The sequence below is a fragment of the Hyla sarda genome, chromosome 6, assembly GCF_029499605.1.
Source record: "Hyla sarda isolate aHylSar1 chromosome 6, aHylSar1.hap1, whole genome shotgun sequence".
In the NCBI taxonomy this organism is placed as follows: Eukaryota; Metazoa; Chordata; class Amphibia; order Anura; family Hylidae; genus Hyla; species Hyla sarda.
Genome location: NC_079194.1, coordinates 305,305,203 through 305,430,349, shown reverse-complemented (window position 1 = coordinate 305,430,349; position 125,147 = coordinate 305,305,203). Strand labels below are relative to the sequence as shown.

Here is a 125,147-nt window from a genome sequence, read left to right as displayed (position 1 = left end):
GAGCCAATTAGAGACTGTTGTAGGCCTGTCTGAAGAGATGTGTTTTTAGGCCACGTTTGAAACTATGGATGTTGTTGTTGAGTCTGAGGGATTGAGGGATAGCATTCCAGAGAACCGGTGCCGCACGAGTGAAGACTAAATTTAGAAAGTTAATTTGTTTTCCCTTAGCCTCCTCAGCAGCACAATGTGGGGTGTGCCTCCGCCCCTGTGAGCAAATGGGACCTGGGATTTTTTAAATGATTTAAATAAAAAAATACCCCGGGCCCCCCCCCCCCTCCCCTGGTATAAAGCACCAGGCTCACACTAGAACAGTGAGTAGATTATAAAGCAAAAAAGAAAATAAGGGAGGGAAGCTTGTGCTGCTGAGGAGACTAAGGGAAAACAAATTAACTTTCTAAATTTAGTCTTCCCTAGCATCCCTCAGCAGCACAATGTGGGGATCTAGCAAGAATCACCCCTAGGGAGGGTTTTCCTGCATAGCAGACTGTATAATAGACCAAGCGAAAGTAGTTTCGCTGGATAAAAAGGTATCCACTCCATAATGTTTGAGAAAAGTGAGTGGAGAGTTCCAGGTTGCGGACTAGCAAATATGTTCCAAAGGAACAGAATTACGCTCTGCCCAGGAGGCAGAAACAGATCTCGTAGAGTGCGCTCTGGTGAACTCTGGTGAAGTTAACCCTCTGGAGGTATAACATAAATTTATGCATTCGCATATCCATCTTGAAATGGATGGTTTAGATGCCCTTGGCACCTTTCTTTACACCCTGGAATAAAATGAGAATATTCTCCGCTTTCCTAAATGGTTTGGTTCTTTCTAGGTAGACCTTTAGGCATCTTACCAGATCCAGGGAGGCAAAGTCCTTCTGGGAAGATTCAGACTCAGGAAACTTTGGGAGAGAGATAACCTGGTTAATATTTGAGAAGGAGGGGACCTTAGGCAAAAAAGAAGGTAGGAATCTTAGAAGGACTCTGTCCTGCAAGAAAACTGTGTAAGGTTCTGCCGCAGCTAATGCTTCAAGTTCACCAACTCTCTTGGCGGCGGTGGTGACAGCTAGAAGTAGCACCTTAAGAGTGAGGAACCTAAGTTCCATTTCCTCTAAACCAACACCAGATCCCAGGGTGTCACTGGTTTCACCGATCTAGGACAAATTCTAGTGATGGCCTTGATAAATGACCTTATCACTGGTTCTTGAAACAGTCGTCTTTGTAAGGCTGCCGACAGTGCGGCTAGTTGGACCTTAATGGAACTTGGAGAGAGATCTTTGTCAAATCCATCCTGTAAAAATTTGAGAATTGATGGAGTGGATGGAGAAGAAGCATTGATCTTCTTGGGGACACACCAGGAGATAAAAATCCTTCTGATTCTAGCATAGCCCTTGTTGGTTGCCTCACTCCTAGAGTGAGATAGTGTTTCAAGGATGCGGTCCGAAAACCCTCTGGCTTTTAATAAGGACCTACCAACTTCCATGCTGTCAGATTGAGTGTCTTGAGATTGTGGCAGAATTGAGTGCCCTGAGACACAAGAAGTTTCCAGTACATTCCCTTGCTCATCTGAATGAGCTGGGAGAACCAGGATCTTTTTGGCCAAAAGGGAATGATGGCAATTACCGAGGCCTGATCCTGTCTGATCTTCATTAAGACCCTGGGTATCATTGAGATAGGAGGGAATATGTAGGCCAGTTTGAAATTCCACGGAATCGACATCGCATCCAGATAAAGAGGTTTGTCCATCTGGTAAAGGGAGCAGAACTTGTCTAGTTTGCGATTGGATCTTGTGGCCATAAGATCTATTTCCGAAAGACCCCAGCGGTCTATGAGCTGAAAGAATATATCCTGGTCTAGAGCCCATTCTCCCAGTACCGTAAGTCCTCTGCTTAGACGGTCTGCTATGATATTGTGTACTCCCTTTATGTGGACTGCGGAGAGCCTGAGAATTCGAGTCTCGGCCTATCGAAAGATCTTCGCCACCTCCTGAAGCAGTGGAACTGATCTTGTCCCTCCTTGCTTGTTTATATAGTAAACAGCCGACATGTTGTCTGTCCTTATTTTGACGGCTTGTCCCAGGAGAGAGGGGGCAAAGTGAAGAAGGGCACAATATATTGCCCTTAGTTCTTTTATATTGGAAGAAAGAAGAAGTTCTTCTGTACTCCACCAGCCATTCACTTTTCTCCCTAGCAGGTGGGCTCCCCATCCTGACCCTGAGGCGTCTGTCGTCAGGATTTACCTCTGAGGTTCTACCAGAGACATTCCGTCCTGGGGGTTCGCCCACCAGCCCAGAGATCTGCGGACTGTGGGAGAAAGCTTTAGACACTTCTCTAGGGAGGAACTCCTCCTGTCCCAGGAGAGGTCTCATGTGCCAGAGTGCCAATGTGACAGCCTCTACTGAGGAGGATAGGAGTCCTAGGAATCTCATGAGAGTCCTCAGTGACGCTTTGCGGGGGACTCGAAGGAATTGATATCCCCTGGATATCCTGTCCTTCCGTGCTGGAGACAGATTCTCATGTTGTGGGAATCCAAGTAGAACCCCAGAAAGGTTATTTCCTTTGTGGGAAATAGTTTGGATTTCTGTAGATTCACTATCCAACCTAAACTGTGGAGTAAGTCCAGCGTGGTGGTGATGTGATGGCTGAGCTCCTTGGCTAGTAAAAGCCAATAGTCTAAATAGGGTATGATTCTGATGCCCTGTACTCTGAGAATCGCCATCATGGATGACACCACTTTTGTGAATACAAACGGGGCTGTGGAAATGCCAAATGGCAGAACCTTGAACTGGAGATGATGGAGAACTCCCCTGATAAAGACAACAATTCTTAGGAATTTCCTGTACCCTGGAAATATAGGAATGTGAAAATAGGCGTCTTTTAGGTCTAATGACGCCATGTAATCGTCTCTCAGAATGAGGGATTTTACTGATCTTATAGTCTCCATCCGAAATTTCTTCTTGACTATAAACTGATTGAGAAACCTGAGGTCTATTATAAGCCTCCATTTCCTTCCAGGCTTGGGTACTAGGAACACTGGGGAATAGACCCCCATGCCCCTCTCGTGTAGGGGAACAGGTTCTACCGCAGAACTTGAGATAAGCTATAGGATGGCTTCCTCTAAAGCCTCCTGTTTTGCAGAGGCTAGAGAGGGGATATTAGACACCTTTCTGGAGGGTGATACGTTAGGGGAAGAAAATAACCATTCTCCACTACATTTATGGCCCAAACATCTTTTATTAGAGTTTTCCAAGCTTCGAGAAACAATTGAAGGCGCCCGCCTACAGGTAGACTTCTCGCGTCAGAATTCTGGCTTCTTTGAGCCTCTGGCTCTAGATGATCCCTTCCTTGTCGATCCTGATCCTCTGCCACATCCAGAACTTCTATATTGCCTGTTACCTTGTGGAGATCGATCCCTCCTGAGTTGATTATAGCGCCCGCGAAAGCACTTCTCTGATAAAGGAAGGTTCTTCCCCTTCTTGTTGGAGAGCTCCTCCATAATGGTGTCAAGTTCAGGACCGAATAGTTTAGCCGGATTGAACTCCAGATTACCAAGAATGTGCTTGGAATGACTGTCTCCAGGTCATGGTCTTAACCAAAGAGCCCTCCTAGCAGCGGAGGATAGGGCCATATTTCTGGAAGCTAACTTCACCTGTTGACAATTGGAATCATATAGGTAGTCCATACCTAGGTTAACCTATTTAAAGGACCTAAGTAAGTCCTGTCTACTGACCCCAGAGTCTATGTCATCCTGTATTCTTGAAAGCCAAGATCTCATAGCTCTTATGACCTCAAAGGAGGCATTCCCTACAGCACACTGGCTGGAAGATGCTGTATACGATCTTCTAAGAGTGACCTCCATGCGTCGGTCCATGGGATCCTTGAGACTAGAACCGTCATCAGATGGGATAATGGTTCTCTTAGAAAGCTTGGCGATGGCGTAATCCACCTTTGGTGGGTTGACCCAATCCTTAGATTTTTTCTTGATCCAGGGGGTAAAGGGTTTTAAACCTTTTATTTATAGCAGGTGCTTTTTCTGGGTTGATCCATTCTGCCTTCATTAAATCTAGGACCGTGTCCTCGATCGGAAAAACTCTGGTCCCCGTAGAAGTGGAAGGAGCGTCTTCCCGGGTGGCTGGTGCATTCTCTGCTTGCACAGCTCTGATAAATTTCGGAAACTTCTCCACAGGGAAAAATACTTTCCCCTGTAGCTCCTCTTCCCCTGAACTAGATGATTTTGTCTCATCTATAACCCTGAATTCCTCATCAGAGAGTACAACTACAGGCCTATCACCTTGTCTGAGCTTCTTCTTAGGAGGAGGAGCAGTGGTTAATGAATCCTTCAATTCTTTGATGGAAGAAAAAAACGAAATCCTTAACCCAACAGAACATGTCCTGCATAGAAGGCTCAGCGTGTGGTGGTAACTTGGGGGGCGACAGGTGGAAGCGATAGGATAATCGTATCCGTCTGGAAGAGGAGTCTTGCATGAGTTACACTCCAAATGCTTCCTCTTGATTTCCCATAGGCCTCCCTGCGCCCTCCTGACCCTCCTGCATCCATAGAAGACATCTAAGAGGTAAGAGAAAGATTTAAAATTTAAGGAAAAAAAATCAACTCGCAAGTATAAATGGACTCCTCCCATCAGGGCAGTAAGAATACCTATTTCTCAGGTAGATTAAGTGTGGAAACAACACACCGAATAGGGTTATACGTCTAGTAGCTTTCAGACAATAGTCCTCTGGCTCCTAGAGACCAGAGCCAGGCTAGGGGGCGTTTAAATAGCCGCAAAATTGCGCCAAAAAATATAAGCCCCTCCCACTTCCGGGTCCCGGTACTTTAAGAAGAAATCAAATCTCTTACCTCTAACTCTAGGAACCTTTACCTAACAATACCACCTAAGCACACTTGATCTCTAACAAATTTGGGCTCCCCCTGTTAAAAACCGATTCCTCTCTGCTCTGTACGGATCCGCCAGAAGTGACGTCCCGCAAAATCCTCGGACTACAGGAAAATGGCGCCAAAACCGGAAGTGTGGCTAGAGCGAGGTCCGCGAACTCTTCCCGGACCAAAGACAGATGGCGGTGCGCACCAACCGGCGGACTCTACCTGCAAGAAAGGAAAAATAAGTAGGTAGGGGGAGCGTGGACGTCCATGGTCACACTAGGACAGACAAAAAACTCACTGTTCTAGTGCTGGTGCTTTATACCAGGGGAGGGGGGAGGTCCCGGGGGATTTTTTATTTAAATTATTAAAAAATCCCAGGTCCCATTTGCTTACAGGGGCGGAGACACACCCCACATTGTGCTGCTGAGGGGCGCTAGGGAAGTCTTGGAGATGGGAGTGAGAAGTTCGGATTATAGAAGATGTTAGTGTGAGGCCATTAGCAGATCGGAGAGAACGTGTAGGATGGTAGACGGAGATGAGAGAGGAGATGTAGGGAGGTGCAGCATTGTGGAGAGCTTTGTGTATGAGGATTGTGTACTGTATTCTGGACTGAATTGGTAACCAGTGTAGTGACTGGCACCGGGAGGAGGCGTCGGTGTAGTGACTGGCACAGGGAGGAGGCATCAGTGTAGCGACTGGCACAGGGAGGAGGCATCAGTGTAGCGACTGGCACAGGGAGGAGGCGTCGGTGTAGCGACTGGCACAGGGAGGAGGCGTCGGTGTAGTGACTGGCACAGGGAGGAGGCGTCGGTGTAGTGACTGGCACAGGGAGGAGGCATCAGTGTAGCGACTGGCACAGGGAGGAGGCGTCGGTGTAGAGACTGGCACAGGGAGGAGGCGTCGGTGTAGTGACTGGCACAGGGAGGAGGCGTCGGTGTAGCGACTGGCACAGGGAGGAGGCGTCGGTGTAGTGACTGGCACAGGGAGGAGGCGTCGGTGTAGTGACTGGCATAGCGAGGAGGCGTCGGTGTAGTGACTGGCACAGGGAGGAGGTGTCGGTGTAGGGACTGGCACAGGGAGGAGGCATCAGTGTAGCGACTGGCACAGGGAGGAGGCGTCGGTGTAGTGACTGGCACAGGGAGGAGGCGTCGGTGTAGGGACTGGCACAGGGAGGAGGCATCAGTGTAGTGACTGGCACAGGGAGGAGGCGTCGGTGTAGCGACTGGCACAGGGAGGAGGCGTCGGTGTAGCGACTGGCACAGGGAGGAGGCGTCGGTGTAGCGACTGGCACAGGGAGGAGGCGTCGGTGTAGGGACTGGCACAGGGAGGAGGCGTCTGTGTAGCGACTGGCACAGGGAGGAGGCGTCGGTGTAGCGACTGGCACAGGGAGGAGGCGTCGGTGTAGCGACTGGCACAGGGAGGAGGCGTCGGTGTAGCGACTGGCACAGGGAGGAGGCGTCGGTGTAGCGACTGGCACAGGGAGGAGGCGTCGGTGTAGTGACTGGCACAGGGAGGAGGCGACTGTGTAGTGACTGGCACAGGGAGGAGGCGTCGGTGTAGTGACTGGCACAGGGAGGAGGCGTCGGTGTAGAGACTGGCACAGGGAGGAGGCGTCGGTGTAGCGACTGGCACAGGGAGGAGGCGTCGGTGTAGCGACTGGCACAGGGAGGAGGCGTCTGTGTAGCGACTGGCACAGGGAGGAGGCGTCGGTGTAGCGACTGGCACAGGGAGGAGGCGTCGGTGTAGCGACTGGCACAGGGAGGAGGCGTCTGTGTAGCGACTGGCACAGGGAGGAGGCGTCGGTGTGTAGTGAGTGGCACAGGGAGGAGGCGTCGGTGTAGTGACTGGCACAGGGAGGAGGCGTCGGTGTAGTGACTGGCACAGGGAGGAGGCGTCTGTGTAGCGACTGGCACAGGGAGGAGGCGTCGGTGTAGCGACTGGCACAGGGAGGAGGCGTCGGTGTAGCGACTGGCACAGGGAGGAGGCGTCGGTGTAGCGACTGGCACAGGGAGGAGGCGTCGGTGTAGCGACTGGCACAGGGAGGAGGCGTCGGTGTAGCGACTGGCACAGGGAGGAGGCGTCGGTGTAGCGACTGGCACAGGGAGGAGGCGTCGGTGTAGCGACTGGCACAGGGAGGAGGCGTCGGTGTAGTGACTGGCACAGGGAGGAGGCGTCGGTGTAGTGACTGGCACAGGGAGGAGGCGTCGGTGTAGTGACTGGCACAGGGAGGAGGCGTCGGTGTAGGGACTGGCACAGGGAGGAGGCGTCGGTGTAGGGACTGGCACAGGGAGGAGGCGTCGGTGTAGGGACTGGCACAGGGGGGAGGCGTCGGTGTAGGGACTGGCACAGGGAGGAGGCGTCTGTGTAGCGACTGGCACAGGGTGGAGGCGTCTGTGTAGCGACTGGCACAGGGAGGAGGAGTCGGTGTAGTGACTGGCACAGGGAGGAGGCGTCTGTGTAGCGACTGGCACAGGGAGGAGGCGTCGGTGTAGCGACTGGCACAGGGAGGAGGAGTCGGTGTAGCGACTGGCACAGGGAGGAGGCGTCGGTGTAGTGACTGGCACAGGGAGGAGGAGTCGGTGTAGTGACTGGCACAGGGAGGAGGCGTCGGTGTAGTGACTGGCACAGGGAGGAGGCGTCGGTGTAGTGACTGGCACAGGGAGGAGGAGTCGGTGTAGTGACTGGCACAGGGAGGAGGCGTCTGTGTAGCGACTGGCACAGGGAGGAGGCGTCTGTGTAGCGACTGGCACAGGGAGGAGGCGTCGGTGTAGGGACTGGCACAGGGAGGAGGCGTCTGTGTAGGGACTGGCACAGGGAGGAGGCGTCTGTGTAGCGACTGGCACAGGGAGGAGGCGTCTGTGTAGCGACTGGCACAGGGAGGAGGCGTCTGTGTAGCAACTGGCACAGGGAGGAGGAGTCGGTGTAGCGACTGGCACAGGGAGGAGGCGTCGGTGTAGTGACTGGCACAGGGAGGAGGAGTCGGTGTAGTGACTGGCACAGGGAGGAGGCGTCGGTGTAGTGACTGGCACAGGGAGGAGGAGTCGGTGTAGTGACTGGCACAGGGAGGAGGCGTCGCTGTAGTGACTGGCACAGGGAGGAGGAGTCGGTGTAGTGACTGGCACAGGGAGGAGGCGTCGGTGTAGTGACTGGCACAGGGAGGAGGAGTCGGTGTAGTGACTGGCACAGGGAGGAGGCGTCTGTGTAGCGACTGGCACAGGGAGGAGGCGTCGGTGTAGCGACTGGCACAGTGAGGAGGCGTCTGTGTAGCGACTGGCACAGGGAGGAGGCGTCGGTGTAGCGACTGGCACAGGGAGGAGGCGTCGGTGTAGTGACTGGAGAGGAGAGAGTTTGGCTGCGGCATTAAGGATGGACTGGAGAGGAGAGAGTTTGGCTGCGGCATTAAGGATGGACTGGAGAGGAGAGAGTTTGGCTGCGGCATTAAGGATGGACTGGAGAGGAGAGAGTTTGGCTGCGGCATTAAGGATGGACTGGAGAGGAGAGAGTTTGGCCTATTAGTAAAGAGTTACAGTAGTCGGCCGGAGGGAATCAAAGCAATAATGAGAGTTTTAGCAGATTCAGTCGTGAGAAACGGGCGGATTCTGGAAATGTTTTTGAGATGCAGGAGACAAGAACGTGAAAGAGACTGAATATGGGGAGTGAGAGACAGATCAGAGTCAAGTATAATCCAAGACAGCGAGACTGCTGCCCGGGAGTTATGGTAGAAACACATACCGAGATGGAAATGTCAGGGGGGATGTCTGAGACAGCAGAGACAGTCACTGGTATTCTGTAGGAGTGCAGGGGTGATGTCTGAGACAGCAGAGAGACAGTAACTGGTATTCTGTAGGAGTGCAGGGGGGATGTCTGAGACAGCAGAGAGACAGTCACTTGTATTCTGTAGGAGTGCAGGGGGGATGTCTGAGACAGCAGAGAGACAGTCACTGGTATTCTGTAGGAGTGCAGGGGGGATGTCTGAGACAGCAGAGAGACAGTCACTGGTATTCTGTAGGAGTGCAGGGGGGATGTCTGAGACAGCAGAGACAGTCACTGGTATTCTGTAGGAGTGCAGGGGTGATGTCTGAGACAGCAGAGAGACAGTCACTGGTATTCTGTAGGAGTGCAGGGGGGATGTCTGAGACAGCAGAGACAGTCACTGGTATTCTGTAGGAGTGCAGGGGTGATGTCTGAGACGGCAGAGAGACAGTCACTGGTATTCCGTAGGAGTGCAGGGGGGATGTCTGAGACAGCAGAGACAGTCACTGGTATTCTGTAGGAGTGCAGGGGTGATGTCTGAGACAGCAGAGAGACAGTCACTGGTATTCTGTAGGAGTGCAGGGGGGATGTCTGAGACAGCAGAGACAGTCACTGGTATTCTGTAGGAGTGCAGGGGTGATGTCTGAGACGGCAGAGAGACAGTCACTGGTATTCTGTAGGAGTGCAGGGGGGATGTCTGAGACAGCAGAGAGACAGTCACTGGTATTCTGTAGGAGTGCAGGGGGGATGTCTGAGACAGCAGAGACAGTCACTGGTATTCTGTAGGAGTGCAGGGGTGATGTCTGAGACGGCAGAGAGACAGTCACTGGTATTCTGTAGGAGTGCAGGGGGGATGTCTGAGACAGCAGAGAGACAGTCACTGGTATTCTGTAGGAGTGCAGGGGGGATGTCTGAGACAGCAGAGACAGTCACTGGTATTCTGTAGGAGTGCAGGGGGGATGTCTGAGACAGCAGAGAGACAGTCACTGGTATTCTGTAGGAGTGCAGGGGGGATGTCTGAGACAGCAGAGAGACAGTCACTGGTATTCTGTAGGAGTGCAGGGGGGATGTCTGAGACAGCAGAGAGACAGTCACTGGTATTCTGTAGGAGTGCAGGGGTGATGTCTGAGACAGCAGAGAGACAGTCACTGGTATTCTGTAGGAGTGCAGGGGGGATGTCTGAGACAGCAGAGACAGTCACTGGTATTCTGTAGGAGTGCAGGGGGGATGTCTGAGACAGCAGAGAGACAGTCACTGGTATTCTGTAGGAGTGCAGGGGGGATGTCTGAGACAGCAGAGAGACAGTCACTGGTATTCTGTAGGAGTGCAGGGGGATGTCTGAGACAGCAGAGAGACAGTCACTGGTATTCTGTAGGAGTGCAGGGGGGATGTCTGAGACAGCAGAGAGACAGTCACTGGTATTCTGTAGGAGTGCAGGGGGGATGTCTGAGACAGCAGAGAGACAGTCACTGGTATTCTGTAGGAGTGCAGGGGGGATGTCTGAGACAGCAGAGACAGTCACTGGTATTCTGTAGGAGTGCAGGGGGGATGTCTGAGACAGCAGAGAGACAGTCACTGGTATTCTGTAGGAGTGCAGGGGTGATGTCTGAGACAGCAGAGAGACAGTCACTGGTATTCTGTAGGAGTGCAGGGGGGATGTCTGAGACAGCAGAGAGACAGTCACTGTAAGGGGTCAAGGAGAGAGTTCTCGGAGAGATAGCGGATAAGGCGGGAGTAGACCAAGTGTTCCAGGAGTTTGGAGATAAAGGGGAGATTTGAGACGGGTCGATAGTTGGCTGCACAGGACGGGTCCAGAGATGGTTTTTTCAATAGTGGGGTTATGATCGAGTGTTTGATGGAGGAGGGAAAGAGCCCAGAAGAGAGGGAGAGGTTAAAGATTTTAGTTAGGTGACAGCTGATAGCAGGAGAGAGAGACTGGATGAGGTGTGAGGACATGGGGGTCACTAGAGCAGGTAGTGGGGCGCACGGAGGAGCCTGGAAACCTCATCCTCCGTTGAAGAATTACAACTCCCATCATGCCCTAAAAAAAGTTTAGTAATTTGAAGGGGATCTTTTCTATATGAATCAGTGTTTCTCAACCAGTGTGCCTCCAGCTGTTGCAAAACAAAAACTTTAAAACTTTATAAATAACAAATCCCAGATATGACGCCAAAGTGTGGACACAACCTTATAACTTATACATTGTGGATTTCCTGACCCTATGCTGCCACCTGCAGACCGTATCCGGTAGTGCAGCTGTGAGCTCCAATAAAAATCAATGGATTTATAAAAACCCTGTTCACATGCAGCAGATTTTCTGATTGTAGTTTGAAACCCAGAAACATTTACACACCTTATACTACAGGGACAGGGATAGATCTATTACCAGACCTCATATCATGTCTGAGAGCCCCGCCCCCAGTATGACATCACTAATATAATATAATAGTAATATAGTGACATGTGATCATAGCCCCACCCCCAGTATGACATCACTAATATAATATAATAGTACTATAATGACATGTGATCACAGCCCCGCCCCCTGTATGACATCACTGATATAATATAATAGTAATATAATGACATGTGATCACAGCCCCGCCTCCTGTATGACATCACTGATATAATATAATAGTAATATAATGACATGTGATCACAGCCTCGCCTCCTGTATGACATCACTGATATAACATAATAGTAATATAATGACGTGATCACAGCCCCGCCCCCTGTATGACATCACTGATATAATAGTAATATAATGACATGTGATCACAGCCCCGCCCCCTGTATGACATCACTGATATAATATAATAGTAATGTAATGACATGTGATCACAGCCCCGCCCCCTGTATGACATCACTGATATAATATAATAGTAATATAATGACATGTGATCACAGCCCCGCCCCCTGTATGACATCAATGATATAATATAATAGTAATATAATGACATGTGATCACAGCCCCGCCCCCTGTATGACATCACTGATATAATATAATAGTAATATAATGACATGTGATCACAGCCCCGCCCCCTGTATGACATCACTGATATAATATAATAGTTATATAATGACATGTGATCACAGCCCCGCCCCCTGTATGACATCACTGATATAATATAATAGTAATATAATGACATGTGATCACAGCCCCACCTCCTGTATGACATCACTGATATAATATAATAGTTATATAATGACATGTGATCACAGCCCCGCCCCCTGTATGACATCACTGATATAATATAATAGTAATATAATGACATGTGATCACAGCCCCACCTCCTGTATGACATCACTGATATAATATAATAGTAATATAATGACATGTGATCACAGCCCCACCCCCTGTAGGACATCACTGATATAATATAATAGTTATATAATGACATGTGATCACAGCCCCGCCCCCTGTATGACATCACTGATATAATATAATAGTTATATAATGACATGTGATCACAGCCCCGCCCCCTGTATGACATCACTGATATAATATAATAGTAATATAATGACATGTGATCACAGCCCCACCTCCTGTATGACATCACTGATATAATATAATAGTAATATAATGACATGTGATCACAGCCCCACCCCCTGTATGACATCACTGATATAATAGTAATATATTTTCTTGATACACAGAACAGATCTCATGTCACCACCAGAGGGCGCAGGTCTCCCACTCTATAGACTGAGCACAGTGAGGGTCCCGTCTGTACTCTGCAGCCCCCCATGGATCCGCTCTATAAGAACAATATTAAAATAAGGATTAAAAAAAGAACAAAACTGGGTTTTAGCATAAAAGTCTCCAGTAAAAATGTGCAGCTGAACTGCTGTATCTAAGCCTAGTATGTGTGATACCAACGCTCTGCATCTAATCCTGTCCTTTGTGATACAGTCTGCTGAGATAATGTATCTAATCCTCTAATGTGTGATCCAGTCTGCTGAGATAATGTATCTAATCCTCTAATGTGTGATACATTCTGCTGAGATAATGTATCTAATCCTCTAATGTGTGATACATTCTGCTGAGATAATGTATCTAATCCTCTAATGTGTGATCCAGTCTGCTGAGATAATGTATCTAATCCTCTAATGTGTGATACATTCTGCTGAGATAATGTATCTAATCCTCTAATGTGTGATACATTCTGCTGAGATAATGTATCTAATCCTCTAATGTGTGATCCAGTCTGCTGAGATAATGTATCTAATCCTCTAATGTGTGATACATTCTGCTGAGATAATGTATCTAATCCTCTAATGTGTGATACATTCTGGTGAGATAATGTATCTAATCCTCTAATGTGTGATACAGTCTGCTGAGCTGCTGTTTCTAAGCCTGTCATGTGTGATACAGCCTGCTAATCCCATGTATTGAATCTTATCATGTGTGATACTAATAATCTGTATCTAATCATATGTGATACTGCCTGCTGAGCTAATGTATCTAAACCTATGATGTGATACTGTCTGTCCTCTCATGTGTATACTCTTGATGAGGACCCAGTGTTATCATGTGTGATACTAACAATCTGTATATAATCCTATCATGTGTGATACTAACAATCTGTATCTAATCCTATCATGTGTGATACTAACAATCTGTATCTAATCCTATCATGTGTGATACTAACAATCTGTATCTAATCCTATCATGTGTGATACTAACAATCTGTATCTAATCCTATCATGTGTGATACTAACAATCTGTATCTAATCCTATCATGTGTGATACTAACAATCTGTATCTAATCCTATCATCTGTATCTAATCCTATCATGTGTATCTAAGCCCGTCAGGTGTGATACAGTGACTTCACTACTTGTTATGTCAGGTCAGTATTGAGCAGAGTAGTAGTGTGTGACCGGATGCAGCAGAGCTGACTGTGTCGTTAGGGCTGAGGGTTTGTTGCAGTGTGTCAGTCACTGATTTATGAGTTTCTGTCTATATTGTTCTCTGCAGATGTTTTGGCTTTCACTTCCCTCTTTGGCACCAAATCTGGGTGACAGACGGCGGGCGGGGGTGGGGAGGGGGCACCTGGGTCCCCCAGAGACTGCAGCGCCCCCCACATATAAGACAGTGGGCGACATGTGATCGAGAGTGAAAACTCTGTAAATTGCCAGGAAATTATGCATTAATAAATTACTATAAAAAACATATAAAAAACCACAAATAATACATCAGAGGAGAAACATCTGACAACTGGGACCCCAAGATCCGAGGAAGGACCCCCAGGTCCACAGCTGCTGCTTTATACATCTATTAGGACACACATGTGTATGATGATGTTCTGCAGCAGCTGAGTTGCGAATGATGATGTTCTGCAGCAGCTGAGGTGTGTATTATGAGGTTCTGCAGTAGCTGAGATGTGTATTATGAGGTTCTGCAGTAGCTGAGGTGTGTATTATGAGGTTCTGCAGTAGCTGAGGTGTGTATTATGAGGTTCTGCAGTAGCTGAGGTGTGTATTATGAGGTTCTGCAGTAGCTGAGGTGTGTATGATGATGTTCTGCAGCAGCTGAGGTGTGTATTATGAGGTTCTGCAGTAGCTGAGGTGTGTATTATGAGGTTCTTCAGTAGCTGAGGTGTATATTATGAGGTTCTGTAGTAGCTGAGGTGTGTATGATGATGTTTTGCAGCAGCTGAGGTGTGTATGATGAGGTTCTGCAGTATCTGAGGTGTGTATGATGATGTTCTGCAGCAGCTGAGGTGTGTATTATGAGGTTCTGCAGTAGCTGAGGTGTGTATTATGAGGTTCTGCAGTATCTGAGGTGTGTATTATGAGGTTCTGCAGTAGCTGAGGTGTGTATGATGATGTTCTGCAGTAGCTGAGGTGTGTATGATGATGTTCTGCAGTAGCTGAGGTGTGTATTATGATGTTCTGCAGCAGCTGAGGTGTGTATTATGAGGTTCTGCAGTAGCTGAGGTGTGTATTATGAGGTTCTGCAGCAGCTGAGGTGTGTATTATGATGTTCTGCAGTAGCTGAGGTGTGTATTATGAGGTTCTGCAGTATCTGAGGTGTGTATTATGAGGTTCTGCAGTAGCTGAGGTGTGTATGATGATGTTCTGCAGTAGCTGAGGTGTGTATGATGATGTTCTGCAGCAGCTGAGGTGTGTATTATGATGTTCTGCAGCAGCTGAGGTGTGTATTATGAGGTTCTGCAGTAGCTGAGGTGTGTATGATGATGTTCTGCAGCAGCTGAGGTGTGTATGATGATGTTCTACAGCAGCTGAGGTGTGTATTATGAGGTTCTGCAGCAGTGAGGCCCCTGGACCCCAGAGCTTACAATCTATCTGAGTAACAGGCAGATTACAGTCCTGGAATGGGGAAGTAGCGGGGGCTGTGATTGGCGGAGCGGGTCACATGATGGGGAGGAGGTGACCTGAGAAGTGTCAGGAGCCTCAGGCGGCACAAGGTCCTGGATACGGTAGAAGAAGGAACTTGGTGTCGTTCTCCTCCGGAGACATCATGGCCCTGAAGGAGGATCTGCTGAAGCCCATCTGGCACGCCTTCACCGCCCTGGACGTGGACAAGTGCGGCAAAGTCTCCAAGTCTCAGCTAAAGGTGAGGAGGACGGCGAGGGGTTAATGTGCTGCTTGTTACACTACAACCCCCAGCATGTGGGCTCTGTATACCTGGGGTCTGAACTACTACTCCCAGCATAACCCTATTGTATAGTCATAGTCATCATGGTGGGATGTATACACCTGCGCTGCTCCCCCTGTATACACCTGCGCTGCTCCTCCTGTATACACCTGCGCTGCTCCCCCTGTATACACCTGCGCTGCTCCTCCTGTACACACCTGCGCTGCTCCCCCTGTATACACCTGCGCTGCTCCCCCTGTATACACCTGCGCTGCTCCCCCTGTATACACCTGCGCTGCTCCTCCTGTACACACCTGCGCTGCTCCCCCTGTATACACCTGCGCTGCTCCCCCTGTATACACCTGCGCTGCTCCCCCTGTATACACCTGCGCTGCTCCCCCTGTATACACCTGCGCTGCTCCTCCTGTACACACCTGCGCTGCTCCCCCTGTATACACCTGCGCTGCTCCTCCTGTACACACCTGCGCTGCTCCCCCTGTATACACCTGCGCTGCTCCCCCTGTATACACCTGCGCTGCTCCCCCTGTATACACCTGCGCTGCTCCTCCTGTATACACCTGCGCTGCTCCCCCTGTATACACCTGCGCTACTCCCCCTGTATACACCTGCGCTGCTCCCCCTGTATACACCTGCGCTGCTCCCCCTGTATACACCTGCACTGCTCCTCCTGTATACACCTGCGCTGCTCCCCCTGTATACACCTGCGCTGCTCCCCCTGTATACACCTGCTCTGCTCCTCCTGTATACACCTGCGCTGCTCCTCCTGTATACACCTGCGCTGCTCCCCCTGTACACACCTGCGCTGCTCCCCCTGTACACACCTGCGCTGCTCCCCCTGTACACACCTGCGCTGCTCCCCCTGTATACACATGCGCTGCTCCCCCTGTATACACCTGCGCTGCTCCCCCTGTATACACCTGCGCTGCTCCTCCTGTATACACCTGCGCTGCTCCTCCTGTATACACCTGCGCTGCTCCTCCTGTATACACCTGCGCTGCTCCCCCTGTATACACCTGCGCTGCTCCCCCTGTATACACCTGCGCTGCTCCCCCTGTATACACCTGCGCTGCTCACCCTGTATACACCTGCGCTGCTCCCCCTGTATACACCTGCGCTGCTCCCCCTGTATACACCTGCGCTGCTCCTCCTGTATACACCTGCGCTGCTCCCCCTGTATACACCTGCGCTGCTCCTCCTGTATACACCTGCGCTGCTCCCCCTGTATACACCTGCGCTGCTCCCCCTGTATACACCTGCGCTGCTCCCCCTGTATACACCTGCGCTGCTCCCCCTGTATACACCTGCGCTGCTCCCCCTGTATACACCTGCGCTGCTCCCCCTGTATACACCTGCGCTGCTCCCCCTGTATACACCTGCGCTGCTCCCCCTGTATACACCTGCGCTGCTCCTCCTGTATACACCTGCGCTGCTCCTCCTGTATACAACTGCAATACTCCGCCTGTATTCACCTGCGCTGCTCCCCCTGTATACACCTGCGCTGCTCCCCCTGTATACACCTGCGCTGCTCCCCCTGTATACACCTGCGCTGCTCCCCCTGTATACACCTGCGCTGCTCCCCCTGTATACACCTGCGCTGCTCCCCCTGTATACACCTGCGCTGCTCCCCCTGTATACACCTGCGCTGCTCCCCCTGTACACACCTGCGCTGCTCCCCCTGTACACACCTGCGCTGCTCCCCCTGTATACACCTGCGCTGCTCCCCCTGTATACACCTGCGCTGCTCCCCCTGTATACATCATCGTCATCATCCTGTACTCAGCTCTCTCTATATATATATATAACCTTCAGCTTTGCCTCCATCTTGTTGCTTTAGTTTGACTATAACTCCCATTCTCCTCTCCCACACACAATATGATGAGGTAACGTGACCCTGATCACATGACACAGCGATGGCGGCAGAGCAGCTCCTCGGGGGCGGTCAGGCAGGTTCTGCAGCCCCTCAGATTTCTACAATGAATATTCTATATATAAACATACGAGACATCTCCCCCGAGTGATGGTCTCTCCCCCGAGTGATGATCTCTCCCCCGAGTGATGATCTCCCCCCCGAGTGATGATCTCCCCCCCGAGTGATGATCTCTCCCCCGAGTAATGATCTCTCCCCCGAGTGATGATCTCTCCCCCGAGTAATGATCTCTCCCCCGAGTGATGATCTCACCCCCGAGTGATGATCTCTCCTGAGTGATGATCTCCCCCGAGTGATGATCTCCCCCCCGAGTGATGATCTCCCCCCCGAGTGATGATCTCTCCCCCGAGTGATGATCTCTCCCCCGAGTGATGATCTCTCCCCCGAGTGATGATCTCTCCCCCGAGTGATGATCTCTCCCCCGAGTGATGATCTCTCCCGAGTGATGATGTCTCCCCCGAGTGATGATCTCTCCCCCGAGTGATGATCTCTCCCCCGAGTGATGATCTCTCCTGAGTGATGATCTCTCCTGAGTGATGATCTCTCCTGAGTGATGATCTCTCCCCCGAGTGATGATCTCTCCCCCGAGTGATGATCTCTCCCCGAGTGATGATCTCTCCCCGAGTGATGATGTCTCCCCCGAGTGATGATGTCTCCCCCGAGTGATGATCTCTCCTGAGTGATCTCTCCCGAGTGATGGTCTCTCCCCCGAGTGATGATCTCCCCTCCGAGTGATGATCTCCCCTCCGAGTGATGATCTCTCCCCCGAGTGATGGTCTCTCCCCCGAGTGATGATCTCTCCCCCGAGTGATGATCTCTCCCCCGAGTGATGATCTCCCCCCCGAGTGATGACCTCCCCCCCGAGTGATGATCTCCCCCCCGAGTGATGATCTCCCCCCCGAGTGATGATCTCCCCCCCGAGTGATGATCTCCCCCCCGAGTGATGATCTCCCCCCCGAGTGATGATCTCTCCCCCGAGTGATGGGCGAGTGATGATCTCTCCCCCGAGTGATGATGTCTCCCCCGAGTGATGATGTCTCCCCCGAGTGATGATGTCTCCCCCGAGTGATGATGTCTCCCCCGAGTGATAATCTCTCCTGAGTGATGATCTCTCCTGAGTGATCTCTCCCGAGTGATGGTCTCTCCCCCGAGTGATGATCTCCCCTCCGAGTGATGATCTCCCCTCCGAGTGATGATCTCTCCCCCGAGTGATGATCTCTCCCCCGAGTGATGATCTCCCCCCCGAGTGATGATCTCCCCCCCGAGTGATGATCTCCCCCCCGAGTGATGATCTCCCCCCCGAGTGATGATCTCCCCCCCGAGTGATGATCTCCCCCCCGAGTGATGATCTCCCCCCCGAGTGATGATCTCTCCCCCGAGTGATGGGCGAGTGATGATCTCTCCCCCGAGTGATGATGTCTCCCCCGAGTGATGATGTCTCCCCCGAGTGATGATGTCTCCCTCGAGTGATGATGTCTCCCCCGAGTGATGTTGTCTCCCCCGAGTGATGATGTCTCCCTCGAGTGATGATATCTCCCCCGAGTGATGATCTCTCCCCCGAGTGATGATGTCTCCCCCGAGTGATGTTCTCTCCCCCCAGTGATGTTCTCTCCCCCCAGTGATGTGATGATCTCTCCTGAGTGATGTGATGATCTCTCCTGAGTGATGTGATGATCTCTCCTGAGTGATGTGATGATCTCTCCTGAGTGATGTGATGATCTCTCCCCTGAGTGATGTGATGATCTCTCCTGAGTGATGTGATGATCTCTCCTGAGTGATGTGATGATCTCTCCTGAGTGATGTGATGATCTCTCCTGAGTGATGTGATGATCTCTCCCCTGAGTGATGTGATGATCTCTCCTGAGTGATGTGATGATCTCTCTCCTGAGTGATGTGATGATCTCTCTCCTGAGTGATGTGATGATCTCTCTCCTGAGTGATGTGATGATCTCTCCTGAGTGATGTGATGATCTCTCTCCTGAGTGATGTGATGATCTCTCCCCTGAGTAATGTGATGATCTCTCTCCTGAGTGATGTGATGATCTCTCCCCTGAGTGATGTGATGATCTCTCCCCTGAGTGATGTGATGATCTCTCTCCAGAGTGATGTGATGATCTCTCTCCTGAGTGATGTGATGATCTCTCCTGAGTGATGTGATGATCTCTCCCCTGAGTGATGTGATGATCTCTCTCCTGAGTGATGTGATGATCCCTCCTGAGTGATGTGATGATCTCTCCTGAGTGATGTGATGATCTCTCCTGAGTGATGTGATGATCTCCCCTGAGTGATGTGATGATCTCTCCTGAGTGATGTGATGATCTCTCCTGAGTGATGTGATGATCTCTCCTGAGTGATGTGATGATCTCTCCTGAGTGATGTGATGATCTCTCCCCTGAGTGATGTGATGATCTCTCCCCTGAGTGATGTGATGATCTCTCTCCTGAGTGATGTGATGATCTCTCTCCTGAGTGATGTGATGATCTCTCTCCTGAGTGATGTGATGATCCCTCCTGAGTGATGTGATGATCTCTCCTGAGTGATGTGATGATCTCTCTCCTGAGTGATGTGATGATCTCTCCTGAGTGATGTGATGATCCCTCCTGAGTGATGTGATGATCTCTCCTGAGTGATGTGATGATCTCTCCTGAGTGATGTGATGATCTCTCCTGAGTGATGTGATGATCTCTCCTGAGTGATGTGATGATCTCTCCTGAGTGATGTGATGATCTCTCTCCTGAGTGATGTGATGATCTCTCCTGAGTGATGTGATGATCTCTCCCCTGAGTGATGTGATGATCTCTCCTGAGTGATGTGATGATCTCTCCCCTGAGTGATGTGATGATCTCTCCCCTGAGTGATGTGATGATCTCTCCCCTGAGTGATGTGATGATCTCTCTCCTGAGTGATGTGATGATCTCTCCCCTGAGTGATGTGATGATCTCTCCTGAGTGATGTGATGATCTCTCTCCTGAGTGATGTGATGATCTCTCTCCTGAGTGATGTGATGATCTCTCCCCTGAGTGATGTGATGATCTCTCCTGAGTGATGTGATGATCTCTCTCCTGAGTGATGTGATGATCTCTCTCCTGAGTGATGTGATGATCTCTCTCCTGAGTGATGTGATGATCTCTCCCCTGAGTGATGTGATGATCTCTCCCCTGAGTGATGTGATGATCTCTCCTGAGTGATGTGATGATCTCTCCCCTGAGTGATGTGATGATCTCTCCCCTGAGTGATGTGATGATCTCTCCCCTGAGTGATGTGATGATCTCTCCCCTGAGTGATGTGATGATCTCTCCCCTGAGTGATGTGATGATCTCTCTCCTGAGTGATGTGATGATCTCTCCCCTGAGTGATGTGATGATCTCTCCTGAGTGATGTGATGATCTCTCCTGAGTGATGTGATGATCTCTCCCCTGAGTGATGTGATGATCTCTCTCCTGAGTGATGTGATGATCTCTCCCCTGAGTGATGTGATGATCTCTCCTGAGTGATGTGATGATCTCTCCTGAGTGATGTGATGATCTCTCTCCTGAGTGATGTGATGATCTCTCCCCTGAGTGATGTGATGATCTCTCCTGAGTGATGTGATGATCTCTCCTGAGTGATGTGATGATCTCTCTCCTGAGTGATGTGATGATCCCTCCTGAGTGATGTGATGATCTCTCCCCTGAGTGATGTGATGATCTCTCTCCTGAGTGATGTGATGATCTCTCCTGAGTGATGTGATGATCTCTCCTGAGTGATGTGATGATCTCTCCCCTGAGTGATGTGATGATCCCTCCTGAGTGATGTGATGATCTCTCCCCTGAGTGATGTGATGATCTCTCCTGAGTGATGTGATGATCTCTCTCCTGAGTGATGTGATGATCTCTCTCCTGAGTGATGTGATGATCCCTCCTGAGTGATGTGATGATCTCTCTCCTGAGTGATGTGATGATCTCTCTCCTGAGTGATGTGATGATCCCTCCTGAGTTATGTGATGATCTCTCTCCTGAGTGATGTGATGATCTCTCCTGAGTGATGTGATGATCTCTCCCCTGAGTGATGTGATGATCTCTCTCCTGAGTGATGTGATGATCTCTCCCCTGAGTGATGTGATGATCTCTCCTGAGTGATGTGATGATCTCTCCTGAGTGATGTGATGATCTCTCCCCTGAGTGATGTGATGATCTCTCCTGAGTGATGTGATGATCTCTCCCCTGAGTGATGTGATGATCTCTCTCCTGAGTGATGTGATGATCTCTCCTGAGTGATGTGATGATCTCTCCTGAGTGATGTGATGATCTCTCCCCTGAGTGATGTGATGATCTCTCCTGAGTGATGTGATGATCTCTCCCCTGAGTGATGTGATGATCTCTCTCCTGAGTGATGTGATGATCTCTCCCCTGAGTGATGTGATGATCTCTCCTGAGTGATGTGATGATCTCTCCCCTGAGTGATGTGATGATCTCCCCTGAGTGATGTGATGATCTCTCCTGAGTGATGTGATGATCTCTCCTGAGTGATGTGATGATCTCCCCTGAGTGATGTGATGATCTCTCTCCTGAGTGATGTGATGATCTCTCCTGAGTGATGTGATGATCTCTCCTGAGTGATGTGATGATCTCTCCTGAGTGATGTGATGATCTCTCCTGAGTGATGTGATGATCTCTCTCCTGAGTGATGTGATGATCTCTCTCCTGAGTGATGTGATGATCCCTCCTGAGTGATGTGATGATCTCTCTCCTGAGTGATGTGATGATCTCTCTCCTGAGTGATGTGATGATCTCTCTCCTGAGTGATGTGATGATCTCTCCTGAGTGATGTGATGTGATGATTTCTCCTGAGTGATGTGATGATCTCTGCCCTGAGTGATGTGATGATCTCTCCCCTGAGTGATGTGATGATCCCTCCTGAGTGATGTGATGATCTCTCCTGAGTGATGTGATGATCTCTCCCCTGAGTGATGTGATGATCTCTCCCCTGAGTGATGTGATGATCTCTCCCCTGAGTGATGTGATGATCTCTCCCCTGAGTGATGTGATGATCTCTCCTGAGTGATGTGATGATCTCTCTCCTGAGTGATGTGATGATCTCTCCCCTGAGTGATGTGATGATCCCTCCTGAGTGATGTGATGATCTCTCTCCTGAGTGATGTGATGATCTCTCCCCTGAGTGATGTGATGATCTCTCCCCTGAGTGATGTGATGATCTCCCCTGAGTGATGTGATGATCTCTCTCCTGAGTGATGTGATGATCTCTCCCCTGAGTGATGTGATGATCTCTCCTGAGTGATGTGATGATCTCTCCCCTGAGTGATGTGATGATCTCTCCCCTGAGTGATGTGATGATCTCTCCCCTGAGTGATGTGATGATCTCTCCCCTGAGTGATGTGATGATCTCTCCCCTGAGTGATGTGATGATCTCTCCTGAGTGATGTGATGATCTCTCCCCTGAGTGATGTGATGATCTCTCCTGAGTGATGTGATGATCTCTCTCCTGAGTGATGTGATGATCTCTCCTGAGTGATGTGATGATCTCTCCTGAGTGATGTGATGATCTCTCCCCTGAGTGATGTGATGATCTCTCCCCTGAGTGATGTGATGATCTCTCCTGAGTGATGTGATGATCTCTCCCCTGAGTGATGTGATGATCTCTCCCCTGAGTGATGTGATGATCTCTCCTGAGTGATGTGATGATCTCTCCCCTGAGTGATGTGATGATCTCTCCTGAGTGATGTGATGATCTCTCCCCTGAGTGATGTGATGATCTCTCCCCTGAGTGATGATCTCTCCTGAGTGATGTGATGATCTCTCCCCTGAGTGATGTGATGATCTCTCCTGAGTGATGTGATGATCTCTCCTGAGTGATGTGATGATCTCTCCTGAGTGATGTGATGATCTCTCTCCTGAGTGATGTGATGATCTCTCCTGAGTGATGTGATGATCTCTCCCCTGAGTGATGTGATGATCTCTCCTGAGTGATGTGATGATCTCTCCCCTGAGTGATGTGATGATCTCTCCCCTGAGTGATGTGATGATCTCTCCTGAGTGATGTGATGATCTCTCCTGAGTGATGTGATGATCTCTCCCCTGAGTGATGATCTCTGCTGAGTGATGATCTCTCCTGAGTGCTTCCCATCAGTGCTGTGGACCAGGTGAATGCTGGGAGTTGTAGTTCTGGCCGAGTCTTGTTTTCTCCTCGGATTCAGATCTCCAGGAAGGAAAAGGTGAAAAAACAACAAAGCAACAAAGTAACAGAGTCAGAGAGTAACGGTCATGTGTGTATATATATATATATATATATATCTGCCCTGAGGTGACATTATGTAAGGTCTTATTATTACTGGGAGTGCTGAGACTTGTAGTGTTGCCAGCAGAAGACTCCATGTGTAGGGGGGGGGGGGGGGGTCGGTTCCCTGGAGTCCGGATGTGGTCGGCGACTTCTAGTATTTCGGATGAATCTTCTCGTCCACCTGCGGAGGAAGTTGTGAAACCTCCAATCACTTAAAGGGACAGCGCGCCGCACACATGTCTGCTCTACTTTGGTGTCATTTCCTCTTTAAGATATAAAAAAATCCTCAACACAAATAATTCCCAGAATCCTCTTCTAAAATCTTATCTGTTTCTGGGAAAGCTGGGTGATGTAGTGATAGCGCCCCCTTGGGCTTTCTGACTGTCCTGATCAGATGTGTTGAGTTTTGCTCCAGTATGAGGACAGGACATGTATTATTGTATGACAAGAGAGATTTGCCCCTCAGGACCCTGGGAAAGCTGGGTGATATAGAACCATGTTAGGTTTTGTCACACAGCTTTCCCAGTGTCCTGATTATCAGATGTTTTCTAGTTTTTCACCAGTATGGGTACAGGACATGTGTTACTGTATGACAAAGTAAATTTCCCATTCAGGAGATGAGGAAAGCTGGGTGATGTTGTTAGATTACTTCCCTGGGGGTTGTTGCCCAACTTTTTTAGTGTCCTGATTATCAGATATTTCTTGTTTTTCATCAGTATGGGTACAGGGCATGTATTACAAAGTACATTTTCCATTCAGAAGCCAGGAAAGCTGGGTGATATAGTTATATGGTTCCTTTAGGGGTGATCATACAGCTTTCTCAATGTCCTGATCATTAGATGTATCTAGTTCGTAGTCAATAGGTTATAGGGTCTACAAGTCAGATTTGTGATTCAGGAAACTGGGAAAGCTGGGAAATGTAGTCATTTTGCTTCATCAGAGGTTGTGACTCATCTTTCTGAGTGTCCTGATCCTTAAATGTTTCTAGTTTAACAATGATGTGGGTACTGTTTGTTTATTGTATGAAAAGACAGATTAGCTATTCAGGCGCCTTGGAAAGCAGGGTGGCGAGCGCTGTGTGTTGTTTGCTCTGGTGTGTTTCTTCTGTAGCAGTGATGACGTGTGGCGGTGATCAGTGATGCAGGGTGAAGTATCTGTTGTCAGAGTCACCTGTACAGAACGTCCCCGGGCCCCTCCCCCCCCATCCCCCTGAGAGCTTAGCGCCCCCTCTGGTCACTGTCACTGAATGGTTTCTACATTGCAGCAGTCTGTGACTATCACAGGACTTTTCTCTGGGGCAGTGTGTGCGGATTACAGCAGGTACAAGGAGATGGGAAATACAGGTGAAGGTTTACTCTAAGCCCCTCCCTCCACATCATACAGCTCCTCGTGGGCGGGGCTAAGAAAACCCCTTTACTGAATGTAGCAATTGCCCTTAATTTCAGAACTGGAATCCCCCCTCCCTGTGATCAGAGATGGTCCCATAAACAGGTCGGAACCAGAACAATGGACCTTACAAGGGGCCGGCAGAACGTGACCGAGGACGTGACCCCAACGACTCCCGCAACGTCCTGATACCTAATCCCCCCCCTTTATATGTGACAATGGACCTGTCCGGAGGGAGCATGCATTATAGATGCCGTCCATCACTACCACTCATATAACCAGTCAGGGGAGAACACAGGCGGCACAGTATGTACTGTACGGTACGGTGATCCCCTGAGACCCCAATGAGAGGACACGGACCTCGTCTGCACCTCCATATTGCGTCTTATTTATTTGTAGGGTTATTGTCCCTCTAAGATTTTCAGATATTGAAGTGTCGGCTGTACAGCAGTGTTATATGGGCGCTATACGGTACTATTATTTGTACAACACTGTTGTGTAAGCACTATGTGGCAGTATTATGTGGGCACTGTATGGTCCTATTATTTGTACAGTACTGTTGTGTAAGCACTATGTGGCAGTATTATGTGGGCACTGTATGGTGCCATTATTTGTACAGTACTGTTATGTAAGCATTATGTGGTAGTATTATGTGGGCACTGTATGGTCCTATTATTTGTACAACACTGTTATGTAAGCACTATGTGGCAGTATTATGTGGGCACTGTATGGTCATATTATTTGTACAGTACTGTTATGTAAGCACTATGTGGCAGTATTATGTGGGCACTGTATGGTGCTATTATTTGTACAGTACTGTTATGTAAGCACTATGTGTCAGTATTATGTGGGCACTGTATGGTGCCATTATTTGTATAGTACTGTTATGTAAGCACTATGTGGCAGTATTATGTGGGCACTGTATGGTGCTATTTGTACAGTGCTGTTATGTAAGCATTATGTGGCAGTATTATGTGGGCACTGTATGGTGCTATTATTTGTACAGTGCTGTTATGTAAGCACTATGTGGCAGTATTATGTGGGCACTGTATGGTGCTATTTGTACAGTACTGTTGTGTAAGCACTATATGGCAGCATTACGTGGGCACTGTATGGTGCTATTATTTGTACAGTACTGTTGTGTAAGCACTGTGTCAGTATTATGTGGGCACTGTATGGTGCTATTTGTACAGTGCTGTTATGTAAGCATTATGTGGCAGTATTATGTGGGCACTGTATGGTCCTATTATTTGTACAGTGCTGTTATGTAAGCATTATGTGGCAGTATTATGTGGGCACTGTATGGTCCTATTATTTGTACAGTACTGTTGTGTAAGCACTATATGGCAGCATTACGTGGGCACTGTATGGTGCTATTATTTGTACAGTACTGTTGTGTAAGCACTATGTGGCAGTATTATGTGGGCACTGTATGGTGCTATTATTTGTACAGTACTGTTATGTAAGCACTATGTGGCAGTATTATGTGGGCACTGTATGGTCCTTTTATTTGTACAGTGCTGTTATGTAAGCACTATGTGGCAGTATTATGTGGGCACTGTATGGTCCTATTATTTGTACAGTGCTGTTATGTAAGCACTATGTGGCAGTATTATGTGGGCACTGTATGGTCCTATTATTTGTACAGTACTGTTATGTAAGCACTATGTGGCAGTATTATGTGGGCACTGTATGGTCCTATTATTTGTACAGTACTGTTGTGTAAGCACTATGTGGCAGCATTACGTGGGCACTGTATGGTGCTATTATTTGTACAGTACTGTTGTGTAAGCACTATGTGGCAGCATTACGAGGGCACTGTATGGTGCTATTATTTGTACAGTACTGTTGTGTAAGCACTATGTGGCAGTATTATGTGGGCACTGTATGGTCCTATTATTTGTACAGTACTGTTGTGTAAGCACTATGTGGCAGTATTATGTGGGCACTGTATGGACCCTATTATTTGTACAGTACTGTTATGTAAGCACTAAGTGGCAGTATAATGTGGGCACTGTATGGTGCTATTTGTACAGTACTGTTGTGTAAGCACTATGTGGTAGTATTAAGTGGGCACTGTATGGACCCTATTATTTGTACAGTACTGTTATGTAAGCACTATGTGGCAGTATTATGTGGGCACTGTATGGTCCTATTATTTGTACAGTACTGTTATGTAAGCACTATGTGGCAGTATTATGTGGGCACTGTATGGTCCTATTATTTGTACAGTACTGTTGTGTAAGCACTATGTGGCAGTATTATGTGGGCACTGTATGGTCCTATTATTTGTACAGTACTGTTGTGTAAGCACTATGTGGCAGTATTATGTGGGCACTGTATGGTCCTATTATTTGTATAGTACTGTTGTGTAAGCACTATGTGGCAGTATTATGTGGGCACTGTATGGACCCTATTTTTTGTACAGTACTGTTGTGTAAGCACTATGTGGCAGTATTATGTGGGCACTGTATGGTCCTATTATTTGTACAGTACTGTTATGTAAGCACTATGTGGCAGTATTATGTGGGCACTGTATGGTCCTATTATTTGTACAGTACTGTTGTGTAAGCACTATGTGGCAGCATTACGTGGGCACTGTATGGTGCTATTATTTGTACAGTACTGTTGTGTAAGCACTATGTGGCAGCATTACGAGGGCACTGTATGGTGCTATTATTTGTACAGTACTGTTGTGTAAGCACTATGTGGCAGTATTATGTGGGCACTGTATGGTCCTATTATTTGTACAGTACTGTTGTGTAAGCACTATGTGGCAGTATTATGTGGGCACTGTATGGACCCTATTATTTGTACAGTACTGTTATGTAAGCACTAAGTGGCAGTATAATGTGGGCACTGTATGGTGCTATTTGTACAGTACTGTTGTGTAAGCACTATGTGGCGGTATTATGTGGGCACTGTATGGTGCTATTATTTGTACAACACTGTTATGTAAGCACTATGTGGCAGTATTATGTGGGCACTGTATGGTCCTATTATTTGTACAGTGCTGTTATGTAAGCACTATGTGGCAGTATTATGTGGGCACTGTATGGTGCTATTATTTGTACAGTACTGTTACAGAGTGCACGGAGGAATAACCAAGTGCGCGGAGGAATAACCGAGTGCACGGAGGGATAAGAGAGTGCGCGGAGGGATAAGAGAGTGCGCGGAGGGATAAGAGAGTGCGCGGAGGGATAAGAGAGTGCACGGAGGGATAAGAGAGTGCGCGGAGGGATAAGAGAGTGCGCGGAGGGATAACCGAGTGCGCGGAGGGATAACCGAGTGCGCGGAGGGATAAGAGAGTGCGCGGAGGGATAAGAGAGTGCGCGGAGGGATAACCGAGTGTGCGGAGGGATAAGAGAGTGCGCGGAGGGATAACAGAGTGTGCGGAGGAATAACAGGTGGGATAACCCGGAACGATCTAGACAGAGCGCTGTGACTACCATCAGATCCCTGAGATCTCTGTGTGATATCATAACAAAACAACATAAAATACACAGAAGTATAAGGTGCAAATCACAGGAATCACAGGAATCACAGGAATCACAGGAATCACAGGAATCACAGGAATCACAGGAATCACAGGAGGCCTCCGACACCTCTCATGTGATATTAGGTGAACGGACAGACAAACCGGTGAAACCGCATAACTACAGTACAGGAAAAACGTGTCATTTATTACCAGACCCCAGAATGTGCACAATAGTAGTAATAATAATAGCAGCGATATTCTGGGGCATAAACGCCTGTTATTCTTACTGTTACTACACTGCTCAAAAAACTAAAGGGAACACTGCGATAACACATCCTAGATCTGAATGAACTAATCATATGAAATCCTTTCCTCTTTACATAGATGAATGCGCTGACAACAAAATCACCAAAAATGATCAATGGAAATCATTAACCCCTGGAGGTCTGGATATGGAGTCACCCTCAAAATCACAGTGGAAAACCCCACTACAGGCTGATCCTACTTTATGTAATGTCCTTAATACAAGTCCCAATGAGGCTCAGTAGTGTGTGTGGCCTCCACGTGCCCGTATGACCTCCCCGCCTGGGCATGCTCCTGATGAGGTGGAGGATGGTCTCCTGAGGGATGTCCTCCCAGACCTGGACTAAAGCATCCGCCAACTCCTGGACAGTCTGTGGTGGATGGAGCGAGACGTCCCAGATGTGCTCAATCGGATTCAGGGGAACGGGCGGCCAGTCCATAGCATCAATGCCTTCCTCTTGTAGGAACTGCTGACGCACTCCAGACACATGAGGTCTAGCATTGTCTTGTATTAGGAGGAATCCAACCGCACCATCATATGGTCTCACAAGGGGTCTGAGGATCTCATCTCAGTACCTAATGGCAGTCAGGCTATCTCTGGCAAGAACATAGAGGGCTGTGTGGCCCCCCAAAGAAATGTCACCCCACACCATTACTGACCCACCGCCAAACCGGTCATGCTGGAGATGTTGCAGGCAGCAGAACGTTTTCCACGGCGTCTCCAGACTCTGTCACATGTGCTCAGTGTGAACCTGCTTTCATCTGTGAAGAGCACAGGGCGCCAATGGTGAATTTGCCAATCTTTGTGTTCTCTGGCAAATACCAAACGTCCTGCACGGTGTTGGGCTGTAAGCACAACCCCCACCTGTGGATGTCGGGCCCTCATACCACCCTCATGGAGTCTGTTTCTGACCGTTTGAGTGGACACATGCACATTTGTGGCCTGCTGGAGGTCATTTTGCAGGGCTCTGGCAGTGCTCCTCCTGCTCCTCCTTACACAAAGGCGGAGGTAGCGGTCCTGCTGCTGGGTTGTTGTCCTCCTACAGCCTCCTCCACGTCTCCTGATGTAGTGGCCTGTCTCCTGGTAGCGCCTCCATGCTCTGGACACTACACTGACAGACACGACAAACCTTCTTGTCACAGCTTGCATTGATGTGCCATCCTGGATGAGCTGCACTACCTGAGCCACTTGTGTGGGTTGTAGACTCCATCTCATGCTACCACTAGAGTGAAAGCACCGCCAGCATTCAAAAGTGATCAAAACATCAGCCAGGAAGTATAGGAACTGAGAAGTGGTCTGTGGTCACCACCTGCAGAACCACTCCTTTATTGGGGGTGTCTTGTTAATTGCCTATAATTTCCACCTGTTGTCTGTTCCATGTGAAATTGATTGTCAATCAGTGTTCTTCCTGAGTGGACAGTGGGATCTCACACAAGTGTCAGTGACTTGGAGTTACATTGTGTTGTGTAAGTGTTACCTTTATTTTATTTTTTTAGCAGTGTATTATACAGCACCCCTGTGTTACTATTATACAGCGCTCCTTTGTTACTATTATACAGCGCTCCTGTGTTACTATTATACAGCGCTCCTGTGTTACTATTATACAGCGCTCCTGTGTTACTATTATACAGCGCTCCTGTGTTACTATTATACAGCGCCCCTGTGTTACTGTTATACAGCGCTCCTGTGTTACTATTATACAGCGCTCCTGTGTTACTATTATACAGCGCTCCTGTGTTACTATTATACAGCGCTCCTGTGTTACTGTTATACAGCGCTCCTGTGTTACTGTTATACAGCGCTCCTGTGTTACTGTTATACAGCGCTCCTGTGTTACTGTTATACAGCGCTCCTGTGTTACTGTTATACAGCGCTCCTGTGTTACTGTTATACAGCGCCCCTGTGTTACTATTATACAGCGCTCCTGTGTTACTGTTATACAGCGCTCCTGTGTTACTGTTATACAGCGCCCCTGTGTTACTATTATACAGCGCTCCTGTGTTACTATTATACAGCGCTCCTGTGTTACTATTATACAGCGCTCCTGTGTTACTATTATACAGCGCTCCTGTGTTACTATTATACAGCGCCCCTGTGTTACTATTATACAGCGCTCCTGTGTTACTATTATACAGCGCCCCTGTGTTAATATTATACAGCGCTCCTGTGTTACTATTATACAGCGCTCCTGTGTTACTATTATACAGCGCTCCTGTGTTACTATTATACAGCGCTCCTGTGTTACTATTATACAGCGCTCCTGTGTTACTGTTATACAGCGCCCCTGTGTTACTATTATACAGCGCTCCTGTGTTACTATTATACAGCGCTCCTGTGTTACTATTATACAGCGCTCCTGTGTTACTATTATACAGCGCTCCTGTGTTACTATTATACAGCGCTCCTGTGTTACTATTATACAGCGCCCCTGTGTTACTATTATACAGCGCCCCTGTGTTACTATTATACAGCGCCCCTGTGTTACTATTATACAGCGCCCCTGTGTTACTATTATACAGCGCCCCTGTGTTACTATTATACAGCGCTCCTGTGTTACTATTATACAGCGCTCCTGTGTTACTATTATACAGCGCTCCTGTGTTACTATTATACAGCGCCCCTGTGTTACTATTATACAGCGCTCCTGTGTTACGATTATACAGCGCCCCTGTGTTACTGTTATACAGCGCCCCTGTGTTACTATTATACAGCGCCCCTGTGTTACTATTATACAGCGCTCCTGTGTTACTGTTATACAGTGCCCCTGTGTTACTGTTATACAGCGCTCCTGTGTTACTATTATACAGCGCCCCTGTGTTACTGTTATACAGCGCCCCTGTGTTACTATTATACAGCGCTCCTGTGTTACTATTATACAGCGCTCCTGTGTTACTATTATACAGCGCTCCTGTGTTACTATTATACAGCGCCCCTGTGTTACTATTATACAGCGCTCCTGTGTTACTATTATACAGCGCCCCTGTGTTACTGTTATACAGCGCCCCTGTGTTACTGTTATACAGCGCCCCTGTGTTACTATTATACAGCGCCCCTGTGTTACTATTATACAGCGCCCCTGTGTTACTATTATACAGCGCTCCTGTGTTACTATTATACAGCGCTCCTGTGTTACTATTATACAGCGCTCCTGTGTTACTATTATACAGCGCTCCTGTGTTACTATTATACAGCGCTCCTGTGTTACTATTATACAGCGCTCCTGTGTTACTATTATACAGCGCTCCTGTGTTACTATTATACAGCGCCCCTGTGTTACTATTATACAGCGCCCCTGTGTTACTATTATACAGCGCCCCTGTGTTACTATTATACAGCGCTCCTGTGTTACTATTATACAGCGCTCCTGTGTTACTATTATACAGCGCTCCTGTGTTACTATTATACAGCGCCCCTGTGTTACTATTATACAGCGCTCCTGTGTTACGATTATACAGCGCCCCTGTGTTACTGTTATACAGCGCCCCTGTGTTACTATTATACAGCGCCCCTGTGTTACTATTATACAGCGCTCCTGTGTTACTGTTATACAGTGCCCCTGTGTTACTGTTATACAGCGCTCCTGTGTTACTGTTATACAGCGCTCCTGTGTTACTATTATACAGCGCTCCTGTGTTACTATTATACAGCGCTCCTGTGTTACTATTATACAGCGCTCCTGTGTTACTGTTATACAGCGCCCCTGTGTTACTATTATACAGCGCCCCTGTGTTACTGTTATACAGCGCCCCTGTGTTACTATTATACAGCGCTCCTGTGTTACTATTATACAGCGCTCCTGTGTTACGGTTATACAGCGCCCCTGTGTTACTGTTATACAGTGCCCCTGTGTTACTGTTATACAGCGCTCCTGTGTTACTGTTATACAGCGCTCCTGTGTTACTATTATACAGCGCTCCTGTGTTACTATTATACAGCGCTCCTGTGTTACTATTATACAGCGCCCCTGTGTTACTATTATACAGCGCTCCTGTGTTACTATTATACAGCGCCCCTGTGTTACTATTATACAGCGCTCCTGTGTTACTGTTATACAGTGCCCCTGTGTTACTGTTATACAGCGCTCCTGTGTTACTGTTATACAGCGCCCCTGTGTTACTATTATACAGCGCTCCTGTGTTACTATTATACAGCGCCCCTGTGTTACTATTATACAGCACTCCTGTGTTACTGTTATACAGCGCCCCTGTGTTACTATTATACAGCGCTCCTGTGTTACTATTATACAGCGCCCCTGTGTTACTATTATACAGCGCCCCTGTGTTACTATTATACAGTGCCCCTGTGTACAGAGTATTACAGGAGAGGAGTGTTATATGATATATATATACATATATAGTGAGGAGCAGAGACCACAGCAGTGCAGAGTATTACAGGAGAGGAGTGTTATATGATTATATATATATAGTGAGGAGCAGAGACCACAGCAGTGCAGAGTATTACAGGAGAGGAGTGTTATATGATTATATATATATATATATAGTGAGGAGCAGAGACCACAGCAGTGCAGAGTATTACAGGAGAGGAGTGTTATATGATTATATATATATATATAGTGAGGAGCAGAGACCACAGCAGTGCAGAGTATTACAGGAGAGGAGTGTTATATGATTATATATATATATATATATAGTGAGGAGCAGAGACCACAGCAGTGCAGAGTATTACAGGAGAGGAGTGTTATATGATATATATATATATATAGTGAGGAGCAGAGACCACAGCAGTGCAGAGTATTACAGGAGAGGAGTGTTATATGATTATATATATATATATAGTGAGGAGCAGAGACCACAGCAGTGCAGAGTATTACAGGAGAGGAGTGTTATATGATTATATATATATATAGTGAGGAGCAGAGACCACAGCAGTGCAGAGTATTACAGGAGAGGAGTGTTATATGATTATATATATATATAGTGAGGAGCAGAGACCACAGCAGTGCAGAGTATTACAGGAGAGGAGTGTTATATGATATATATATATAGTGAGGAGCAGAGACCACAGCAGTGCAGAGTATTACAGGAGAGGAGTGTTATATGATTATATATATATATAGTGAGGAGCAGAGACCACAGCAGTGCAGAGTATTACAGGAGAGGAGTGTTATATGATATATATATATATAGTGAGGAGCAGAGACCACAGTAGTGCAGAGTATTACAGGAGAGGAGTGTTATATGATTATATATATATAGTGAGGAGCAGAGACCACAGCAGTGCAGAGTATTACAGGAGAGGAGTGTTATATGATATATATATATAGTGAGGAGCAGAGACCACAGCAGTGCAGAGTATTACAGGAGAGGAGTGTTATATGATTATATATATAGTGAGGAGCAGAGACCACAGCAGTGCAGAGTATTACAGGAGAGGAGTGTTATATGATTATATATATATAGTGAGGAGCAGAGACCACAGCAGTGCAGAGTATTACAGGAGAGGAGTGTTATATATATATATATATATATATATATATATATATATATATATATATAGTGAGGAGCAGAGACCACAGCAGTGCAGAGTATTACAGGAGAGGAGTGTTATATGATTATATATATATAGTGAGGAGCAGAGACCACAGCAGTGCAGAGTATTACAGGAGAGGAGTGTTATATGATTATATATATATATATATATATAGTGAGGAGCAGAGACCACAGCAGTGCAGAGTATTACAGGAGAGGAGTGTTATATGATTATATATATAGTGAGGAGCAGAGACCACAGCAGTGCAGAGTATTTCCGGATGATGATTATATAGTAGACGTCATTCTTTCTTGGCCTCAGTCTCTGGAGTTTCCCAGTCTCTTCTCTGTCTCTTCTCTTTGTGCCTCTGGCAGTCGTCCAGTAATTCTTACAGTCATTATAGATTGTAGCACATAGAAACGATCCTGCAGCTCTGCTGTCCTTTTATTATCATTCTCTAATTATTATTATATCACATTTAGAGCTGCACTCACTATTCTGCTGTTACATCATGTCTTATCCCCCAGTGCTGCACTCACTATTCTGCAGTTACATCATGTCTTATCCCCCAGAGCTGCACTCACTATTCTGCTGATACATCATGTTTTATCCTCCAGAGCTGCACTCACTATTCTGCTGTTACATCATGTCTTATCCCCCAGAGCTGCACTCACTATTCTGCAGTTACATCATGTCTTATCCTCCAGAGCTGCACTCACTATTCTGCTGTACATCATGTCTTATCCTCCAGAGCTGCACTCACTATTCTGCTGTTACATCATGTCTTATCCTCCAGAGCTACACTCACTATTCTGCTGTTACATCATTTCTTATCCTCCAGAGCTGCACTCACTATTCTGCTGTTACATCATGTCTCATACTCCAGAGCTGCACTCACTATTCTGCTGTTACATCATGTCTTATCCTCCAGAGCTGCACTCACTATTCTGCTGTTACATCCTGTCTTATCCTCCAGAGCTGCACTCACTATTCTGCTGTTACATCATGTCTTATCCTCCAGAGCTGCACTCACTATTCTGCTGTTACATCATGTCTCATACTCCAGAGCTGCACTCACTATTCTGCTGTTGCATCATGTCTTATCCTCCAGAGCTGCACTCACTATTCTGCTGTTACATCCTGTCTTATCCTCCAGAGCTGCACTCACTATTCTGCTGTTACATCCTGTCTTATCCTCCAGTCACCTCCAGAGCTGCACTCACTATTCTGCTGTTACATCGTGTCTTATCCTCCAGTCACCTCCAGAGCTGCACTCACTATTCTGCTGTTACATCGTGTCTTATCCTCCAGTCACCTCCAGAGCTGCACTCACTATTCTGCTGTTACATCTTGTCTTATCCTCCAGTCACCTCCAGAGCTGCACTCACTATTCTGCTGTTACATCGTGTCTTATCCTCCAGTCACCTCCAGAGCTGCACTCACTATTCTGCTGTTACATCGTGTCTTATCCTCCAGTCACCTCCAGAGCTGCACTCACTATTCTGCTGTTACATCGTGTCTTATCCTCCAGTCACCTCCAGAGCTGCACTCACTATTCTGCTGTTACATCATGTCTTATCCTCCACTCACCTCCAGAGCTGCACTCACTATTCTGCGGTTATATCGTGTCTTATCCTCCAGTCACCTCCAGAGCTGTACTATTGAAATCTCCCCCCACAAACACTTTCTGAAGATTATTTGTCTGATAAAAAAACTACAACTCCCATCATGAACAGTGCGGTGATCCCCAGTCTGTGGCTCTCTGGGCATGCTGAGAGTTGTAGTTTTTGCATCTGCTGGAGAACCACAGGTTGGACAATGTGTTAGAATCTGTTAAGGTGAATCAATAAAGTGGGAAAGATTTCCTGATCATCCCAGGTAAGAAGAATCCCTGGCAGCGCCCCCCTGTCCGCAGGTTGTGTGAGGTATTGCAGTAATCCTCATGCTCTTCAGTAGAGCTCAGCTGTAATACCAGACACAACCTATGGAGGAGCGTGGCGCTGCATGTGCATGAAATCAGCCACATCCTCTACAAGCTCTGATATCCCATCATCGGTCCTGAAGGGGTTAACCTGTAAAGCGGAGACTCTGTGACTGCAGGCGGCGGCACGTTCAGGGTTAACTCTCTGGCGATATTTTTACCTTTTGGCGTCATTCTATTCTTCTTTGTCCTTTGGCTGAGACAGACGAGGTGGGACCCGCTTCCTCCTGAGAAGTGAAAGGGCGATGTCGCCCACCCGGCCCCCGACCCCCATTTACTGTAAGGAAACATCTCCACCTTCTCCAGTCCTGGTCAATGTATGGGAGAAACATCCTGACACATTGTAACACTCACAGAGCATTGTCTAGGCTGGATACAATTGTATCACTTCTCAGCTGAGAGCAGGACGAGCTATGTACAATGTATCAGTCTGGAGTCCAGGATGTTTAGCTCACAGAGCATTGTCTAGACTGGATACAATTGTATCACTTCTCAGCTGAGAGCAGGACGAGCTATATACAATGTATCAGTCTGGAGTCCAGGATGTTTAGCTCACAGAGCATTGTCTAGACTGGATACAATTGTATCACTTCTCAGCTGGGAGCAGGACGAGCTATGTACAATGTATCAGTCTGGAGTCCAGGAGGTTTAGCTCACAGAGCATTGTCTAGACTGGATACAATTGTATATACTTCTCAGCTGAGAGCAGGACGAGCTATGTACAATGTATCAGTCTGGAGTCCAGGATGTTTAGCTCACAGAGCATTGTCTAGACTGGATACAATTGTATATACTTCTCAGCTGAGAGCAGGACGAGCTATGTACAATGTATCAGTCTGGAGTCCAGGATGTTTAGCTCACAGAGCATTGTCTAGACTGGATACAATTGTATATACTTCTCAGCTGAGAGCAGGACTAGCTATGTACAATGTATCAGTCTGGGGTCCGGGATGTTTAGCTCACAGAGCATTGTCTAGACTGGATACAATTGTATATACTTCTCAGCTGAGAGCAGGACGAGCTATGTACAATGTATCAGTCTGGGGTCCAGGGTGTTTAGCTCACAGAGCATTGTCTAGACTGGATACAATTGTATCACTTCTCAGCTGACAGCAGGACTAGCTATGTACAATGTATCAGTCTGGGGTCCAGGATATTTAGCTCACAGAGCATTGTCTAGACTGGATACAATTATCACTTCTCAGCTGAGAGCAGGACTATGTACAATGTATCAGTCTGGAGTCCAGGATGTTTAGCTCACAGAGCATTGTCTAGACTGGATACAATTGTATATACTTCTCAGCTGAGAGCAGGACTAGCTATGTACAATGTATCAGTCTGGAGTCCAGGATGTTTAGCTCACAGAGCATTGTCTAGACTGGATACAATTGTATCACTTCTCAGCTGAGAGCAGGACGAGCTATATACAATGTATCAGTCTGGAGTCCAGGATGTTTAGCTCACAGAGCATTGTCTAGACTGGATACAATTGTATCACTTCTCAGCTGGGAGCAGGACGAGCTATGTACAATGTATCAGTCTGGAGTCCAGGAGGTTTAGCTCACAGAGCATTGTCTAGACTGGATACAATTGTATATACTTCTCAGCTGAGAGCAGGACGAGCTATGTACAATGTATCAGTCTGGAGTCCAGGATGTTTAGCTCACAGAGCATTGTCTAGACTGGATACAATTGTATATACTTCTCAGCTGAGAGCAGGACGAGCTATGTACAATGTATCAGTCTGGAGTCCAGGATGTTTAGCTCACAGAGCATTGTCTAGACTGGATACAATTGTATATACTTCTCAGCTGAGAGCAGGACTAGCTATGTACAATGTATCAGTCTGGGGTCCGGGATGTTTAGCTCACAGAGCATTGTCTAGACTGGATACAATTGTATATACTTCTCAGCTGAGAGCAGGACGAGCTATGTACAATGTATCAGTCTGGGGTCCAGGGTGTTTAGCTCACAGAGCATTGTCTAGACTGGATACAATTGTATCACTTCTCAGCTGACAGCAGGACTAGCTATGTACAATGTATCAGTCTGGGGTCCAGGATATTTAGCTCACAGAGCATTGTCTAGACTGGATACAATTATCACTTCTCAGCTGAGAGCAGGACTATGTACAATGTATCAGTCTGGAGTCCAGGATGTTTAGCTCACAGAGCATTGTCTAGACTGGATACAATTGTATATACTTCTCAGCTGAGAGCAGGACTAGCTATGTACAATGTATCAGTCTGGAGTCCAGGATGTTTAGCTCACAGAGCATTGTCTAGACTGGATACAATTGTATCACTTCTCAGCTGAGAGCAGGACGAGCTATATACAATGTATCAGTCTGGAGTCCAGGATGTTTAGCTCACAGAGCATTGTCTAGACTGGATACAATTGTATCACTTCTCAGCTGGGAGCAGGACGAGCTATGTACAATGTATCAGTCTGGAGTCCAGGAGGTTTAGCTCACAGAGCATTGTCTAGACTGGATACAATTGTATATACTTCTCAGCTGAGAGCAGGACGAGCTATGTACAATGTATCAGTCTGGAGTCCAGGATGTTTAGCTCACAGAGCATTGTCTAGACTGGATACAATTGTATATACTTCTCAGCTGAGAGCAGGACGAGCTATGTACAATGTATCAGTCTGGAGTCCAGGATGTTTAGCTCACAGAGCATTGTCTAGACTGGATACAATTGTATATACTTCTCAGCTGAGAGCAGGACTAGCTATGTACAATGTATCAGTCTGGGGTCCGGGATGTTTAGCTCACAGAGCATTGTCTAGACTGGATACAATTGTATATACTTCTCAGCTGAGAGCAGGACGAGCTATGTACAATGTATCAGTCTGGGGTCCAGGGTGTTTAGCTCACAGAGCATTGTCTAGACTGGATACAATTGTATCACTTCTCAGCTGACAGCAGGACTAGCTATGTACAATGTATCAGTCTGGGGTCCAGGATATTTAGCTCACAGAGCATTGTCTAGACTGGATACAATTATCACTTCTCAGCTGAGAGCAGGACTATGTACAATGTATCAGTCTGGAGTCCAGGATGTTTAGCTCACAGAGCATTGTCTAGACTGGATACAATTGTATATACTTCTCAGCTGAGAGCAGGACTAGCTATGTACAATGTATCAGTCTGGAGTCCAGGATGTTTAGCTCACAGAGCATTGTCTAGACTGAATACAATTGTCTTTACTACTATGTGCAGACCAGGAGTGTTTTCATTCACTGACAGCATGCAGAATATTTTAATTAGACAGAATTCAGCGTGCCTCCAGCTGTTGCAAAACTACAACTCCCAGCATGCCCGGGCATACTGGGAGTTGTAGATTTGCAACAGCTGGAGGCACCCTGGTTGGGGTAATTCCGGGATCGGGTGGATACAATGTTTTCCTGTTCTTGGCTTCTTCTCTCTTCCATAATTGGAACCTATAAAACGTTATAATGGGCTCTTGGTTTGTTATTACGGCCCCCCCCCCCCCCCCGGTTCCTCTTTCTTATTCCAGGTGTATTTGCTCAGGGTGTGCGGCGCCCCCCTCAGACCCTCCCTCTGTTATACCTCAATGACTTCCAGTAATGTGATTTCTTACATTTCTTGGCTACAGTTCACACGGGACGGATTCTCAGTTGCTCACATGGTCCTAAATCAGGGTTGGGGAACCAAGGGCCGTATCCACTCTGCAGGGCCGGACCATGTGATTTCAGTAGTTACTAATCTATCTGTCTTGCGCCGTATTTGTATGGCGTGAGACGGTGCCGCCAGATGTTCCCAGCCTATCGCGTTGCGGCTTCCCCCAGAATGCATTGCAAGACCGCGCTGAATGTATGAATGGAATGCATCCAGGAAAAATACCATTGTCGCACACAAAAAAAAACAAAATAAATAAATTAAATTAAATAAATAAATAAATAATAATAAATAAAACATATATATATATATATATATATATATATATTTCTTTTTTCATGGTTTTATTGCAATTTTTCTCTAAATTAAAGGGGTACTCCGGTGGAAAACAATTTTTTTCAAATCAACCGATGCCGGACAAATTTGTAAATAACTACTATTTAAAAATCTTAACCCTTCCAGTACTTATTAGCTGCTCTATGCTCCACAGGATGTTGTGTAGTTCTTTCCAGTCTGACCACAGTGCTCTCTGCTGCCACCTCTGTAAATGTCAGGAACTGTCCGGAGCAGGAGATGTTTGCTATGGCGATTCGCTCCTACTCTGGACAGTTCCTGACATCAACAGAGGTGTCAGCAGAGAGCACTGGGGTCAGACAGAAAAGAACTACACAACTTCCTGTGGAGTATACAGCAGCTGATAAGTACTGGAAGGATTACGATTTTGATATAGAAGAAATTTACAAATCTGTATAACTTTCTGGCACCAGTTCATAAAAATAAAATAAAATAAAATAAAATTACACCAGAGTACCCCTTTAAGTGTGACTTTGCAGTTGAAGCCGTCATTAGCCAGTAAAACTGCGCATTCTGCCCCACCCCATATTTCCCTAGTACCCACTAGAACCAGAGGTACTGGGAAGAGTCCGGTACTGGCCCGCCTGAACTGAGTCTGGAGCAGTAGCAGGCTGGTAGTATTAGGCCAAGAATGCCTGGGGTGCCAGGCTGCCACTGCCATGTTGGTATCTGGATGGTTTTGGAAAAATAATTGGGAATTCTATGCATTTTATTTATTTATTATGAAAACCAATTCTATAGGGCACCCCCATATTTTCCAAAACCATCTAGATACAAACCAAGCAGTAGCAGCCTGGCACTACCAAGATTGGAAAGAGGATTTATTTTGGTCCTTCCCAGCCTTATAGTGCCAGTCTGCTACTGTCCCAGACTCAGTCCATGGTATTTTAGAGTCTAAGCCTCTCCGTACTCAGCTCTGCCCAGTCAGGTGGGTATATAGGGAAGGTTAGCATTATCTGTTTTATGGGCTAACCCTAAGCCCTGGCCTGGTAATGGATAACGTCAATCAGAAGGCTTCCTCTACTAAGCAAAAAAAAAAACAACAACAACACACAAGTTAAAAAACAACAAAAAAAACAACACTTTATTAAAAATATCTACTCTCCTCAGAACCCTTATTCACCATCAAAAAACCCCAAAATAAATAAAATATATATTTTTGGGGTCTGATGTAGTCTAATTTACTTCCATAAAAAAACAAAAACAAAAACACAACAACAACAAATAAAACAATTTAAAAAATAAAAATAAAAAAATAAAAAAACATTTAAAGGGGTACTCCACCCCTTAGACGTCTTATCCCATTTCAAAAGGATAGGGGACCCCCGCAATCTCGGCCACGGTACCCCAGACATCCAGTGCATGGAGTGAACTTCGCTCCCTGCCGGATGACTGGCAAAGTGGGGTGGAGGCTCGTTCCGTCACGGTCACGCCCTCTCAATGCAAGTCTATGGGAGGGGGCGTGACTGACCGTCACGCCCCCTCCCATAGACTTGCATTGAGGGGGATTGGCCGTGACGTCACGAGCCTCCGGCACACCAGGTGCAGCAGGGTGATCCCCAGCAGTCGGACCCCCGCGAGCAGACATCTTATCCCCTATCCTTCGGATAGGGGATAAGATGTCTAGGGGCGGAGTACCCCTTTAACAAAAAGTTCTGCAGAGAAGTTGGAATTATGAGAGGAAAGATCAACTATAGCGCCATCTATGGGCTGCCCAGAATTAGCAGTTGGTATTATGGGGTCTCCTCATCCCCCTATAGGCTGTGACTTTGGCACAATTTGGCGATTGCTCCCGGTGGTGTCGACTGTGTCTGCGGATTCACCCGTTCACCGCGCGCCAGGTTCTGTATGAGGCTCCAGTCGCCATCTTGTTCATTCCTGTATTGTTGTAGCTGCTTTGTTCTTCCTCCAACAAATGTAAAACATTAAACTTTAAACCACATTGATTTCTAAGAAGACTTTGTAATTATTGTGTAAGAGGAGAAAACGATAAGAAAGGAAGTGAAATCTGCAGAATCAACACGAAAGGGATTACACCACATCTTCTGCTGTAACAGTGTGAGAGTGTTATGTATGAGTGTCCAGCAGAATAGTGAGTGCAGCTCTATACAGGATATAACTCAGGATCAGTACAGGATAAGTAATGTAATGTATGTACACAGTAATCTCACCAGCAGAATAGTGAGTACAGCTCTGGGGTATAATACAGGATATAACTCAGGATCAGTACAGGATAAGTAATGTAATGTATGTACACAGTGACCTCACCAGCAGAATAGTGAGTACAGCTCTGGAGTATAATACAGGATATAACTCAGGATCAGTACAGGATAAGTAATGTAATGTATGTACACAGTGACCTCACCAGCAGAATAGTGAGTACAGCTCTGGGGTATAATACAGTATATAACTCAGGATCAGTACAGGATAAGTAATGTAATGTATGTACACAGTGACCTCACCAGCAGAATAGTGAGTACAGCTCTGGAGTATAATACAGTATATAACTCAGGATCAGTACAGGATAAGTAATGTAATGTATGTACACAGTGACCTCACCAGCAGAATAGTGAGTACAGCTCTGGAGTATAATACAGGATATAACTCAGGATCAGTACAGGATAAGTAATGTATGTACACAGTGATCTCACCAGCAGAATAGTGAGTGCAGCTCTGGGGTATAATACAGGATATAACTCAGGATCAGTACAGGATAAGTAATGTAATGTATGTACACAGTGACCTCACCAGCAGAATAGTGAGTACAGCTCTGGAGTATAATACAGGATATAACTCAGGATCAGTACAGGATAAGTAATGTAATGTATGTACACAGTGACCTCACCAGCAGAATAGTGAGTACAGCTCTGGAGTATAATACAGGATATAACTCAGGATCAGTACAGGATAAGTAATGTAATGTATGTACACAGTGACCTCACCAGCAGAATAGTGAGTACAGCTCTGGAGTATAATACAGGATATAACTCAGGATCAGTACAGGATAAGTAATGTAATGTATGTACACAGTGACCTCACCAGCAGAATAGTGAGTGCAGCTCCAGGATATAATACAGGATGTATCCCCTGCTCTGTATATTGATGTATATGATATCTGTATTAGACGCTGATCTTCTCCTTTGTTCTCCCTCAGGTTCTCTCTCACAATCTCTGTACGTTGCTGAACGTTCCGCATGATCCGGTGGCTCTGGAGGAACATTTCCGGGATGATGATGAGGGTCCCGTGTCCAACCAGGGTTACATGCCGTACCTGAATAAATTCATCCTGGATAAGGTGAGATGATCCAGAATATTATAATAATGCACCCAGTGTGGTCAGAGGGGGATCTGCCTGTAGGATATTTAGGTTTTCTTGCTACTAAAGGATTTTACCAGTTCTATTATGATTTTAAAAATCTTCATTTTTTCATGTACACTTTACAAGATCTCTGCTTGCTGTCACTGAATGGAGGTCCATTGCAGGACGCGGTGTGTCTGCTAAACATTATCAGGACAGATGGGGAAAAAAATATTAAAGAGGATTAACGAAGCGCTCCGAGAATTTTATTTCTTCTTCTATAGTGCAGCATAGTCTATTATTATAGAATAATGAAGAGGTTCTTGTGTATGCCTTGTGCTTACCTGTTTTAGCTGATGTGGCAGGCACAAGGTGCTTCAGCCATACTGATTTGAAACCTTATCACAGAAAGGATTTCCTATTGTTGTCTACATGTCCCATTAATTATCTGGCTTTGCAGAGAGATGGGTGTGGAGTCTGATCACTGCAGTTCGCCTAATGTTTTTTTTTTTACTCAAAGTTGATTTTACCAGAAAGAGAAGAGCTGGGACTCTTATGTATCAGACAGGTGAGGATGCCCCTTTATGGTTTCCCAGTCACCATGGTGTGACCCCCTGATTACTTATTAGAAAGCTTTCACCAACAGGGGTGATGGTGGTTGTAGGGTCTATTTGAGGTTATTATCTGTAGTGGAGGGCCCCTTTAATCTTCAGCACCTGGGTTGTTAGGAGACATTGATACCAGGATTATCTTGTTCCTCTGTGTCATTTAATATGAGATTTACCTGTCCCAGGGATCAGCAAACAATGGAACAATTACCAGGAACACAGAGAAAACCCCTCAAATCTCTGCCAGGTATCGTTGCGGGGATCGGTGTTAGAATGTGTCCCCTCTCCCAAACTAATATTTACAGAAAATTATTCAGATAAGAACAATGGATCAGATAATAATGGATCAGATAATAATGGATCAGATAATAATGGATCAGATAAAAATGGATCAGATAATAATGGATCAGATATAACAATGGATGAGATATAATAATGGATCAGATAATAATGGATCAGATAATAATGGATCAGATAATAATGGATCAGATAATAATGGATCAGATAATAATGGATCAGATAATAATGGATCAGATATAACAATGGATCAGATATAATAATGGATCAGATAATAACAATGGATCAGATAATAATGGATCAGATAATAATGGATCAGATATAACAATGGAACAGATATAACAATGGATCAGATATAATAATGGATCAGATATAATAATGGATCAGATAATAATGGATCAGATGATAACAATGGATCAGATAATAATGGATCAGATAATAATGGATCAGATATAATAATGGATCAGATAATAATGGATCAGATGATAACAATGGATCAGATGATAACAATGGATCAGATAATAATGGATCAGATAATAATGGATCAGATAATAATGGATCAGATAATAATGGATCAGATAATAATGGATCAGATATAACAATGGATCAGATATAACAATGGATCAGATATAATAATGGATCAGATAATAATGGATCAGATAATAATGGATCAGATATAACAATGGATCAGATATAACAATGGATCAGATATAATAATGGATCAGATAATAATGGATCAGATGATAACAATGGATCAGATAATAACCATGGATCAGATAATAATGGATCAGATATAACAATGTATCAGATGATGATAATGGATCAGATATAGCAATGGATCAGATGATAACAATGGATCAGATAATAATGGATCAGATGTAACAATGGATCAGATATAACAATGAATCAGATATAACAATGGATAAGATATAACAAAGGATCAGATATAACAATGGATCAGATATAACAAAGGATCAGATATAACAATGGATCAGATGATAATAATGGATCAGATATAACAATGGATCAGATGATAATAATGGATCAGATATAACAATGGATCAGATGATAATAATGGATCAGATATAACAATGAATCAGATATAACAATGGATCAGATATAACAAAGGATCAGATATAACAAAGGATCAGAAGACAGCAGTTCCCATCCTCCATGTTCTTCCTTCCCTCGCTCTTCTTATTCTTTACAATTTTCCCAGTGATTCATTGTTAGAATATATAAGATGTTCCTGTCTGTCATACATGGTGTCACCCTGAGACAGCCCAGCATGGCAGACGGGATCCTCCCTGACCTCTATTCTACACAATGAGGAAGTAAGAAACGAAGGCCGTTATATTATAATGACCATGATCTATATATATACTGAGCGGATCACGTGGCACCCAGGATACTGTGATTGTGACATCAGTCTGGACCAAGTAAAGTAGAGTGTGCAGGAGAGAAAGCATGAGAGACAAGGAGGGTGTGCAGGAGAGAAAGCATGAGAGACAAGGGGGGTGTGCAGGAGAGAAAGCATGAGAGACAAGGGGGTGTGCAGGAGAGAAAGCATGAGAGACAAGGGGGGGGTGCAGGAGAGAAAGCATGAGAGACAAGGAGGGTGTGCAGGAGAGAAAGCATGAGAGACAAGGGGGGTGTGCAGGAGAGAAAGCATGAGAGACAAGGGGGGTGTGCAGGAGAGAAAGCATGAGAGACAAGGGGGGTGTGCAGGAGAGAAAGCATGAGAGACAAGGGGGGTGTGCAGGAGAGAAAGCATGAGAGACAAGGAGGGTGTGCAGGAGAGAAAGCATGAGAGACAAGGGGGGGGGGGGTGCAGGAGAGAAAGCATGAGAGACAAGGAGGGTGTGCAGGAGAGAAAGTATGAGAGACAAAGAGGGTGTGCAGGAGAGAAAGCATGAGAGACAAGGGGGGTGTGCAGGAGAGAAAGCATGAGAGACAAGGGGGGTGTGCAGGAGAGAAAGCATGAGAGACAAGGAGGGTGTGCAGGAGAGAAAGCATGAGAGACAAGGGGGTGTGCAGGAGAGAAAGCATGAGAGACAAGGAGGGTGTGCAGGAGAGAAAGCATGAGAGACAAGGGGTGTGTGCAGGAGAGAAAGCATGAGAGACAAGGGGGGGGGGTGCAGGAGAGAAAGCATGAGAGACAAGGGGGGGTGCAGGAGAGAAAGCATGAGAGACAAGGGGGTGTGCAGGAGAGAAAGCATGAGAGACAAGGAGGGTGTGCAGGAGAGAAAGCATGAGAGACAAGGAGGGTGTGCAGGAGAGAAAGCATGAGAGACAAGGAGGGTGTGCAGGAGAGAAAGCATGAGAGACAAGGGGGGGTGCAGGAGAGAAAGCATGAGAGACAAGGAGGGTGTGCAGGAGAGAAAGCATGAGAGACAAGGGGGGGGGGGGTGCAGGAGAGAAAGCATGAGAGACAAGGGGGGGGTGCAGGAGAGAAAGCATGAGAGACAAGGAGGGTGTGCAGGAGAGAAAGCATGAGAGACAAGGAGGGTGTGCAGGAGAGAAAGCATGAGAGACAAGGGGGGTGTGCAGGAGAGAAAGCATGAGAGACAAGGGGGGTGTGCAGGAGAGAAAGCATGAGAGACAAGGGTGTGTGTGCAGGAGAGAAAGCATGAGAGACAAGGGGGGTGCAGGAAAGAGAGCATGAGAGACAAGGAGGGTGTGCAGGAGAGAAAGCATGAGAGACAAGGGGTGTGTGCAGGAGAGAAAGCATGAGAGACAGGGGGGGGGGGGTGCAGGAGAGAAAGCATGAGAGACAAGGGGGGGTGCAGGAGAGAAAGCATGAGACAAGGGGGGTGTGCAGGAGAGAAAGCATGAGAGACATGGAGGGTGTGCAGGAGAGAAAGCATGAGAGACAAGGGGGTGTGCAGGAGAGAAAACATGAGAGACAAGGAGGGTGCAGGACAGAAAGCATGAGAGACAAGGGGTGTGTGCAGGAGAGAAAGCATGAGAGACAAGGAGGGTGCAGGACAGAAAGCATGAGAGACAAGGGGGGTGTGCAGGAGAGAAAGCATGAGAGACAAGGGGGGTGTGCAGGAGAGAAAGCATGAGAGACAAGGGGGGGTGCAGGAGAGAAAGCATGAGAGACAAGGGGGTGTGCAGGAGAGAAAGCATGAGAGACAAGGGGGGGGGGGTGCAGGAGAGAAAGCATGAGAGACAAGGGGGGTGTGCAGGAGAGAAAGCATGAGAGACAAGGGGGGTGTGCAGGAGAGAAAGCATGAGAGACAAGGGGGGTGTGCAGGAGAGAAAGCATGAGAGACAAGGGGGGTGTGCAGGAGAGAAAGCATGAGAGACAAGGGGGTGTGCAGGAGAGAAAGCATGAGAGACAAGGGGGGTGTGCAGGAGAGAAAGCATGAGAGACAAGGGGGTGTGCAGGAGAGAAAGCATGAGAGACAAGGGGGGGGGTGCAGGAGAGAAAGCATGAGAGACATGGAGGGTGTGCAGGAGAGAAAGCATGAGAGACAAGGGGGGGTGTGCAGGAGAGAAAGCATGAGAGACATGGGGGGTGTGCAGGAGAGAAAGCATGAGAGACATGGAGGGTGTGCAGGAGAGAAAGCATGAGAGACAAGGGGGGGGGGTGCAGGAGAGAAAGCATGAGAGACAAGGGGGGGTGTGCAGGAGAGAAAGCATGAAAGACAAGGGGGTGTGCAGGAGAGAAAGCATGAGAGACAAGGGGGTGTGCAGGAGAGAAAGCATGAGAGACAAGGGGGGTGTGCAGGAGAGAAAGCATGAAAGACAAGGAGGGTGTGCAGGAGAGAAAGCATGAGAGACAAGGGGGTGTGCAGGAGAGAAAGCATGAGAGACAAGGGGGGTGTGCAGGAGAGAAAGCATGAGAGACAAGGGGGGTGTGCAGGAGAGAAAGCATGAGAGACAAGGGGGGTGTGCAGGAGAGAAAGCATGAGAGACAAGGGGGTGTGCAGGAGAGAAAGCATGAGAGACAAGGGGGGTGTGCAGGAGAGAAAGCATGAGAGACAAGGGGGGTGTGCAGGAGAGAAAGCATGAGAGACAAGGGGGGTGTGCAGGAGAGAAAGCATGAGAGACAAGGGGGGTGTGCAGGAGAGAAAGCATGAGAGACAAGGGGGGTGTGCAGCTGCCGTTTTTCGATACATTCAGGGGATGAGATCCATTGTAGTCTCAGACCTCCCCCATTGTAACGTCCCATTCACACGTTCAGGATTTTGGGGAGGATCAGCTGCGAATTCGGCTGTGTTATCAGGACTAGGTCAGCCTGGACGAACAATGGACATCTCCATTCACTGACAGCAAGCGGATCTTTTCTTTCTGCAGTGATTTACATTGGACAAACCCTTTAAACATCGTCACCTCTGGACCCTGTATAGCGTTATCTGCATTTGGTGTAAAGTCATTTTTGCAACATTATGGACATGAAATGACACATTGTGACGAAAAGGCTCAATGCAATAGACGAGGGAATTACAGAATGGATTACATCTAGAGCAGTGGTCTCAAACTGTGGCCCTCCAGATGTTGCAAAACTTCAACACCCAGCATGCCCGGACAGCCAACGGCTGTCCGGGCATGCTGGGAGTTGAAGTTTTGCAACAGCTGGAGGCACACTGGTTGGGAAAGACTGCTTTAGATTGCCATGAGGGCATGCTGGGAGTTGAAGTTTTGCAACAGCTGGAGGCACACTGGTTGGGAAAGACTACTTTGGATTCTGCAGTTTGACTTTGTCCTAGGCCCAGTGAGGTCATAGGGTGAATCTATGGGGCTCCTGGGAGTTGAGGTTTTGCAACATCTGGAGGGCCACAGTTTGAGACCACTGCTGTAGAGGAGTCTGACAGCAAGTGCTCAGTTTACCTCCAGCGCCACCACTGGTGAAATGAAGAATTGCACAGCTCTCTGGAATCAATATGCGGCCTATGATGACTTTGGGGGCTTGTTAGGGAGACCCCCACCTGTCTATGGTGGCGCCAGGACAGCTCAGAGGTTCCTGCATCATAACGGATTTACGTTAGTCACCGACCCAGAAATATCTAAAGGAAACGGGTGAATCAGAATCGCAGATCGGAACGTCTGGTGACTAAGAGCAGAAGAACAATGGAGGCCGCTGAGAGGAAGAGAAGAAGAAAAAACCAATACAGGGAATCAAGGGCTACAGGATCAACATAGGGAGAAGAACATATAACTCAGGATCAGCACAGGATCAGTAATATCCAGAGCAGGAGAGGTTTGCTATGGAAATTTGCTTCTGCTCTGGACAGTTCCTGACACGGACAGAGGTGGCAGCAGAGAGCACTGTGTCTGACTGGAAAGACTACATGACTTCCTCCAGGATATACAGCAGCTGATCAGTACTGGAAAGACTACATGACTTCCTCCAGGATATACAGCAGCTGATAAGTACTGGAAAGACTACATGACTCCTCCAGGACATACAGCAGCTGATCAGTACTGGAAAGACTACATGACTCCTCCAGGACATACAGCAGCTGATAAGTACTGGAAAGACTACATGACTCCTCCAGGACATACAGCAGCTTATCAGTACTGGAAAGACTACATGACTCCTCCAGGACATACAGCAGCTGATAAGTACTGGAAAGACTACATGACTCCTCCAGGACATACAGCAGCTTATCAGTACTGGAAAGACTACATGACTTCCTCCAGGACATACAGCAGCTGATCAGTACTGGAAAGACTACATGACTCCTCCAGGACATACAGCAGCTGATAAGTACTGGAAAGACTACATGACTCCTCCAGGACATACAGCAGCTTATCAGTACTGGAAAGACTACATGACTCCTCCAGGACATACAGCAGCTGATAAGTACTGGAAAGACTACATGACTCCTCCAGGACATACAGCAGCTTATCAGTACTGGAAAGACTACATGACTTCCTCCAGGATATACAGCAGCTGATAAGTACTGGAAAGACTACATGACTCCTCCAGGACATACAGCAGCTGATAAGTACTGGAAAGACTACATGACTCCTCCAGGACATACAGCAGCTGATCAGTACTGGAAAGACTACATGACTTCCTCCAGGACATACAGCAGCTGATAAGTACTGGAAAGACTACATGACTTCCTCCAGGACATACAGCAGCTGATCAGTACTGGAAAGACTACATGACTTCCTCCAGGATATACAGCAGCTGATCAGTACTGGAAAGACTACATGACTCCTCCAGGGTATACAGCAGCTGATAAGTACTGGAAAGACTACATGACTTCCTCCAGGACATACAGCAGCTGATAAGTACTAGAAAGACTACATGACTCCTCCAGAAAATACAGCAGCTGATCAGTACTGGAAAGACTACATGACTCCTCCAGGATATACAGCAGCTGATAAGTACTGGAAAGACTACATGACTCCTCCAGGGTATACAGAAGCTGATAAGTACTGGAAAGATAACATGACTCCTCCAGGATATACAGCAGCTGATAAGTACTGGAAAGACTATATGACTTCCACCAGGACATACAGCAGCTGATCAGTACTGGAAAGACTACATGACTCCTCCAGAAAATACAGCAGCTGATAAGTACTGGAAAGACTACATGACTCCTCCAGAAAATACAGCAGCTGATCAGTACTGGAAAGACTACATGACTTCCTCCAGAACATACAGCAGCTGATCAGTACTGGAAAGACATCATGACTCCTGCAGGACATACAGCAGCTGATCAGTACTGGAAAGACTACATGACTCCTCCAGAACATACAGCAGCTGATCAGTACTGGAAAGACTACATGACTCCTCCAGGACATACAGCAGCTAATCAGTACTGGAAAGACTACATGACTTCCTCCAGGACATACAGCAGCTGATAAGTACTGGAAAGACTACATGACTCCTCCAGGACATACAGCAGCTGATCAGTACTGGAAAGACTAAATGACTCCTCCAGGACATACAGCAGCTGATCAGTACTGGAAAGACTACATGACTCCTCCTGGACATACAGCAGCTGATAAGTACTGGAAAGACTACATGACTCCTCCAGGACATACAGCAGCTGATAAGTACTGGAAAGACTACATGACTCCTCCAGGACTTAGAGCAGCTGATAAGTACTGGAAAGACTACATGACTCCTCCAGGACATACAGCAGCTTATAAGTACTGGAAAGACTACATGACTCCCCCAGGGTATACAGCAGCTGATCAGTACTGGAAAGACTACATGACTCCTCCAGGATATACAGCAGCTGATCAGTACTGGAAAGACTACATGACTCCTCCAGAACATACAGCAGCTGATCAGTACTGGGAAGACTAGTATGGCCAACGACTCTCCGGGCATGCTGGGAGTTGTAGTTCTGCAACAGCTGGAGGCATTCTGGTTGGAAACCCTGATTTCTGGGATAACATTTCTGCCCCAGTTGCTGTGGATCCAGATTACCATGATAAAGCCGGAGATGCTGCGATTACCCCCCCCCCCCTCCGCCCCCCCCCCCTCCATGCCCCCCGCCCGGCCTGCTGTGAGCCCCTCCCCCATTTATGAAACCTCGGCCAAGATTCTTGTTTTTCACAGATGCAAATGAATTATTGATCTTGCAGACAAGCAAATGGGGCGAGTGAACAGGGGGCTCATTGTGACCCCGGGGGGACGGGCAGACGGGGGTCCTGGCCCCGAGCCCAGAAAAACAACTTCATCTTATAACATGAATCTCCCAGGGATGAAGAATGGCGACTCGTGTAACTAGAAAGGAGCGCGGAATACAGATGAAGATAAAGGCCCCCCCAGAACGGGCTCCTCAGCTGCTGACATTGGGCAATGCTTTTTTAACCCCTTAGGTGACACAGACAATGGGAAACCTCACGCATTGGAGTCATGCAACCTTGGCACCAATAGCTATCAAGCCCCGAAATCTTCATATACTATATAACTTCTAAGGCCCACCCCGTACCTATCAGGGAAACATTGGTGCTCAGTTTGTCGTATACAGAGCACTAAACCCCCCTGCACTGACAGAGTTACATGATAAAAATCTGTTTCTCTGAAGCCACCACCAGGGGGAGCTCACTGCATACTGATTATACATAAGACTCAATGATAAATCTGTATGCAATGAGCTCCCCCTGGTGGTGGCTGCAGGCAGATGAAAAGTTATCATCCAGCTAATAAAGTCCTCATGTTATGTTACCCAAACACATAGTCTGTAAGGTGAAAAATAGGCTGGTCGCAACGGGGTTAAAAAATAGATCCAACACTCTGCACTGATTCCTTCTTAAAGGGGTACAAAGGGGTATACAAAGGATATACAAAGGATAGGGGATAAGATGTCTGATCGCGGGCGGCCCACCACTGGGGACCCCTGCAATCCCCCCTGCAGCAGCCCAGAGCTAAGTTTTCTCCGAGGCTGATGATGGAAGGTGCAGGGGATGGGCCATTGTGATCTCACAGTCCGCCCCCTTGTGATGTCATGCCCCACCCCCGCAATACAAGTCTATGGGAGGGGGCATGAAGCCCCTTCCATAGACTTGCATTGAGGGGGGCGGACGTGACGTCAAGAGCCCGGCCCCTCCTCCGCCCATCATCAGCCTCGAGAGAAAACTTAGCTCTGGGCTGCTGAGGTACCGGCTGCTGCAGGGGGGATTGCGGGGGTCCCCAGTGGCGGGCCCCCCGCAATCAGACATCTTATCCCCTATCCTTTGGAGTAACCCTTCAATATATCCGTATAAAGGTTGGGTCTCAGATTGTTGTGCACAGAGCTCTAAACTCCCTGCATAGACGTAGAAGAAATACACAATAAAATTCTGTTAGTCTGAAGCCATCACTAGGGGGAGCTCACTGCATACTGATTATACATTGAACTGAATGATAAATCTGTATACAGTGGAGTCTGCATGCAGATAACATTCTGAGCAGACAAAAAGAAAAAAAAAACAGTCATTAAAATCGGTTGGTTACTAAGGGGTTAACAAAATAGACCCACAAATCTGCATTGATTCATTATTAATATACCTGTATAGAGGTTGGAGTTCAGTTTGTTGTATACAAAGTTCTTAACCTTCTGCACAACTATAGAGTAACATGATAAAATCCTGTTTGTCTGAAGCCACCACCAGGGGGAGCTCACTGCATACTGATTATACATTAGACTCAATGATAAATCTGTATAGTCAGCTCCCCCTAGTGTTGGCTGCTGCAGACAAAAAAAAAAGAAGAACTGACTGCCTTGATGTGTTCTCAGTGCTGCCATCTCTTGTCATTCCTTACAACAGTGGTCTCCAGCTGTTGCAAAACTACAACTCCCAGCATGCCCGGACAGCCAACGGCTGGTATTTGTAGTTTTGCAACAGCAGGAGAGTCACTGAATGTGTTGGCCACTTAATGACTTATACGGTTATACGGCCGTACTATCGCTCACGGGTACAGGGGTCTTCTAGGCCGGGGGCTGGAATTGTTTTACACTTTGGGATACAAATTTTGTACCGAATATTTACGATATTTTTTTCCCTTTTTTTTTTTAAGGTCCAAGGAGAATTTGACAAGGTGGAGTTCTACAGGATGTGCTGGACTCTGTGCGCCAAGAAGCACCTGGTGCGGAGTTCCCTGTGCATCAGCGAGGACAGCGCCTTCAAGGTCTGGACCATCTTCAACTTCCTGGCCGACGACAAGTATCCGCTCACCTTGGTCCCCGAGGAGGTAAGAGGCTGGGGGGGGGGGGGGGGTGGGGGGGGGGCGGCTATGTTTCTGTTTTGCTTTTGTTTGTCGCTCACATTTATAACGCTGTAAAGTTTTATGCTTCGTCTGTAAATATTTTTATGAATCTGCGCCGGGTGGTGACTCCATTCCTGGCCAGAGCTGCTCCACCAGAGTCACGGAGGTGGCGGCACAATTATTGTTAATAATAATAATAATAATAATAATAATCATAGTAATGATAAGTAAAAGTTAGTTCGGTTTTTTATTTTTTTATTGCTTCCTCCAGAGCTGCCTTCACATTTCTGCTTATGTCCATTAACCAATATGCAGCGCACTGTCTGCTGTATGTCTATTGGACTTGTTACATCTGCTGCATTGTCTATTGGACTTGTTACATCTGCTGCATTGTCTATTGGACTTGTTACATCTGCTGCATTGTCTATTGGACTTGTTACATCTGCTGCATTGTCTATTGGACTTGTTACATCTGCTGCATTGTCTATTGGACTTGTTTCTTCTGCTGCATTGTCTAAGTTTTATGCTTCATCTGTAAATATTTTTATGAATCTGCGCCGGGTGGTGACTCCATTCCTGGCCAGAGCTGCTCCACCAGAGTCACGGAGGTGGCGGCACAATTCTTGTTAATAATAATAATAATCATAGTAATAATAAGTAAAAGTTAGTTCGTTTTTTTATTTTTTTATTGCTTCCTCCAGAGCTGCCTTCACATTTCTGCTTATGTCCATTAACCAATATGCAGTGCACTGTCTGCTGTATGTCTATTGGACTTGTTATGTCTGCTGCATTGTCTATTGGACTTGTTATGTCTGCTGCATTGTCTATTGGACTTGTTATGTCTTATGCATTGTGTATTGGACTTGTTACATCTGCTGCATTGTGTATTGGACTTGTTACATCTGCTGCATTGTCTATTGGACTTGTTACATCTGCTGCATTGTCTATTGGACTTGTTTGTTCTGCTGCATTGTCTATTGGACTTGTTACATCTGCTGCATTGTGTATTGGACTTGTTACATCTGCTGTATGTCTATTTGACTTGTTACATCTGCTGCATTGTCTATTGGACTTGTTACATCTGCTGCATTGTCTATTTGACTTGTTACATCTGCTGCATTGTCTATTGGACTTGTTACATCTGCTGCATTGTCTATTGGACTTGTTTCTACTGCTGCATTGTCTATTGGACTTGTTATGTCTGCTGCATTGTGTATTGGACTTGTTACATCTGCTGCATTGTGTATTGGACTTGTTATGTCTGCTGCATTGTCTATTGGACTTCTTACATCTGCTGCATTGTCTATTGGATTTGTTACATCTGCTGCATTGTGTATTGGACTTGTTACGTCTGCTGCATTGTGTATTGGACTTGTTATGTCTGCTGCATTGTCTATTGGACTTGTTTCTTCTGCTGCATTGTCTATTGGATTTGTTACATCTGCTGCATTGTCTATTGGACTTGTTATGTCTGCTGCATTGTCTATTGAACTTGTTAAATCTGCTGCATTGTCTATTGGACTTGTTACATCTGCTGCATTGTCTATCGGACTTGTTATGTCTGCTGTATGTCTATTGGACTTGTTATGTCTGCTGCATTGTCTATTGGACTTGTTATGTCTGCTGCATTGTCTATTGGACTTGTTACATCTGCTGCATTGTCTATTGGACTTGCTACATCCGCTGCATTGTCTATTGGACTTGTTATGTCTGCTGCATTGTCTATTGGACTTGTTACATCTGCTGCATTGTCTATTGGACTTGTTACATCTGCTGCATTGTCTATCGGACTTGTTATGTCTGCTGCATTGTCTATTGGACTTGTTATGTCTGCTGCATTGTCTATTGGACTTGTTACATCTGCTGCATTGTCTATTGGACTTGCTACATCCGCTGCATTGTCTATTGGACTTGTTATGTCTGCTGCATTGTCTATTGGACTTGTTACATCTGCTGCATTGTCTATTGGACTTGTTATGTCTGCTGCATTGTCTATTGGACTTGTTTCTTCTGCTGCATTGTCTATTGGACTTGTTACATCTGCTGCATTGTCTATTGGACTTGTTATGTCTTATGCATTGTGTATTGGACTTGTTACATCTGCTACATTGTCTATTTGACTTGTTAAATCTGCTGCATTGTCTATTGGACTTGTTATGTCTGCTGAATTGTCTATTGGACTTGTTATGTCTGCTGCATTGTCTATTGGACTTGTTACATCTGCTGCATTGTCTATTGGACTTGTTATGTCTGCTGCATTGTCTATTGGATTTGTTACATCTGCTGCATTGTCTATTGGACTTGTTATGTCTGCTGCATTGTCTATTGGACTTGTTAAATCTGCTGCATTGTCTATTGGACTTGTTAAATCTGCTGCATTGTCTATTGGACTTGAAGTCCACCTTCTGTCACATGACCAGCTCAGGCTTTGGCTTTCACCTCTATGCTTTACACTACAACTCTGATTTATTAGGAGTTTCTACCTTCTTCTGTTGCAGGCAGATACCAGGTTCTCACTGCACTTATATATGGTTGTTTTCAGCTGTAAAGTATGGAGGATATAGCGCTCTATATATCACACACCTGATGTACACCGAGGGGAAAGAGGAAGTGCCCGATCTGTGCAGAATGTTTTATTACTTGGAGTTTTAACCAACTTCTCATCCCAGCTGAACGTTTCCTATCTATAGTCACCTATAATGACAGGAAGGTTTCACAGATGAGTTGCCTTTGGTGACGCACTAGGTTATGCTGCCCCCACTATGATCACTGTAGGGATGGTATTGGGCAGGTGATGGGCAGTACCTGGTTTCCTCCAGACATGATGCTGCCCCCACTATGATCACTGTAGGGATGGTATTGGGCAGGTGATGGGCAGTGCCTGGTTTCCCCCAGACATGATGCTGCCCCCACCATGATCACTGTAGGGATGGTATTGGGCAGGTAATGGGCAGTGCTTGGTTTCCCTCAGACATGATGCTGCCCCCACCATGATCACTGTAGGGATGGTATTGGGCAGGTGATGGGCAGTGCCTGGTTTCCCCCAGACATGATGCTGCCCCCACCATGATCACTGTAGGGATGGTATTGGGCAGGTGATGGGCAGTACCTGGTTTCCCCCAGACATGATGCTGCCCCCACCATGATCACTGTAGGGATGGTATTGGGCAGGTGATGGCAGTACCTGGTTTCCTCCAGACATGATGCTGCCCCCACCATGATCACTGTAGGGATGGTATTGGGCAGTACCTGGTTTCCTCCAAACATGATGCGGCCCCCACCATGATCACTGTAGGGATGGTATTGGGCAGGTGATGGGCAGTACCTGGTTTCCCCCAGACATGATGCTGCCCCCACCATGATCACTGTAGGGATGGTATTGGGCAGGTGATGGGCAGTACCTGGTTTCCTCCAGACATGATGCTGCTCCCACCATGATCACTGTAGGGATGGTATTGGGCAGTACCTGGTTTCCTCCAGACATGATGCTGCCCCCACCATGATCACTGTAGGGATGGTATTGGGCAGGTGATGGGCAGTTCCTGGTTTCCCCCAGACATGATGCTGCCCCCACTATGATCACTGTAGGGATGGTATTGGGCAGGTGATGGGCAGTGCCTGGTTTCCCCCAGACATGATGCTGCCCCCACCATGATCACTGTAGGGATGGTATTGGGCAGGTGATGGGCAGTGCCTGGTTTCCCCCAGACATGATGCTGCCCCCACCATGATCACTGTAGGGATGGTATTGGGCAGGTGATGGGCAGTGCCTGGTTTCCCCCAGACATGATGCTGCCCCCACCATGATCACTGTAGGGATGGTATTGGGCAGGTGATGGGCAGTGCCTGTTACCTCCAGACATGATGCTGCCCCCACCAAGATCACTGTAGGGATGGTATTGGGCACTACTTAGTCTGGTGGGGTGGCAGCTCTAGGAAGAGTCCTGGTTGTTCCTTCTTCCAGGTAAGAGTTATGGAGGCCGCTGAGCTCTTGGGAACTTTCAGTGCAGCAGAAATGTTTTTGTCGCCTTATCCAGATCCCTGACTCCACGCAATCCTGTCTCTGAGCTCTACAGGCAGTTCTTTTTAACTCATGGTGTTTGCTCTGATATTTATTGTCAGCTTTGAGACCTTATATAGACAGGGCTGTGTCTAAGCTCTACAGGCAGTTCTTTCCCCCTGTGAGACCTTATATAGAAAGGGCTGTGTCTGAGCTCTACAGGCAGTTCTTTCCCCCTGTGAGACCTTATATAGACAGGACTGTGTCTGAGCTCTACAGGCAGTTCTTTCCTCCTGTGAGACCTTATATAGACAGGGCTGTGTCTGAGCTCTACAGGCAGTTCTTTCCACCTGTGAGACCTTATATAGACAGGCAGGGGTGGGGGGTGAAGACTTTCTGGATACATTGTATATATGACCCCGGGGTATTTGTGCTCCAGCTCATCACTTTACAATAAGGATAATATATATATATATATATATATATATATATATATATATAAGGAGACCAAGGTTTCCCCCATTAGGCGCCGTTGCGCCCGTCTCTTCATCACACACAGGACGGTGCCGGCAGATATAATGACTCCGGGGCCCCCGGGGGTCACATGGGCCAAAAATCCTCCGCTGGGTTAATTTCCACCTGTTCTTTGTTCCCTGGAGCAGCAATGAGTCTGAGACAGAATTCTTATTACTGCGGAGATCACCCTGTCCACACGTCATCCTCCCGGTGCCAGCTCATCGCGGTCCGGGGCCAATCGTGGCCCCTATAGGCTTACAATACAATCCCAGAATTCCCAGAGACCAAGAACTGACGCTGAAATATATATATATATGTGAATAACGTCATAAAACATTTTCTCTTCTCACTTACCTGATTTCACAGCAGTTTATGCACATGTGACCCTTATAAATGCCTCCTGCAGTATATGACAAATCCGAAACACCCGGGGTGACCCCGCCAGAGGGGAGAAGGGGCTTAAAATGTAAAATGATTATTTATTATTCCTCAGAGATGACACGGAACCCTTTTATTGAGCTTTTAAAGTGTTTATATCAGTGGTCTCCAACCTGCGGACCTCCAGATGTTGCAAAACTACAACTCCCAGCATGCCCGGACAGCCGTTGGCTGTCCGGGCATGCTGGGAGTTGTAGTTTTGCAACATCTGGAGGTATACAGGTTGGAGACTACTGGTTTATATGATTATATCTGTAAAGAAAACCTTATTACAAGCTGCTAAGATATCATTTTGTCCTGTTGCTCAGGGGTGAAGGCAGAGGAGCCTTAGCCCCGCCCCTGAGGTTCGCAGCACAGTAATATTACTAGAATAAAGAATGTTATGTATGTACACTCCAGCAGAATAGTGAGTACAGCTCTGGGGTATAATACAGGATATAACTCAGGATCAGTACAGGATAAGTAATGTAATGTATGTACACAGTGACCTCACCAGCAGAATAGTGAGTACAGCTCTGGGGTATAATACAGGATATAACTCAGGATCAGTACAGGATAAGTAATGTAATGTATGTACACAGTGACCTCACCAGCAGAATAGTGAGTACAGCTCTGGGGTATAATACAGGATATAACTCAGGATCAGTACAGGATAAGTAATGTAATGTATGTACACAGTGACCTCACCAGCAGAATAGTGAGTACAGCTCTGGGGTATAATACAGGATATAACTCAGGATCAGTACAGGATAAGTAATGTAATGTATGTACACAGTGATCTCACCAGCAGAATAGTGAGTACAGCTCTGGAGTATAATACAGGATATAACTCAGGATCAGTACAGGATCAGTAATGTAATGTATGTACTGTTACGCCGAGCGCTCCGGGTCCCCGCTCCTCCCCGGAGCGCTCGCTACACTTCCCTCACTGCAGCACCCCGGTCGGTTCCACGGACCCGGGGCGCTGCGTTACCACCTCCGGCCGGGATGCGATTCGCGATGCGGGTAGCGCCCGCTCGCGATGCGCACCCCGGCTCCCGTACCTGACTCGCTCCCCGTCAGTTCTGTCCCGGCGCGCGCGGCCCCGCTCCCTAGGGCGCGCGCGCGCCGGGTCTTTGCGATTTAAAGGGCCACTGCACCGCTGATTGGTGCAGTGGTTCCAATTAGTGTTTACACCTGTGCACTTCCCTATATCACCTCACTTCCCCTTCACTCCCTCGCCGGATCTTGTTGCCCTAGTGCCAGTGAAAGCGTTCCTTGTGTGTTCCTTGCCTGTGATTCCAGACCTTCTGCCGTTGCCCCTGACTACGATCCTTGCTGCCTGCCCCGACCTTCTGCTACGTCCGACCTTGCTTCTGTCTACTCCCTTGTACCGCGCCTATCTTCAGCAGCCAGAGAGGTTGAGCCGTTGCTAGGGGATACGACCTGGTCACTACCGCCGCAGCAAGACCATCCCGCTTTGCGGCGGGCTCTGGTGAAAACCAGTAGTGACTTAGAACCGATCCTCTAGCACGGTCCACGCCAATCCCTCTCTGGCACAGAGGATCCACCACCTGCCAGCCGGCACCGTGACAGTAGATCCGGCCATGGATCCCGCTGAAGTTCCTCTGCCAGTTGTCGCTGACCTCACCACGGTGGTCGCCCAGCAGTCACAACAGATTGCGCAACAAGGCCAACAGCTGTCTCAACTGACTGTTATGCTACAACAGTTACTACCACAGCTCCAGCAATCATCTCCTCCGCCAGCTCCTGTACCTCCTCCGCAGCGAGTGGCCGCTTCTGGAATACGACTATCCTTGCCGGATAAATTTGATGGGGACTCAAAGTTTTGCCGTGGCTTTCTTTCCCAATGTTCATTACACTTGGAGATGATGTCGGACCAGTTCCCCACCGAAAGGTCTAAAGTGGCTTTCGTAGTCAGCCTGCTGTCTGGAAAAGCCCTGGCTTGGGCCACACCGCTCTGGGACCGCAATGACCCCGTCACTGCCTCTGTACACTCCTTCTTCTCGGAAATTCGAAGTGTCTTTGAGGAACCTGCCCGAGCCTCTTCTGCTGAGACTGCCCTGTTGAACCTGGTCCAGGGTAATTCTTCCCTTGGCGAGTATGCCGTACAGTTCCGTACCCTTGCTTCAGAATTATCCTGGAATAATGAGGCACTCTGCGCGACCTTTAAAAAAGGCCTATCCAGCAACATTAAAGATGTTCTGGCCGCACGAGAAATCCCTGCTAACCTACATGAACTCATCCATCTTGCCACTCGCATTGACATGCGTTTTTCCGAACGGCGTCAGGAGCTCCGCCAGGATATGGACTCTGTTCGCACGAGGCGTTTCTTCTCCCCGGCTCCTCTCTCCTCTGGTCCCCTGCAACCTGTTCCTGTGCCTCCCGCCGTGGAGGCTATGCAGGTCGACCGGTCTCGCCTGACACCCCAAGAGAGGACACGACGCCGCATGGAGAATCTCTGCCTGTACTGTGCTAGTACCGAACACTTCCTGAGGGATTGTCCTATCCGTCCTCCCCGCCTGGAAAGACGTCCGCTGACTCCGCACAAAGGTGAGACAGTCCTTGATGTCTACTCTGCTTCTCCACGTCTTACTGTGCCTGTGCGGATGTCTGCCTCTGCCTTCTCCTTCTCTGCTGTGGCCTTCTTGGACTCTGGATCTGCAGGAAATTTTATCTTGGCCTCTCTCGTCAACAGGTTCAACATCCCGGTGACCAGTCTCGCCAGACCCCTCTACATCAATTGTGTAAACAATGAAAGATTGGACTGTACTATACGTTTCCGCACGGAGCCCCTTCTAATGTGCATCGGATCTCATCATGAGAGGATTGAACTGTTGGTCCTCCCCAATTGCACTTCTGAAATCCTTCTTGGACTTCCCTGGCTTCAACTCCATTCCCCAATCCTGGATTGGTCCACTGGGGAGATCAAGAGTTGGGGGCCCTCTTGTTCCAAGGACTGCTTAAAACCGGTTCCCAGTAAACCTTGCCGTGTCCCTGTGCTTCCTCATGTAACCGGTCTCCCTAAGGCCTATATGGACTTTGCGGACGTTTTTTGCAAAAAACAAGCTGAGACTCTACCTCCTCACAGGCCTTATGATTGTCCCATTGACCTCCTCCCGGGCACTACTCCACCCCGGGGCAGAATCTATCCTCTGTCCGTCCCAGAGACTCTTGCCATGTCTGAATACGTCCAAGAAAATTTAAAAAAGGGCTTTATCCGTAAATCCTCCTCTCCTGCCGGAGCCGGATTTTTCTTTGTGTCCAAAAAAGATGGCTCTCTACGTCCTTGCATTGACTACCGCGGTCTTAATAAAATCACGGTTAAGAACCGCTACCCCCTACCCCTCATCTCTGAACTCTTTGATCGTCTCCAAGGTGCCCATATTTTTACCAAACTGGACTTAAGAGGTGCTTATAATCTCATCCGCATCAGAGAGGGGGATGAATGGAAAACGGCATTTAACACCAGAGATGGACACTTTGAGTATCTGGTCATGCCCTTTGGTCTATGCAACGCCCCTGCCGTCTTCCAAGACTTTGTTAATGAAATTTTTCGTGATCTCCTATACTCCTGTGTTGTTGTATATCTGGACGATATCCTGATTTTTTCTGCCAATCTTGAAGAACACCGCCAGCATGTCCGTATGGTTCTTCAGAGACTTCGTGATAATCAACTCTATGCCAAAATAGAGAAATGTCTGTTTGAATGCCAATCTCTTCCTTTTCTAGGATACTTGGTCTCTGGCCAGGGACTACAAATGGACCCAGATAAACTCTCTGCCGTCTTAGATTGGCCACGCCCCTCCGGACTCCGTGCCATCCAACGTTTTTTGGGGTTCGCCAATTATTACAGGCAATTTATTCCACATTTTTCTACCATTGTGGCTCCTATTGTGGCTTTAACAAAAAAAAATGCCGATCCCAAGTCTTGGCCTCCTCAAGCGGAAGACGCCTTTAAACGACTCAAGTCTGCCTTTTCTTCGGCTCCCGTGCTCTCCAGACCTGACCCATCTAAACCCTTCCTATTGGAGGTTGATGCCTCCTCAGTGGGAGCTGGAGCTGTCCTTCTACAAAAAAACTCTTCCGGGCATGCTGTTACTTGTGGTTTTTTTTCCAGGACCTTCTCTCCGGCGGAGAAGAACTACTCCATCGGGGATCGAGAGCTTCTAGCCATTAAATTAGCACTTGAGGAATGGAGGCATCTGCTGGAGGGATCAAGATTTCCAGTTATTATTTACACCGATCACAAGAACCTCTCCTACCTCCAGTCTGCCCAACGGCTGAATCCTCGTCAGGCCAGGTGGTCTCTGTTCTTTGCCCGATTTAATTTTGAAATTCACTTTCGGCCTGCTGATAAGAACATTAGGGCCGATGCTCTCTCTCGTTCCTCAGATGCCTCTGAAATTGAACTCTCTCCTCAACACATCATTCCTCCTGACTGCCTGATTTCCACTTCTCCAGCCTCCATCAGGCAAACTCCTCCAGGAAAGACCTTTGTTTCTCCACGCCAACGCCTTGGGATCCTCAAATGGGGTCACTCCTCCCATCTCGCAGGTCATGCGGGCATTAAGAAATCTGTGCAACTCATCTCTCGCTTCTATTGGTGGCCGACTCTAGAGACTGATGTGGTGGACTTTGTGCGAGCCTGCACTATCTGTGCCCGGGATAAGACTCCTCGCCAGAAGCCCGCTGGTTTTCTTCATCCTCTACCTGTCCCCGAACAACCTTGGTCTCTGATTGGTATGGATTTTATTACTGACTTACCCCCATCCCATGGCAACACTGTTATTTGGGTGGTCGTTGATCGATTCTCCAAAATGGCACATTTCATCCCTCTTCCTGGTCTTCCTTCAGCGCCTCAGTTGGCTAAACAATTTTTTGTACACATTTTTCGTCTTCACGGGTTGCCTACACAGATCGTCTCGGATAGAGGCGTCCAATTTGTGTCTAAATTCTGGAGGGCTCTCTGTAAACAACTCAAGATTAAATTAAATTTTTCTTCTGCATACCATCCTCAATCCAATGGACAAGTAGAGAGAATTAACCAGATCTTGGGTGACTATTTACGACATTTTGTTTCCTCCCGCCAGGATGACTGGGCAGATCTTCTACCTTGGGCCGAATTCTCGTATAATTTCAGAATCTCTGAATCTTCCTCCAAATCTCCGTTTTTCGTGGTGTACGGCCGTCACCCTCTTCCCCCCCTCCCTACCCCCTTGCCCTCTGGTCTGCCCGCTGTGGATGAAATTTCTCGTGATCTTTCCACCATATGGAAAGAGACCCAAAATTCTCTCTTACAGGCTTCTTCTCGCATGAAGAGATTCGCAGATAAGAAAAGAAGAGCTCCTCCCATTTTTTCCCCTGGAGACAAGGTATGGCTCTCCGCTAGGTATGTCCGTTTCCGTGTCCCGAGCTATAAGTTGGGACCACGCTATCTTGGTCCTTTTAAAGTTTTGTGTCAAATTAATCCTGTCTCTTACAAACTTCTTCTTCCTCCTTCTCTTCGTATCCCTAATGCCTTTCACGTCTCTCTTCTTAAACCTCTCATCCTCAACCGTTTTTCTCCTAAATCTGTTCCTCCCACTCCTGTCTCCGGCTCCTCGGACATCTTCTCTGTCAAAGAGATCTTAGCCTCAAAAAAGGTCAGAGGAAAAACTTTTTTTTTAGTGGATTGGGAGGGTTGTGGTCCAGAAGAGAGGTCCTGGGAACCTGAGGACAATATCCTGGACAAAAGTCTGATCCTCAGGTTCTCAGGCCCCAAGAAGAGGGGGAGACCCAAGGGGGGGGGTACTGTTACGCCGAGCGCTCCGGGTCCCCGCTCCTCCCCGGAGCGCTCGCTACACTTCCCTCACTGCAGCACCCCGGTCGGTTCCACGGACCCGGGGCGCTGCGTTACCACCTCCGGCCGGGATGCGATTCGCGATGCGGGTAGCGCCCGCTCGCGATGCGCACCCCGGCTCCCGTACCTGACTCGCTCCCCGTCAGTTCTGTCCCGGCGCGCGCGGCCCCGCTCCCTAGGGCGCGCGCGCGCCGGGTCTTTGCGATTTAAAGGGCCACTGCACCGCTGATTGGTGCAGTGGTTCCAATTAGTGTTTACACCTGTGCACTTCCCTATATCACCTCACTTCCCCTTCACTCCCTCGCCGGATCTTGTTGCCCTAGTGCCAGTGAAAGCGTTCCTTGTGTGTTCCTTGCCTGTGATTCCAGACCTTCTGCCGTTGCCCCTGACTACGATCCTTGCTGCCTGCCCCGACCTTCTGCTACGTCCGACCTTGCTTCTGTCTACTCCCTTGTACCGCGCCTATCTTCAGCAGCCAGAGAGGTTGAGCCGTTGCTAGGGGATACGACCTGGTCACTACCGCCGCAGCAAGACCATCCCGCTTTGCGGCGGGCTCTGGTGAAAACCAGTAGTGACTTAGAACCGATCCTCTAGCACGGTCCACGCCAATCCCTCTCTGGCACAGAGGATCCACCACCTGCCAGCCGGCACCGTGACATGTACACAGTGATCTCACCAGCAGAATAGTGAGTACAGCTCTGGAGTATAATACAGGATATAACTCAGGATCAGTACAGGATAAGTAATGTATGTACACAGTGATCTCGCCAGCAGAATAGTGAGTGCAGCCCTGGGGTATAATACAGGATATAACTCAGGATCAGTACAGGATAAGTAATGTATGTACACAGTGACCTCACCAGCAGAATAGTGAGTACAGCTCTGGAGTATAATACAGGATATAACTCAGGATCAGTACAGGATAAGTAATGTAATGTATGTACACAGTGATCTCACCAGCAGAATAGTGAGTACAGCTCTGGAGTATAATACAGGATATAACTCAGGATCAGTACAGGATAAGTAATGTAATGTATGTACACAGTGATCTCACCAGCAGAATAGTGAGTACAGCTCTGGAGTATAATACAGGATATAACTCAGGATCAGTACAGGATAAGGAATGTAATGTATGTACACAGTGACCTCACCAGCAGAATAGTGAGTACAGCTCTGGAGTATAATACAGGATATAACTCAGGATCAGTACAGGATAAGTAATGTATGTACACAGTGATCTCACCAGCAGAATAGTGAGTACAGCTCTGGAGTATAATACAGGATATAACTCAGGATCAGTACAGGATAAGTAATGTAATGTATGTACACAGTGACCTCACCAGCAGAATAGTGAGTACAGCTCTGGAGTATAATACAGGATATAACTCAGGATCAGTACAGGATAAGTAATGTAATGTATGTACACAGTGACCTCACCAGCAGAATAGTGAGTACAGCTCTGGAGTATAATACAGGATATAACTCAGGATCAGTACAGGATAAGTAATGTATGTACACAGTGATCTCACCAGCAGAATAGTGAGTACAGCTCTAGGGTATAATACAGGATATAACTCAGGATCAGTACAGGATAAGTAATGTAATGTATGTACACAGTGATCTCACCAGCAGAATAGTGAGTACAGCTCTAGGGTATAATACAGGATATAACTCAGGATCAGTACAGGATAAGTAATGTAATGTATGTACACAGTGATCTCACCAGCAGAATAGTGAGTACAGCTCTGGAGTATAATGCAGGATATAACTCAGGATCAGTACAGGATAAGTAATGTAATGTATGTACACAGTGACCTCACCAGCAGAATAGTGAGTACAGCTCTAGGGTATAATACAGGATATAACTCAGGATCAGTACAGGATAAGTAATGTAATGTATGTACACAGTGACCTCACCAGCAGAATAGTGAGTACAGCTCTGGAGTATAATACAGGATATAACTCAGGATCAGTACAGGATAAGTAATGTAATGTATGTACACAGTGACCTCACCAGCAGAATAGTGAGTGCAGCTCTGGAGTATGATGTTCCTCTCTTGCAGATTGAGTATCTCCTGAAGAAGCTGACGGAGGCGATGGGCAGCGGGTGGCAGCAGGCCCTTTTCGAGGACTATAAGATCAGTCTCCATGACCAGCAGAGGGGGCTGTCGGTGTGGGAGCTGATCGAGCTGATCGGTAGCGGACAGTTCAGTAAAGGCACCGACTCCACCACCGTGTCCATGGCCATCAGTGAGGTGTTCAATGAGTTGGTCCTGGACGTCCTGAAGCAGGTGACGCTCTATAATACATGTGAATCTCTATGGCCTTAAAGGGGTACTCCGGCGGAAAACCTTTTTTGGTGCCAGAAAGTTAAACAGATTTGTAAATTACTTCTATTAAAAAAAAATCTTAATCCTTCCAGTACTTATCAGCGGCTGTGTAGTACAGAGGAAATTCTTTTCTTTTGGGATTTCTTTTGTCTTTCCACAGTGCTCTCTGCTGACCTCTGCTGTCCATTTTAGGAACTGTCCAGAGCAGCATATGTTTGCTATGGGGATTTTCCACAGGAGTGGCCCTTTAAAGGAAAACTCCGTCCTCTCCCCTGAGATTTATCTGCATTACTTCCTGTTATACCAAAAAGTTTCCCAGCCAGTGATTTGTTTAAAATAAGAAAAAAAAAAAAATGAAAAATTGTAAAAGAAAAAAACACCTTAAAAAGTAACAATATAAAAAAAAAAAAATAAAGTCTAAAGGTCACTAAAGGTCATCATCCTGTTCATATAAATATTTAGTAATTAATAATATTTATTTTTAAAATAAAATATATATTTGCATTGTTGTATTAAGAAAATAATACAATAAAACATATAAAAAAACAAAACAAAATAAAACAGGAACGAACCAGAAATAGTCAAAAATATTAAAATTTTCCCTACAAATTCCGACCTGAGTAGACTAAATTTTGTCAGTGTGGTGTTTCCCAACCAGGGTGCCTCCAGCTGTTGCAAAACTACAACTCACAGCCTGCCCGGACAGCCGTTGGCTGTCCGGGCATGCTGGGAGTTGTAGTTTTGCAACAGCTGGAGGCACCCGGTTGGGAAAAACTGCTTTAGTGTGGGGGTTAGATGATAAATCTAATATAAAAATCATCTTTTCGGAGAACCTAATTCCAAAAATGTAAGTATCGCGCATGTGAGACTAGAGGCAGACGTCAACCATGCGCCCAAAATTGTGGCACGCGAATCTATAAAAAACAGATTGATTTTAGGACATTGATTCCGTATTTTTCTTTCTGTTTGACTCTGGTGACATCTGCTGGTGAAAGAAAGAAACTACAACCTGACTCAGGGGACATAAAAACCTTCAATAGGATTTAAGTGACATCTGCTGGTAACATAAAGGAACTACAACCTCTCTCTAAGTACATCTACTGGGGAAATACACAATCTATAATACTATTCTAGTGACATCTGCTGGTGACAGAAAGGAACTACAACCGCACACTAACTACATCTGAATCTGGTGACATCTGCTGGTGAAAAATAGAAACTACAACCTGACTCTGGTGACATAAAAACCTTCAATAGGATTTAAGTGACATCTGCTGGTAACATAAAGGAACTACAACCTCTCTCTAAGTACATCTACTGGGGAAATACACAATCTATAATACTATTCTAGTGACATCTGCTGGTGACAGAAAGGAACTACAACCGCACACTAACTACATCTGAATCTGGTGACATCTGCTGGTGAAAAATAGAAACTACAACCTGACTCTGGTGACATAAAAACCTTCAATAGGATTTAAGTGACATCTGCTGGTAACATAAAGGAACTACAACCTCTCTCTAAGTACATCTACTGGGGAAATACACAAACTATAATACTATTCTAGTGACATCTGCTGGTGGCAGAAAGGAACTACAACCGCACACTAACTACATCTGAATCTGGTGACATCTGCTGGTGAAAAATAGAAACTACAACCTGACTCTGGTGACATAAAAACCTTCAATAGGATTTAAGTGACATCTGCTGGTAACATAAAGGAACTACATCCACTGGGGAAATACACAAACTATAACACTACTCTAGTGACATCTACTGGTGACAGAAAGGAACTACAAACTCACACTATCTACATCTGAATCTGGTGACATCTGCTGGTGAAAAATAGAAACTACATCTTGACTCTGGTGACATCTGCTGGTAAAATAAAATAACTGCAACCTGACGCTGGTGACATCTGCTGGTGAAATATTAAAACCACATCTTATCATATAAACCCCTAGTCACTTCTCTGCACTATTTTTTGGGGGGTTGTTTGTTTCCCTTACTTTGTTTTCTTTTTATGGGTTTTTGTAAATAAGAAAATAAATGAATAAAATAAAAAAATAAAATAAAAAATAAATAATAATAACTACCTAATATTAAAATAACGATGATGATGATGATGATAATAAATGATTATTATTATAAAAAGCTATAATAATAACTTTTTGGGTAAAAAAAAATAAAAAATAAAAAACATTAAAAAAAGATAAATAATAATTATTATTATTGTAAAAAGCTATAATAATATTTTTGTAAAAATAAAAAATAAATAAAAAAATGATGATAATAATTATTATTATTATAAAAGCTATAATAATAATAATGATATATTTTTTTGTAAAAAAAATAAAAAAGCATAAAAAAAGAAAGATAATATAATAGTAATGGTAATAATTCTGATAATGATTATAATAATAATAATAAATATTATTATAAATAATAAAAATAAAACATTATCATAATAATAATAATAATGATAATAATAATAGTAATATATTAGCAATACGATATAATGGTCGCCGCCTCTAACGTCTCGTTCTTCGCCGTAGGGTTATCTGTGGAAGAAAGGTCACAAGCGGAAGAACTGGACGGAGCGCTGGTTTGTCCTTAAACCCAACGTTTTGTCCTACTACGTCAGCGAGGATCTGAAGGACAAGAAGGGGGACATCGTGCTGGATGGGAACTGCTGCGTGGAGGTAAAGACATTGGGGCTTATTCCTGGGGGTCCCAGATACAGATAATGATGATTATTGCATTCAGTGCCCCCCCCTCCCTATAAGGAATAGAATCCTAGAACTACAGTAAAGACTGACACAGCAATGGAGGAATGCAATGCCAGCTTAATGCCTAGAGCAGTTGCAAAACTACAATTCCCAGCATGCCCGGACAGCCAACGGCTGTCCGGGAATGCTGGGAGTTGTAGTTTTGCAACAGCTGGAGACACACTGGTTGGGAAAGACTGATCTATGTGTACAATGGGCTCTTGTCTCTCTGTTGACTTTGAATGTCAGAGGAGAGAAGGTCGGACAAGTGCCCCATTGCAGAATACATGTACGAATGTATGTGGGGATGGGGAGTACATGCTGGGAGTTGTAGTTTTGCAACAGCTGGAGGCACACTGGTTGGGAAACCCTGATCTATATGTACAATGGGCTCTTGTCTCTCTGTTGACTCTGGATGTCAGAGGAGAGAAGGTCGGACAAGTGCCCCCCTGCAGAATATATGTACGAGTGTATGTGGGGATGGGGAGTGCATGCTGGGAGTTGTAGTTTTGCCACAGCTGGAGGCACCCTGGTTGGGTAACACTGGCCGACCCCTCTATACTGACCCCATTGTTGTTGTTTTTCCAGTCGTTGCCGGACAGGGACGGGAAGAAGTGCCTCTTCCTTGTGAAGTGCGTGGATAAAAGCTACGAGATCAGCGCCTCCGACAAGAAGAAGAAGCAGGAGTGGATACAAGGTGACGCACAATTATGGGGCCCTATATGCGGTTCTCCAGCTATTGCAGAACTACAACTCCCATCATGCCCTAAAAACCTTCAGCCCTGAGGACATGATGGGAGTAGCAGTTTTAAAACAGCCGAAGGGTCACAGGTTGGGAAACGCTGCTCTAGAGCAAAATAGTCTGCCCTATCACAGCTGAGGGTTCGTCACAGTTGTATCCGGTGTAGGCAATCTTCTATTACGATAGTTTGTTACAATGTATCAGTCTGTTTAGCTCACAGAGAATTGTTTAGACCTGATACAATTGTAACAAACCCTCAGCTGTAAACAAAAATGTTTTATATTCACTGACAGCAAGCAGAGTAGGCAAGGGTGCAGAAATTAGGATTTTTGTATAGAAGTAATTTCCAAATCTGTTTAACTTTTTGGCACCAGTTCATTTTGAAAAAAAAAAAAAATAAAAAAAAAAAAAAAAGTACCCCTTTAATCACCTTGGAGGGTGTAGGGTGGGTGGGGGGATTTATCAAAATTTGCGCAATTTTTCCCCCCATGTGTGCAGATTTGCAGGTTCTGTGTCTAATTTAAGAAATTGCGCATGCGACCTAATAAATTGCATAAATTTGTGAAAAGATATTAAGGGGGGGGGGGGGAGGGGGGAAGAGAGACAACGAACGCCTCTCACCCTACGGGCCATCCTAGGGAGCGGAATATACTTGTGCAATTTTTAAAATGTTTTTTACGCAGATGACAAATATGACAAATCTATCTGCGCTAAGCCACGCCCCCTGCCGATGCAAAAAATACAAAAGCGAACACAAATGAAATGAATAAATAAATAAATAAAAATTGAGCAAAAACAACCAGGAAAACATGCAACCCTGCAAAAAATAATTAAAAATTTAATGAAATAAAAAAAATTATAAAAATTGAGCAAAAAAAACAAAACAAAAAAAAAACAAGGAAAAATCGCTCAAAACATGCAATAAATAAATAAATAAATACAATTTTTTAGCAAAAAGCAACAAAATAATAATTTTTTTTTTTTGCCGCCATCTTTGATATTTTTTCCCCTGCAGATATTCAGACGGTGGTGAACCTGAGGAAGATGGGGATCTCCTCGCCGCACAGGGACGCCCGGCAGAAACGGAAAGCGCTGCGGCAGAAGCTCCAGGCCGAGCAGGAGGAGCTGGAGAGGAAGATGCGCGAGCTGCAGGCGTCCAACGAGATGAAGCAGCAGGAGCTGGAGCAAGTGCGCACGGTGAGACAAACCACCCAGCTTTCCCAGGCGACTGAATGGATTTTGCACCTGGTGCAGCAGTAATTCCCAACCAGTGTGCCTCCAGCTGTTGCAAAACTACAACTCCCAGCATGCCCGGACAGCCGAAGGCTGTCCGGGCATGCTGGGAGTTGTAGTATTGCAACATCTAGATCCCATATAAGACAATAGGTGACGTCCTGTATGGCTGCTCACAGGTTGTCACTCAGCTTATCCAGATTCCTGAACCAAGCGGCCATATTGATTTCCACTCAGCTTTCTAAGTAACGGATATGCTCGTCCTCTAGAAGGAATAGAGAATAGAGCTTCCCTGTAAGATAATGTTTCACTATCTCCACTAGGTGGCAGCAGAGAACAAGCGCTTTTCCTGCTGGAGATGATAAACTTTGCTTCTTTACATATAATTTCCCCTTCCCAGAGGAGCATTGCATCACGCCACCTAGTGGACATAGTAAAACATTAACTTAAAGGCAAGTTACCTCCACTAGGTGGCGACAGAGAGCATGCACTTTCCTTCTGGAGGCCAAAGGCTGTCCGGGCATGCTGGGAGTTGTAGTTTTACAACAGCTGGAGGCACCCTGGTTGGGAAACACAGTTTGGATACTCTATGTCCCCCCCCGTGCAGCATTGCATGGCCTGTGAGCCTCCACATGGTGTCCGGGCGTCACCCCTGTAACTTTCCATAGGCCTCAGTCTTGTTTTTAGGACGCTTTTTAAAAATAAATAAATAAAAAAATAAAGACTTTTTTTAAATAAATTGAGTTAAAGATATTTTTGTATTTTTTTCGCAGCAATTGAGGGAGGCGGCGGCGCGGGCGGAGGAGGAGGAGAAGAAACGGCACGACACCCACATGGAGCTGCAGGACCGGTTCAGAGAGGAGCTGGAGCGCGAGCAGATGGTAAACACTCAGGGGCAGATGGGATGTGGCGACCATTTTCCTCAACAAGGGTGCCTCCAGCTGTTGCAGAACTACAACTCCCAGCATGGACTCCCCACCCTCTCACATACTTGTACCTGAATTCTGCAGAGGGACATTTGCCCGACCTTCTCTCCTCTGACATCCGGAGTCAACAGAGTTGAGAGGCCATCGTACACATAGATCAGTGTTTCCCAACCAGGGTGCCTCCAGCTGTTGCACTACCACAACTCCCAGCATGCCCGGACAGCAGAAAGAATTGACACGGAGGCCAGAATCAGGATTTCCGCGGCAGATGTTTCCTTCGCGGCAATTCCGCGGCATAAACGAGGCCTAAAGAAAAATCTGCTCATTTATTGACAGCCGGCAGAGATCTTGAAAATGGCTTTTTTCGTTGTTTTTGCACAAATATTTGTTATTTATTTTTTGCCCTCGGAGGGGGGCGTGGCTTAGTGTGCGCAGATTCCCCATTTTATCGTCTGATTAAAATGTAAATTTCGCGCGTGCGCCAAAAGAAAAAATAAATTGATTCTTTATGCGGCATTTGAAAAATTAAGAAAAAATTCTTTAAAAAATGAATGCTGGGAGTTGTAGTTTTGCAACAGCTGGAGGTCCACGGTTTGGAGACCACTGGTGTAGGAGGTCCTGTAAGCCTCGCTCATCTTGCTCTTATCTTGTAGATCCGACAACAGATGGAAGAGAAAGTGGCGCAGAAATCCTCGGAGTTAGATCAATACCTGAACCGGGTGCGGGAACTGGAGGAAATGTATCTCCGCCTGCAGGAGGCGCTGGATGACGAGAAACAGGCGCGACTCGAGGAGGAAAACGCTCGGCTTCTCCAGACCAGGTGAGGGGTCTCTTCATGCCGGATCTGTCGACGACTGCAGATCCTAAATCTCATGTGAAGGGGGGATCAGAAAACAGAAAAACAGCGCCACCCCTATCCTCAGGTTGTGTGCAGTATTACAACTTAGCTACATTCTGTCCAATGGAACTGAGCGGCAATACCGCACACAAGCTGAGGGAAAGGGTGGCGCTGTTTCTGGAAGAAAGCAGTTATGTTTATTTTTCTAATCCTTTACCTTTTGGTGTTTGTTCAAATTTTGGCCGTGAAAAAAAAGGGAGGAAAAAACAGCAGCACAGCAAGGAAGGGGGTTACACTTAGCACTGAACTGCAGCGGAGAAGCTAAAAGGGTGGAAGTGATTACACGGCAGCACTGCAGACATACAGCAGTATATACATGGGTATATTTAGAGCTGCCCTAAGCTTTATGGGGGCTGAGAGATGAGAGGGAAGCCTTGATATACCTTTTAGGAACAGAATTAATCATCTTGAGTATGCAGACAGGCTCACAGCCCAGACTCACCCAGGTTATTTTTCTCCCACACAAAAAGCCTCGCCCTATGCTCTGTCCTGATCTAGCTGTTACTAGAGACAGAACTCATCTAACAGGCAGTGGACAGCAAACTGCAGGGAAGAGAGACACCTAGTGGCCAAGACTTTAAAGCTGCTTTTCTGGGGGTAAGGGGCAATTTTTTAGTAAATTGAGTGAGTTATAAATATTTAAGAATCACAAAGGGGTTCTCTTCATTAAAAAATCCCGACTGGTTGGATGGGTCTCTTGACAGTAAGCAGATCACAATGTGTCCTCTCTGCCGGGACCGCCACTGATCAGCTGTAATGTGGGCAGCAGTAAGGCTGTCCGGGCATGCTGGGAGTTGTAGTTTTGAAAAAGCTGGAGGCACACTGGTTAGGAAACACTGATCTATGTGTACGATGGCCTCTCTACTCCCTGTTGACTCTGGATGTCAGAGGAGAGAAAGTCGGGCAAGTGCCCCCCTGCAGAATATATGTGCTAGTGTATGTAAGGATGGGGAGAGATCTCTGTTAGCTGACAAGAATGTGAAATATTTGGCTGCTGTTGCACAACTACAACTCCCAGCATGCCCGGACAGGCTTCGGCTGTTAGAAGTGTATACACTAGCACATGTATTCTGCAGGGGGACACTTGGCCAACCCTGGTTGGGAAACACTGGCCCATTGGTTGTAAGATGGTTGATGGACGCCGTATGTCACATTCATATGTCGGGGTCCTTCCTAGGCTTCTGGAACAGGAAGCTTCAAAGAGGGCGACGCTGGAAGAACTGCACAGAGAGCAGGAGATGACCATCAAGATGACCGAGGCCGAGAACAAGGAGCTGATGACCATACAGGAAATGAAGGAGAAGGCGCTGCAGGAGGCCATGCAACAGCTGGAGCAGCTGGAGGACGAGCGGATCGCGGCTCTGGAGCAGTATGAGGTCACTATCCTGTCGTGTTGCCCCTTAGAATATTTCCATAATGATAAGGGCCCATATCTGCATCATTGTTGGGGCCCGACAAGTCCCAACCTTGAGTCATGATCCGTACAGCTCAATGTCAGCCGGAGGCTGTAAAGTTCCATAAGGGTGCGTTCACACATGCGTATTTTCACTGCAGATCTGCTGCAGATTTGTTGCTGCCCATTGACTCCAATATTACACATGTGTGAACGCACCCTAATTCTGTTATATCATCTCGTATGTTCTGTCTCTTCTCTCATTGCAGCAAGTAAGAAGTAACCTGGAAATGGCGACCAGTAAGACGAGGAGCTGGAAGGACAAGGTGGCGCAGCACGAGGGGTTAATACGATTAATACAGCCAGGTAAGAATATGAGGGTATATTGGAAAAGGGGTGGGATAGATATATAAGATAGGGATAGGTATAAGGCTATCCTTCATATAAGATAGAGATAGGTATAAGGCTATCCTTCAAATAAGATAGGGATAGGCATAAGACTATCCTTCATATAAGATAGGGATAGGCATAAGACTATCCTTCATATAAGATATAGGTATAAGGCTATCCTTCATATAAGATAGAGATAGGCATAAGGCTATCCTTCATATAAGATAGGGATAGGTATAAGGCTATTCTTCATATAAGATAGATATAGGTATAAGGTTATCCTTCATATAAGATAGAGATAGGTATAAGGCTATCCTTCATATAAGATAGAGATAGGTATAAGGCTATCCTTCATATAAGATAGAGATAGGTATAAGACTATCCTTCAAATAAGATAGGGATAGGTATAAGGCTATCCTTCATATAAGATAGAGATAGGTATAAGGTTATCCTTCATATAAGATAGGGGTAGGTATAAGGCTATCCTTCATATAAGATAGAGATAGGTATAAGGCTATCCTTCATATAAGATAGGGATAGGTATAAGGCTATCCTTCATATAAGATAGATATAGGTATAAGGCTATCCTTCATATAAGATAGAGATAGGTATAAGGTTATCCTTCATATAAGATAGAGATAGGTATAAGGTTATCCTTCATATAACATATGGATAGGTATAAGGCTATCCTTCATATAAGATAGAGATAGGTATAAGGCTGTCCTTCATTTAAGATAGGGAAAGGTATAAGACTATCCTTCATATAAGATAGAGATAGGTATAAGGCTATCCTTCATATAAGATAGGGATAGGTATAAGGCTATCCTTCATATAAGATAGGTATAAGGCTATTCTTCATATAAGATAGAGATAGGTATAAGACTATCCTTCATATAAGAGAGGGGTAGGTATAAGGCTATCCTTCATATACGATAGGGATAGGCAGAAGGTTATCCTTCATATAAGACAGAAATAGGTATAAGGCTATCCTTCATATAAGATAGAGATAGGTATAAGGTTATCCTTCATATAAGATAGGGATATGTATAAGGCTATCCTTCATATAAGATAGGGATAGGTATAAGGCTATTCTTCATATAAGATAGAGATAGGTATAAGACTATCCTTCATATAGGAGAGGGGTAGGTATAAGGCTATCCTTCATATACGATAGGGATAGGCAGAAGGTTATCCTTCATATAAGACAGAAATAGGTATAAGGCTATCCTTCATATACAATAGGGATAGGTATAAGGTTATCCTTTCATATAAGATAGGGATAGGTATAAGGCTATCCTTCATATAAGATATAGATAGGTATAAGGATATCCTCCATATAAGATAGAGATAGGTATACGGCTATTATTCATATAAGATAGAGATAGGTATAAGGCTATCCGTCATATAAGATGGGATTAGGCATAAGGCTATTCTTCATATAAGATAGGGAAAGGTATAAGGCTATCCTTCATATAAGATAGAGATAGGTATAAGGCTATCCTTCATATAAGATAGAGATAGGTATAAGGCTATCCTTCATATAAGATAGGGATAGGTATAAGGTTATCCTTCATATAAGATAGGGATAGGTATAAGGCTATCCTTCATATAAGATAGGGATAGGTATAAGACTATCCTCCATATAAGATAGAGATAGGTATAAGGCTATTCTTCATATAGGATAGGGATAGGTATAAGGCTATTCTTCATATAAGATAGGGATAGGTATAAGGCTATCCTTCATATAAGATAGGAATAGGCATAAGGCTATCCTTCATATTAGATAGAGATAGGAATAAGGCTATCCTTCAGATACAATAGGAATAGGTATAAGGCTATCCTTTATATAAGAGAGGGATAGGTATAAGGCTATCCTTTATATAAGAGAGGGATAGTTATACGGCTATCCTTCTTATAAGATAGGAATAGGTATTAGGCTATTCTTCATATAAGATAGGGATAGGTATAAGGCTATTGTTCAGATAAGATAGGAAAAGGTCTAAGGCTATCCTTCATATAAGACAGAGATAGGTATAAGGCTATCCTTCATATAAGATAGGGATAGGTATAAGGCTATCCTTCATATAAGATAGAGATAGGTATAAGACTATCCTTCATATAAGATAGAGATAGGTATAAGGCTATCCTTCATATAAGATAGAGATAGGTATAAGGCTATCCTTCATATAATATAGGGATAGGTATAAGGGTATCCTTCATATAAGATAGAGATAGGTATAAGGCTATCCTTCATATAAGATAGAAGTAGATATAAGGCTCCTTCATATAAGATAGAGATAGGTATAAGGATATCCTTCATATAAGATAGAGATAGGTATAAGGCTATCCTTCATATAAGATAGAAGTAGATATAAGGCTATCCTTTATATAAGATAGAAATAGATATAAGGCTATCCTTCATATAAGATAGAAGTAGATATAAGGCTATCCTTCATATAAGATAGAGATAGGTATAAGGCTATCCTTCATATAAGATAGGGATAGGGATAGGTATAAGGCTATCCTTCATATAAGATAGGGACAAGGACTATTGATAGAATTCAGAACATTGGGCAGACTAGATGGGCTGAATGGTTCTTATCTGGTCACACTTTTTATGTTTCTATGGTGGCTTCAGACCTTCACAAGTTTTGGAATTTTTCGGTATTATAGGTTGTGATGTTCTCGGCTTCTTATGTTACTAAATCCTTTATGTCCTTTTTCAGGATCTAAAAACCCCGGACTGATCACGAACTGGGGTCCAGCGTCCTTCACCCAAGGGGAACTCCAGGAACGAGAGAAGAACTGGCAAGAGAAGAAGAATTCCACCGGCGTGGAGTAGAAGAAGAGCGACCACCGAGTGCAAGGAGAGGACAGAGGGGTCAGGAGGTGACAGGGGCTCCAGGAGGACCTCGTGGATGTAGAATCATAACATGTCTGGAAATTATCACCTTATATCATAAAAAAGGGACACAACGTATAACCGTAGATCAGTAGTGGACATTATCTGCCCAATCGTGTCATCTGCTCAACTGGATTGTCTGTCCAACCTATTCACCCACTGGTGTCATCTATCCCACTGGATCATCTGTCCAAGCAAGTCATCTGCCCATCTGGTTCATCTGGCCAACCAAGTCATCTGACCAACCAGATTGTTTGTCCAACCATGTAATCTACCCATCTGGATCATGTGTACAACCTGACTATTTACCCACCTGTGTCATCTATCAAACTGGATAATCTGTCCAACCACATTGTCTGTCCAATCAAGTGATCTGCCCATATGGATCATCTGCCCAACCCGACAGTTTTTCCATATGTGTCATCTGTCCCACCTAATCATCTCTCCAAACATATTCACTTCTCAACCGCGTCACCTGCTCAATCACACTATCTGCACAACTGCATAATCTGCCCAACTAGATAATCTGTCCAAATGGATTATCTGTCCAATCAGATCTTTTGCCCAATCTCATCATTGGCCAAATCCTAACATCTACCCAATGACATAATCTGCTCAACCGGATCATCTGTCCAACCTATTTTCCCACGTGTGTTATCTCTCGCACAGAATCATCTGACCCAACCAGGTTGTCTGTCCAACCAAGTCATCTGCCCATCTGTCCAACCTGACTATTTACCCTCCGGTGTCATCTGTCCCATCTAATCATCTATGCAACCAGATTGTCTATGCATCAAAGTCATCTGCCCAATCCTATCTTCTGGCCAATGACACTATCTGCACAATCTGCCCAAATGGATAATCTGTCCAATGAGATTGTTTGCCCAATGACCTAATCTCTTCAGCTGGATCTATGGAAGTGTATGTAGAATGTAGAGCTCCCCCTAGAGCAGTGGTCTCAAACTGTGGCCCTCTAGATGTTGCCGTTGGCTGTCCTGGCATGCTGGGAGTTGAATGTTGGTAACATCTAGAGGGCCACGGACTGAGACCACTGACCTAGAGCCATGTGACCCTTAGCTCAGACCTTCTCAGTCCTGGGACTTGTGGGACCTTCTCAAGGACAAGACAGGATGCAGTCAGTCCTTAACCCTTTCCCCACACCAGCTCAGACATCTCGTCTCCATGTTTATCTCGTCTGCTTTATTTTTTATTTTATTTTTATTTGTAATATTAAGTGGAATATAAAACGAGAAAATCTAATTGTGAAGTGAATCTCCGATGATGTCAGGAATTTTTTCTGGAATCCGATTGGTCATGGCCTCCTCCATAAAGAGTCATTGATACAAATAATTTGGATCGTCTTCTTCTTTCGCGGTTTCTGTCATTCTTACAGTAGGTGGTTACTTACCAAATACTTACATGTTCTATCCTTTTGAGCCACACCTACCCACTACCATAGCAGATACAGGGCCATCAGGGCCGGTTCTGCCTACAGACAAAATAGGCAGCCCCCTAGAGCGCCCTCTTGATGTGGGCGCCGCTCTGCCCGCTGCAAGTAAGTTAGTAGCCAGCCATCATCTAAAGCACCCGCCGCGCGGTCAGGCAGGTCCGGACTTCGCACGTGCCTCCATACATCTGCCCCATGAGGAGGTTTGCTACAGTATGTCACCCCGGTAAGGTGGGGCGTGTCAAAGGGCCCTACAGTATAGGGAATAAGTAACTGATTGTGGACCTCTGGACCCCCCTCCCGGCTGTCAGTGAGGAGCGTGCATTGTCCACCAGTAGACGGCACGCACTCCATTCATTTTTTTTTGAGCGCCGGAGATGCTTGAGCGCTGTACCCGGTTCACTTCGGCACTCCCATAGAAATGAATGGAGGGCGTGCCATCCGCAGCATGCGCTTCTTACCGACAGCTGTGGTCCTGTTCCAAAGATCGTCCTGTTCCTATCCTGTTGATAGGAGTGAATTAGTTTTGTCTGGAGATCTCCTTTAAAGGGGTAGTCCACTGGCCAGCGTTCGGAACATTTAGTTCCATACGCGGGGTGCGTGCTGCGGGGGTCGGCCATGCCCCCTCAATGGAAGTCTATGGGAGAGGCATGGCAGCTGTCTCAAGGGGTTCGTAGCTAAGTGCTCTCTGTTGGTGAAGGGGGGGGGGGGGGGAGGGGGGGCGTTGGATGACAGAGCCCCAGGGGCCCCAGTAACAGCCAATCCAATCTGGAGCAGATTCAATCCCTGGCCTCCAGGTCCTTTTCTTATGGAGTGATCCATAGACAGTGAAACGGGGGTCAGTTACCCCCAATCCCAGGTCCATTTTTACCCAATATATGTTACTGCCCCTAGACATCTTAGGGGATAAAATGTCTGATCGCGGTGGTCCGGCCGCAGTGACCCCCCACAATCTCCGGCCCTATACCCCACTGCACTGAGCGAACTCCTCTCCGTGCCGGATTACAAGCGACCACAGCCGTCACACCACCAGATTTGTAAATGACTTCTATTAAAAATATCTTATTCCTTCCAGTACTTTTTAGGGGCTGTATAATCCCGAGGAAAACTTTTTTTTTTTTTTTTAATCAACTGGTGCCAGAAAATTAAACAGATTTGTAAATTAATTCTATTAAAAAATCTTACTCCTTCCAGTACTTTTAAGGGGCTGTATACTAAAGAGGAAATGCTATTCCTTTTGGATTTCTCTTCTGTCACGAGCACAGTGCTCTCTGCTGACCTCTGCTATCCATTTTAGGAACTGTCCAGAGCAGCATATGTTTGCTATATGGATTTTCTCCTGCTCTGGACAGTTCCTAAAATGGACAGCAGAGGTCAGCAGAGAGCACTGTGGTCGTGACAGAAGAGAAATCCAAAAAGAATAGCATTTCCTCTTTAGTATACAGCCCCTTAAAAGTACTGGAAGGAGTAAGATTTTTTAATAGAATTAATTTACAAATCTGTTTAATTTTCTGGCACCAGTTGATTTAAAAAAAAAAAAAAAAGTTTTCCACAGGAGTACCCCTTAAATTGCAGGGGGGGCCATGATGACCACGGCTGCCCAAAGCCTAGCACAGCCAGAGTTATGAAAGTTTTTGGGACCCCCCGGCAACAGTGGCCAGACCCCCCCCACCCCCACGTCCAGACATCTTATTCCCTATCCTTTGGGTAGGGGATGACATGTCTAGGGGCAGAGTACCCCTTTAACGTACCGCTCATCCTTCACCTTGCTAGCGAGATCCATGTGGTCACTGCTGGGTTAACGTGTCGGTACCTTGCCCAATCTGTCTCACTTTATTTCGTTATCTCCGGTGAGTTGACGCGATCAGGTAACCGGTTATTACGTGACGTCTCTAGGGGTCGGGGAGAACAATGATAGCGATTGAGCCCGAGGCTGACGAAATAATTACAGAGTAGAAAGTTCCCATAGAGAAAAGTAACGTCTTCTCTAAATCGGGAAAAACCGGTTCCCCTCAAGTCATCAAGTCTACAGCTTCTTAACCCTATGGAGGCCGAATACTGAGCGGATCTTCATGTTCTGAAGTGTAAAGCAGTGGTCTCAAACTGTGACCGCCCAGATGTTGCAAAACTTCAACTCCCAGCATGCCCGGACAGCAAACGGCTGTCCGGGCATGCTGGGAGTTGAAGTTTCGCAACATTTGGGGGCCAAAGTTTGAGACCAATAAAGAGATACAATATTACTGTATGAGAAATGATCTATAATTTACCATAATTTACTATGTCATGTCCAACCCTCTCCCAACAGTGACGGCGTCGTCCGGCGCTGCCATTGCTCAGCCGGAGGACGCTGCCGCTGACGGCCTCCCCACAAATGGCCCCGGCCAAAGGGGAGGGGTTTCCCAGGACCCGCAACACAGTCCCGCTCCCCTTCGCCGCTCGGCTGGGGCGGGGGGGGGGTCGATTCGGTTTTCAGTTAGAGCCACGCACGGAGGCCACAGCTTCCCTCCAGGGCACGTAGGCGCTACTAATCACGCCGGATTTCTCCTGGGGACAGCGACTCTTTCCCACCACTGCTCCAGCCCCCCCCCCCCCGTTTCACATACAAGGTGGGCACATGGCAGGAGTCGCTAGGTCCAGCCGGTCCTGGTTGCCAGAGGGAGGGGGAGGGGGTGTCAAGGGAGCGGGGTTGGGAGCTGCTTGTCACCACTACGGCACGGAACTTGTTTGCTTGATGTCACTGTATACATATATGTAGCTTGACGGCCGTTGGCTCGTCAACGTTGGCAGTTACGGTCAGTCAGGTTGCTTCCTGCCTCATCACGTTTTGCTTGCTCCACAGGGTACCAGGTGGTCGGATTGTGTCCGTATTCCCGTATACATCTCATACAGCTTTCAGTTGAGGTACTTACAGAAACAATATTAGAGAGGGGAACCGTATGTTCTCCCCCCGTCTATCACTCCATACTCATCCCGTACATTTACGCAGTCACGAGCACTCCCGCCACCGGTTAGGACGCTGCTACTGACACGTCTTCAGAGCCACGTGCGTCACCACACTCACGTCAATCGGCCCCAGCCTGACTCAATTTCAGTTGGGGCTTGACGACATGGTTATTTCTGACTCTTCTTCAGAACGACTCGACATCACTCATAGGCAGAGGATCACCTGCGTCTGACTCATCTTCAGTGGGGTCCTCTGCGTATGCTGTTCTGACTCTTCTTCAGCGCAACAGCATACATTTAGCCTCAGTTTCAGTATCACACTTTCCTCCATCACACCTTTCGGTCGGTCACATTCATGTGTAATTAATCTTTTCCTTAAATATCCACAGTTGGAAGCCATTACCGTGCGGTCAGTACTCCCGGTGTTGGAAGCTTTTCAGGAAATTCAGCAGGTCAGTTCCCTCCTGTAGCCAGGAGAACGGAAAAATTTTTTTGGAAAAAGAAAAAAAAAAAAAAAAAAAACCTGTGTACAGAGAGTATATATACATATGTATAGGGAGGGTACATATATATACATTTTTTTCCTCTAGTCATTTTTTATTGTTCTCTCTTTCCTCTTATTCTTGCCGGCACCCTTCTATGGCCCGGACAGGTTGCCAGCAGCATGTCTCAGCCAGCGGATATCGAGGAGGCACTCTCGGTTCCTGAGACTCCTGCCAGGGCCTCGGACCGAGGCAGCTTGCCCTCATACAGGTCCTGGACCATCCCCAGGCTAATGGAAGAGTTGAGAAGGAGGGGTGTCCCCTTTCCGGCCTCAGCTAGGAAGGGCGAGTTATTCAACTTGCTGAATGCTGACCAAGCCCCCCGGGGTATCCAGGCTGCGGCCCAGGATCAAGTTTCAAGCGCCTCCTTGTCTCAGCTTCACACTATGATGACTGAGGTGCTTACGACGGTGTCAGGTTTCAAGGCTAGGCTAGACCTAATGGAACTCTCCAGGAGCGACGAAGCGGTCCCGACCGCAGCGTCGCCCACGGCTTCTACCTCTCAGGCCACGCCTTCAGGTATGCCACATCCTCCACCGTAAAAAAAGGACATCCTTGAGGGAAAAGAGGTCAACCTCGCCTCTCTGCTAATTGCCACCACGGACGTACATGATACCAAAACCGTTGCCTGCGGGGAGCTGGCGGTCACGTTCAAAAGCAAGGACGCTAGGCTCAGCAGGAAGTTGAGTGTCACTGAGTTTGTGCTGGCATTTGGACTATTCAGGGACGTACTCTGTTCAGTCAGCCCTGGCCGCAGGGAGGAGTTGGACCTGTATTTACACAGGGTTGTGCAGATGGCGTACAAATACGGGGGTACCACGTTCTACGAGTACCACAAGTCTTTTTCAGCAAAAGTAGCAGCCGCATACGCGCAGTTCGGCTACGTCACCAACTGGGGGTCCATAGACACGGAGCTATACTGCGAACATTTCGCGGGTCTGAAAGCCCCCTCCTGCACCGCATGCGGAGTGACCACGCATTCCTCCAGCTGGTGCCCGCAGGTCAGCAACCCAGGGGAACCCAGCACCAGTAGGAGCCTGAACGCCTTCACCCCTGCAGCTCCAAGGAACGTGGCCGCCTTAGATAGGCTCGGTAGACCAGTGAGGTATCTGGGCAAGACCCAGATCTGCAATAACTTTAATCTTTCCTCCTGCGTGTACAGCAATTGCAGACTACTACATGTGTGTTTCATTTGTTTCAGGGCTCACCCCAGCTCTATCTGCTCCCAGAAGGGCCCTCAGGCATGACTAGGCGTGGTACAGGTCCAGGCCCTCGCCCAGGTCCTAGCTGGTCATCCTGAGCCCGACTGGGTGAGATGGCTGGTGGCGGGTTTCTGCGATGGGTTCCACACAGGTTTGGTCGCTTTGCCGCAAAGCACGTATGAATGTGGTAACCTGTCATCAGCCCTTTCCGAGCCAGAGATCGTGTCCGGGCTAATCCAGCAGGAACTGGCAAAAGGTTTCATGATAGGTCCCTTTGATGTGCCCCCTTTTTCATGTTGGAGAGTCAGCCCTCTGGGGCTTGCCACAGGCAAATATTCCAATAAAAGAAGATTAATCTATGACCTCTCAGCGCCTTATTCCTCCATCATTCCCAGCATCAATGCTTTAATCCCCTCCGACGAGTTCTCCATGAAATATGCTACTATTGACCGAGCCATACAGATCATCCTACAGTTAGGGAGAAACACTTGGTTGTCCAAAGCGGACATAACGGACGCTTTCAAACTACTCCCGATCAGACAAGACCTCTGGCAATGGCACGGTGTCAGGTGGCTGGACAAGTATTATTTCGCAGTTAAGCTCACGTTCGGGGCAAAGAGCAGCCCCTGGCTCTTTGACCAACTAGCCACAGCACTGCATTGGGCACTCCAGAACGTGGCTGACTGCCAGCACGTCATACATTACCTGGATGACTTCTTACTACTCGAACATCCTAGTCTCGCTCCTCTCAACCTCACTTCACTACTGTCTCTGTTCAAGGAAATCGGGGTCCCAGTGGCACCTCACAAGACGGAGGGCCCCGTCAGGCAACTGGTGTTCTTGGGCGTCATCCTAGACACTGTAAACATGCAGGCTAGGCTTCCCCAGGAGAAACTAGTCAGAACCCGGGAGATGATACACAACCTATCCAGGAGTCGCACAGTAACCAGGGTCGAACTCCAGAGCCTCCTGGGCATGATGGCTTTCGCTATGAGGATCATCCCGCAGCGGAGAGCCTTCATATCCAGACTTTTGGACCTTCTCCCTTCAGTATCGGGTCAGAGGCAGGTCATCCACATCAACAATGAGGCGATGGCTGACCTACTCATGTGGGATCACTTCTTGGAGAGCTGGAACGGGGTCTCTTTCTTCGTTCCCCCTTTATCAGACGGGTCCCCGACTATAGTGTCTGATGCCTCATCGGTTGGCTTCGCAGCCATTTTCGGGAACAAATGGTTAGCCGGCCCCTGGCCAGCTGAGATCCGCAACATTCCTGACTTCACAGTAACTTCAGCCCTGTTTGAAACATTTCCCATCGTAGCCGCCGCTGCTGTCTGGGGAAATTCCTGGGCTAACTCCACAGTTCGATTTCTGTGCGATAATTCCGCTACAGTTGACATTCTCAACAGAGGACGCTCTAGGTCCCCCCACATAATGCGCTTTGTCAGGAGGTTCATTCTATTGTCTCTCCAGCACAATTTCCATTTTTTGATCGAGCACATAGAAGGTAGGAAGAACTTGGCGGCTGATGCACTCTCTCGGGCTAAATTCGGTGTGTTTTTTCAGGTACAACCAGACGCAGACCGGGTCGGAGTCCCGGTGCCTCCGTTCCAACAACTGCTGACGGACTAGCCAGATACGTCTCCATTGCCAACACTCTAATCAAGAAGTCTTTAGCGTCCAGCACGATCCTTTTCCGGGCTATGTCTTCCTTACTGGACACGCACCCTTTTGGTTTTCACCTCAGCACGGTCATCAAAGCTGCCATACACCTTGCTTTTTACGGCTTCCTTAGACCGGGGGAGTTCACGCGCACTGGCTGCCGAGCACCCGGGCCAACCCTGAGCCAGCTATCATCCAACAGGCTAGGTTTCACTTTCACCCTTCCATCCACTAAAACCTGCAGATGGGGAGCATCCATCAGATATTTCCCCACCTCACATCAGTGGTGCCCAGTCTCGTCTCTCACTGACCTCCTCTCAATGCTGTCCGGGCAAGCAGCGGACAGTCCGCTCCTCCCGGTGGCTGGGCATGCTCTGTCTTCCTCCCAGTTTACCAGATACGTCCGCTCCCTAGTCACCATGCTAGGTCATGATCCCGCTGTCATCTCAGGACACTCATTCAGGATCGGGGCGGCCTCCGCAGCCTCCAAACATGATGTCCCAGCTCACATCATTAAGAAGCTAGGCCGCTGGAACTCCAGCTGTTTTGACTGGTACATTCCGGATCCCTCTACCGAAATGGCTAATGTGTTTAAAGTTTTGGCGTTGTGATACAAATAAAATAGAGTTACACCCTACTCTTGACTCTTTGCCCTCTATAGGCGTGCCCTCGGTCGCGGTTATTGGGCACACCTCATCCGCTGTTTGTATTTCTTAATTCTGTACTAGGTCTACCGGGGTTCCAAGGCTCAGGACGGTAAGTACTCTTGTTCTCCTTTTTTCGTATACTTGCTCGTTCGGCCTTTCGAGCCATGACCACAAGTAAAAAGCCTAATTGGCTGCATTTGTGGGAGTGGCGTGGGGTATATAAACTCCCCTCTCCCTCAGGTAGGGGCGTATGACTCGTGGGCGTCACCCACCCAACCCTCCCTTTTTCTATCATAATCCATACATAGGGCATGCCCTCTATAGGCGTGCCCTCGGTCGCGGTTATTGGGTACACCTCATCCGCTGTTTGTATTTCTTAATTCTGTACTAGGTCTACCGGGGTTCCAAGGCTCAGGACGGTAAGTACTCTTGTTCTCCTTTTTTCGTATACTTGCTCGTTCGGCCTTTCGAGCCATGACCACAAGTAAAAAGCCTAATTGGCTGCATTTGTGGGAGTGGCGTGGGGTATATAAACTCCCCTCTCCCTCAGGTAGGGGCGTATGACTCGTGGGCGTCACCCACCCAACCCTCCCTTTTTCTATCATAATCCATACATAGGGCATGCCCTCTATAGGCGTGCCCTCGGTCGCGGTTATTGGGTACACCTCATCCGCTGTTTGTATTTCTTAATTCTGTACTAGGTCTACCGGGGTTCCAAGGCTCAGGACGGTAAGTACTCTTGTTCTCCTTTTTTCGTATACTTGCTCGTTCGGCCTTTCGAGCCATGACCACAAATACATATTTGTGGGTTAATATTGAAAAATAAAAGCTCCCCACAATTCAGCACTTTTTGAGGGAGGTAGTTTTTTGCACCATTAACTTTGCATTATGAATAAAAAGAAGGCGGAGTAATACAGAAGATAACCTGTAGGAGGGGAGGAGGGAGATGCGGCTGCAGTTTCACATTTAGGGATGCGGTGGTGCAGCATCAACAGGAGAGAGGAGCTGTACATTATTTTCACTTTTCCTTTATACACTGATATGTATTGTTTGGAAAATTCTACAATATGGATTCTTTTCTTTGTATGATGTTTGTTTCTACATTTTTTCACATGACAGATGTAGCCAGCATTAACTCTGTAGTTGGAGAGCCTTTTTTTTATTGCAAAGCTGTGGTATCAGTGTAGGGCGCATTACACAGGGAAATAAGACTCCTATGCTTAATTTCTATGGGGCTCTTTGCTAATAGGATAAACAGCAGTGGATCCTGCTCTACTTATAAATCAGTAAGCCAGGCATGTTTTAGGCATCCTGGCTTACTGTGTTTTGTTTCATGCCATGAGGAATTTTGGCCAAAAGCAGAAAATATGCCAGATTATGGCACACAATTCCTATCATAGGATCATATGAAGGACCCTCTAGTAAAAGCTGCCAATATTTATGTATACAGATTGCATGGTTATGTGCTACAGCTTATGATCCTGATAGAAATGGGTTTGCAATGCACAATTCAGCTAATTTATTTTACACATGACTTTGGCTTCAAGGAGAGATCTCATATTCTTCATAGTAAATGATATGATGTATATCTGAAATAAGATGTTAGATAAAATCTACCTGATATATTAGATATTTCTCCTTCTGAACATGGGGCGCAGTCATAGCAGCACAAGTGTATACTAGAAGTGGTCACTTTCCTGTGTCCAGGTGAACAGCTCGGAGAGCAATGGGATTTTGGGATCTGCAGAAATCAAAGAAGACTGATAAATTGTCTTTCTGAATGTCAGTAAATTCTAAATGATATACAGATGAAAAACAGATCCTACATTATAGGTAATGAGATGAGAAGTAACGAGAATCTGGCCCATGGAGCAGAAGGATTTAGGCGCTAAATAGCATTGTCCCTCACCTCCTTGGGCCAGAAAGTATGCAGTGATGCAGAACACATTTGTTACGCCGAGCGCTCCGGGTCCCCGCTCCTCCCCGGAGCGCTCGCTACACTCTCCTCACTGCAGCGCTCCGGTCAGTTCCACTGACCCGGGGCGCTGCGATACCGCCTCCAGCCGGGATGCGATTCGCGATGCGGGTAGCGCCCGCTCGCGATGCGCACCCCGGCTCCCGTACCTGACTCGCTCTCCGTCAGTCCTGTCCCGGCGCGCGCGGCCCCGCTCCCTAGGGCGCGCGCGCGCCGGGTCTTTGCGATTTAAAGGGCCACTGCGCCGCTGATTGGCGCAGTGGTTCCAATTAGTGTTATCACCTGTGCACTTCCCTATATCACCTCACTTCCCCTTCACTCCCTCGCCGGATCTTGTTGCCATCGTGCCAGTGAAAGCGTTTCCTTGTGTGTTCCTAGCCTGTGTTCCAGACCTCCTGCCGTTGCCCCTGACTACGATCCTTGCTGCCTGCCCCGACCTTCTGCTACGTCCGACCTTGCTTCTGTCTACTCCCTTGTACCGCGCCTATCTTCAGCAGCCAGAGAGGTTGAGCCGTTGCTAGTGGATACGACCTGGTCACTACCGCCGCAGCAAGACCATCCCGCTTTGCGGCGGGCTCTGGTGAAAACCAGTAGTGACTTAGAACCGATCCACTAGCACGGTCCACGCCAATCCCTCTCTGGCACAGAGGATCCACTACCTGCCAGCCGGCATCGTGACAGTAGATCCGGCCATGGATCCCGCTGAAGTTCCTCTGCCAGTTGTCGCTGACCTCACCACGGTGGTCGCCCAGCAGTCACAACAGATAGCGCAACAAGGCCACCAGCTGTCTCAACTGACTGTTATGCTACAACAGTTACTACCACAGCTCCAGCAATCATCTCCTCCGCCAGCTCCTGCACCTCCTCCGCAGCGAGTGGCCGCTTCTGGACTACGACTATCCTTGCCGGATAAATTTGATGGGGACTCTAAGTTTTGCCGTGGCTTTCTTTCCCAATGTTCATTGCACTTGGAGATGATGTCGGACCAGTTCCCCACTGAAAGGTCTAAGGTGGCTTTCGTAGTCAGCCTTCTGTCTGGAAAAGCCCTGTCTTGGGCCACACCGCTCTGGGACCGCAATGACCCCGTCACTGCCTCTGTACACTCCTTCTTCTCGGAAATTCGAAGTGTCTTTGAGGAACCTGCCCGAGCCTCTTCTGCTGAGACTGCCCTGTTGAACCTGGTCCAGGGTAATTCTTCCGTTGGCGAGTACGCCGTACAATTCCGTACTCTTGCTTCAGAATTATCCTGGAATAATGAGGCACTCTGCGCGACCTTTAAAAAAGGCCTATCCAGCAACATTAAAGATGTTCTGGCCGCACGAGAAATCCCTGCTAATCTACATGAACTCATTCACCTAGCCACTCGCATTGACATGCGTTTTTCCGAAAGGCGTCAGGAGCTCCGCCAGGATATGGACTCTGTTCGCACGAGGCGTTTCTTCTCCCCGGCTCCTCTCTCCTCTGGTCCCCTGCAATCTGTTCCTGTGCCTCCCGCCGTGGAGGCTATGCAGGTCGACCGGTCTCGCCTGACACCTCAAGAGAGGACACGACGCCGCATGGAGAATCTCTGCCTGTACTGTGCTAGTACCGAACACTTCCTGAAGGATTGTCCTATCCGTCCTCCCCGCCTGGAAAGACGTACGCTGACTCCGCACAAAGGTGAGACAGTCCTTGATGTCTACTCTGCTTCTCCACGTCTTACTGTGCCTGTGCGGATGTCTGCCTCTGCCTTCTCCTTCTCTGCTGTGGCCTTCTTGGACTCCGGATCTGCAGGAAATTTTATTTTGGCCTCTCTCGTCAACAGGTTCAACATCCCGGTGACCAGTCTCGCCAGACCCCTCTACATCAATTGTGTAAACAATGAAAGATTGGACTGTACCATACGTTTCCGCACGGAGCCCCTTCTAATGTGCATCGGATCTCATCACGAGAGGATTGAACTTTTGGTCCTCCCCAATTGCACTTCTGAAATTCTCCTTGGACTTCCTTGGCTTCAACTCCATTCCCCAACCCTGGATTGGTCCACTGGGGAGATCAGGAGTTGGGGGCCCTCTTGTTCCAAGGACTGCCTAAAACCGGTTCCCAGTAACCCTTGCCGTGACTCTGTGGTTCCTCCTGTAACCGGTCTCCCTAAGGCCTATATGGACTTTGCGGACGTTTTTTGCAAAAAACAAGCTGAGACTCTACCTCCTCACAGGCCTTATGATTGTCCTATTGACCTCCTCCCGGGCACTACTCCACCCCGGGGCAGAATCTATCCTCTGTCCGTCCCAGAGACTCTTGCCATGTCTGAATACGTCCAGGAAAATTTAAAAAAGGGCTTTATCCGTAAATCCTCCTCTCCTGCCGGAGCCGGATTTTTCTTTGTGTCCAAAAAAGATGGCTCTCTACGTCCTTGCATTGACTACCGCGGTCTTAATAAAATCACGGTTAAGAACCGCTACCCCCTACCCCTCATCTCTGAACTCTTTGATCGCCTCCAAGGTGCCCACATTTTTACCAAACTGGACTTAAGAGGTGCTTATAATCTCATCCGCATCAGAGAGGGGGATGAATGGAAAACGGCATTTAACACCAGAGATGGACACTTTGAGTATCTGGTCATGCCCTTTGGCCTGTGCAACGCCCCTGCCGTCTTCCAAGACTTTGTTAATGAAATTTTTCGTGATCTCCTATACTCCTGTGTTGTTGTATATCTGGACGATATCCTGATTTTTTCTGCCAATCTAGAAGAACACCGCCAGCATGTCCGTATGGTTCTTCAGAGACTTCGTGACAATCAACTCTATGCCAAAATAGAGAAATGTCTGTTTGAATGCCAATCTCTTCCTTTCCTAGGATACTTGGTCTCTGCCCAGGGACTACAAATGGATCCAGACAAACTCTCTGCCGTCTTAGATTGGCCACGCCCCTCCGGACTCCGTGCCATCCAACGTTTTTTGGGGTTCGCCAATTATTACAGGCAATTTATTCCACATTTTTCTACCGTTGTGGCTCCTATTGTGGCTTTAACCAAAAAAAATGCCGATCCCAAGTCTTGGCCTCCTCAAGCGGAAGACGCCTTTAAACGGCTCAAGTCTGCCTTTTCTTCGGCTCCCGTGCTCTCCAGACCTGACCCATCTAAACCCTTCCTATTGGAGGTTGATGCCTCCTCAGTGGGAGCTGGAGCTGTCCTTCTACAAAAAAACTCTTCCGGGCATGCTGTTACTTGTGGTTTTTTTTCTAGGACCTTCTCTCCGGCGGAGAGGAACTACTCCATCGGGGATCGAGAGCTTCTAGCCATTAAATTAGCACTTGAGGAATGGAGGCATCTGCTGGAGGGATCAAGATTTCCAGTTATTATTTACACCGATCACAAGAACCTCTCCTACCTCCAGTCTGCCCAACGGCTGAATCCTCGTCAGGCCAGGTGGTCTCTGTTCTTTGCCCGATTTAATTTTGAAATTCACTTTCGGCCTGCCGATAAGAACATTAGGGCCGATGCTCTCTCTCGTTCCTCAGATGCTTCTGAAGTTGAACTCTCTCCTCAACACATCATTCCTCCTGACTGCCTGATTTCCACTTCTCCAGCCTCCATCAGGCAAACTCCTCCAGGAAAGACCTTTGTTTCTCCACGCCAACGCCTCGGAATCCTCAAATGGGGTCACTCCTCCCATCTCGCAGGTCATGCGGGCATCAAGAAATCTGTGCAACTCATCTCTCGCTTCTATTGGTGGCCGACTCTAGAGACTGATGTGGTGGACTTTGTGCGAGCCTGCACTATCTGTGCCCGGGATAAGACTCCTCGCCAGAAGCCCGCCGGTTTTCTTCATCCTCTGCCTGTCCCCGAACAGCCTTGGTCTCTGATTGGTATGGATTTTATTACTGACTTACCCCCATCCCATGGCAACACTGTTATTTGGGTGGTCGTTGATCGATTCTCCAAAATGGCACATTTCATCCCTCTTCCTGGTCTTCCTTCAGCGCCTCAGTTGGCTAAACAATTTTTTGTACACATTTTTCGTCTTCACGGGTTGCCTACGCAGATCGTCTCGGATAGAGGCGTCCAATTCGTGTCTAAATTCTGGAGGGCTCTCTGTAAACAACTCAAGATTAAATTAAATTTTTCTTCTGCATATCATCCTCAATCCAATGGACAAGTAGAAAGAATTAACCAGGTCTTGGGTGATTATTTACGACATTTTGTTTCCTCCCGCCAGGATGACTGGGCAGATCTTCTACCTTGGGCCGAATTCTCGTATAATTTCAGAGTCTCTGAATCTTCCTCCAAATCCCCATTTTTCGTGGTGTACGGCCGTCACCCTCTTCCTCCCCTCCCTACCCCCTTGCCCTCTGGTCTGCCCGCTGTGGATGAAATTTCTCGTGATCTTTCCATCATATGGAGAGAGACCCAAAATTCTCTCTTACAGGCTTCTTCACGCATGAAGAAATTCGCGGATAAGAAAAGAAGAGCTCCTCCCATTTTTTCCCCTGGAGACAAGGTATGGCTCTCCGCTAAATATGTCCGCTTCCGTGTCCCTAGCTATAAGTTGGGACCACGCTATCTTGGTCCTTTCAAAATTTTGCGCCAGATTAATCCTGTCTCTTACAAACTTCTTCTTCCCCCTTCTCTTCGTATTCCTAATGCCTTTCACGTTTCTCTTCTTAAACCACTTATCATTAACCGTTTCTCTCCCAAATCTGTTCCTCCCACTCCTGTCTCCGGCTCCTCGGATATCTTCTCCGTCAAAGAGATTTTAGCATCAAAAAAGGTCAGAGGGAAAACCTTCTTTTTAGTGGATTGGGAGGGTTGTGGTCCAGAAGAGAGGTCCTGGGAACCTGAGGACAATATCCTGGACAAAAGTCTGGTCCTCAGGTTCTCAGGCTCCAAGAAGAGGGGGAGACCCAAGGGGGGGGGTACTGTTACGCCGAGCGCTCCGGGTCCCCGCTCCTCCCCGGAGCGCTCGCTACACTCTCCTCACTGCAGCGCTCCGGTCAGTTCCACTGACCCGGGGCGCTGCGATACCGCCTCCAGCCGGGATGCGATTCGCGATGCGGGTAGCGCCCGCTCGCGATGCGCACCCCGGCTCCCGTACCTGACTCGCTCTCCGTCAGTCCTGTCCCGGCGCGCGCGGCCCCGCTCCCTAGGGCGCGCGCGCGCCGGGTCTTTGCGATTTAAAGGGCCACTGCGCCGCTGATTGGCGCAGTGGTTCCAATTAGTGTTATCACCTGTGCACTTCCCTATATCACCTCACTTCCCCTTCACTCCCTCGCCGGATCTTGTTGCCATCGTGCCAGTGAAAGCGTTTCCTTGTGTGTTCCTAGCCTGTGTTCCAGACCTCCTGCCGTTGCCCCTGACTACGATCCTTGCTGCCTGCCCCGACCTTCTGCTACGTCCGACCTTGCTTCTGTCTACTCCCTTGTACCGCGCCTATCTTCAGCAGCCAGAGAGGTTGAGCCGTTGCTAGTGGATACGACCTGGTCACTACCGCCGCAGCAAGACCATCCCGCTTTGCGGCGGGCTCTGGTGAAAACCAGTAGTGACTTAGAACCGATCCACTAGCACGGTCCACGCCAATCCCTCTCTGGCACAGAGGATCCACTACCTGCCAGCCGGCATCGTGACAACATTGCTGTGTATTGTAATCACAGGGGTCCATGCTCTCTACAGAACAGCAGCAGATGTGTACTTTTGGCTGTCCTTTCACAGTATCTAGGCCCTTGATGGATTAACAGGTACAAAATAGTACACTACTTAGATGTAGGTATGTTGTATGCACTTATGAGAGCAGAAAAATGCCCTACAGTATGCTTAAACAAATTATTTGACTGCAACACCAGCCGGTGATCACTTTTGCCTGTCCTTTCACAGTATCTACGCCCTTGACAGATTAACAGGTACAAAATAGTACACTACTTAGATGTAGGTATGTGGTATACACTTATGAGGGCAGAAAAATTTGCTACAGTGCGCTTAAAAAAATTGTATTGGAGTAAAACACCAGCCGGTGATTACTTTTGCCTGGACTTTCACAGTAGCTAGGCTCTTGACAGAATAGCAAGTACAAAATAATACACTACTTAGATGTATATATCTGGTATGCACTTATGAGGGCAGAAAAATGCGCTGCAGTATACTTAAAAAATGTATTTGTGCCCAACACCAGCAGTACACAAAAGGGCTGCAGCACACAGTCGCTGTGTACTAAGCCCAAAATGGCACTCTCTCACAGACTATTAGGAATGGACTGCTATGTATTATATGTATTGTATGTATTATACCGTCTTGGAAGAAAGAGGGCAGAAAAAGGCGCTACAGTATGCTTAAAAAACGTATTGGAGTAAAACACTAGCCGGTGATTACTTTTGCCTGGACTTTCACAGTATCTAGGCCCTTGACAGATTAACAGGTACAAAATAGTACACTACTTAGATGTAGGTATGTGGTATTCAATTATGATGGCCGAAAAATGCGCTACAGTACGCTTAACCCCTTAAGGACTGAGCCCTTTTTCACCTTAAGGACTGAGCCCTTTTTTGCAATTCTGACCACTGTCACCTTATGCATTAATAACTCTAAAATGCTCAGAAAATTCTGATTCTGAGATAGTTTTTTAGTGACATATTCTACTTTATTTTAGTGGTAAATTTTGTAGCTACTTGCATCATTTCTTGGTGAAAATCCCAAAAGGTCTTGAAAATGTAGAAAATTTAGCATTTTTCTAACTTTGAAACTCTCTGCTTGTAAGGAAAATGGATATTCACAATAAATGTTATATTGATTCACAAATACAATATGTCTACTTTATGTTGGCATCATAAAATGGACATATTTTTATTTTTTGAAAAAATTCGAGGGCTTCAAAGTATAGCAGCAAATTTCAAAATTTTCATGAAAATTGCTAAATCTGAAAGGACAGATGTTACAGAACTACAACTCCCAGCATGCCTGGGCAGTCTAGGCATGCTGAGAGTTGTAGTTTTGCAACATCTGGAGGGCTACCATTTGGGCACCACTGTAATAGTGGTCTCCAAACTGTGATCCTCCAGATGTTGTAAAACTACAACTCCCAGCATGCCCAGAAAACCTTTGGCTGTCTGGGCATGCTGGGAGTTGCAGTTTGGCAACCACTAGAAGGGCAGCAGTAAATATCGCTTTACTGGCACCTTCCTCCCCCGCCCCCCCACCGTCGCCTCCCTACCTGCGCCGATGATCTCCGCTGATGCCACCGATGATCGGCGGTCCGTACGGCATCTTCTCCTCAGGTACCGGCCGCTATCTTCTTCCCCCGTTCGGCCAGACATCCAGGGGTGGGCAGAGTGGGGGGTTTCCATGGCAACCCCCGTCTTCCACTGCCATTGGTCATTACTCTGTGCTGACTGATGGCAGGGGATAGGAGGAGGTTGCAGCACTGCAACCTCACTCCTATCCCTTAGAATGATCGGGGCTGTCACTGACAGCTTCGATCAGCCCTATTTTCCGGGCGATCGGGTCACCAGAGACCCTATCAGCCCGGAATAGCAGAAAATTGCATGTCTGAATTGACATGCGATTTCCTGCGATCACCGGCATGGGGGGGGGGTTGGTCTCAGGACCCCCCTCGGCGATGTGCCGCGATGCCTGCTTAATGATTTCAGCAGGCATCCAGGTCCGGTCCCCAACCGGCTAGCGTTGGGGACCGGAATTCTCACGGGCGTATCCATACACCCTCAGTCCTTAAGAGGTTAAAAAATGTATTTTTGCACAACACCAGCAGTACACAAGAGTGCTGCAGCGCACAGTCCCTGTGTACTAAACCCAAAATTGCACTCTTTCAAAGACTATTAGGAATGGACTGCTGGGTATTATACCGTCTACAGACTAGTATAACCAGCAGACCATTTGATGTGGAACAAAGACACAAAGTTGCGCTGAAAAATTAATCCTCCATCCTCTGCTAAGGTTTATGAAGCTGAGGCAGCTTGTTCAAATGTATGAGACAGCACACAGTGCTCTGCCCCTCTCTGTAATGCAATGCTGTGGAAAGTGACTGGGAGGTTAATCACTGCAGTAAAAATTATTTTCAGTGAAAAAAAGCACTGCTCTCTGTCCACCAGAACACTGATGTGACTATGAGGTGAAACGCTGCTGGAAAAAGCTTTTCTGTCCGACCTATCTCTCTGCAGTGTAATGAATGAAGTGACTGGCCGCAATATGGCTGACGATTATATAGGGCTGTGACATCACATGGGTGACTGGCTGCTGATCCCTGGTCATCCCGCCTACCCGTCTTCCCAGAGTTCCTTGCCCCATGTCCTCACATGTGGATCCGCCATTTTAGATAGAATCGCAGTGATATTCACATTCGTTGCAAATTGAATTTTTCATGCAATTTGTAATGAATTCAGATTCGTCAGCTTTGATTCGCTCATCTCTAGTTATGAGGAAGGGGAGACAGAGGACCCAGACACACCGTGGCCATGGAGTTGGAGGCAGGGAGTCCCTCCAAGTCACTTGCACAAATGGCATGATGCATGCTCACTCACTCACTCACTCACTCACTTGCTTGCGTAGTGACCGCCAAATTGTGGGATGACTTCTGGCTTTCCACCTTATTGAACCCTCACTACCACCACAAAATGGGGGCCTTTTTTACACTGAGAGGGAGGACAAACTGACCTACTACAGAGACATCCTACTTAGTCAGTAATCCTCTCGCAGTTCTTAATCGGGGACCTCCTGTGCTCACCTTCCACTGCCATGGCTGCTGGGGAGGGGTGGCAGGAGCAGTACCAGCTCCATCAGCAGCAGCCTGAGTCTACAGTCGCTGATGAGTAGTTTTCTTCACCCGCATAGTGAAGCAACTCATCAGCAGCAGGTAGACCTGGAGCAGGACCTGAACCAGCAGGTGGTGGCATACCTTGACATGGCCATGCCAACACACCTTGAAGATCCACTGGATTTCTGGGCAGCCAAACTTGATTTGTTGCCGCAACTAGCAGAGTTTGCCCTGGAAAAGCTGTCCTGCCCAGCCGGTAGTGTGCCATCAGAGCGGGTGTTTAGTGTGGCCGGGGCCATAGTCACCCCAAGGAGAACTTGTCTGTCCAAAAAATGTGGAGAGACTGACGTTTGTGAAGATGAATCAGGGATGGATCAGCCAGGATTTCCATCCACCAATGCCAGATGCCTCAGAGTAGATTGACCATGGTGCGGCTCCCTAGAGAAAGTCAGCAGGAGCTGATGAAACGTTGGGATGCGAGTGGCTAATTGAGATGTTTTAAATAGCAGCCGCTTATTGTCAAAGTTACAAGACACTAAAACATCCCTTGCAACTATAGTTTATAGTGCACATAACAGTGATCTGGATATATAGAGGGATGTAATGAGGATATAGTCTGAACATAGGCTTTGCTTTTACGTGATACTCACACTCAGTATTTAGGATATAAAACTGGTTTTGAAGTGATCACAATAAAGATTGTTTTTTAAGGGGGGATTTCTAGTTTAGGTCTTACCCCTTGGGGGATGATCCCTAAAGGTTGTTGTTTGCATTTATACCCTGGAATCCTTGGGATTTTTTGGTTGGTTATCAGGTTGGAAAGGGCAAAAATAAATGCCCCCTGCCACAGTGGTAGTTCCAGGCTGCTGCTGCTTGGTTTTAAATTTGGCTGGTTATGAAAAATAGGGTGTTTATTATTCTGTTGTTATTATTATTAATAGTTCTAAAAATACATAAGACACCCCTTATTTTAAATAACCAGACATATACAAAACAAGCAGTAGGAGCCTGGTAATACCAGAGTATCAACTACCTTTTATTGTGCTCCTTCCAAGCTGTGAAATACCAGCCTGCTACCCCCACAGTGCAGACATGCTGGTACCCTGCTCCTCCTGGGCGTATATCAGGTCATATCACAGGAACAACTGGCCCAAATTTAGTAAGTGACCCTTCTTTGGACTCTTGGTCACCCACTCTATAACTCAGTGTGTTGGGTTTACTGTGGGGGATCAGGCTGAGAGATTTCCTTTACAATGTAGGGAGAAACCTACAAAAATAACCAATGAAAGGAATGAGCAGCAGCAAATTAAAAGGTTTATTCAGCACTAGAAGCTGATGGACTAAAAAAACTATCTGTGCCACATTTGTCTGCAGGTTGTGGGATGTTTTGCAGTTCATTTCCATTGCAGTAAAGGTAAAGTTGTAATACCACGCACAACCTAAATTTAATTTAATTTTAATAATAGCTTGAACATTTGACATTATAATTTTAATTTTATGTATAATTTTCCAACAAATAATAACCTGCATCTTAATAAAAGGTAATAAGATTTATATATATATATATATATATATATATATATATATATTTTTTCTTTTTTTGTTGTTGTCTTTTATTGGCCAAATAATAGGTTCAAGATTGAACACTACTGCTGAAGTCGGAATATGGTACAAATAACTTGCAAGTGATCAAGGCTAGCTACATCTGTAAGTATGGGAGCAGAAACCATGGTTTTGACAGGAGTCCCCGCTGCTATAAGTAGTTTCCAAGGCGCATCGGTGTCAGAACACCCCCGCAAAGATGAATTGTGCTGTTAACCAAGCTAGCGGCTGCTATATTTGTAAGGAATTGATAGATATTAGAAAAATTCTTTATATATTTATGGGACTCATTTTAGAAAAATTCACCAGTGTATCACACAATAAAAATTATTTTATTATAGACAATTTAGCTTAATTTTGGATTTATATGATTTGTGTGTATTATAGACATATAAATATGTTAGTTACTAGCCCCATTCAGTAAAATAGCAAAACATTCAAGGTCCACCATTTATTTGGTGCTGAAATAAGATGCGGTCAATGCTGTAACTTTGTATTTTTAGTTTCCATTATGTATTTTCTTGTATTTAGTTCAGGCTTGAACAGAATGCTAAAACATTAAGGGAAAAATATACAACCCAACAGTCCAGCGTTAGAGGTCAGGATGGCAAATATCTCCACGACCACCATGTATTTCCCTTTGGTGCTGAGATAAGCCGGGATCATGGCTATCCAGACACTGCAGAACACCAGCATGCTGAAGGTTGTCACAATTCGGCAGGCTGGAGGTGGATCCTCTGTGCCAGAGAGGGATTGGCGTGGACCGTGTCGGTGGACCGGTTCTAAGTTGCTACTGGTATTCACCAGAGCCCGCTGCAAAGCGGGATGGTCTTGCAGCGGCGGTAGCAACCAGGTCGTATCCACTAGCAACGGCTCAACCTCTCTGACTGCTGAGATAGGCGCGGTACAAGGGAGTAGACAAGAGCAAGGTCGGACGTAGCAGAAGGTCGGGGCAGGCGGCAAGGTTCGTAGTCAATGGTAATAGCAGAAGGTCAGAAACACAGTAGTGGTAAACACAGAGTAGCTTTCTCTAGGCACAAGGCAACAAGATCCGGCAAGGAAGAGCAGGGGAAGTGAGGTCATATAGTCAGGGAGCAGGTGGAAACTAATTAGGGTGATTGGGCCAGGCACCATCATTGGTGCACTGGCCCTTTAAATCTCAGAGAGCTAGCGCGCGCGCCCTAGAGTGCGGAGCCGCGCGCGCCAGAGCATGACAGCCGGGGACCGGGACAGGTAAGTGACTTGGGATGCGATACGCGAGCGGGCGCGTCCCGCTATGTGAATCGCATCCCCGCCGGCAATGTCAGTGCAGCGCTCCCGGTCAGCGGGACTGACCGGGGCACTGCAGGGAGAAAAACGCCGCGAGCGCTTCGGGGAGGAGCAGGGACCCGGAGCGCTCGGCGTAACAAAGGTGATGTACTTAGCCTCATTGAAACTGTCCGGTAATGTCCTGGCTAAGAAAGCTGTAATAAAACTAACAGCGGCCAGAATCCCCATATAACCCAGGACAGAGTAGAACCAAAGATCTGACCCTTCATTACACTGAACGACCATCTTCTCCCTATAAGAGTGTGTGTCCAGCTCCTGGAAGGGGGGAGAGAGGGTCACCCAACTCATACAGATGACCCCCTGGACAGAGGAGCAGATCAGGAGCACACAGTTAGGGAGCTTTACTCCAGTCCATGTTCTCCACACACTTCCAGGCTTGGTGGCTTTGAACGCAATGTAAACCGTTATGGTCTTGGCCAACAATGAAGAGATGGATATTGAGAGTAGTATTCCAGTAAAGATCTGACGTATCATACAGGTTCTATCCACAGGACGACCGAGGAACAAGAAGACACAGAGGAAGCTGAGCATGATGGAGACCAGGAGGACAAAGCTCAGGTTCTTGTTATTCGCTCTCACAATCGCGGTGTCACGATTTAAAATAAAAATTATAAGAACGGAAACAGTCAGAATACAGAAGAAAGAGGATAAACAGGAGAAAGCGATAGAGATGATGTCCTCAGTATAAGATAAATATTCGATCTCCTTAAAGACACAGAATGTTCTGTTCTCATTTGACCATGAGTCTTCTGGACATTTCATGCAGTTCTCACTATCTGTAATACAAAGTGTATGTGAGAGTGGCTCATTCCTTGAGGTTACATGTGCTGATTCATTGCTTTTTTTTCCCTACAAAAGAAGTTTTCTTTAGAGCTTTAGTCAAGGATCAGAACTCCATTTCCCACCTGACCAGTTCCCTTATTGCACCTATGTGTGAAGACGTTTTGATGCTACTTTAAGGGTTTTCCAATGAACAACACTCCTAACCTTTTCACAGGACAGGGAGTTGTTACGCCGAGCGCTCCGGGTTCCCGCTCCTCCCCGGAGCGCTCGCTTCACCTCCTCCGCTGCAGCGCCCCGGTCACGTCCTCTGACCCGGGGCGCTGCGATCCTGCTGCTAGCCGGGATGCGATTCGCGATGCGGGTAGCGCCCGCTCGCGATGCGCACCCCGGCTCTCCTACCTGACTCGCTCCCCGTCTGTTCTGTCCCGGCGCGCGCGGCCCCGCTCCCTAGGGCGCGCGCGCGCCGGGTCTCTGCGATTTAAAGGGCCACTGCGCCGCTGATTGGCGCAGTGGTTCCAATTAGAGTTATCACCTGTGCACTCCCTATATTACCTCACTTCCCTTGCACTCCCTTGCCGGATCTTGTTGCCTTAGTGCCAGTGAAAGCGTTCCTTGTGTGTCCCTTGCCAGTGTTTCCAGACCTTCTGCCGTTGCCCCTGACTACGATCCTTGCTGCCTGCCCCGACCTTCTGCTACGTCCGACCTTGCTTCTGCCTACTCCCTTGTACCGCGCCTATCTTCAGCAGCCAGAGAGGTGAGCCGTTGCTAGTGGATACGACCTGGTCACTACCGCCGCAGCAAGACCATCCCGCTTTGCGGCGGGCTCTGGTGAAAACCAGTAGTGGCTTAGAACCGGTCCACTAGCACGGTCCACGCCAATCCCTCTCTGGCACAGAGGGTCCACTACCTGCCAGCCGGCATCGTGACAGTAGATCCGGCCATGGATCCCGCTGAAGTTCCTCTGCCAGTTGTCGCTGACCTCACCACGGTGGTCGCCCAGCAGTCACAACAGATTGCGCAACAAGGCCACACCGCTCTGGGACCGCAATGACCCCGTCACTGCCTCAGTACACTCCTTCTTCTCGGAAATCCGAAGTGTCTTTGAGGAACCTGCCCGAGCCTCTTCTGCTGAGACTGCCCTGTTGAACCTGGTCCAGGGTAATTCTTCCGTTGGCGAGTATGCCGTACAATTCCGTACACTTGCTTCAGAATTGTCCTGGAATAATGAGGCCCTCTGCGCGACCTTCAAAAAAGGCCTATCCAGCAACATTAAAGATGTTCTGGCCGCACGAGAAATCCCTGCTAATCTACATGAACTTATTCACCTAGCCACTCGCATTGACATGCGTTTTTCTGAAAGGCGTCAGGAACTCCGCCAAGATATGGACTCTGTTCGCACGAGGCGTTTCGTCTCCTCGGCTCCTCTCTCCTCTGGTCCCCTGCAATCTGTTCCTGTGCCTCCCGCCGTGGAGGCTATGCAGGTCGACCGGTCTCGCCTGACACCTCAAGAGAGGACACGACGCCGTATGGAGAACCTCTGCCTGTACTGTGCTAGTACCGAACACTTCCTGAGGGATTGTCCTATCCGTCCTCCCCGCCTGGAAAGACGTACGCTGACTCCGCACAAGGGTGAGACAGTCCTTGATGTCTACTCTGCTTCTCCACGTCTTACTGTGCCTGTGCGGATGTCTGCTTCTGCCTTCTCCTTCTCTACAGTGGCCTTCTTGGACTCTGGTTCTGCAGGAAATTTTATTTTGGCCTCTCTCGTCAACAGGTTCAACATCCCAGTGACCAGTCTCGCCAGACCCCTCTACATCAATTGTGTAAATAATGAAAGATTGGACTGTACCATACGTTTCCGCACGGAGCCCCTTCTTATGAGCATCGGATCTCATCATGAGAGGATTGAACTTTTGGTCCTCCCCAATTGCACCTCGGAGATTCTCCTTGGACTTCCCTGGCTTCAACTTCATTCCCCAACCCTGGATTGGTCCACTGGGGAGATCAAGAGTTGGGGGTCCTCTTGTTCCAAGAACTGTCTAAAACCGGTTCCCAGTAACCCTTGCCGTAACTCTGTGGTTCCTCCAGTAACCGGTCTCCCCAAGGCCTATATGGACTTCGCGGATGTTTTCTGCAAAAAACAAGCTGAGACTCTACCTCCTCACAGGCCTTATGATTGCCCTATCGACCTCCTCCCGGGTACTACTCCACCCCGGGGCAGAATTTATCCTCTCTCTGCCCCAGAGACTCTTGCCATGTCCGAATACGTCCAGGAGAATCTAAAAAGGGGCTTTATCCGTAAATCCTCCTCTCCTGCCGGAGCCGGATTTTTCTTTGTCTCCAAAAAAGATGGCTCCCTACGTCCTTGCATTGACTACCGCGGTCTTAATAAAATCACGGTTAAGAACCGCTACCCCTTACCCCTCATCTCTGAACTCTTTGATCGCCTCCAAGGTGCCCACATCTTCACTAAATTGGACTTAAGAGGCGCCTATAACCTCATCCGCATCAGAGAGGGGGACGAGTGGAAAACGGCATTTAACACCAGAGATGGACACTTTGAGTATCTGGTCATGCCCTTTGGACTGTGCAATGCCCCTGCCGTCTTCCAAGACTTTGTCAATGAAATTTTTCGTGATCTATTATACTCCTGTGTTGTGGTATATCTGGACGATATCCTAATTTTTTCTGCCAATCTAGAGGAACACCGCCGGCATGTCCGTATGGTTCTTCAGAGACTTCGTGACAACCAACTCTATGCCAAAATTGAGAAATGTCTGTTTGAATGCCAATCTCTTCCTTTTCTAGGATATTTGGTCTCTGGCCAGGGACTACAGATGGATCCAGACAAACTCTCTGCCGTCTTAAATTGGCCACGCCCCTCCGGACTCCGTGCTATCCAACGCTTTTTGGGGTTCGCCAATTATTACAGGCAATTTATTCCACATTTTTCTACCATTGTGGCTCCTATCGTGGCTTTAACCAAGAAAAATGCTGATCCCAAGTCCTGGCCTCCTCAAGCAGAAGACTCCTTTAAACAACTCAAGTCTGCCTTTTCTTCGGCTCCCGTGCTCTCCAGACCTGACCCTTCCAAACCCTTCCTATTGGAGGTTGATGCCTCCTCAGTAGGAGCTGGAGCTGTTCTTCTACAAAAAAATCCTTCCGGGCATGCTGTCACTTGTGGTTTTTTCTCTAGGACCTTCTCTCCAGCGGAGAGGAACTACTCCATCGGGGATCGAGAACTTCTAGCCATTAAATTAGCACTTGAGGAATGGAGGCATCTGCTGGAGGGATCAAGATTTCCTGTTATTATCTACACCGACCACAAGAACCTCTCCTACCTCCAGTCGGCCCAACGGCTGAATCCTCGCCAGGCCCGGTGGTCTCTGTTCTTTGCCCGATTTAATTTTGAGATTCACTTTCGTCCTGCCGATAAGAACATTAGAGCCGATGCTCTCTCTCGTTCCTCGGATGCCTCAGAAGTTGATCTCCCTCCGCAACACATCATTCCACCTGACTGCCTGATCTCCACTTCTCCTGCCTCCATCAGACAGACTCCTCCAGGAAAGACCTTTGTTTCTCCACGCCAACGCCTCGGAATCCTCAAATGGGGTCACTCCTCCCATCTCGCAGGTCATGCGGGCATCAAGAAATCTGTGCAACTCATCTCCCGCTTCTATTGGTGGCCAACTCTGGAGACGGATGTTGGGGACTTTGTGCGAGCCTGCACTATCTGTGCCCGGGATAAGACTCCTCGCCAGAAGCCCGCTGGTTTTCTTCATCCTCTGCCTGTCCCCGAACAGCCTTGGTCTCTGATTGGTATGGATTTTATTACTGATTTACCCCCTTCCCGTGGCAACACCGTTATTTGGGTGGTCGTTGATCGATTCTCCAAAATGGCACATTTCATTCCTCTTCCTGGTCTTCCTTCTGCGCCTCAGTTGGCTAAACAATTTTTTGTACACATTTTTCGTCTTCACGGGTTGCCTACGCAGATTGTCTCGGATAGAGGGGTCCAATTCGTGTCTAAATTCTGGAGAGCTCTCTGTAAACAACTCAAGATTAAATTAAATTTTTCCTCTGCATATCATCCCCAGTCCAATGGACAAGTAGAAAGAATTAACCAGATCCTGGGTGATTATTTGCGACATTTTGTTTCCTCCCGCCAGGATGACTGGGCAGATCTCCTTCCATGGGCCGAATTCTCGTATAACTTCAGGGTCTCTGAATCTTCCTCCAAATCCCCATTTTTCGTGGTGTACGGCCGTCACCCTCTTCCCCCCCTCCCTACCCCCTTGCCCTCTGGTCTGCCCGCTGTGGATGAAATTTCTCGTGACCTTTCCATTATATGGAGAGAGACCCAAAATTCTCTCTTACAGGCTTCTTCACGCATGAAGAGGTTCGCGGATAAGAAAAGAAGAGCTCCCCCCGTTTTTTCCCCTGGAGACAAGGTATGGCTCTCCGCTAAATATGTCCGCTTCCGTGTCCCTAGCTACAAGTTGGGACCACGCTATCTTGGTCCTTTCAAAATTCTGTGTCAAATTAATCCTGTCTCTTATAAACTTCTTCTTCCTCCTTCTCTTCGTATCCCTAATGCCTTTCACGTCTCTCTTCTCAAACCACTCATCCTCAACCGTTTTTCTCCCAAATCTGTTCCTCCCACTCCTGTTTCCGGCTCCTCGGACGTCTTCTCGGTCAAGGAGATTTTGGCTGCCAAAAAGGTCAGAGGAAAAAATTTTTTTTTAGTAGACTGGGAGGGTTGTGGTCCTGAAGAGAGATCCTGGGAACCTGAGGACAACATCCTTGACAAAAGTCTGCTCCTCAGGTTCTCAGGCTCCAAGAAGAGGGGGAGACCCAAGGGGGGGGGTACTGTTACGCCGAGCGCTCCGGGTTCCCGCTCCTCCCCGGAGCGCTCGCTTCACCTCCTCCGCTGCAGCGCCCCGGTCACGTCCTCTGACCCGGGGCGCTGCGATCCTGCTGCTAGCCGGGATGCGATTCGCGATGCGGGTAGCGCCCGCTCGCGATGCGCACCCCGGCTCTCCTACCTGACTCGCTCCCCGTCTGTTCTGTCCCGGCGCGCGCGGCCCCGCTCCCTAGGGCGCGCGCGCGCCGGGTCTCTGCGATTTAAAGGGCCACTGCGCCGCTGATTGGCGCAGTGGTTCCAATTAGAGTTATCACCTGTGCACTCCCTATATTACCTCACTTCCCTTGCACTCCCTTGCCGGATCTTGTTGCCTTAGTGCCAGTGAAAGCGTTCCTTGTGTGTCCCTTGCCAGTGTTTCCAGACCTTCTGCCGTTGCCCCTGACTACGATCCTTGCTGCCTGCCCCGACCTTCTGCTACGTCCGACCTTGCTTCTGCCTACTCCCTTGTACCGCGCCTATCTTCAGCAGCCAGAGAGGTGAGCCGTTGCTAGTGGATACGACCTGGTCACTACCGCCGCAGCAAGACCATCCCGCTTTGCGGCGGGCTCTGGTGAAAACCAGTAGTGGCTTAGAACCGGTCCACTAGCACGGTCCACGCCAATCCCTCTCTGGCACAGAGGGTCCACTACCTGCCAGCCGGCATCGTGACAGGAGTGAGTGTCTGTGGAGGTCCTAAGACTGAGATCTCCCTCAATCATGAGTGTGGGTGTCCTGAGTCCTGGTGGGATGGGGTGCCAGTCATACACACTCAGGGCTACCCTACTTAACTCTCCTGTCTTACATAGATAAGCTCTAAACTGATGCTCCATGAATCCTTTTTAGTGATCGGTGGTGGTCTAACCACTGGGACCTACCGATCAGTGATGAATGTTGTCCGTAGGAAAACTTTTCAGTAAAATCTAAATATATGAAGGACCCTCTATATTTATGTATACAGATTGCATGGTTGTGCGCTACAGCTTATGATCCTGATAGGAATGGGTTTGCAATGCACAATTCAGCTCATTTATTTTACACATGACTTTGGCTTCAAGGAGAGATCTCATATTCTTCATAGTAAATGATATGATGTATATCTGAAATAAGATGTTAAATAAAATCTACCTGATATATTAGATATTTCTCCTTCTGAACATGGGGCGCAGTCATAGCAGCACAAGTGTATACTAGAAGTGGCCACTTTCCTGTGTCCTGGTGAACAGCTCGGGGAGCAATGGGATTTTGGGATCTGCAGAAATCAAAGAAGACTGATAAATTGTCTTTCTGAATGTCAGTAAATGCTAAATGATATACAGATGAAAAACAGATCCTACATTATAGGTAATGAGATGCAAAGTGACGAGAACCTGGCCCATGGAGCAGAAGGATTTAGGTGCTCAATAGCATTGTCCCTCACCACCTTGGGCCAGAAAGTATGCAGTGATGCAGAACACATTGCTGTGTATTGTAATCACAGGCGTCCATACTCTCTACATAGTTTCCGAGGCTCATTAGACATGATATCCATGGAAACATCCTACTGAGCGGTGAGGTGTAGTGTTGAGCGGCATAGGCCATATTCGAATTTGCGAATATTCGCGAATATATGGACAAATATTCGTCATATATTCGCGAATATTCGCATATTTTCGTTTTATTTTCGCATATGTGAAAATTCGCGATTGCGAAAATTAATATATGCGAAAATTAGCATATACAAAATTAGCATAAGGGACATTTTGCATATGCGAAAAGTCGCATATGCAAATATTCGCATATGCGAAAATTCACACGCCAGTCTCACACAGTAGTATTAGAGCCTTCTTTACACCACACAAGCTGGAAGCAGAGAGGGATGATCACAATGATGTGTACTGTGAAAAAAAAAAAAATACGAATATTCGTAATTACGAATATATAGTGCTATATTTGCGAATTCACGAATATGCGATATTCACGAATAAAATTCGCATTGAGAATATTCGCGAGCAACACTATCCAGGATGCAAAAAAGTGATTTATTCCAGCTAAAAATAAGACAAGGTTTCTGTGGTCTCACACCACCTTTCTCAACGTGAGACCACAGAAACCTTGTCTTATTTTTAGCTGGAATAAATCACTTTTTTGCATCCTGGATACTCTGGTGTGCTGCAGCCGCTTTTTCTAGATAGATAGATATGAGATAGATAGATAGATAGATAATAGATAGATATGAGATAGATAGATATGAGAGATAGATAGATATGAGATAGATAGATAGATAGATAGATAATAGATAGATATGAGATAGATAGATATGAGAGATAGATAGATATGAGATAGATAGATAGATAGATAGATAGATAATAGATAGATATGAGATAGATAGATACAGACAAAGAATAAGTCAGCCAGCACTTTTGTTGCTAGATAGATAGATAAATATGAGATATTAGATAGATATGAGATAGATAGATATGAGATAGATAGATATGAGATAGATTATAGATAGATAGATGTGAGATAGATATGAGATAGATATGAGATAAATAGATATGAGATAGATATGAGATAGATAGATATGAGATAGATAGATATGAGATAGATAGATTGATATGAGATAGATAGATATGAGATAGATAGATAGATATGAGATAGATATGAGATAGATAGATAGATAGATATGAGATAGATATGAGATAGATAGATTGATATGAGATAGATAGATATGAGATAGATAGATAGATATGAGATAGATATGAGATAGATAGATATGAGATAGATATGAGATAGATAGATATGAGATAGATATGAGATAGATAGATATGAGATAGATAGATATGAGATAGATATGAGATAGATAGATATGAGATAGATAGATTGATATGAGATAGATATGAGATAGATAGATTGATATGAGATAGATATGAGATAGATAGATATGAGATAGATAGATATGAGATAGATAGATTGATATGAGATAGATAGATATGAGATAGATATGAGATAGATAGATATGAGATAGATAGATGTTACACTGAGCGCTCCGGGTCCCCGCTCCTCCCCGGAGCGCTCGCAGCATCCTCTCATTCGCAGCGCCCCGGTCAGACCTGCTGACCGGGTGCGCTGCAATATCACTCCCAGCCGGGATGCGATTCGCGATGCGGGAGGCGCCCGCTCGCGATGCGCATCCCGGCTCCCGTACCTGACCCGTTCCCCGTCTGTCTTGTCCCGGCACGCACGGCCCCGCTCCTTAGGGCGCGCGCGCGCCGGGTCTCTGCAATTTAAAGGGCCACTGCGCCATTGATTGGCGCAGCAGGCTTAATCAGTGTGTTCACCTGTGCACTCCCTACTTATACCTCACTTCCCCTGCACTCCCTCGCCGGATCTTGTTGCCATTGTGCCAGTGAAAGCGTTTCCTTGTGTGTTCCTAGCCTGTGTTCCAGACCTCCTGCCGTTGCCCCTGACTACGATCCTTGCTGCCTGCCCTGACCTTCTGCTACGTCCGACCTTGCTCTTGTCTACTCCCTTGTACCGCGCCTATCTTCAGCAGTCAGAGAGGTTGAGCCGTTGCTGGTGGATACGACCTGGATGCTACCGCCGCTGCAAGACCATCCCGTTTTGCGGTGGGCTCTGGTGAATACCAGTAGCAACTTAGAACCGGTCCACCAACACGGTCCACGCCAATCCCTCTCTGGCACAGAGGATCCACCTCCTGCCAGCCGAATCGTGACAGTAGATCCGGCCATGGATCCCGCTGAGGTCCCGCTGCCAGTTGTCACCGACCTCACCACGGTGCTCGCCCAGCAGTCGCAACAAGGCCACCAGCTGTCTCAACTGACCGTGATGCTACAGCAGCTATTACCACAGCTTCAGCAACAATCTCCTCCGCCAGCTCCTGCACCTCCTCCGCAGCGAGTGGCCGCCTCCGGCCTACGATTATCCTTGCCGGATAAATTTGATGGGGACTCTAAGTTTTGCCGTGGCTTTCTTTCACAATGTTCCCTGCACTTGGAGATGATGTCGGACCAGTTTCCTACTGAAAGGTCTAAGGTGGCTTTCGTAGTCAGCCTTCTGTCTGGGAAAGCTCTGTCATGGGCCACACCGCTCTGGGACCGCAATGACCCTGTCACTGCCTCTGTACACTCCTTCTTCACGGAGATTCGAAGTGTCTTTGAGGAACCTGCCCGAGCCTCTTCTGCTGAGACTGCCCTGCTGAACCTGGTCCAGGGTAATTCTTCTGTTGGCGAGTACGCCATCCAATTCCGTACTCTTGCCTCCGAATTATCCTGGAATAATGAGGCCCTCTGCGCGACCTTTAAAAAAGGCCTATCCAGCAACATTAAAGATGTGCTGGCCGCACGAGAAATTCCTGCTAACCTGCATGAACTTATTCATCTTGCCACCCGCATTGACATGCGTTTTTCCGAAAGGCGTCAAGAGGTCCGCCAGGATATGGACTTTGTTCGCACGAGGCGGTTTCTCTCCCCGGCTCCTCTCTCCTCTGGTCCTCTGCAATCCGTTCCTGTGCCTTCCGCCGTGGAGGCTATGCAAGTTGACCGGTCTCGCTTGACACCTCAAGAGAGGACACGACGCCACATGGAGAATCTTTGCCTGTACTGTGCCGGTACCGAACACTTCTTGAAGGATTGTCCTATCCGTCCTTCCCGCCTGGAAAGACGTACGCTGACTCCGCACAAAGGTGAGACAGTTCTTGATGTCAACTCTGCTTCTCCACGCCTTACTGTGCCTGTGCGGATATCTTCTTCTACCTTCTCCTTCTCTGCTATGGCCTTCTTGGATTCCGGATCTGCAGGAAATTTTATTTTGGCCTCTCTCATCAACAGGTTCAACATCCCGGTGACCAGTCTCGCCAGACCCTTCTACATCAATTCTGTTAACAATGAAAGATTGGACTGTACCGTGCGGATCCTCTCCTAATGTGCATCGGACCCCATCACGAAAAAATAAAATTTTTGGTCCTTTCCAACTGCACTTCAGAAATTCTTCTTGGATTACCGTGGCTTCAACGCCATTCCCCAACCCTTGATTGGTCCACAGGAGAAATCAAGAACTGGGGTACTTCTTGTCACAGGGACTGTCTTAAACCGGTTCCCAGTACTCCTTGCCGTGACCCTGTGGTTCCCCCGGTATCCGGTCTTCCTAAGGCTTATATGGACTATGCTGATGTTTTTTGCAAAAAGCAAGCAGAGACTTTACCTCCTCACAGGCCTTATGACTGTCCTATTGACCTCCTCCCGGGTACTACTCCACCCCGGGGCAGAATCTATCCTCTGTCTGCTCCAGAGACTCTAGCCATGTCGGAGTACATCCAGGAGAATTTAAAAAAGGGGTTTATCCGCAAGTCCTCCTCTCCTGCCGGAGCTGGATTTTTTTTTGTGTCCAAAAAAGATGGCTCCCTACGCCCTTGCATTGATTACCGCGGACTTAATAAAATCACGGTAAAAAAACGCTACCCCTTACCTCTTATCTCGGAACTCGGAACAAGGCGCCCACATCTTTACCAAACTGGACTTAAGAGGTGCTTATAATCTCATCCGCATCAGGGAGGGGGACGAATGGAAGACTGCATTTAACACCAGAGATGGACACTTTGAGTATCTGGTCATGCCCTTTGGCCTTTGCAACGCCCCTGCCGTCTTCCAAGACTTTGTTAATGACATTTTTCGTGATCTCCTATATTCCTGTGTTGTGGTTTATCTGGACGATATTCTGATTTTTTCTGCCAACTTAGAAGAACACCGCCAGCATGTCCGCATGGTTCTTCAGAGACTTCGGGACAATCAACTTTATGCCAAAATGGAGAAATGTCTCTTTGAATGTCAATCTCTTCCTTTCCTAGGATACTTGGTCTCTGGCCAGGGACTACAAATGGACCCAGATAAACTTTCTGCCGTCTTAGATTGGCCACGCCCCTTCGGACTCCGTGCTATCCAACGTTTTTTGGGGTTCGCCAATTATTACAGACAATTCATTCCACACTTCTCCACTATTGTGGCCCCTATCGTGGCTTTAACCAAGAAAAATGCCAATCCTAAGTCCTGGTCTCCCCAAGTGGAAGACGCATTTAAACATCTCAAGTCTGCCTTTTCTTCTGCTCCCGTGCTCTCCAGACCTGACCCATCTAAACCCTTTCTATTGGAGGTAGATGCCTCCTCTGTGGGAGCTGGAGCTGTCCTTCTACAAAAAAAATCTTCCGGGCATGCTGTTACTTGTGGTTTTTTTTCTAGGACCTTCTCTCCGGCGGAGAGAAACTACTCCATTGGTGATCGAGAACTACTGGCCATTAAATTGGCGCTTGAGGAATGGAGGCACCTGCTGGAGGGATCAAAATTTCCAGTTATCATATACACTGATCACAAGAATCTCTCCTACCTCCAGTCTGCCCAACGACTGAACCCTCGCCAGGCTAGGTGGTCGTTGTTCTTTGCCCGTTTTAACTTTGAAATCCATTTTCGCCCTGCTGACAAGAACATTAGGGCCGATGCTCTCTCTCGTTCTTCTGATGCCTCTGAAGTAGAGGTCTCTCCGCAACACATCATTCCTCCGGACTGTCTGATTTCCACTTCTCCAGCTTCCATCAGGCAAACTCCTCCAGGGAAGACCTTCGTTTCTCCACGCCAGCGTCTCGGGATTCTCAAATGGGGACACTCCTCCCACCTCGCAGGCCATGCGGGCATCAAAAAATCCTTGCAACTCATCTCTCGATTTTATTGGTGGCCGACTCTGGAGACTGATGTTGTTGATTTTGTGCGGGCCTGTACTGTCTGTGCCCGGGATAAGACTCCTCGCCAGAAGCCTGCTGGTCTCCTTCATCCTCTGCCTGTTCCTGAACAGCCTTGGTCACAGATTGGTATGGACTTTATTACGGACTTGCCCTCATTCCGTGGCAACACAGTTGTTTGGGTGGTCGTTGATCGATTTTCCAAGATGGCACATTTTATTCCTCTTCCCGGTCTTCCTTCAGCGCCTCAGTTGGCAAAGCAATTTTTTATACACATTTTTCGCCTTCACGGTTTGCCCACGCATATCGTCTCGGATAGAGGCGTCCAATTCGTGTCTAAATTCTGGAGGGCCCTCTGTAAACAGCTCAAGATCAAATTAAACTTCTCTTCTTCTTATCATCCCCAATCCAATGGGCAAGTAGAAAGAATTAATCAGGTCCTGAGTGACTATTTACGGCATTTTGTTTCCTCCCGCCAGGATGACTGGGCAGATCTTCTACCATGGGCCGAATTCTCATACAACTTCAGAGTCTCCGAATCTTCTGCTAAATCCCCATTTTTCGTGGTGTACGGCCGTCACCCTCTTCCCCCCCTCCCTACTCCCTTGCCCTCTGGTTTGCCCGCTGTGGATGAAGTGACTCGTGATCTTTCCACCATATGGAAAGAGACCCAAAATTCTCTTTTACAGGCTTCATCCCGGATGAAAAGATTTGCTGATAAAAAAAGAAGAACTCCCCCCCTTTTTGCTCCCGGAGACAAGGTATGGCTCTCCGCTAAGTATGTCCGCTTTCGTGTCCCCAGTTACAAACTGGGACCACGCTATCTTGGTCCTTTCAAAGTCTTGTGCCAGATTAACCCTGTCTCTCACAAACTCCTTCTTCCTCCTTCTCTTCGTATTCCCAATGCCTTCCATGTCTCTCTCCTTAAACCACTCATCATTAACCGCTTCTCTCCCAAAGTTGTTTCTCCCACTCCTGTTTCCGGTTCATCTGACGTCTTCTCCGTGAAGGAGATTCTGGCCTCCAAGACTGTCAGAGGGAAAAGATTTTTTTTGGTGGATTGGGAAAACTGTGGCCCAGAGGAGAGATCCTGGGAACCTGAGGACAACATCCTAGACAAAAGTCTTATCCTCAGGTTCTCAGGCTCCAAGAAGAGGGGGAGACCCAAGGGGGGGGGGGGGGGGTACTGTTACGCCGAGCGCTCCGGGTCCCCGCTCCTCCCCGGTGCGCTCGCAGCATCCTCTCATTCGCAGCGCCCCGGTCAGACCTGCTGACCGGGTGCGCTGCAATATCACTCCCAGCCGGGATGCGATTCGCGATGCAGGAGGCGCCCGCTCGCGATGCGCATCCTGGCTCCCGTACCTGACCCGTTCCCCGTCTGTCTTGTCCCGGCGCGCGCGGCCCCGCTCCTTAGGGCGCGCGCGCGCCGGGTCTCTGCAATTTAAAGGGCCACTGCGCCATTGATTGGCGCAGCAGGCTTAATCAGTATGTTCACCTGTGCACTCCCTAGTTATACCTCACTTCCCCTGCACTCCCTCGCCGGATCTTGTTGCCATTGTGCCAGTGAAAGCGTTCCCTTGTGTGTTCCTAGCCTGTGTTCCAGACCTCCTGCCGTTGCCCCTGACTACGATCCTTGCTGCCTGCCCTGACCTTCTGCTACGTCCGACCTTGCTCTTGTCTACTCCCTTGTACCGCGCTTATCTCAGCAGTCAGAGAGGTTGAGCCGTTGCTGGTGGATACGACCTGGTTGCTACCGCCGCTGCAAGACCATCCCGCTTTGCGGCGGGCTCTGGTGAATACCAGTAGCAACTTAGAACCGGTCCACCAACACGGTCCACGCCAATCCCTCTCTGGCACAGAGGATCCACCTCCTGCCAGCCGAATCGTGACAATAGATAGATATGAGATAGATAGATAGATATGAGATAGATATGAGATAGATAGATATGAGATAGATTGATAGATAGATAGATATGAGATAGATAGATAGATATGAGATAGATAGATATGGGATAGATAGATAGATATGAGATAGATAGATAGATATGAGATAGATAGATATGAGATAGATAGATAGATATGAGATGGTTAAATAGATAGATATGAGATGGTTAAGTAGATACAGTAGATAGAACTTGATCAGTTTTCCTGACACTTTCTGTAAGTTATTCCTATATTTTAGTCCTAGTGAATGTGGTAAATGTTTCCTCTATCTGTGTCTATTCCCTGGTGAGTGCACAGTTTATTCTTCTCTATTTCTTCTTTCCTCGGTCTCTGTGTAATTCTATGGGGGAGGATGATGTCACCTTAATGACACCTTACAGGGGAGAACTTCACCCAAACCCTTCATTACTTTCTACTATGAGCCTGAGAATCCCAGCAGAGACCGAGAGAAGAGAAAGTCATCAGGTCTACGGCTTCTTAACCCTACGGAGGCCAAATACTGAGAAATAAATGTCATTAATGTTTCTCACAGTTATTGCAGTTTATCCTGTTATTTGCTGCTTTACTATTAATAACATTTTGAATATTTATATTTGAGGAATAAGTTCTTGACAAAACTAATTTTATTAAAAGCCCCTCCCAGCCCTGGGGACATCACTTACAGCATCTCCCACCTTCATGTCACAGGGATCACATACACTGCTGAGTAATAAGCTGATCCCTCAAACCCTGGATTCAATCCGAACTTCGGGGGATCCACAGCTCGCCGAACTCTCAAACATTGCCAAGTTTGGCTCGGCTGAACCTGACAATGTTGGGGCTGAGCTGTGTCCAAAGCTGACAGCCACAAGTACAGCCCAGCACAGCATGAAAGAAGTTAATTAGCGCTGCTGTGCAGTAAATAACCCTTTGGGGGTAGGTAAATATGGTTGTATAATGTATACAGTGAATATAGATCTACTTACCTCCTTGTCTTTTTACAATTTTTTTTTATTGTATTTTTTATTTTTTCGTAGAACCTCCATTTGAAACACAGTAAAAGTAGTTCTCCTTTACGTATGGCAAAGTCACCTAGGCGTGCTCTAGAGGCTTCAAGCCTCCTCCGCACCAGTAAAGAAGGGCAGGCTTTTAAAGAGGCTTCCAGCCTCCATATCTCAGCCTTACAATCACGGACCTGAGCCAAGACATCTTTCTTAAGTTGGGATCCTGGAGCAATACAAAGTGGAAAGCGAGGAGACTAAACCCTTGTTAGTGGCAAAGTACTCTTTGATGCAGGCTTGAATCGAGGCCCGGGAGGGCAACAAATTAGGGAGGGGGTCATTAAGCCTCCAACCTCCACCTGAGGGGGGAAGAGGGGGCTGAGAGGTCAATACCCACAGGACTGTAGTCAGACCAGGATATCGGTTCCATGAAGGCCCCTGAGAGCATGCGGACTATAGGGATAGTCTTGAAAAAGTAATGAATGCAGGAGTGAGACTGATGGGGATGGGAAAATAGAAAACAACCTATCCAAGGGGTAGTTAATATGCCACAGGTCGTATAGAGGAAAAGACCAAATCAACCAATGAAAAGCCGTCTCTGTGCATAGCTGCATCTGAGAGGGGGGCTGGCAGTAAGGGAAGAGTTAAAGTCACCCCTCAGAATTCAGCCGGGTGGGGGGGGGGGGGGGTGCACGTTCCTTAGACAAAACCCTTGGCAGGAAGGGAATCTGGGAAGTGTTGGGGGCATAAACACTGCACAGTAATAATGGCTTACCCTCTAAAGTGCCCTCAACAATCACAAATCTACCTCAGGGTCCAGGCAGGAGGAGGTAACCTGAATGGGGCAGGACCTCGAGATTAAGATAGCAGTGCCAGTAGACTTACTATCGGAAGTGACTGAGAAGGTCTGAGGTAAAAAGTGGTGCAAAAATGTAAAGGATCCAGTAAGGTTAAAAGGAGTCTCCTGGATGAAAGCAACATTAGTCTTCAAAGTAGCCAGTCCTATCTGGGCCAGTCGTCTCTTAACAGCCGAATAAAGACCCTTAACATTTAAGGAGATGCATCGGACCATAGTGAAAGAGGGAGAGAGGGAAAAAAGGCTTAGTACCAGGGGACTCAATCAAGACAAGTCAGATGGGAAACCCAGGGATTATTTACATTTTTTTTTTTACATTATTTTATTTGACAGGGGAAAGGGGGATGATTCAAACTTTTATAAGGGAAAGGGTTAATTCACATTTTTTTTAAACTTTTTTTCTTAACACATTTGTATTATTTTTCACTATTTTTAGTCTGCATTACATGTAATCTTCAGATTGCATACACTGATCAATGCTGTTCCATAGCACAGCATTGATCAGTGTTATCTGCGCTCTACTAGTGCAGGCTGCCATGGATTTCTACATTGAAGGAGTGATGATCGGACGGCGTGGAGCCTGGAAAGGGACCTCCCGCTGTCCCCTCAACTTATGGAGATCCTGCAATTTTGTCGCAGTTGCCCCAATCAGCCCACTGGGCAAGCTGATAAAATATTCTGCATTTAGACGCCTCAATCAACTTTGCTTGGGGCGTCTAGATGGTTAATGCCATACATCGTCCTGATCAGTGATGTTTGGCATTAGTCATGGCTCCTGGCTGCTGATAGCAACTGGGACCCACGAGGTATGGCACAGGGAGTACATCTAGGGACAGTGCCCCTAAGGGGTTAATGTAATTATAGAATGATATTTTTTTGCTCTCCCCTTGGGAATCAATCAGTCACTTCCAAAGGCTAATGCCCTCACGGTCCCAATGCAAACCGGAGCAAAGTGTTGTCCGCTGACCTGTTTGTCACAACTCCAACCCCATTGACTCTCAGCTCCTGTGACTGGATTGTCCCTTAGTTGGTGTCTCCGTCATATAAATCCTCATCACTAGGGAGTGTTGACAGGACTTGCTCTTCTTCCATTGAGGCCTCCTCGCCGCTACCTGTCAGCACCACCAGTGCATTTTGTAGGAGGAATGTTCTGCTTAGCAGGAGAGGACAGATCTCATCCATCCCTATGACTGAGGCCGACTTGTTGGATGGTCATCACTATTTATTTCCCCACAGGTGACTATTTATAATAATCTTTCGATTGTTATTACTGTTCCGTGCTATGAAATATCATCAGTATCAGTTATAGCGCCATTCTACCTGAGCAGCCTTGGTGGCGGCAGACTTTACATGAAGATCCTTAACTCCTTCAGGACGAAGGGCACACCGTGACCCCGCATCACACCAGGTCGGTCCCAGCTGCTGACGATAGCCGGGACCCTGGGCTAATAGCGTGTGGCACCGATCGTTGTGCCGCGCGCTATTAACCCTTTAGATGCAGAGATCAAAGTTGATCACCGCGTCTAAAAATGAAAGTAAACGCTTCCCGGCAGCTCAGTCGGGCTCATCGGGACATCGCGATAAAATCGCGATGTTCCGATCAGCTAGGACGCGAGCGGAGACCCCCTTACCTTGCTCCGTCGCATCCAATCAGAGTTTGATTGCTCCAAGCCTGAGCTACAGGCTTGAGCAATCGAGCCCCTATCTCGCTGATCCATGCAAAGCCCCCAAATCCATGATCCATGCAAAGCCCCCAAAATTTAGAAAATGAAACTTTTTCTTCAATTTTGTCGCACAATTACTTCTTTCTGTTTCGCAGTGTATTTTTGTGTAAAATGACTAATGTCACTGCAAAGTAGAATTGGTGGCACAAAAAATAAGCCATCATATGGAATTTTATGTGCAAAATTGAAAGCTTTATGATTTTTAGAAGGTGATGAGGAAAAAATTAAAATGCAAAAACGGAAAAACCCTGTGTCCTTAACGGGTTAAAGGGGTACTCAGCCCCTAGACATCTTATCCTATATAAGATATCTGATCACGAGGGTCCTGCTGCTGGGACCCCGGAGTTCTCTGCTGTGGCACCACAGTCATCAGGTGCACAGAGTGATGCAGCGCTGACGTCACGGCTGTGCCCCCTCACCATGCCCCTTCCCATATACTTGCATTGAGGGGCGGCCCCCCCGCGATCAGACATCTTATCCCTTATCCTTTAGATAGGGGATAAGATGTCTAGGACGGAGTACCCATTTAAATCAGCACAGAAGAGGTTAAGAGACTTCCAGCTGCCATCTTTACACATCGAGCCCCCGCGATCATGCTGTGGGTGGTCCGATTGGTTTTCCCAAAGCCCAGCAACTGTTTTAGATGCCGTGATTAACACTGAATATGGCATCTTATGGGTTAATGGCAGGACTGTTGGTGTTCGCCATTAGTGATGTCTAGAGATGAGCTAATTTCATGAAAAATTCTAATTCGTTACGGATTTCATGAAAAATTCGATTGCCAGCTTATGCGAATATCGCCGTGATTCTTTTGCGTGAATCGCTTCATAAAACTCCACTTAGTGCGGTCCAGGCCCCAGGGCTAAGATGGTAGATCCACATGTGAGGACATTGGGCAAGGAACTCTTGGAAGGTGGGAACAACGGTAGGCGGGATGACCATGAGTCATATGCAGGATGCAGCCTATCAGCAGCCAGTCACCCCTGTGTTGTCACAGCCCTATATAATCGGCAGCTATATTGTGGCCAGTCACTTCACTCATTACACTGCAGAGAGATAGGACGGACAGCCTGTGTGTGTTTGTTACACAGAAAAGCTTTTTCTAGCAGTGTTTCACCTCCTAGTCACATCAGTGTTCTGGTGGACAGAGAGCAGTGCTTTTTTCCACTAAAAATAATTTTTACTGCAGTGATTAACCTCCCAGTCACTTTCCACAGCATTGCATTACAGAGAGGGGCAGAGTGCTGTGTGTTACCTCACACATTTCAACAAGTTGCCTCAATTTCATAAACCTTAGCAGAGGAGGCAGGAAGAATTTTTCAGCGCAATTCTGTGTCTTTGTTCCACAACAAATCATTTGCTGGTTATACTAGTCTGTAGACGGTATAATACCCAGCAGTCCATTCCTAATAGTCTTTGACACAGTGCAATTTTGGGTTTAGTACACAGCTTTTGTGTACTCCAGCACTGTTGTGTACTGCTGGTGTTGTGCAAAAATAAGTTTTTTAAGCATACTGTAGCACATTTTTCGGTCCTCATAAGTGCATACCACATACCTACATCTAAGTGGTGTACTATTTTATACCTGTTAATCTGTCAAGGGCATAGATACTGTGAAAGTCCAGGCAAAAGTAATCACTGGCTGGTGTTTTACTCCAATATGTTTTTAAAGCATACTGTAGCGCATTTTTCTGCCCTCTTTGTTCCACAACAAATGGTCTGCTGGTTATACTAGTCTGTAGACGGTAAAATACATACCCAGCAGTCCATTCCTAATAGTCTGTGAGAGAGTGCAATTTTGAGTTTAGTACACAGCGATTGTGTGCTGCAATGCTGTTGTGTACTGCTGGTGTGCAAAAATACATATTTTTAAGCGTACTGTAGCACATTTTTCAGCCCTCATAAGTGCATAACACATACGTACATCTAAGTAGTGTACTATTTTGTACCTGTTATTCTGTCATGGGCCTAGATACGGTGAAAGTCCAGGCAAATGTAATCAGCGGCTGGTTTTCTAGACAAATACTGTTTTAAGTGTAGTGAAGCGTATTGTACTCTCCTCATATACACACTAAGTATGTCAAGGAGAGAAGTGCCAGGGCGTGCACAGAGGAGTGGCAGAGGCCTAAATTCATCAGGCACAGGCAGAGGTCACAGCAGACTAGGGGCGAGTGGCAGCAGGAGTCGCAGCGAGAGGCCTGAGCTCCCAGTATCAGCTAGTGGTCCTGTCTCGAACAGAAGCCCATCTGCCATCATCGATTGGTTAACACGGTCATCCACTTCATCACACATGACATCTGATTCCCCAAATCAACAGTCGGTGGGATTCTCAGACACAACCCTCAGTTGGCATGGCCCGGGAGCAGTCCCTGTCCTCCAATTGCCTCTGCCCTATGCTGTTCCATCCCCTACAGAAGTATCTTATGCTTTGAGTTCAGCTCCACTATTCACTGTGGATGATCTAATAGAGGACAGTCAGCAGCTACTGCCCAGCCAAGAAGAGGAGGAGACATCCGCTGCATCATCCACTAGGCGGGCAAGTAGTGATGAGGAGAGTGGCATGGGAGGTGTTGTTGCCAGTGTTCAGGCTCCTGAAGCACACACTATTGAGGAACCTGAGAGAGACATCAGTGACGTGCAGACACTTGTTGATGAAACTGATCGCAATTGGGACCCGGGTGCAGAAGGGGCTTCATCATCATCAGGAGAAGAGGGTTGCAGGTTGCCCGTGAGGCAGCAGCTGAGCCAGCAAGGTGATAGCATGGTTGGCAGTCAGCATGGTGGTAGAACTGGAAATTCTGGAGCCAAATGTGCCCAGGGGAGACCACCTGCTTTGTGGCAGCCTACGTTTCCAGGAGGTAGTAGAACAGAGGTTCCTGGAGACGGCAGCAGTAGCAGTCAATTAGTGCGGACTGTTGGTGGTAAAATCCGTTACTTGGTGGTGTGGCAGTTTTTCATCAAGCATCCGGAGGAGGTTAACATAGCCACATGCAAAATGTGTCGGAAGAAGGTGAAGCGTGGCTAGGGTCCCAATGTTGGCACCACAGCCCTGCATTAACATATGCTGCGCCACCATAAAACGGCCTGGGAGAACCATGGCTCCGATGTAGTGGTCCAGGCTGCTGCATCACCCAGGGGCACACCACTCTCTCTTTCAGCCAGCCAAGGCTCCCCCACCTCAGCAGAAGGGAGCTGTGTGTCATACCCTCCTTCTGTCGCTCCAGATGCTCCTGCTCCTTCTACCTTTCAGAGAACTGATGGCTTGTGCCGAGCTGAGGTGGAGAGTGCCAAGCAGTCATTTCTTTGCGAAGAAGACTGTACCAGCCCTGCACAGTTTTGTAGAAGAGAAGGTAGGCCAGCCCTTGAGCCTGTCGGTGTAAAACAAAGTGCACGGCAGCGCCAACGTCTGGAGCTGTAACTATGTTCAGGGACAACACATCCTTTATGGCTCACTGGGTGAAGGTGGTTCCTGCACAGCCACAACCAACACCAACTTGGTCACGTCAAGCTGCTTCCTCCTCCATGCTCTCAGGCCATTGGTCTGTGACAGTGTGCGACTCCGCCTCCTCATCCTCCACCGTGTCCTCATCCTCCACTGCCCAGACTAGTCTCAGTGGCCCTTCAGCATACCAAGTGGGCAGGGCACGGTGGAGTCACGTTGTTCTTCACATGGTTTGACTAGGTGAACAGAGTCACACAGGGGAGGAACTGCTAAAAGTCATTCATAAAGAAATCAGAGCATGGCTTACTCCACAAAAACTGGAAATGGGAGTCATGGTGACTGACAATGGGAAGAACCCCTTGCATGGCACACGTGTCCAATCTGGTTGTCAAGCGGTTCCTGAAGTGTTCCCCCCATTTGCAAGACATCCTAACAATGGGATGGAAACGTTGCATGCACTTCAGCCACTTGTACACCACAAAGCACACCCTCCTTGAGCTGCAGCGTCAGAGCGGTATCCCCCAACATAGTCTGATTTTTTATGTTGCCACACATTGGAATTCCACCCTCCAAATGTTTGACTGACTATACGAACAGAGAAAAGGCATCACCGATTTCTTTATGATCCAAACGGATAGGAGGACTCCCGTGTGTAACTTCAATGTGAACCAGTGGCAGCTCAAATGGGACACTTGCCATTTGCTCAGGCCCTTTGAGGAAGCCACATTATTAGTAAGTCACCAGGATTACGGGATGAACAATGTCATTACATTGCTTCATTTCATACAACACCTGTTGGAAACGATGACTGGTCATGGCAATGGAGACGTGGCGCCTACATCTCACGACCACCTGAGCCCTGTGGTGGCTGAACTGGAGGAGAAGGAGTAGGGGAGGGGCATAGTTTAGGTTTCGCCAAATGGGCATTTTTTCTAGTAATCTGACAGGAGTGGAGGAGCAGGAGCAGCCAGAGGAGCTAGAGGGTTATGAGGAAGGTGAGACAGAGGACCCAGACACACCGTGGCAGTATGCAGTGGAGATGGAGACAGGGAGTCCCTCCGAGTCACTTGCACAAATGACATGATGCATGCTCACTTGCTTGCGTATTGAAAGCCAAATTGTGACTATTTGGCAGCGGGATGACTTCTGGCTCTCCACCTTATTGGACCCTCTCTACTGGCACAAAATGGGGGGCCTTTTTTAAACCCACTGAGAGGGAGGAGAAACTGACCTACTACAGAGACATCCTACGTAGTCAGTTGGCCGATGCCTTTTGGCGCCATCTTCCATCCTCTTGCAGGTCTGACTCGGGGGGGCTCTCTGCGCTCACCTTCCACTGCCATGGCTGCTGGGGAGGGGTGGCAGGAGCAGTACCAGCTCCATCAGCAGCAGCCTGAGTCTACAGTCGCTGATGAGTACCTTTCTTCACTCGTCTGTCCACAAAAAAATGTGGAGAGACTGACCTTTGTGAAGATGAATCAGGCATGGATCAGCCAGTATTTCCACCCACCAATGCCATCAGAGTAGATTGACCATGGTGCCACACCAACACGTCACAAATATGGATAGTGCCAAACTGATTTAAGGTACTGCTCCCCAGTTACAAACATTCCTCCACATCAGACCTTTTTTCACCCACCTTCGTCACTGGGTACTGGTATTGCCACCCACCACACCACTCTGTCACCGGGTCACTTTCAGGACTCCTGATGCTTCTGCTGCCACCTCCAGGCTTTCTCATTCAGCCACTATATCATCTACTCCTGCTTCAGCCAACTCCAGGCTGTGCCATTCAGCCACTATATGGTCTCCTCATGCTTCACCACCTCCAGGCTGTGCCATTAAGCCACTATATGGTCTTCTAATGCTTCACCACCTCCAGGCTGTGCCATTTAGCCACTATATGTCTCCTCATGCTTCAGCCACCTCCAATTCATGGATTGCAGGATAAAACTTACCAAGAAAGGGTAAAGGACCTTATCATGTATAGCTTGGAAGAAAGAAGAGATAGAGGGGATAAGATAGAGACTTTCAAATACATAAAGGGAATCAATACGGTAAAGGAGGAGATCATATTTAAAAGAAGAAAAACTACCACATGAGGACATGGTTTTAAATTAGAGGGGCAAAGGTTTAAAAGTAATATCAGGAAGTCTTACTTTAATAAGAGAGTAGTGAATGCATGGAATAGCCTTCCTGCAGAAGTGGTCGCTACAAATACAGTGAAGGATTTTAAACATGCATGGGATAAGCATAAGGCTATCCTTCATATAAGGGTCAGGGACTATTGATAGGATTCAGATTATTGGGCAGACTAATAGCTATGGTCCTAATCTGCCGACACATTCTATGTTTCTATGTTTCCTCATGCTTCAGCCAACTCCAGGCTGTGCCATTCAGCCACTATATGGTCTCCTCATGCTGCCACAAACTCCAGGCTGTGCCATTCAGCCACTAAATGTTCTAGTCATGCTTCAGCCAACTCCAGGCTGTGCCATTCAGCCACTATATTGTCTCTTCATGCTTCATCCAACTCCAGGCTGTGCCATTCAGCTACGACATGGTCTCCTCATGCTTCAGCCACCTTCAGGCTGTGCCATTCGGACACAATATGTTCTACTCATTCTGCCGCCAACTCAAGGCTGTGCCGTTCAACCACTATATGGTCTCTTCATGCTTCAGCCACCTCCAGGTTGTGCCATTCAGACACTATATGGTCTCCTCATACTGATGCAATCTCCAGGCTCTGTCATTGTGCTGCCATGTGACATGTGACTCCTTGTTAGATTTGGTCCTTTGTAACCACACGCTGGAGCCCGGGACATTAAAACTTGGGAGCGTAATCTTAAATTTCAATTTCAAAATCTTCAATTTCAATTTTAAAATTCATCTTTTAATCTTAGGGATTGTTTTTAATAGCGATTAATAGCGATTAGCCGCGAATAAATTCAGTCCGAAACGATTTTTTTCAGAAAATTCGGCAAATCGGTCGAATCGAACTTTTTAAAAGTTCGCTCATCCCTAGTGATGTACACCGTCTCTGACATAAATGTATGTCATGGTGCGTTAAGTACCTGGGCCCCTTTGACATACATTTATGGCCTATGTCCTAAAGGGGCTAAGTGAGGCAGGGGCCACTTGCACGCCCTTTCACATGTGTGTGGAGGCAGTTAGGATGCTTTAATGGATCCGTACATTTACATAGAAAATATTACTGTGTCTCTTCAAGTGTTAAGAAAATGAAGCAATTGTTTCTACTTTGTATTTTTATAATCTGTTTTTCAAAAAGTTACAAAGATACAATTGTCACCTAATTGATGTGAGACCAGTGTGTAAATCTAGAACGCAATGTATTACAGTAACCAGGATG

The 125,147-nt window shown here is 47.2% G+C and overlaps 1 protein-coding gene and 1 long non-coding RNA gene across 2 annotated transcripts; both read left to right on the top strand.

Moving 5' to 3' along the window:
- Positions 1-3,830: 3,830 nt before the first annotated feature.
- On the top strand, positions 3,831-5,095 carry LOC130275891 (uncharacterized). The gene is made up of 3 exons (XR_008844941.1): positions 3,831-3,935; positions 4,508-4,558; positions 4,958-5,095. It is a non-coding gene; the product is annotated as an uncharacterized LOC130275891 (long non-coding RNA).
- Positions 5,096-15,045: 9,950 nt separating this feature from the next.
- On the top strand, positions 15,046-79,685 carry SWAP70 (switching B cell complex subunit SWAP70). The gene is made up of 12 exons (XM_056528000.1): positions 15,046-15,201; positions 43,240-43,380; positions 53,767-53,940; positions 66,815-67,042; positions 69,638-69,784; positions 70,439-70,547; positions 71,608-71,789; positions 72,599-72,706; positions 73,405-73,571; positions 74,827-75,025; positions 75,312-75,408; positions 78,159-79,685. The coding sequence occupies exons 1-12, from the start codon at positions 15,106-15,108 to the stop codon at positions 78,272-78,274; spliced, it is 1,764 nt and encodes a 587-aa protein (XP_056383975.1). The 5' UTR covers positions 15,046-15,105; the 3' UTR covers positions 78,275-79,685.
- Positions 79,686-125,147: the final 45,462 nt, after the last annotated feature.

What these genes read in the sequence shown, in the direction of transcription:
- SWAP70 (XM_056528000.1), top strand. Translation starts at nt 15,106, where the DNA reads ATGGCCCTGAAGGAGGATCTGCTGAAGCCCATCTGGCACGCCTTCACC. An exon ending in TCTCCAAGTCTCAGCTAAAG is followed by an intron (nt 15,202 to 43,239) that starts GTGAGGAGGACG and finishes GTTCTCCCTCAG; the next exon opens with GTTCTCTCTCACAATCTCTG. An exon ending in CGGCTCTGGAGCAGTATGAG is followed by an intron (nt 75,026 to 75,311) that starts GTCACTATCCTG and finishes CTCTCATTGCAG; the next exon opens with CAAGTAAGAAGTAACCTGGA.